The 142,155-nt window shown below is 44.2% G+C and overlaps 4 protein-coding genes and 1 long non-coding RNA gene across 5 annotated transcripts; 4 read left to right on the forward strand and 1 right to left on the reverse strand.

Annotated features, from left to right (window-relative positions):
* The first annotated feature begins 12,914 nt into the window (after window positions 1-12,914).
* PARP1 (poly(ADP-ribose) polymerase 1) lies at window positions 12,915-45,274 on the forward strand. The gene is made up of 23 exons (XM_036380399.2): window positions 12,915-13,039; window positions 17,435-17,597; window positions 18,090-18,208; window positions 18,942-19,156; window positions 24,477-24,573; window positions 25,938-26,054; window positions 28,245-28,421; window positions 28,804-28,945; window positions 30,496-30,636; window positions 31,356-31,598; window positions 32,551-32,619; window positions 33,409-33,541; window positions 34,724-34,919; window positions 36,195-36,323; window positions 37,886-37,969; window positions 38,764-38,886; window positions 39,360-39,488; window positions 40,187-40,285; window positions 40,844-40,996; window positions 41,271-41,398; window positions 41,766-41,827; window positions 42,887-43,001; window positions 44,436-45,274. The coding sequence occupies exons 1-23, from the start codon at window positions 12,920-12,922 to the stop codon at window positions 44,515-44,517; spliced, it is 3,036 nt and encodes a 1,011-aa protein (XP_036236292.1). The 5' UTR covers window positions 12,915-12,919; the 3' UTR covers window positions 44,518-45,274.
* Window positions 45,275-50,978: 5,704 nt separating this feature from the next.
* Window positions 50,979-90,512, forward strand: LIN9 (lin-9 DREAM MuvB core complex component). The gene is given in 16 exon segments (XM_036381301.1): window positions 50,979-51,057; window positions 60,782-60,814; window positions 61,884-61,925; window positions 61,928-61,977; window positions 64,478-64,582; window positions 66,414-66,547; window positions 70,597-70,722; window positions 75,572-75,729; window positions 76,847-76,980; window positions 78,213-78,332; window positions 78,504-78,605; window positions 83,305-83,385; window positions 86,679-86,804; window positions 87,483-87,665; window positions 87,750-87,847; window positions 89,148-90,512. Coding segments are annotated over 16 exon segments (1,677 nt in total). The 3' UTR covers window positions 89,254-90,512.
* A 2,103-nt stretch (window positions 90,513-92,615) lies between these two features.
* MIXL1 (Mix paired-like homeobox) lies at window positions 92,616-93,732 on the reverse strand. Its single transcript, XM_036381368.2, has 2 exons — window positions 93,445-93,732; window positions 92,616-93,367 (listed from the first exon to the last, which is right to left on the reverse strand). The coding sequence occupies exons 1-2, from the start codon at window positions 93,730-93,732 to the stop codon at window positions 92,960-92,962; spliced, it is 696 nt and encodes a 231-aa protein (XP_036237261.1). The 3' UTR covers window positions 92,616-92,959.
* An 8,054-nt stretch (window positions 93,733-101,786) lies between these two features.
* LOC118685713 (uncharacterized) lies at window positions 101,787-113,983 on the forward strand. The gene is made up of 2 exons (XR_004980021.1): window positions 101,787-102,407; window positions 113,253-113,983. It is a non-coding gene; the product is annotated as an uncharacterized LOC118685713 (long non-coding RNA).
* Window positions 113,984-115,748: 1,765 nt separating this feature from the next.
* On the forward strand, window positions 115,749-133,644 carry ACBD3 (acyl-CoA binding domain containing 3). Its single transcript, XM_036380711.1, has 8 exons — window positions 115,749-116,007; window positions 123,079-123,220; window positions 124,238-124,378; window positions 125,090-125,248; window positions 126,645-126,819; window positions 129,614-129,806; window positions 130,460-130,744; window positions 131,558-133,644. Exons 1-8 carry the CDS (start codon window positions 115,749-115,751, stop codon window positions 131,767-131,769), a joined length of 1,566 nt encoding a protein of 521 aa, XP_036236604.1. The 3' UTR covers window positions 131,770-133,644.
* Window positions 133,645-142,155: the final 8,511 nt, after the last annotated feature.

The raw sequence follows: 142,155 nt of genomic DNA on the forward strand, positions 1-142,155 counted from the left end.
GATGTGGAGCTTGTTTTGGCCTGCTGTAAAACGAGGCACTAGCCATAAATGTAGGTCTCAGATCTTGAGGATTTCTCAGAACTCAAGGAAGTACTAGAGCCTGAGCTCCAGACTCAAATTTATTTCTAGGATGTGGGGAAGTGCTGCTCTGCAGCCGAGCTCTGGATCTTACATGGTCCTTCATGCTTCTCTTTTTTCTGTGTTTCTCTTCTGTTCTTTTTCACCCTCCTCCTATTTATCCTCTTCCTTATCTGCTACTTTGTTTCTCTGCAGCATCTTGCTCTTCATATGACCAGCACCAAAACCCCTGGTTCTAAAAGCCAGCAGTGATAATTTCTTACTCCCAAAAGCACTGCATCTACCATAGGAGGAATGCTGCACTGGAACTCAGTTTTGTGGACAAGATTCACCAGCTGGAGAAGTAGGAGCTCTTGTTTTGATGCATCCAGTGGTGCTTTGATTACCCACAGAGCACAGCATCCACAGGTAGAGTGTGAAAAATGTGTATTATATGATTGGCTTTTTTGCAAATATTAAAATTAATATTATATGTATTATGTTAGAAAGTTATGCTGTATTAATTATCTTAAGTAGTGTGTTAAATATAGTTTTAGGTTATAACATAATGTTAAAATAGAAACTATGCTATGTAAGATACTTTTTAACGAGCTCAAGAAAGAGAGGAGATAATCAAGAATTTCTTTGCACAGAGATAACAGCAACAAGACACTGAGATCTCAAAGAGAAGAATTATTGCCTCCTTATTGGGAAGACCCAGTCTCCTTGCAGACTCCATGGAATCTGGCCATGATTTACAAGATGAAGGGGAGGAAGTTGACAATAACCAGAAAACACCCTTTGTTTGAAAAGGATTTTTGAATCATGTATGAGATATTTGAATATGCAACAGGCTATTGCTTTCAAGAGTTAATCCTTTGTTAGTGAGCCATGCTTTCAAGAGGAAAGCATCCAAACATTCATCATTCTTTACTTTTTTATTGTCCCAACTCTGATTGTCCAAATTCTTATTGCTCTAATTTGTATTACTATTTTTATAGCCATTTTATTACTGTTAAACTTTTAAAATTTTAAAACAAGTGATTGGCGTTTTTCACAAGAGCATCAGGGCAGGAGTCAGGCTCAGAAGGGCAGAACCATGCTTTCTGCAAGTGTGGGGGTTTTTTTGGAAGTTCTTAAAAGATCAGAGTTCTGCTGCTTGTAAAGCAAGCTAAAGAAGCTGCTTTCAATGGGCTCTCCTCCTCACCCAAGGAGGAGATGTCCAAAGAAGCATCTGGGAACTTCTGGGATTGTATCAGGCAGTCCAGTTCCTTCATGGAATGCTGCTCTGATTCTCAGTTCAGGCAATTTCTGTTTCAAATACCCAGTGGATTTTCTTTTCTAATTACACTAATTAGCCTCAATTGAGAATACAGAATCTGATGCTTCATGTCTGGCACTGCATGTTCCTTGACAGAAGAGAGACAAGCTGGTGTTTGTGTCTTTCTCCATGAAGAAGAAAGGTTTGAGCAGGTTTTGAAGCCCAGAGTGAAAATAGGTTTTGCTGCAAAAGTCACTGGAAGTCAGAAAGCCACCCAGAGCAGCTGAGGCCACCAGGGAGAGAAGTGAAGGGAAATGGATGCAATTTCAGCTTCCCTTCAGGAAATGCCACCTTTGTGCACCTTTGGGCTTTCTGGTTTTAGCTACAAAAAGGGATGGGGTGAAGGACTTTGCACACATCTTTGTCAGACTCCACCACACTGCATGTGCTGAGCTTGAAAATTGAGGCATCCACCCCTGCTGGCATTCACTGAGCCTGCTGGACATTTTGCCATGCACATTAGTGTGAAGAGGATCTCACGTTGGTTCTCTTTCCTAAAAACTGATATTATAAAATGACAGCCTCCAATTCCATTAAGCTCAATACATGTGCTCAGCTACTGATAGGATTTGATCTCTAGGCTTATATTATGGTTTATGTCTCTTTCTCCTTGGTGGCATATCAAATGCCATATTGCCCCCTCAGTTCTTCACCAGGAACACAAGAATTGCTGCTGCTCCATTAAAAAAAAAAAAAAAAGAAAAAAAAAAGTGAAAATGACTACATTTTTTTCCATGTGCTGCTAAGAGGCTTCATAACAGAGTCACAGGCTAGGCTGAATGGAAAGGGACCGCTGCTGGCCTCTGCTCAAATCTAGTCCAGCAGGGCCTCATTCAGCTGAATTTTGAATTATCTCCAAGGATGGAGATCCCACGGCCTCTCTGTTCAATTGCTTCATCAAACTCATGATAATCCTTTCTTTCCTCCTATCAAAACCACAACCTCTTTTTTTGTTTCAAATCTATCACCGTTCATCCTTCTGCTGTACACTTCTCCAAAGGGTCTGGCTCCATCTTCTCTAAACACTCCCCATTAACAGAGTTTGTGTCACATGAAGAAAAAAAGATGGGCAGAGTTGCAGGATGCATATCCAGACTGAGACTTCAGATATTGTGACTCCAGCTGAGTGAGTCTGAGCTACTGGCTCAGATCATTGGTTCACTGAGGATCAAAAATATACAAAAATCACGTTTGATCTGAGAGTCAAACATGGCTCACAGCTTTGCACAGATCAGTGAATTCAGACCAGGTTTGTCACTGGGAGGAGCCAAAGGAAACCTCTCCAGACAGGTGTCCAAATCAATTGTCCAAATTCCTTTTGAAAAACTCTGTAAGTGCCCCAACACTTTGTGGTGGTCATGACTGAGATGTCCCTTTGTCCTTCCCAGTGGATTTGATATGTGATGTTAAGTGCTGATCCCCTGAGGAATGCAGATCCCCTTTAGGACTGGCAGGTGTGATAAATCAAAGCCAAATCCAGAATAAAGGCTGCAATTCTGTCACTGTGCTCAGATCTCAAGGGCAGCTCTGGATTTGGCTGCCTGCTTTGGTCACCTGCTGGCAGTGGCAGCAATGTGGGATCATGAGAGTGATGTCCATGAAACAGGAGACCTTAAGGAGCTGTGAGTAAGGGGTCTCTTGGGAACTGTACTCTCGAGTATCTGAAGAGCTGCAGCCAGTCTGTTCTCCTGCTGATGCTCACACTTTTGGGTGCTGCAGTTACCTTGATAAATGGTGTGTAATGCACAGCTGGGAAGGAAATATGTGCTGGGTGTCAGGTTTAAGGAGCCAACAGACTTGTTAAGTGTATGTTTGACTCCAGACTGGCAGAGCAGGCTGGTGCACTTGAGCAAGCTCAGAAATATTGCTGCATCAGGACTAGGGCCTGTTTCAGCAGCTGAAAGTTCACTCAGAGCTTTCCTGACACCTCAGAAGCTCTGACCTCTGAGGTGTCAGGAGGCCAAAAATTGAGAAGCAGTATGAAAGCTGTGCCACATGAAAGCTGGTAGAAATCCAAGTGCTCCTGTACATTTATTTTCCTTTTTTCTGCTTTGTCCTGAGAAGCATACAGTAGCACACTCTGGCCCACTTTGATTCCTGGGGATGTAAATAGAAATATGAGTCATGATAACTCATTAACACTAGTTGTAGAACAATTAAGCTAAACAGTATTTTCCTTTGAGAGAGCCACAACTATTTCATGCCCCAGTTAATTGATTTTGATATGCTTTCCCTTGGCTAGGAAATGCAAGTTCCTTGATCCACATTCCCTGCTGGTTTTGGTCACTGAATTCTTGATGTTTGAAAGCAGATAATGAAAATTATCCCATCCCATTTATTCCTAGAGACTCTCAGTTCAGTGGGGGGTCTGAGCATTTCTTGCCATCAGCAGTAACGATGGTGGGTCTCACTTAATGAGCAGCCACTGGGATAGGCATGCACAGAACAACAAATTAGCAGCTACACTTGCAGCCTTGGTAGAAGGAAGACCACAGGGCTCCAGGATCTCTCCCAGAGGCCATTGATTTGCTGGTTCTTCAGTGAAATTGATGATTGCTGGTCCCTGCAGTTAGCTGGCACTGCAAAGGAGGGCAGCTCTTTCCAAAGGCAGCTTGTGAAGTGTAGCTGTAGAGCGTGGCATCAGCAGAGGAGGCTGAGAATAGCAACGAGGCCTCTGCCAAAGCTGACCCTGGGGCAGGTGAGAATGGCTCCCATATCCAGGCAGAGCTAAAGCAGGGATGAGACAGCACCTGTAGGCAAGACCTGCTGAGCAAACTTTGGGAAATGCCAAAGGTGATTCCTCTGCAGCAGCAGCCGCCAGCACATCAAGGAGGGCAAGAGCTGCTCATCCCCTGCATCACCCTCCACAGCACTGGACCATGGCCAGCAGTGCTGGGGGAAGTCAGGGACATCTAAGCTCCCTGTAGGTAATTGAAAGTTGATTGTAGCTAAAATCAGCTGCCAGCAGCTGAATGTGTGCCAGGCCCTCCCCAGGTGGGTGCCCGGTCTCAGCTCTCCCACAGGCAGGGACGTTCCCCCTCTCAGCACGCCCAGCTCTGCCTGCCTGGGACCTCAGCAAAGAGGGGCATCCCCTCCTACCCCCACCAAGAGGTCAGTGTGCCCAGAAATAAGATTTATCAGTGGCAATTCTGGCCTTGTAATGCCCTTGTGCAGCAGCTTTTCTCTGGGTGAAAAGAGGACTCAGTTTTCCAGCACTGCTAATCCTCTGTAAAGTTCACTTGGTAGCTGGAGAGATTGCTGCAGCTTTACTGAAAACAAACATCTTCCTCTGAAATGTGTTGCCTTTGGCCAGGCTGATGTGTTTATCAAGCAGCTTTTATCATTGCTTGCTTTATTTTATGCCATCTATTACCAGTGCCTGTGTGCTTTTGCTCTGTGGTGTGTTTTAGTCATAGTTTTATTTGTATCGTGCAAATAAAGTGCATCTGATTGTAGCTTGTTTGCTCTAATTAGAGCAACACTGGAGCATGGTTCCTCAGTGTTGACATTGTTCTCCAGGATGAGGAGAGCAGACTCAGGGCTCCTGGGCTCTGCTGCCAGCCTTCCCTCTCTGTGCCATCCCTCTCTGTGCCAACCATTTGTCTTCAGAATTAGAAACCTGAATAAATGAGAGCTACCTGGATTGGGGACTGAGTATTTTGCATGTTTGTGAATGCATCAGATGCACTTAGAAAATGTATTTTCATTAGGACAAAGAAACCAATTATCATTTAATCAGGATATCCCCTAGCAGTAATTAGTCACAAAGGAGAACTGAGATTCCCCACCATGAATATACAATTCAAAAGAAGATTGCCAATATTAAATCCACACTCAGAGATACTTCTTGTCGTGAAGCTGGGTGATTGTAATAGAGCTGAGAAATACTTCAGAAAGCAAATGTTATTAGGTAAGTGGTCAGTGCTCCTTATTGTGGCATTTACAAGCAGTTCAGAGTTTTCTGAAAGCAATGGGTTACAGAGGAACTAGATTGACTTTCTTGCAAGTTATGACTCAGGTAGAAATATTTAGCACTTCCAAATATTGTAACCACTGCTGAGCTCTTGGCTAAACCCAGGGGTCTATAGGCAAGGTGTACCATGCAGATTTTTTGACAATTGAGGAAAGAAGGCATTCACAGCTTCTGGGACTGGAACACATTTGTGTCTGAAGGCAGCTGAGAATGAGAGAGAGCCTGGAAGGAGAGTGATGATGACAGCTCTGCCTGGTGTAACAGGAAACCTCCTCAGCAAGAGGCAAGGGAGATGAATTATGGGGTAGTGCAGCCTCCACTGTCACCACTCATTTGTTGCACTTAATGAATGACTGGAATCAGTCACATAATGGATGCTCAAAGACCAGAAAAAACCTCCTGCTGCTCACCTGGGCAGAGCTGCAGAGGACCCAAACAAATGCCTCAGGGCCTTTGTCTGACAAAATGAGCCAGTGTGGGTACAAGCAAAGTCAAGTCTGTTTTCAGCTGCACTGGGAAAGCCAAGTCTCAGCTGTCTGTCTCCATCAAAATCAGATGGGATTTAGATTTTGGATAAATTATGGGGACTGGTGGGTCACTAACTGGACATGTTTCAGTTCCCTGTGCAGTTTCACTGCTCTTTAACAGAATGCTGTCAGAAATCCCCATTTCAAAGGTGGATTTGTTTCAGAGGCTGTGGTATTTCTGCAAAGAGCCTGTGCAGCCTCAATCTACCACAGAGCACACACAGGACTGCAGAAATGTCATTTTCTTCTTTACCCCAATAGCACAATGCTACTGAGAGTTTCATTGGCTACTCTGTCCCTTTTAGCCCTCTGGCTCTTCTGTTTTGCTTTTCTTTATCCATTTTCTAGGACCCAAACTGGGAACCACACGCAGACCCTCCAGGTGGTATCTTGTGCTGCCCAACATGTATTTTGGCAGCTCTCCTGGGCCAGAGGATACCCAGACTGATGGCACAGGTAGGGCAGGGATCTGCCACCCCAGGGGTGTGGCCATCTGCCCTGGGGTGCTCTAGTCAGGAGTCAGAGCTTGGCTTTGAGCCCATGTGGGGACAACATGTGTTTGGGATTACAGCTTCAGCAGGGGAAGCTGCCATCCCTAATTAAACTCCTCCATAAGGCTGCAGCTTGGCATTGGCACACACAGATCTCTGAGCATGAACTTTCCAAATCTCTCCCCTTGTTTCTGCTCTTGAACATTTTCAGTGCTGCAGCTGGTGCCTCCTTCCTTTGGCAGCAGAGCCTTTTACAAGTGGCAGGCACACAGGCAGGAGGATTAACTGCACCACAAAGGGGAAAGATGGTGCTTGGGAACACAGGTGGGAGAACAAGCTAAGGGGCAGCATCCACACAAAAAAGGTAGCCAGGTAGCCCATGAGGGGGTTTGCCATCATTTCTCACAAGCTCTGCCAAAGGCTGACTGAATGGCTGGGGGATTAGCTCAGGGTTTTGGAGACTCTGCTTTTTCCTTGGGTTTGATTTCTTATTCTTGTTGGCAGGTAGCAGAAATCAAGAATGGACTACAGCTGACCATGCAGCAAGTGCTCCTCTGTCTCCAGCTGGCTGGGCTGAGCATTTCAAGTGAAGGAGCCATGGTGAGGCTGAAGATCATCTCTTCCCCAGGTTATGACTCCTCACTGTCATCATAAATTAGGTAGGGACTTTATCTCCAAAGCTCACTGTTTTATGTCCCTTTTAACATTTGCAATTAGGAGAACTCTGAGCAATTCCTTTCAGCACTACTTTGCCACAACATCTGCCTTTGGCTGTAGGCTCTAGTTTAATTAACTTGCCACGAGAACAAATCTCCTTTTACCCTTTTTTAATTTCCCACTCTCTAATTTCATTGCATAGTGATTTGTGTCTCAGCTGCCACATGGGGACAGTAAAACAGGGATAATGTCAGGGTGAATAACCTCAAAGCCTGGCAAGCACCCAGGTACTGACTGTGGCAAGTACTGTGGCTGCACTTGGCTCTGCCAATGGTTTGGAACATTATCTTCCCCAGACTCAGGATATGTAGTCACACCACTGGATTTACTGAGAGAAAACTACTCAGTCATATTCCCAGACAATCTCAAATGCTGTTTCTCCTCTCTCAACCCCTCCTCTTCCTACATCTACTTTCCTGGGCATCTGGAAAGCTGAAAAAGCAGGTTTATTTAAGGGACCTTTCTAAAGAAGAGAGGAACCATCAGAGCTGCTTCACACAGACCTCTGTGCTGGTCTGCAATGCAAAATTATTTAGGGGGACTGAGAAGGAGGCCAGCTCTGGGCCCCTCTGCCCTGCAGGAGGAACACTCCAAATTCAGCCAAAGAGATTGCATATGTTAATGATCATCCAGGAGAGAGGAACCAGGGGAAGTTATTAAGCTATTCAAAACATATTTTAGAACCCCCAGACAGGACAGAGAGCCCTCTGATTTATTCCATGGAGAGAAAAGGCAGTAGAGTGCTCAGTTAGATGGGGGGTGCAGGATCCCACATCGCTTTCCCTGAGGCTGGGGTAGTCTCAGGGATGCCCATGGGATGATCACTTGCATAAGCAAGGAGGCACAGCTGAGCCACAGCAGTGGTTGCCTGTAGCCTCCTGCCTGGATGCAAACAGGGTCATCCCAGCCACACTGATTATGTGCTGTGGCATTGAAAAGTGGGCCATCAATACAGACAGGAGAACCTAGCACTGAAGGGGTTTTTGTTACAAAACTCTCGAGCTATCAGATATCAAAGACCAGATAATATAAAGTCTCCTGCAGCAACAAATCCAGGCTTGAGCAAGAACAGTTCTGACTCTCCCACAGGCTCTAAGCAATCGTGTTCCCTGTGTGTGTCCAACATTTTCTCACCCTTTGTGAGACACTTAGCAGGGTGGAAATCTTGCAGGGAGACATCTCAAGCATGTGTCAGAAATGGAGCCCAAAGCAAGGCAGCCTGGAAGATTTAGTGCTCAGGGTTCTGTCAGCACAGCCTGAGGGGAAGCATTTGGTCCTGTGACACTGAAGAGATAACTTATGTCTTCCTGGTACCAGGAGTTTGACCTACTTCCGTCTGCCTTTCAGAGGAATCTAATGCAAAATGGCCCAGAAAAGAAATTGTAATTCTTTGTGGTGCCCTGAAGTCACAAGCCAGGCACCTGCATGCTTGGCACTGAATTTCACAGTCTGAGACACTCAGAACTGCCAGAGCTGGGGTTTCTTGGGCCATTCTTTTCTGCTTTACCATTTCTGTGCAGTTTGCCTCTGGAGAACAGAAATTGCTGAGGGCATCCTAGAGGTGAGATTGCAGAAACAGAGGCTGTAAGAAAATTCCAAATATCCTGACAGTTATGATGAAGCCTGCAAAGCTGACCTTGTGGTTACACCCCTTTCCTCACTTACCCTCCTGTCCACAGCACAGTGAGCTGTGGGAGCCCATGGGCATGTGTGAGGTATGGGTTGGTGTTCCTGGGAAGTGCTGCTCTGTAAGAACCAGCAGCCAGTCTGGCATCTCAGTGTCAGTATATGGAAATAATCAAAACACCTCTGAGGATAACTGTGGCATTCACATTTTCTGAAAAAATCCCTTCACCCAGGATTTTTCTCCTGGGAAGCTGAAAAGCCTCAGAGAAAAAGGAAAACAATTCTTATCTCATTGGCTTCTCCTGTGTTGTGAGTCATGTGGAATGTGTTTGGAGATTGTTTACCCACAGGTGATTGTTTCATTGGATTCTGCTGTGAGTTGTTTTCAGTCATTGGCCAACTGGGGCCAAGCTGTGTTGGGACTCTGGAAAGAGTCACAAGTTTTCATTATTATCCTTTAAGCATTTAGTAAGTATCCCTTCTGTATTCTTTAGTATAGTTTAGTATAGTATTCTTTAATCTAATATAGTATCATAAAATACTAAGTTAGCCTTCTGAGAACATGGAGTCAGAAGCATCATTCCTGCTTTGTTGGGGCATTCCCTGCAAATACAATAGATAACCACGAGTTCTGCTTGGGGAACAGAGAGGACAAACAAACCATTGGTCTCACACCTTGGTGCAGCACTCATCATCCAACAGGATCCCAGCAATCATCACTCCACTGAGATGGGAATATTGTTAGAATATAGGGAAGTGAGGGGTCACAAAGATCTTTCTCTCTTTAACTGCCCTTGCTCTTGCTTGCTGGCTCTGGTAAAACCCAGCAGCTAAATATGAGGGCTCTGGAAGAACTGGATTTACTGAAAGGGATGATGATTCCCCAGAAAAGTGGCCTTGCAGATGCCCTTTCTCTCAGCTGCTGCCAAAGCATTCCCTGTTTTGTAGCAAAACTTGGTTTCTGTTTGTGTTAGCACTGACTCCCTGGTCCCCACTGCCCTGGGACAGAGGAAGGGATCGTGCTGTGATCCACGTGGTGTCACACTTGGGAAGACAGAGAGCAAGGCAGCTCTGTTGAGATCAATAAATTTATGGAAGGAACTAACATGATTTGGCAACTCTTGACACCACAAATCAGGATGACACTTAGCCTACAGAGGAGATTACACTGCAATAAGAAGAACCATAACAATGTAATTCCTGCTATTTAGACATTCCTGTTTCAAAGCAACACACTGGTTGTAGCCAGACAAACTCCAGTGGGATTCTCAAATGAGGCTGAAAGGGTTAAGTGCCCAGAGCTCTGGGCCTGATCCTTTAGAGCAGTCACCTACCCCTTTCCAAAAAGAAAATCCACTAAACCCCATTTGGACTAGTGTTAATGTAGTATGCATTCATAACTGGGGGAAAAAAAGGTTAAGCTTACAACAGCCATTTGTTACAGTCACTTTCTTTGCTTGTTTTCGTGCTTGCAAGCCTGTGGATGTCTGTGCACAGCTCTCCATGACATCTTACAGATCCTCTGCAAGTGTCTAGGCTGCAAGATGCAGAGCAGCATTTTGGTGTTTGGGCTGCTTTTCTTAGGAGGGAAAGTGGCCCCAGCCAGAGGAAACGCCAACAAGCAGTCATTGCTCTTTTGCTCAAACACTATAAATAAATAACATATAAACAAAAGAGTTTCTTCAGAGAAAATGGACAAATCCTTGGAAGAAAAATTCCCCCCGGATAATGGCACGCAGGAAATCCCTGAGCCACAAATCTCACGAGGCTGGGAAATATTTGGAAGATCAAGCAGTGGTTGTTTGGCCTTTCTTATGTCAGCTCCTCACAGAGGCAGGATCAGGGTTAAACAGTCCCTTGACTTCACTTGGGATAACTCTTCTCTGTCAACTCTTAATTTTTTATTGCCTTTATTATTTATTATTTATTTTACCCATATTATTTATAACCCTTGATTGTTTATTTTCTTTCCTCCTGGATGCCCTCGGATGGAGCAGGGTGGCAGCAGTTCTGCAGAACAGGGTGAATGCCACTCCACACCTCCCTGCTGGTCACCTTCAAACAGGGCAAACATGCCAGGCAGAGTGAGGGGCCACCCACCAGGTCATGCAGATGAACTCTCCAAGTGAATGGTATGGTAGAAGCAGGCACGGGAATAATGTGCTCTGACTCCATGATTTCAGAAGGCTGAAAAATTGCTTTCTTAAGCTATGTTATATTACACTAATACTATACTAAATTAGATACTAAAGAGATTCCATACTTAAGAAAAACCCATGACTGGGACAGCCAGGACAGAGCTTCGAGTGATTGGCTGATCACTCAAAACAACTTTCACCGGTGTCCAGTTAACAAACCACTTTGGGTAAACAATCTCCATAACCCATTCCACAGGTGCCAAACAACAGGAGCAGTGAACAGAGGTTAGAATTGTTTTCTCTTCTTCGCTCTGTGCTTCTCCAGGAAAAATCCTGTAAGCGGGAGAGGGGGATGTCTCTCCCTGTTCAGAGAATGTGAATGCCACAGAATGGGATTTTCTCCCCATTTTCCCCCAGGGTGGGACCAAACGCGCTGCTCTGCCTCCGAACCGCTGGTGCCTGGGCCAGGAGCTCCTGGAAGGAGCGATCAGCTGGAGCGAAGATTCATTCCTCTGTGTGTCTGTGTGCTCGCAGCACCATCTAGTGCTTCGCAGAGATTTCTTTTCCCCCTTCCCCAAATTCCAGGGATGGGGATCCATCCTGTCCCCCCGGGCACGCCGGTATTCCCAGGCTGACGGGGGGCTGGCTGTGAAGGCAAAGCCTGCCCAGCACATGTGTGACAGCCTGGAGAAGGGCAGCACAGGATGAAAGGTGTGTCGGCATCTCGGGCTGGGTGAGATGCTGGTGTGTGTGACCGTGTTCACAGGGGTTCTTGGATGAGGGAAGAGATGAGAATGTTGACTCCATGATCAGAAGGCTTGATTCATTATTTTATGATATATATATATATTACATTATAACTATACTAAAAAGGAAAAGAAGGACAGACTTTCTCAGAAGCTAGCTAAGTGAAGAATAGAAAAGAAAAAATGGTAACAAAGGCAGCTCTCTCAGACTCTGTCCGAGATAGCTCAGTCCTTGATTGGCCATTAATTATAAACATCCAAGATGGCCAATCACAGATCCACCTGTTGCATTCCACAGCAGCAGATAACCATTGCTTACATTCTGTCTCTGAGGCCTCTCAGCTTCTCAGAAGGAAAAATCCTAAAGAAAGGATTTTTAGTGAAAAGATGTCTGTGACAGGTGTGCATCTCTGAGTGACAGTGTGAGCTGCCTCCAGCCCATCCGGGGCTGCACATCCTGCCTTGGTTGATCCCTAATTGCAGAATCTCTATAAAATTAATGACAAATACTTGAAGTAACTTCAGTGCTCTCCTCTTCCTTCTGGAAGCTGCAGAGCCAATGCCCTCTGCTGATAGCAGAGGATAATTATCTACTGTGAGTAGGAAAGAAAATATCCAGATTGAATTTATCTAATCACTCTTCTTTGATTTTGTCAGCAGCCCCAGGGGCTGGAGGGCACACAATGACAGAATTGTCGAGGTTGGAAGGGACCTTTGGACATCACCATTCCAACTCCTGCCCAGGCAGGGTCACCTGGAGCAGGTGACATAGGAGAGGTTTGGGCTGTCCCCAGAGAGGGACCCCATGACCTCCCAGCGCAGCTGTCCCAGCGCTCTGCCACCCTTATGTGAAGCAGCGCTTCCTCATGTCGGGGCGGAAATTCTCATGTTCTAGAAATTCTCGTGGTTCAGTTTACGGCCATCGCTCCTCGTCCTGGAGCACCACCGGAACGCTCGCCTGCAGGTGACATCACGAGACCAGTATTTGTGTGCGGGAGAGCTGCTGAGCTCAGGTTCTCCCAGGACACGGGAGCCCACTCTGTGTCCCCTGGGGTGCGGGACAGGATGCGGAGGATGCTCGCGGGACCGGGACTCGAACCCGCGGCCCTCAGGGCGCAGCACGAGCCGCGCCGCCGCGCCCGCCTCCCATTGATACACAGCAGGAACCTCCAGGTTTGCGCAATCGATGCCCGAGCGGCGGATCCTCCCGGCCGGCGAAGCGAGGGTGCGTGCTCGGCGCTCGGCTGGCGCTGCCGCGGGCGGGGCGGTGGCGGGCGCGCGGCGCGGGGCGGGGCGGCGGCGGCGGGCGCGGGAGCGGCGGCGATGGCGGAGCCGGCGGAGAAGCTGTACCGGGCCGAGTATGCCAAGAGCGGCCGCGCCTCCTGCAAGAAGTGCGGCGAGAGCATCGCCAAGGACTCGCTGCGCCTGGCGCTCATGGTGCAGGTACCGCGTGGCGGGGCCGCTGCGGGCGGGGGGCGGGCTGATCCGGCCGCTCCGCTCGGTACCGCCGGCGGCGGGGCCAGCCCGCGGCTCCTCTTCCTCCGCGGTGCTCCGGAGCCGCTCGGCCGCGCTTTTCGCTGCTGCGGGGGCGAGCGCAGCCTATTTTTAATAGAGGCGGCTTCGCTCGCTGTCGTGTCCGCAGCAGCGCCGGTGCCCGCGGCAGCCGTGCCCGCAGCGCTCCCGGGCGGGGGGAGCCGCTTGCCCCGCTCCCCCGGGCTGCAGGGGCGGCTGGAGCACAAGCCGTGCAAAGTTCACCGTGCGGGGCCGGGGCGCGCACAGAGGCGCTGTGTGCCGTGCGGGGGGCGAGGCGAGCTCCGCGCCCCGGGAAGCGGCTCGGTGTGCCGGCCGGGCCGGGGAATCCCCGCTCGGTGCGCGCTTTGCATGCGAGGCAGAGGAACTGCGGCCCGCAAGCGGTGAGGGGCTGGGGCAGCCCCGGATGGCAGGAGATGAGAGGAGAGGAGCGGCCGGGCCCGGGTGGTCTGGCTGAGCTGCTGGCACACGGCAGCTGGAGCAGCGGAACCGCAGTTGGCGAGCGGGCCGCGAAGGCACGGTGTTCTCTCCGCCGCCCTCGTGGTGTTGTTATTTGCCTTTTGGGGAAGAGACTGCTCGGCTCACTTTTGGAAGGAAGGGAAGAGCCCCGTTCTGTGTGGAGGGCTGGGAGCTGTGCACGGAGCCGGCATCCCTGCCTGCTGCGGGAGGATGCGGAGGGAATCGCCGCTGTCCCGGGGACGAGGGGGGGACTCTGTCCCCGCTGGCTGCACAGGGCAGAGGGGAGGGGGCGCCTGCGGCGTGCTGGGGGCGGGCTGAGTTTGGGGGTGTTGCTGTGGAAGGTAAGCAAAGGCTTACGTGTGTGTGTGTGTGTGTGTCTGCGGAAGGCAGCAAGGACGTGGCAGCGCAAAGCCCTGCGGATGGATGCGGGGGATGGATGGATGGATGGATGCTGTGGGTCCCGAGGAGCCGGGTGTGGAGGACGTAGCTCCAGACAGGGTTATTTGTGGCTCGCTTGTGCCCCTGGGAGAGGAGGCTCCGCTTGTGCGGGGCGGGGAGGAAGGGCCCGGTCCCCCCGGCCTCGCCCGGGCTGCGGGGCCCTGCTGGCTGCCGGGCGGGGCTGGCAGCTCTGCCGGGGCTGGAGGCAAAGCTGCTGTCCCGGAGGGGAAATACCTGCCCGTGCCTTTGTGCTCAGAGCCTCCTCCCCCGGGGAAGGTGCGGGCCGAGCTGCGGCGTTGGCTCGCACGTGTTCCCGCTGCCTCTCCTTTTGTCTGCCCTGAGCTGCTCCTCCTCCTCCTCCCCTGCTCCGGCTTCCTCCTCACGTCTGTTCCCCCTTCCTCACGTTTGTTCCCCTTCCTGGCTTGCCCAGCAGCTGAGGCTGATGTGGATGGGTTGCCCTTCATCAGTACCGGGGGCAGGAGTTGTGTTTTTTCTCGCTAGGGTTTGGTTCATGGAGGGAGCTCCTGGGGACCGTGACATTCCTCACAGAGCCACTGCCTTTCGTGTCCAGACATCTCCCCAGAACTGCGATCTTACACCAAACACTTGTGGTTTTATTTATTTTCCCCGCCACCTCTTGAATTTGCTTGCTGTGCCCTCTGCCAGTTTTTGTACCAGCAGAGCACACCGCTGCTGAGCATCCCGCTGCAAATGCCTGAATTTCACCAGAGCAGCAGGTCCCTTGCTTTTTCCTGGGGAAAAAGCCCTGCAGAGCAGCCTCTGTGCCAGTGCATCGAGCTCTTCTGCAAACTGTGCTGAAGAAATTAAAGGGAGATACACACCAAGGCCGTAGTTGTCTGCTGTAACCTCCCTTTTGTTTTGGTTCCTCAAGTGAAGGGCTCTGAATGGCAGTGGGATTCTGGGTGCTTGGCACAGGGCAGGCACCCGGGCCCTGCAGGACGAGCCCAGCTTTGTCTTTTGCTTCCAGCTGGAACTGAGTGGTTTCTGTTATCTGAATGGGCACAATGAAAGTGAATTGGTCTCTTTTTTCCTTAGTTTGTTTAGGAAACTATGGTCTAGAGATAGGTGAGCTGAGAGAAGTTGAGTAAACAAGGCCCAGCTTGCCTAGAGGTTTCATTTTCCACACAGAGAAGAGTCTGAAACTCCATGTTGAGGAGATTACTGACTGCTTGTATGGTTGTCTTAAAGACTGAGCCAGCTCTGCTCTCTTTTGTACTCCCCAGTGCCTTGTGCCCTCAAAGCCTTTGTGTTGGGACCAGCCTCGAGTCCTCCTGCACAGCTCTAGACACAAGCCCAGAGTCCATGTTGCAGTGCCAAAATTGCATGTGACTTACAGACACATTGAGAGCAGCTGCAGGGTGGCTGCTGTGAGAGTAGCTGGGTGTGCAATCCTGGCTTGTGGGAAGAGCCCATCTGGAAATAAAAATGTCCTCTTATGCTGGCTGGGGCTCTGTACAAATCACAAACGGGATGGGGCTGCTGGGAACGTGCCTTGAGCTGTTTTATTTTCCAGCATCAGTCTCGTTACATGATTATGACAATGGGAAGATGCCAGCAGCTCACATCCCAGGCAGCAGATGAAGAACTTAATGTTACAACTCACTTTATAAGTTTTTTGACCAATCACACAAAGCAAAAGCATATTGACAGTAGTTCTATCCAACCACTATAAGCACAGGTACCTTTGGTTAAAACAATGCTTGCTTATTTGAATACAATACCTGCTTGTAAGCCTTAAAGCACAATGCACAGAGCTCCATTATTAAGCTTAAAACTTCCTAATATCTTGCTAGATAAACTTTTCTGTAGCTTAGAGAATTATTCTAGACAAGCGTTAATACACAGACCATTGTTCTATTTGTCCTTGCTTTTCTACAGTTTAAATATTTTTTCTGCTAACCTATCTCATGGCTGCTGCTCAGCTCTAATCACAGTTCTGCTGCCTCTGTGGCCTGCCTTTTGCAGCTTTCCCAAAACCCTCTAATTTTGTAGATTCCCACATCCTCGTACAGTTCGGGTGGATGGTTGGCTGTAGTTTGGGCTCTCAGATCTCCTGGTGCCATGCTGTGGTCTTTGAAGCCCTTTCCTTTTCCCTCCTGCTCATGCACAAAGCTCTGCTGATGGTTTTGGCTTGGAGATCTCCCTCCTGTTAGTCAGTGACACATGGAAGGCTTTCCTAGGTCAGTTCTGTATCATCAGCAATTATAATTACACAGCACTGAGTATTATTAGTACAGCAGCTGTTTGTGTGAGTTATTTGGAGCCAAACCACTGTAAGGTTATTTTGCCTGGTGGGTAACTGGAATGATGCCAGGATGGTACCCACTGTGTCTGAGTTTTAAATAAATGGTTTACTTGCAAAACAACTGCTTGGTGTGGGGCAGGGCACTCTGGAGCTGCACTTCAGGGAAGATTTGGGTGGTGCTTCTGTCCTGATCACAGGGTCATGGAATAGTTTGGTCTGAAAGGGGCCCTGAAGATCATCCAGTTCCAACCCCTGCAGTGGGCAGGGATGCCCCCCACTAGATCAGGTTGCTCAGAGCTCCATCCAGCCTGGCCTTGAACACTCCCAGGGAGCAGCCACAGCTTCTCTGGGTGACCTTTTCCAGTGCCTCACCACCCTGTCACTACAAGCCCTTGTGAAAACTCAAACTCCCTCTACAGCTTTTTGTAGGCCCACTTCAGGTATTGGAAAGTGCTATAAGATAGCCCTGGAGCCTTCTGCACGCTGAACACCCCAAACTGTCTCAGCCTGTCTTCACAGGAGAGGTTCTTCAACCCTCTGATCATCTTTGTGGCCTGCTGTCGACCTCTGATGCAGAATTTTTATTGGGCTCTCGTCTTTCCATTGAATTTTGTCTCAACCTCCTGCAGGCCACTCAGGAGTTTCCTCAGGCCACAATCCTTGGAGCTGCCCATCTTATCTTGTGCCTGCCAAGGGTTCTCCAGTATAGAGACTGTTTACTTGAGAAGTGGCTCTCAAAGGGGTTGTGCAGTGAGGTCAGCAGCCTCTTGTGCTGCACAGGGGCTGGTGCAGCCATGCTGAGGTTGTGACTTTTTTTTTTTTTCTTTCAGTAAAACAGATGGTCTGAGCAGCAGGGTGATGAACTGGTTAAGCTAGCTAAATGCTCCTTCCATGTCTTTCCACTTTGGGAACATCTCTCCAGCAGCTTGTCTGTCTTACTAGATTTTCTTCTTGGACTTTGTCCTAAATAGTATCCATCTCTTGATTTAAAGAAAAATAGAAAGAAGAAATTGTGTGTGTTTACCCTGTCACAGTTCAGAAGCTACTTACCCAGATACTCCTTTTTATTTTGGGCTTTGTTTTGTTTTTCCCCTTGAACCTGCTTGAATTGTTTCATCTTGGCCTAATGTGCTTTTTCTTGCTAGTCACCCATGTTTGATGGCAAAGTCCCTCACTGGCACCACTACAGCTGCTTCTGGAAGCGGGCTCGACTTGTGTCCCACGCAGACATTGACGGCTTCCCCGAGCTTCGCTGGGAAGATCAGGAGAAAATCAAGAAAGCCATTGAAACTGGAGGCCCTGGAGGAGGTAGACAGAAGCCTCCTGGTGTTTGGAGGTTCATCTGGAGCTGTGCTCTCTTTTGTTGTGCTGTTGTTACGGTGATTTGATGTCCATGTCGCTTCAGCAAGTGATGTCAGAGGAATTGCTGAGATGTCTCCACACCTCCAGGGTGAGGATGCTGACAGCATCATCCAGCATGTTAAATCAGTGAGGAGAAAAAGTCAAGTCACTTGGCAGATATATTGAAAAACATTTCATGTTATCATGATTGGTGTATTTAGTTTGTTGTACTGTGTTTTCTTAGTGATACCTTCAGTTCAGTGCATGGTTGTGGTGGCTCTTTGGTGATTTTGAGCATGGACTGCTTGTATTGCTCTCTGTTCAAATTCTGGACAAATGAAATGAGTGGCTGGAACCCAAGAGTTTTATTAATGCAGACTGCTAACAATCTGGGACAGAGAATAAGAAAATAAGGGAATGCATATTAAAGCTGAATTCTGTCTTTGCTTTGCTCTCCAGGAAAAGGAGGGGAACAGGAAGGAGGTGGTAAGGCTGAGAAGAGCCTAAACGACTTTGCTGCAGAATATGCCAAGTCTAACAGAAGTACTTGCAAAGGCTGTGAGCAGAAAATAGAAAAGGTAAAAAAGTTCTCCATCTCATCTTTTCTCTCACCAGTTTTAATTCAAACAGTGGCTTTTATAATTGCTTCCTGTCTGTCCTGCATATGGAAAGCACTTGCAGAGCTGCATTTCTGTGTCTGAGTAGCAGCTGTGTCCTGGACAGCTGACAGTAAAGGCATCCCTCAGGCATTGTAGCCTGAGCTTCAAGCCTGGTGATCCCTCCTTTCACTTGGGTCTTAGAGCAGGCTTGGAATGCTGCTCACCAACATTTCGGTGGCAAGAGAGCCACCACTAACTGCAGCTTTTCCTGCTTGTTGCTGCACTGCAAACCATCTTCTTGTTGGACATCTGAAAGGTAATTTGCAGTAAAACAGGATAAGATCATATTAGCATTGATGTTTGAGTGATAGGGACATAGTTAATTATGAGATGGGCTTTTATGAAGCTTGTTCATGTGAGTTTTACTTGGTAAGTTTACAGGAAGTTGGAATAAAGACAACAGGATTACCCAGTTTGAGTGGATTTTGAATAGAAAACTGCCCTAAAAGGTGACTTTTTCAACCTAGCAAGAGTACATGAAAATGGTAGAGGAACTGTTGTGAAAGTGTTTGAACAAAAGTTGCAGACTTTGATGGAGGAACTGTTACTGCTTTACAGATTTTTAGGAAGCATCATGTTGGTAACTTGTTAACATCCTGCTCCTTCCAGAATGGCCTAACAATTGCTCTCGTGTTACTTTGATTTCCCTCAGGGCCAGATCAGGATTTCCAAGAAGATGGTGCATCCTGAGAAGCCTCAGCTGGGGATGATTGATAACTGGTACCACCCCGACTGCTTCGTGAGCCGCCGGGCAGAGCTGGGCTTCCTCCCTGCCTACGGCGCCACCCAGCTCCTGGGCTTCAGCATCCTGAAAGCTGAAGATAAAGAAACTCTGAAGAAGCAGCTCCCAGCTACCAAGAGTGAAGGGTAGGTGGTTAGTGTAAGAAATTGTGTTGTCTGGAGGAAGCATTGCCTTTAAATACATCTGTGATAAGTGTTATGGGATGTTGTTGTCTCTGTTAGAGGAATATTTGTCATAGGAAGGTTTGCTTCTTCCTGTGACCTCAGGCAGATGACAACAGACATTCCCTGTCCCTGGGAACCTGCAGTCCAGTTTTCCCCTGTGACTGCCTTGAGGAAATGCAGAGAGCTGCAGGTGTGACTTGGAGGGCAGATTCAGGGCTTTCAACCATAAAATAATGCTTGTGTAGTACAAAAGGATACTGGACTCTGTGTCTCCTTGTGTGATACTGTTATCAGCAGTGGTTTCTCTGCTCAAACCACTTGTTAGAGAATTGATTTGACATCTTTTATCTATGAGCTTCTGAACTGTGACAGGCACTGAATCTGATAATGGTGTTTATTTGTCATGTAGTGCTTCCACTTGGATGCTTTTGTTTGCTGAATCTTTTATAGTACGTCTGAAATTTCATTGCCTTGCATTGAGATTTGCAGTGGAGACTCTTGACAGGACCTGTACTGACAGAGAAGTGTTTCCAGGTGACTTGCTAGCTTTGTGAATCTTTCTTTTTTTAATGAAGGCTTTTGTTACTTGTTCTTGAAATGACTTTGCCTGGAGTCATGCTTCATAACACAAACCAGTGTTGTATTGTCCCCTTGAAGGAAGGAACATTAGGTATTTCTGGATCCTACAAATAAGGAAGATCTTGTCATTGGAAAACATTGGGCTTCTCTGTGTGCATTTTAGACTGAATTCAACTTTGCTTTTGCCAAGATTCACCATGAAAATGTCCAGTGAGGCTGATGTCTGTTCTGAGGAGCTATGGCCGTGTCACAGCTGTGCAGTCTTGGTCAGTATTGGTCCTTCAGGTATGCAGCTGATGTGTGTTCCTTGGCAAGCCACTGCTCCAGAAGCATTTGGCAGTGCTGTGGGTGCTGTGGGGGGTCCTGCAGCACCCCAGGATGGGGCTTTGGCCAGAGCCCTGTCAGGTTCTGTTCTATTCACCTCTCTCAGCTGAACTGGCAGAGGCCAAGAGGAGATGTGTGCATCTGTTGGGCAGCCTGCTGTCTTTCCATGCAGGGATTTTACCTCTGTGTGCATTGCTTGGTGTAAGCAGAAGTGCAGTATTTTAATGCACTTACAGGTTTTCAAGTAGTCCTTTGCTTTTTGTGCTGAGATGTGAGTTCTGCTTTGTCCTAGAACAGTGAGTTTAATAGGGTTATTTGTAGTTTTCTCTCATGTCCTCAGCAAAGCTCTAGAGATTTGACTGTGTAAGTGCTTCTCTTGTCTGCCCTGACTCTGCTTTTCTGGGCCACTTCTGGGATGCTATGCAGAATATGAAGGCTTTGTAAAGAAAGGCCACAGAGCAGTTTGCCAAGTCACTGTGTAAATAAAAGCCTAGAATTGCAGTGGAAAAAAGCTTGCACTGGTGATGGAGGGTAATGTGAACCAGGACCTCATGCCAGAAAAGCAGCAGGATGTCTCATCTTTCCTGCTTTCTAAGCACCTCCTGAGCAAGCTCCTCAGCCTTGCAACAGACACTTTAAGTTGCTGGCTGGCTGCTGTGCTCCACTACCTTCTGCTCTTTGGGCTGTGCTTGAGCCAAGGGTGGTAAGGGTCAGCTGGAAAAATCGTTGCCTGTCAAACAAAAATAATGGGTGAGAGTGTAAATAAACAGCACGAGTGGAGGAGTGTGGTGTGCTAACTAGCTGGTGGTTTTGCTGCCAAGAAAGCACAGGAATTATGGAGAAGACAAAGGAAGAACACTCAGAAAACTGAATGAGATGTAGTTACCTAGGATAATTCACCTTGTGCATTCAATCAGATAACAGAAATTACCAGCAGAAATTACAGCCTCTTGCAGAAATTATATTAAAGCGTCTGTTGCAAGTGAGATTCTTAAAATTATCTTTAAAGATATTTCTAAATATACTGCATTAGAATTGTATCTTGACTCAGAAGCCTGTGCAATTCAGATGTGACACATCCAAATTCAGGTGCTGCTGCTGCATGTCCAGCCCATACTTTGAGGAGAATCTCAGATTTGGTGACTGCCCTGTCAGCCCTTTGTGTAAAAGTGGCGTTGAGGTGTGCCTTTTTCAGATGAGACAGGTGAGGTGTGGAGCAGGGCTACCCAGAAAAAGTTGGAAAATCCTTTCTTTGTGAAGACCAAATATGGGAGGATTTACTGGAAGGATCCTGGCTCCTTTCTCAGCCAGTTCTGGGTGAGACATGCAGCCCTCCCTTGGGCTATGGGCTGTCCTGCCCAAGCACTAACACTTTGCAGAGCTGGGAAAGGGGGATCTTGTGTCCTTGCCTGCAGCTTCTCTGTGGAAAGAATGCCTGGATGCTGGTGTAGGAAATGCAGTAGCAGCTTGTGAGCTCCTTTTGACAGCATTTCTTTGGCAGTGTGTGTTTTGTCCTCCTGCTCTGAGCTGTAATACCTCCTGTGTTTTCTGCCTCACTTGTTTAGATGGAATTGCTGCCCAGGTCAGGAGTAAAGTGTCACTCTGGAGATGTCATGCAGCACTGGATTAGCTGCAGAGGTGACCTGAGGCAAATGCTAAGTGCTCAGGTCACCAACAGTCTGGCAGTGCTTTACAGAGAGCAGGTGAAAAAAGGACTTCTTGTTGCTCCCTGCTGGGCTGCTTGCTTTATCCAGGGTTGTTGTGACTGTCCTTTCCACCTTTTCATTGTAGGGAGGGGAAGAGGTGAATGTGAAAAATAGAGTAGATGGTCAGGAAGGGCCAGGCCACAGCGGGACAGCTCACTTCCCTCTTCATCTCCTCTGAAATTGGAATAAATCTTGTGTGTCTTCCCTGAAGGTGAGAAGTGGTTGGCATTGCCTGGGAATGCCAGTCCTTCCAGGCAAGCTGTGGGGCTGTAGCTGTCAGAGGTGGAGGGCTGTCCCTTGCCCAGCAGGAGAAGGGGTGTACACAGCAGCACCTCACTGCTGTGGGCAACACGTGGTCTTGGGGCCCAAGGATGGAAGATCCTTGTGTGTGTGTGTTCTTGTGTCAGTGAGGGTGGAGTTTACAGATTGTTCTAAAATGTGCTGCTTTGGGAAGCTGCAAGATGAAGTCAGCTTTGCCATTCCCTTCTCCAGGCTGTATAAAGTGATTGGTGTTTGCTGGGCACGAAGGAGAAGGTGGTGACCCATAGCTTTATACCTCCCTGCACTTGGGATGATCCCTTCCACTCCATGGTTTGTTCCATGGCTGGAGCAGGTACTGTAACCACTCTGCACAGCACTGCTGTCCCTTTGACTGTGAGGAGAAGCTGCCAAAAGAGAGTTGTTGCTGGAATTTGGCTGCATTCCCTGGGTCACAGGGTCTCTCAGCAGAGTGATCACCTTCCAGGGGCTGCTGTGCTGGATTGGCTCCTTTAGGAGACAAGTTACAGTGTGGGAGTGAGTGCTGGCTTGCTGGAGGCAGCCTGGCTGTCAGCAGGCACTGCAGATACTCAGGGCTGGGCACCCCTCCTAAGCACTGAGATCATTAATCCTGGTTTGGGAAGGTGCAGAACACTTTGCACTCAGGCTGGGAAGCTTTTCACAGATTCTGTTGTGTATCCCTGACTCTGTTATAACTTAAGGAAGTCATTGTCCTCTTGATAGGGCTCAGTGGATGCTCTGGTCTTGCTCCCAGCTTGAGCTGCAGCCAAGGAGGAGAGAGAATTTGCTTGGCCTGGGGACTTTTGGAGGCACTGCTGTGTGTGTGTGCTGGAGCCAGTCCTGCCACACTGGTTTGCTGCTTGCCTGATTCAGAACACAGGGTGAAGTTTTTCTGAAGCAGCTGCTGGCAGCACAGTGTGGGTGTTTCCCCCTACCATGAGGCAGGAGATGTGCAGCACAACCCCTGCTCACTGATGGCACCTGGCAGGGCACAGCTGGAGGATGACATCTGCCAAACCAGTCCCTCAAAGTGCTCTGAGCTGTGGTTTGGTCACAGGTGCTGATGGTGGGCTGGTGTGGCCACTGCAAATAAAGTGAGCACAATTTTAGGGCCAGGCAAGTTACTGGAACTACAGGTCTCATGCAGGAGTCTCTGGGAGGAGAGCACCTCCTGACATTCTTACTTTTAGTGGGAGCAAGGTCCTAGAAAGAGAACTGTTTAAAATTGTAAGCAGGAGAGCAATCAGAAATGTCAACTTCATTGACATTAACCCTCAGCCACAGCTTACAAAGTTGAGAGAGGCTTTCTTAAAAAGAGAACTGGCTGATGTTTCACAACAGAAAGCATCTCTCAAAATGGAGTGTGTGATCCAGGCTGTGTTCATGCTCTGCCTCGAGTTGCAGGCCTGTCCTGTCTCAGCTGGGATAGAATTTCCCTTGGCATCCTCACAAGGAGAACACACTCCAGGCAAACAAAGGGAATGCCATGACTTTGGAAACATAAATGATCATCTTCTGAAGTCCGTTGTCACTCTGAAGTGTGCCAAAATCCCCCAGTTTTCATTTGGCTTTCTTTTTCTAGTCTTTCTTGAGCAGTATTTTCTATAACTTCTCCCTTCAGCTCTAAATAGCAAATAGCAATAAATTTCCACCCATGCAACTCCCAACAGTATATCACAAAAGCACTGTGAGCCTGGAAGCATTTTCCAATGCTTGCACTGAATTTTTCCAGAAACTTGCACCTGTTTGGTTTCAGAGGCCTGACCTAATTCCAGTCTGAAGAGAAACTAGGTGGGAAATACCCACCTAGGGAAATACCACCTAGGGAATATTGGAAATACTCCTAGGGAGTTGGGAAATACCCAACTAGGGAAATACTCTCTAGTTTCCTAGTGTGTTAACTCATTAAAGTTACTGTGTTTGCTCTCCTTTATTTCAGTATAGACTGCCTAAGCTGATCAAGCTGTTGATTCAGCTGAAGGACACTGTGGTCTTTTAACTTCCATTGCCACACCTCGCCAAATTTGGAGAGCTGTTCAGTGATCCTTAGGTATGCCTTTGGTGTCTAGATGAATAGATGAGATGAATATAGATGAATATGCCTGAGAATGTTGCAGTCTTTCACGTGCTCTTCTCCCACACCACACAGTTACTCTGTGGAAAACCTCTGAGTGTACCTGACCTGATTGAGGCAGCTCACATTGCAGAGCCAAGTGCAGGTCTATAATCTATCACTGAGGAATTTGAAAAATGGATTTGCCTGCCAAAACTGAGGATATTCAAGCCTCTGCAGATATTGGCAGTCAGTAATCTGAGCCCTGGTAACTGCTGGACAGCCGTTTCGACAACTTCCTTTCATGTGTGTGTGGTTTTGTTTTGTTTTTCTCTGTTAGAAAGAGAAAAGGAGAAGAGGTAGATGGAAACGTGACTGCAAAAAAGAAGCAGAAAAAAGAAAAAGAGAAAGAATCAAAGCAGCAGAAACAGCTGAAGGTGAGTTTTAGCTGCTCACAACCTAAGAGCTGCTTGGTTGGAAGAGTCTCTAGAAGAGCCTCTAGAGAAGGCAGTACCTTGTACCCAGAGAGAGCAGTGGCAGCCCAGACCATCCGTGTGCCCTGGCACTGAGGCTTTGCCCCTTTCTCTCCAAAGACAGGAAGGATGTTCTCTAGGACTTGGGCTTATTGGATTTAAAGAGATTAGGTTAAATGCCTTTTTTCTGAGAGGCTGGGTCTGGGCTCCTTCCTCTATCAGCTGGCTGTGGTGGCTGGAGCTTGGAGCCCGAGCACTATTGCAGAAGAGCTTGGAAAACAATAAATAGCTCATTGTAAAAATTAAACAGCAATAAAGTGTGCTACTAGATTAATGAAAAATCAAATCTTTTTCACCCTCTGGCAAGATATCTTCAGTTCATGGGTACAAATTGTGATTTCTACCTGTCACTTTTAGAATATTGTGGGAAGAATCCCCAGTAGAGCTTCAGGAATTTTTTATTTATTAAAAGTTCCCAAGGAAAAAACCAAACAATCTGACTTTGCTGCAACTGAGATCTTAATGGAGCTGTAGAAAAACGCTGGCTCTGGTTTTGTACAAAAGTTTTTTTTTGTTGTGTGGCAGCACCATAATTTTCAAAAAATATATTTTTAAGGTTTTGCTGCTGCAGTGCAGATTTTTAGGACAAATGGAGGCACTTTGTGGATCAGGGTTAAGTTTGGGTTCACTTTTTTTTAACAACATTTCCTTGAGCATGATCATTAACACTGAAAATTACACCACTTAACCCAGTAAACCACTTCTTCCAGGGCAGACTACATTTTTGACTGTAGCCAGTGGATAACATTCAGAAAGTATTTGAGATATTTTAGGATGCTTCTATGCTTCCCAACCCTTTCAAGTTCTGTAGAAAAACCCAAAAGAATATGCATGCTTCTCCACACTGCTGCAGGTATCTGATCTGGTAGCAATTCCTCTAATGCTTAGTTACCTTAAAAAAATGAACAGTGGCAATCAGCATTTGTGATCTCTTTTTTTTCTGGAAGGCTCAAATGCTGCCACATCCCCACTGTTCTCAGTGTCAGCTAGGTAGGTGAAATTTGTAAAGAATGTTGAGAGCTTTACAAGTGAGTAAGTAAGGGCATTGACACTTGAAGGATATGACTTTAAGGATCTGTTTTAGGTGTTTGGTAGAAGATGTGACTCTCCCTTTTGGTAAAGTTACTGGTTCTTGGAGCTCTTAATTTCCTAATTTGTGTGTAAGATGACATGGACTTGCTAAAACCTTGTGCCCATACTGCAGTTTGAGGAGTGTTCTTTGCCACTTGCAGTGGATTGCTTTCTAAGCTGCTGGCTTTTGTCAACAGGAGCAGACAGAGCTGATCTGGGGCATCAAAGATGAGCTGAGGAAGGTCTGCTCCACCAATGACCTGAAGGAGCTGCTGATTGCCAACAAGCAGGAGGTCCCCTCAGGGGAGAATGCTGTGAGTTTGGTTGGAGTTGCTCTGTGTGTGGGGTCTTGGAATTGCTGAAGCCGACCTGACCCAATATTGCTGCAAGGTCCACAAGCCTGAAGAATGTTCCTAATGCAACACTTCAAAAAGAAATTTGGTGCAAAGCCCAGTCCTTCTGTCCCAGGACTCTGGTGTTGCTGTTACACTTGCTTGTGAAGGGTGGTGTGGTGGTGAGTGATGCTGAATTCAGCATCTTTTCCTGGTGTAGTGCCTTTATTCTGCTATGCTCAAAGTGTCTTCGAATTTTTTTTTGTTGGTGCTGGCTCTTCATGAGCAGGTTAGCTAAGGCACTTCACATGGCCTCCCTCAACTGTTAAATTATGCATAATGAAGCAAAATTGTACAAATTCTTTCCCAGATTCTTTTCCAAAAACAGTCCATTTTGGTCTATGTAATTTGTGAAAGTCTGCTCTCTTTCAGAGCCACATACTGCTTTAAGTATTTGTATTTATCAAGACTCTTTGTGGGCTGGTGTGTGGGAAGTGTCTAGACTCAAAATGGTCATGGAATACTCTTAGGCAGGAAAACCTGGACTTGTTTGAGCCTACATTCCCACCTACCTCCTCATGTGCTCAGATGCAGTAGCTTGTCTTCTCCCTGGCTGTTCTGGCCTGGCAGCCTGGTCAGGTGCTGTGTGGTAGATGTGTTCTCCTGAGCCACAGGATTGTAAATGGGTTGGATTGGAAGGAATGTTGTATTTTCGGGGTCCCCCATCGGGGGGAGGAAAGATGAATCTGACTCCATGTTCTCAGAAGGCTAATTTATTATTTTATGACATTATATTATATTAAAGAATACTATACTAAACTATACTAAAGAATAGAGAAAGGATAGTTTCAGAAGGCTACAAGATAATAATTAAAAATTAATGACTTCTCAGAGTCCGACACAGCCTGACTGTGATTGGTCATTAAGTCAAAACAATTCACATCTTGGATAACCAATCTCCAGCCACGTTCCAAAGCAGCAAAACACGGGAGAAGCAAATGAGATGAGAATTGTTTTCCTTTTTCTCTGAGGCTTCTCAGCTTCCCAGGAAAAGAATCCCGGGCAAAGAGGATTTTTCCAAAAATATGACGGTGACACTGGGACTCTGAAGATCTCTTTCCAACCCCCTTGCCATGGGAAGGGATGCCACCCCCCTAGATCAGGTTGCTCAAAGCCTCATCCAGCCCAGTCTTGAACACTTCTAAGGATGGAGAATCCATAGTTCCTCTGGGCAACCTGTTCTAGTGCCTCACCACCCTTGGAGTGAGGGATTTATTCCTAATATCCAATCTAAACATACCTTCTTTCAGTTGAAAGCCATTGTCCTGATACTACATGGCCTTGTAAAGTGCCTCACTGCTTTCTTGCAGATCCTCTTTAGGTTCTGGAAGGTCTTACAAGGAGACCTTGAGACCTTTTCTCCAGGCTGCACAATCCCATGTCTCAGCTTGTCTTCACAGGAGAGATGCTCAAACCCTCAGGCCATTTTTGTGGCCCTCCTTTGACCTCACTTCTGCAGGTCTGTGTCCTTGCTCTGGTGGGAGCCCCAGATCTGAATGCTGCTCTTCAAGTGGGGTCTCTTGAGAGCAGAGCAGAGGGGGAGAATCAACTCCCTCTTCCTGGGGAGGAGAGGCTGAGCCAGGGGTGTGACACTGTTGAGTCAGGGACGGACAAAATGACTCCATGGTTCAGAAGGTGAAAAAGAGACTTTATTAAGAGGTAGAGCATCCTTTTATAACCAGGATTGCTGAGGTGAAACCTGATTGGTCTCAAAGTTAAAACCTTTCACACTATTGGTGAGCCATGAATAGCCCACTCTGAAGGTACATACCTATAAACAACCTGAACAGAGAGATCATTGTTTTCATTCTTCCTCTCTGTTTCCCAGGCCTGAAGCCTGGGAGAATTCTCTTTGACTGAACTGAGAATCTCCTCAGGGGTGTGAGCAGGAGGAGCCCTGTGCCTCTGAGGCATTATACATCCATCAGTGCAGCTGAGAGACTTGGTTTGTGTTCAGAGTGTGTGGGACGTGCTGGAAATGGCTGTGCCAGCAGCCTGGCAGTTGTGTTCTTGTGCAGCCCAGGGTTACACAGTGTGTGTGGTGTGTGTGTGTGTGTGTGTGCTTCCAGCCTCCTCCTGCCATGACCTGCTCTGTGTTCTTTGTTGCTGTAGATCTTGGACAGAGTAGCAGATGGGATGGCCTTTGGAGCTCTGCTGCCCTGTGAGCAGTGCAAGGGGCAGTTTGTGTTCAAGAGTGACGCTTATTACTGTTCTGGGGACATCACTGCCTGGACCAAGTGCGTGGCTAAAACACAGACTCCCAACAGGAAAGACTGGGTGATCCCAAAGGTGAGTGTTTGCTGCATATGTGATGTTCTGAAGCACATTTCTGAGCTGCACTGACTGCTGCTTGTTCAGAGTGTGCTGCAGCACTGAGCAGCTGTGACAGCAGGCAAGTTCTGTCACAGCCACATCCCTCCAGAAGCAGGCAGCTAATGCATAAATAATTCACATTTTTTCCAGTAACATTGAATTGAAAGTGATGTTGTTGATTTGATTTGAAACTCATCATTTACCCTCTTCCAGCTTTGTTTTCTCAGTCAGTAAAGTGGGGTTTATCCACCTTGGTGTGAATCAAAATAATTTCCAACATCTGGCTGGCATTCAATTTATCCTTTAAATCTTATAATAACATTTGTGGTTTTAAATTGTTTATGCTTCCATCCCACAGGAATTCCGGGAAATTCCTTACCTGAAGAAATTTAAGTGTAAGAAGCAGGACAGGGTGTTTCCTCCAGATGCTGTAACTGTGAACTCAGCACCTCCTCCCTCTGCATCTGCTCCTTTGTCAGAGACTGTGTCTGCACCCAGAGGTAAATGTCTGGCTGGGCATGGCTTGGTGGAGCTCAGGATGATGTTCAGGCTGGCATCCCCAGCCAGATAAATGTGCCACCCTGAACAGTCCCACTGCTCTCCTGCTCTCAAGCAGGCAGAGCTCTCCTGATAAAAAAAGGGTCTCATGTGCTTCATCTTCCCAGCACAGGCAGGCCCTGGGCTGTCTGGGGTCATGGGCTTGAGGTTCTGTTGTTTACTCACAGATGATTTTGAGTGTTTGTTGATTGTGAGGAAGTGATGTGTGTGCAGTGAATCAGAAATGTAAAGGCTGATGTTGCATTTTGTGTCTCAGGGGAGACCTGCTTCAAAGTGCCACCTCACTTGGTGTCTTGGGGACCATCCAGGGATGTCCTTAATGCCAGATATTCCACATAAATTTAGGTTTTGAGGGCAAGAGGGTTTTTCAGGGGATTGTTTTGTTGCTAAATCATCTACTGAGATTTGACTTTACTGATCACTGACTCCCCTTGTGCAAAATAGATGTGCTGTCTCCAGCTGTCAAAAGGTTGGACCTTATGTAGGTTGCTGGAATGAATTGCATGCTTTGGTGATAAAGCCTGTCTGTTAAGTACTATACTGACTTCTTTCTTATTCAGCCTTTCTAGTTCTGGCCATAATTTTGGGTGCAGGGCATTATTGTAACTTGGTTAAAAAGGTGGGAGTAATTCTGCACAGTTAACTTCAGCCAGATCACATTATTTTAGCAAGGAAGACAAAGTAACCCAGGTCTTGTTTCTGATCAGCAAATTGATTCCAGCCCCAGTGTCCCCTGAAGGTAAACTCAAAAGGTTGACCAGATTTAAAGCCAGGTTGCTTTGTTTGCTAACAACCAAACTAGTCTGAGTCGAGGGCAGAAGAGGAAGCACAACTCTCAGCTGGTCAATTAGAGTTTATAGCATTTATCTTATAGCAGTGCAAATATGCCCTTAGGCACTTGCCATGTCCTGGACCAGCCTGAATTGCAATGTTAACACAATGGTTACCAGTTTGCTCCATGGTAGAACCTTGTACTGTCTATAAGATCAGGACTGGAACAGTGTTGCTTGAGAGAGAATTCTCTCAGCAGCCCCTCAAACAAAGATTTCCTTTTGAAAAGGCAGGAGCTTTCATGTGACAGTGAATTTCTCCCATGCTATCCAGGCATCAAAAAAAAAGGGAAGCAGAGCACAGTCCCTAGCAGCACAGTGCTGAAAGAAGACTGATTCTTTTTACTTAACAAAACAAACCAAGAAAAGAGCAAATATGCCTACATACCATTTCCCTGTCTTCCATCCCTTCTGTTTGTTGGCAGCTGCTGAGCTTTGTTCCCTTTCCTCTGGGAAGGGGAGCTCCCTCCTGCCTGCTTAGCACAGGTCAGACCTGCTTGGCCCCTCATGTCCCTGCCAGCTGAGCTGATTGTACAGAGAGGGGGTGATGCCGTCACTTTGTGCTTGCTGTTTGTAGAGAGGGGGTGATGCCGTCACTTTGTGCTTGCTGTTTGTCCAGGGACTCTGTGCCTGTGGCTAACGTGTCATTTCCAAACCTTTAGACAAACCACTGACCAACATGAAGATCCTGGTTGTTGGGAAGCTGTCTAAGAACAAGGAGGAGGTGAAAAGCATCGTGGAGGAGCTGGGAGGAAAGATGACCACAACAGCTAACAAGGCCACGCTGTGCATCAGCACCCAGAGTGAGCAGCCATGCTAACAGAGCTGAGCAGATTACAGAGGACACTTGTCCTCAGAGCTGTCTGGGGATCAGTGTTTGGATTAGAGGGAGTGTTTTGTGTGCACACATGGCCTGAGTGTGCTTGGAAAAGTAGGCAGATGTGTGCTGTTTGAGTTTTGCTTACCCAGCAAGTTAACCTGGCAGGCTGTGCCTTAAGGCTCTCATGGGTCAGTGGCAGCTGGGGATTGTGTGCAGACCATGGTGGTGTGCAGGCCACCTTTGTTGGGATGAGGGGTGCTCAGGGCTGTGTCCATGCTAGCCTTGGAGAATCCCCAGAGCTGACTGTGGGTGCCTGACTGAGGGCACTGGTTTGCTCTGCTGGCAGCTTAGAGTCTGCTCTTGCTCTGTCTTGGAGCTGTGCAAACTGACTGCTGAGGTGGGAGATCTGCTCCCATCCATCAGAAAGTCCAGCTGGGATCTGGGAAAGGGAGAACTGGACCAGCCAAGTAGAACAGCAGTTCCTGCTTTAGCCCAAACTGTATCTTAGAACCAAGGAGGAACTTGGCTCTCCAAAGAACATGGTGAATCCAAAACGTAGTGGAATTGTATTTTCAGTGTAGTAATAGTAGGAATTGTATTTTCAAAGTGTTACAGAGCCCTGAATCACGGCCAGAGGGAGAGGCTGAGGTCTAAAACCTCATGGATGCATTTTTTTCTCCCCTTCCTATCCTGCCTTTGCAGAGGATGTGGAGAAAATGAGCAAGAAGATGGAAGAAGTGAAGGAGGCCAAAGTCCGTGTGGTCTCGGAGGCATTTCTTCAGGATGTGAAATCTTCCAGCAAGGACTTCCAGGAGCTTGTGTCTCTCCATGCCCTTTCACCCTGGGGTGCAGAGGTGAAAATGGAGCATGAGGAAATGGCCGTGGATGGGAAGAACAGCAAGCCCCCAAGTACAAAGAGTGCTGGGAAGGTCAAAGAAGAACAAGGTGAGGAACAGAGCAGTTGTTTCTCCATAGGCCTGTTCAGTGCTGTTCATGCACAAAGCAAACCTGGGTATGGTCTGTCCTTACCCTTTCATTGAATTTTCTGGGTTTTTTTCTCATGATAAGTTTATATAATGGACCTCAGGGCAAGATTAGCTTTAATAAACATGAAACTGTCTCCTGAGCTGTCTCAGGAGCTGGCTGTTTCCCCTGTTTCGGTCTGCCCAAGCTCCCTACCATCAAACCAGTCTCTTCCTCATAAAACATCAGCTTCACTGCCAGTCTGGGTTAGTGTTGTAGCTCCAAGGAGGTCCTAGGACACCAAAATGACAGACACTACTCAGGGGGTGTTGGCAAGTGAGAAAATACTGTGGTCCAGAGCACTGAGTCTCTATGCTCCTTGATTTAACATAATATTTTTGTAGCAGTATAAAAATATTGATGGCATTGCTCACCAGTGCCATAGAGAACTTGCATTACCTGGATGGTGAACAAAACCATCACATTTGCTCACTTCTCTTCAGAACCTGTTCTTTGTGTCCTCCAAGTGGAGGTTTCTGTCATGCAATTGGGTGTGCTATTGCCAGACTGTCTCACCACAGTAGCATCCCCAGGGAATCCAAACACTCCCCATGCCCTGTGAGGTTTTTCAATCCCACTTCCACATTTGTGGTTGTGTTTATCTTCAGTGCAGGTAAAAAAATGACATGGTCCACCCCTTGGGGCCAGGAGAAAAAGAATACATAGATAGAATCTGGGGAAATGTAATTTCTCATTTAGTTGTGATTTGGCTGCTAGAGCTAGGTTAAAAAAAAGCCACTGAAGTCAGTGTTCTCATATACTGGGAATCTGCTTCACCTTAGGGTGATAATTATGCAAATTGAGAATTTTAAGGTTGATTCAAGTGAGACTGTGTTGCTCACCTAAGAAAAAAATTAACTGTCTTTCACTGCAGGACCTAGCAAGTCTGAAAAGAAAATGAAGTTAACAGTGAAGGGTGGAGCAGCAGTAGATCCTGATTCTGGTGAGTGATAACAGTGCCTGTGCCTGCACCACCCACAGTCCTCAGAATGCCTGATGGTTTACAAAAGGGTTTTTCTGTGAAAGGATGAGGGTTCCATAAAGGAGCATGAAATTTTAAACCTTTAACATTGCTATCAAAGGAAGCATATTGATTGACATCCAAGGCTGAATATTCCAGGATTTTCTAGTGCAGCTTTCTTCAGAAGGACCTCTTAAATTAAGGTGTGCACCTTGTTCAGCTTTAGGATCTCCTGGCAGTGGAGTGAGTAAAGGCCCAGCCAGCAGAGCACACAGGTTTGGCATAAATATGTACTGATGCTGCTCTCCAAACCTGTGGTTCATGGATGCTCTGACAATTTGTACTGCATCCAAGGCCAGCCTTTGCTTTTCAGTCCATTGCTAATGTGACACCTGCAGAGCTGCATTTCTACTGAGGATTCTTTCAGCTGCTCACACAGTATTAGCTCCTAGATTTTAGATCATCCTCTATCAAAAGTTACAGGTTTTTTCCTCTAGTTAGGATACTAACCAGATACTAACTCTAGTTTCTCCAGATGCTGGGTGTTCTGATCCTGGATTTATCTAAAGTTTACCTAAAGGTGTAGGCTCACAATTCATTAATTAATTCATTGTGCTCCAAGTAGTTTTGAATGAGCTGTGTGGTCACTGTTTTTGCAGTATTTCTGTTAAATCACACTGCTGCAGGAAACATTTGGATGAGTGCAAATGCAGGAAGGAGAGCTAAAACAGTAACCTCCTCCTCTGTGTTCTAATTTTTTCTTCTCTGCAGGTTTGGAGGATTCTGCTCATGTCTTTGAAAAAGGTGGGAAAATTTTCAGTGCAACCCTGGGACTAGTAGATATTGTCAAAGGAACAAATTCCTATTATAAGCTGCAGCTGCTAGAGGATGACAGAGAGAACAGGTGAGTTTAGTTTTCCCTTCAAATACTTCCATTCACTTTTTTTCTAATAAATACTGGATTTTTGACACTCCAGAAGCAAAGTGTGAGTAAAATGTCTTTGGGGAGATAACAGATTGGTGTAGTTACTTGAAGGAAGAAACCACTACAACACAAATGAAAAAAAAAACCAAACCAAAACTAAAATAACTCCTCCAAACCTACCAAACAAGCCACCCATGGAGAAATTTCTGCTCTGCATGGAGACATTCCTTGTGGGTGTTGACAAAACCTAAGGTGGGTTTTTTTCCCCCCGTATTCTCTAACTTAATTTTGTGTTCTAATCACAGAGCCTGTCATGTTGGGAAACAAAACCAGATTCTGGCTGTTCTACCACAGTGTTAGCCTGAATTGTGTGCCCTGAAGTATAACAAAATGCATGAAATATTCATGCAATAGGAGCTGATCATGTGTTTAGCTCTCCAGTCTCATTGGGTGCATGGCAGAGCTGTTCAGTGGTTGCATTGGTGATTAGATGAAGAGATTGAGAAGGTTCTTTAAAATAAAACTGCCCCTGCCAAACACATAAGTGACACAGAAATCCAGGGTAGCAACAACTGGTTCAGCTCCAGATTTATTGCACTTTACCATGTTTTTAATAAGCCTTTGTTCCTGTCTCATTTGTGTGAGGTTGTATCAAGTCTGGGATTCAGTACATAGAGGGATTTCAGTGCCTGCATTTCATACCTGACATATTGGAAAGGTTGATTGATTGTATCCCCATAAATATTACAGAAGCTCACCCAAGGTGCTGTCAGCAGTACAAACAAATATTTGATTTACTTCTGGTTTCTCTAAAATACTGATCTCTGGGGCCTGGGGCTTAAAGATGCTTTGTCTTTGTTTTTCAAATATATGACCCCAATAGTCTGAAGATTTGTATTTGCAAAACATGAAGATTGAAGAGATGTTAGCCTCTCTTTTCCTGCTGTGCACCCTTTAACCTCAGGGCTGTGGTTCTGGCATGTTAACCCTGGGCATTTTTTACACCAGTTCTTGGACATACAGTGATTCCTCTCAATGAAAAAAATGTAGAAATTCTTTTCACAATTTCTGTGATGGAGGGGGTGTTCCATAAAGTTACTGGTATGCAGATAGCACTGGAGTGGCTGATGGCTCTTCTTGTGTCCCATTGCATTTCTCTAGGTACTGGGTGTTCCGATCCTGGGGCCGTGTGGGCACCGTAATTGGCAGTAACAAGCTGGAGCAGATGCCATCAAAAGAAGATGCAATTGAACACTTCCTGAACCTGTATGAAGAGAAAACTGGCAATTCTTGGCATTCGAAGAACTTCACTAAATATCCCAAAAAGTTCTACCCGCTGGAAATAGATTATGGACAGGTAACCCTGAAATGCCCCCGTCCCAGGTGGAGCATTGCTGAGATTCCCTGTGTCACTGTTCTGTTCTGTGCTTGCCCTTGGATCTCTTGCACTTAACAAACCAAGGGAATTAAAATGCAGCTGTTGCATCTTCTCTCTGCTACAGGGGAAAGCTGTAGATCAAGGAGGACCATCCATTAAAATAGACCTGTTGGGAAACTAAAGAGTTTTCTGTTATCAGATCCCTTGAATGCTTGTTCCTGTTTACTCTGGAACTTTTAAGGATATTAATTAGCACTTAATCCGGCAGTCAGTTCACATACATCCTGTCTGAAAACTCTATTTTTTAAAATTTAAAATAGATGCTTTTCATCTGTCTGCTGCCTCCAAATATCCTCCTAAATGCTGTAGCAACTCCAATGCAGTATTCCACTTAGTGCACATGCTGAGCAGGCTGAGACAGAAATTATTCACTGCCAGTAAGATTTGGCTTTTTAGACAGCTAAGATAAATAAGAATTCTCTTCCTTCTTTCCAGTGGTGGTTTGTGTGTTTATTTAAGGGCATACCTGTTACCTGAACTATTTTCAGACTAAATAGTTGAATGCTATAAAATTGCCAGAGCACATATTTTCGAGACATTGTGTTTTTCCATGGCCAAATTAATGGATGTCATCTTTCAGTGCAAAGCACTCAAAGCTTGGCTTTAATTCTGGAAATTTGAATATTTCAGTGGCAAAGTGTCTGTCTCAGTATAATGTACAGTGTTACTCAAAGCACCTGGCTGATGATTTATTCGTGTGATGCTCTCTCCATGAAGGCATCAAGATGGTATTATGGCTAATTAATGATTCCTGTACACATCTGTGGCAGTTTTTATTACAAAAACTTGGTGAAACTAGTTATTACATCTATTTTGTCATGAAAGCAGCAAAGTAAACACTCATTTTTTCATGTGAAAGTCACTATGGCAGCAGAAAGCTTGCAGAAAAAGTAATTAATACTTGCTTGAAGTGAAGCAGCAATACAAAGAGTTCCTAGTCCCTTAATTCTACTTTCTGCTTATTTTTTACAGTGCCATCTCTTGAAATAGTATCTGCCAAATTACTGAATAGGTGTTTTTTTAAGACCATTTTGTTCCAGAATGTCAGAGCAGTGTCCCACGCTCCCCATGAACTTCAGGCTAGTCATAGTATGCACACACTAAATGGGTTTTGAGTTGTTGCCATGGCAGCCAGCCTGTTACTTTTTAATCCTTTGTGATTTTGCTAATTCTGATACTATTTTTACCTTCCAGGATGAAGAAGCTGTCAGGAAATTGACAGTAGGTGCCGGGACAAAATCAAAACTCGCTAAGCCAATCCAGGATCTTATTAAGATGATCTTTGATGTGGAGAGCATGAAGAAAGCAATGGTGGAATTTGAGGTGACTACACACATTCATGTTTCTCCCTAACCTACCATCATGCTTGCACAAACAGAAGCAAGTTCTTTGCAATCCAGAGTGCTTCATACTCCCCAAAAGCCAAGTGTGAGTTTTAGATCTGTCTTAAAATAAAGGCAAGAGGCTGACTGGAATTTGCCAAGCCCTGGAAGTTGTAGCTTAGTTGTGATACATGCAGCTCTTAAAACACAGGTGCATTTTTTGTCTATCAATGTCTTCAATTTAACAAGCCTATGAGAGAATTGTCTGCCTTGCCTGTCCTGGGAGCAGTAATGATTCTATGGTTTTGTTTGTTTGTGTCACAGTCACATCTACATAGTGGCTGCTGCTTGCTGAATGCTCTTAAAGTATTAACACAGATAACCAATGTGCTGGTCAGGTGACACTGGTGGCACTCCTTGTTTTCTAAGCAGGGAACCATATTTGGAGGCTGGAGTACCATGGATTTTAGGTAGCACCTCAGACTAGAGAAATGCTGCCAGTTGGTACATACACTAATGGAAGTGTCCTGTCAGAGTCCAGATCCTCTTCTGCATAGGGTGGATTTGGGATTGTTTTAGTTGTATTTCTCATTTGTTCTAATAAAACTCTTATTTTCATCCATTCTTCTTTTCTCCATACTTCTTGATCCATCCTTCTGGCAAGCTTTCAGAGAGAGTGGTTTGATAGCATGATATGTCTCTCCTTGCACTGTTTTACTGGTGTGCAGAGATCCTGCTGTTTGTGTTAATGCAGTCGTTTGAACTAATTCTAAATAACAAATTTCAGTTTTCTTCAGCCAGCTTAGTTATCCTGCCTAACACTTGACATTTAAGCAGCTGTTCTTTGCCCTCTGTATCATTATTTGGAGTGCTTACCTTTCAGAATAGGCTTTGTACCATTTTCTGCAGCTTACCTGAAAGCTTTCAGGTGGCTTGCCCAACATTTTGTAGTACTTTAAATTAAATTCCAGTACTCTCCCAAGATCCATCAATACACAAAGAAAACCAACATTAAGTTAAATCAGTGGATAAATGCAGGCAACCAAGACATTGCTTTTAACTTAGTTGAGGGATTTTTGGCTCATTTTTCATGAATATGAAGCACCTCCTAGCATCTTTGCATTTGACCCTTGATAATTGTAGGGTAAAGTTGGAAGAGGGTGTCTGGATTGTACCTAGACACAGATGATCTTATGAACAAGAATTACTTAATTCAGTTTGCTTCTTTGCCAGCCTTAGGTATATTGTTACTTAATGGATTAAGAAATGCATCTGACCCCAGGTTAATATTAAACTTCATGCCAGATAATTAATATCCTATTTTTGTGTTGCCCTAGCATATGTGCTTAGCTTCCTATTGCAGTATTCCTTTGGTTATAGGATGTCCTCTCAATGGTGTGTCCTTCTGACATAATTCCTCAATCCTCAGAGGCAAAAATGTTTCTATGCTTTGTTGGTCAGTCCTATTAGCATGGAGAAATTAGTTCTCTAGAAACCAGAGAGGGAATGCTGCAGTGGTTGAAATGTAGTGAAAGTTGGGTTTAATACTTATATCTTTATCAGATTGACTTGCAGAAGATGCCATTGGGAAAACTGAGCAAGCGACAGATCCAGAGTGCATACTCCATCCTGAATGAGGTTCAGCAGGTGAGCATAAAAGAGATGTTAGAGCAAAAAGGGAATTCAGAAGTTGTTCTGGGCTCAGTGGGGTGAATGCTGAGCTGTGCATTCTCTCTCTCTGGCGAAGAGGATGTGGCTTCCATGGGTAACCAGTTAGTTCTCTTCACTCTTGTACCAGTGTGGGCAGTACTTGTGTCTTCAGCAGTTTTGTAGCATAAACTTTAGGCTGTGCCAAACATAAATGGCAGCTGAGCAAATGAAGCTGGTGCCTTGATCTAGGAGTGAGCTGGTGTTTCCACCCCAAAGGAGTCTGTCAGAGGATGAGAATAAAGGTTGACACAGGAAAGGGTCTGGTTTGATAACGTTGCTGTATTTATACATTGTGATCTGAACCATTCCAGAATCACTATGCAGTATTGCCTTTACAGATTGCAAAAATGTACCAGCATAACCCATGGCTTTGTGTCACAGGCTCTTTGGCAAAGCATAGATACAGGAATTTCTTCAGATGCTAGAATAGACCAAAATCTTGACAAGGATATGCACTACCTAAATGTCCTGAAGACTTTATTTTGCCCTCCAGAACATAATCCCCATTGGATTTTTCTCATACACAATTCCACGTATTTCTGTGCAAATACTGTGACTTGCTGCATGCAAGACACTTAAATAGAATTGTTCTTTTGAGTCCTGTGAGACTAAAGCATAAGCACTGTTTGCATTGCTGCTCCTGTGTTAGTCCCTAAGTATCTTGTGTGTTTTATTGCTGTGGAGACTTAGTCTTACTCAGTAATTTTCTTTGGTGCTTTTGTCTTGTCTAGGCAGTTTCTGACAGTGGTTCAGAATCCCAGATTTTGGACCTCTCCAACCGCTTCTATACGCTGATTCCTCATGACTTTGGGATGAAGAAGCCACCTCTCCTAAATAACTTGGAATACATTCAGGTATTGACTAGAAACTGTTTTTTGCAAATGTTGGTTGCAGGAAATGGGTCTTGATGTCAGACATCTAGCACAGAGAATATGTGAGGTTTAACACTTACTTAACCTCATAAAAGCAGAGATTAAAGTAAGCATTAAAACCTCACAAGCCAAAAGATAATCTGAAGAAAAACAAGTTTAACCTCATGCTTTCATGAGGTTAAACTTGTTTTTGTTCAGGATCTCTTCTTGTTTGTTTATGTGCACGTGTCTGTGTAAATAGGTATATGCATAAGATAGTAGAAGATAGAGATGTTATTTAACATATTTTATTATGTTTAGGTGTGTATATATATTAAAGACAGTTTTGTTTTGTTATTAGATGGCACCACGTGGCCAGTGATTGTCAGACACTTTTTTAATTTGGGATATCCCAGACTTATTCTGAACATGTCAAAGGCCTAAGTAACAAAACATTACCTGTTTCAATTCTTCAGGCTAAAGTGCAGATGTTGGACAACTTGCTTGATATTGAGGTTGCTTACAGCCTTCTCAGAGGTGGAAATGAAGATGGAGATAAAGACCCAATTGACATCAACTATGAAAAACTTAAAACAGATATTAAGGTAAAGGAAATAAAAGGCAATGAGTGGCTGTGAATAAAACTGATGTCCTGTTAGTATGGAGTAAAATAAATCACCCAAACTGTAACTGGACAGGTCTATGGAACTGAGGTGGGTTAAGGAACTGGAGCATGCGTTCAAGGAGATGCAGAAAGAGCTGAGCTGTTTTGACCTGGAGAAAAGAAAGCTCAAGGGATATTGTATCAATATCTAGGTGTAGGTGATGGGAGAAAGAAGGAAAGAGGAGAGAGGCAGGCTTTCCTCAGTGGTTTCCAGTGACAAGAGGCAGTGGGCACGAACTGAAATAGAGCAATTTGTGTTTAAACAAAAGAAAAAGCTTCTGTTGATGATGTTTTGGTTTTTTTAATTTGTTTGCTCTGACGGTGGTCAAACACTGGAAAACGTTGCCCAGAGAGGCCGTGGAGGCTCTCTTCTTGGAGGTGTTGAAAGCTGGACTGGATTCAGTCCTTGGCTGACCCTTCTTTGAGTGGAATTGAAAATCATCTCAATTTCCAGCATTGTCTCAGACATTCTGTGGCTGTCTGTATATTTGTGCATCTTCTCTAGCTAGGAAAGTATTTCCACTTAAATGCTTGAGGAGGTTTAAAGGGTGCAGTTGCAGGCATAGGGTGGATGCTGCCATGTTATAAGATGGCTGCTAGTTTGTGTGCTGAGGAAACTTCTCATTTGCCTGTTTGCAGGTTGTTGACAAAGATTCAGAAGAAGCCAAGATTATCAAACAATATGTGAAGAACACTCATGCTGCTACGCACAATGCATATGACCTCAAAGTTGTGGATGTAAGCTGGGCAATGATGGGGTTTATCTTTGGGAAGATGGACTCTCCTAGGTTGACTTGCTTGTTGGCAATTGCCTTATATTTTTGAGTAGCTTACTCAGTTTCCTCTGTTGCAGGGATGATTTGATAGAACACTTTCTTTTAATTAGAATAGCAAAAGTCTAGGCAGAGATGAATCTAATGAGGTGTTTTTGCTTTGGTGTTTTTATTTTAATTTAATTTGCCTCAAAGGGAAGGTGGAGGAGTAATCATCTGAAATTGAACCTTATTTCATTGAATGATTTTTTCAGAAAAATAGAGCCTCATGAAAATGCAGAAGAAAAGGTGGAGAAGTAATCAATAACAAGTACTGCATGATTGCTGCCACCTCTTTTTTGCTAGCCTGACACAGCCAATTACAAACACCAAAACCCACCCTGATCAATTTCCCTAGCAGATCAATGTACATTGCAGATCGGATGATTTTTTTTTTTTTCTTCTCCCCTCTTGACGAATTGCATGAAGTTAATGGTTTATTTTCTTGGTTCTCCTTTTCCTCCTATCCTCTTGTGAACTGAAGATCTTCAGGATTGAGCGTGAGGGGGAGAGCCAGCGTTACAAGCCCTTCAAGCAGCTCCACAACCGCCAGCTGCTGTGGCACGGCTCCCGCACCACCAACTTCGCCGGCATCCTCTCGCAGGGCCTGCGGATAGCTCCACCTGAAGCTCCTGTGGTGGGTGAAACAGCTTCTCTGGCTGCCTGCATCCCTGTGCTCAGGCAGGGACAGCCTAAAGAAGGGAATTGCTGTGTGGGGCGGGCCCTGTGTTATCTGCCACCGTTTAGACAACATCGTGTCCCCCGAGTGGGTTGCGCATTGGTGTCCACAAGAGCTTGAGTTGCTCTCCTGGGAGCCCAGCCAGGTGGACTCAGTGCTGCTTTTGGGTTATTTGATCACCCCAGTTTTATTTATTTATTTATTTATTCATTTATTTATTTCCTTCTTGCAGACCGGCTACATGTTTGGGAAAGGCATCTATTTTGCAGACATGGTGTCCAAGAGTGCAAACTACTGTCACACATCTCAAGCCGATCCCATAGGTTTAGTACTACTGGGAGAAGTCGCCCTTGGAAATATGTACGTAACTTGCAGAGAGTATTTGCCACGTGTGCTTAATACATCCTCATGGAAGGTGATGCTAAGATTGCAAGCCTTCTCTTCAGTGTGAAGAAGAAGCACGTGTTTTTTCTTCAAAAACAAGATCTGTTTTTTCTCAAAATGAGAGCTATTGTTTCAGGTCTAGCAGAATCTTGTACAAAATGCTAACATTGTTAAAATTAGTAACCAAGACAAAGTAAGTTTGAGTTCCAGAAGGCTGGAATTTAGATTAACTTTACATTAACTCATCATAAACTAAAACCTGAAAATTCTGTGATTTCTTTTTTTCACTAAAATAGTTTAAGATGAATGTAAAGTGCTATTGTGTGTTCTTTGTGCTGTCCAGGTACGAACTAAAGAATGCTTCCCACATCACAAAATTGCCCAAGGGAAAACACAGTGTCAAAGGTAAGCATTAGTAGTTGTCATAAGTAATCTGTAATTGATGGCAGACTTGGTTGTGTTGCTTAGCAAAGAGAGCTATAGTCACTTCTTAGCTGTACTTCCTTTAAGAAGTTGCATAATGTTGCCCTTTAGTTGCATCAGGATGTGTATGGGGTGTTTTAAGATGCAAGTTAATACACTCTGAGTGTTAAGGCTGAAGGTGCTGAAGTTCAGGAGGAAACTTCTATTTGATGTTACGCTGGAGAAAATATAAAGTACATTCTCCATCTTCTTACTTGCTTTCATCATTACAATACTGTGTATTTTAGAAGTGAGATGAATAGATCAGAAGAGTCATTGTTTAGCTTTCAAAGTGGCTTAGAAGCTGGTACAGAAGGGAAAAGCTAGGAATAAAAGTTCAGATGGAACAACTGCTCTCACTACACTTCTATCTGCAAAAAGTGTCATAAATTGAAGAAGAAGATGAGAGAAAAGACTTAGCTGTCTAACTCAAGCAAAAGAGATGGTAATCATGACTGTCTTCTGTACTAAGATGGGAGATTGAAGAAAAGGATCTTCAGTAATGAGTGGCTTATCTTAAACTATTCATTTTGAGAGGCTTAAAAAATAAGTTGCCTAAAAGAGAATAAAAAGTGGTTTTGCATCTTTTTCTATACATACTACTCATGTTCTTATGGATGTCAAATCAGATTTATATTGAAAATTTCAATTCAGAGAATAAGAATTGGTTTGTTGTACTTGTCTGAAAATGCTGCAATGTGCATTAATGGAGTTAGGATATGAGAGCTACAAATCTGTTCTGGCTTAGCTTTGATCATACAGATTAGACAATTAACAGTTGAAAGTCTAAAATTCTCATTTTTCATGTAACAGAGTACAACTGCCATAAATATGGTGATGCTGAATTTAATAAATAGTATTCTTCATGTTCTGTTGAAGATCCTTCTACACTTGATTTAAAAGTATATGTGAAGTAGTATTTGCTGGCTGGATCATTTCCTTTTTGTGCAAAGTCTGTATTTGTCTCCTAGATTTGAAACTAATGTTGTTTTTCCTTTCTAGGCTTGGGCAAAACTGCTCCTGATCCCACAGCCACGACCACCCTTGGAGGTGTAGAGGTTCCCTTAGGGAATGGGATCTCCACAGGAATTAATGATACCTGTCTTCTGTATAATGAGTATCCTTTGCTGTTACGTTGGCTGCACACGGTGTTTGAGTGTCACTGCATTTTCAGGACCTCACTAAGGCCAGTTAGGAGTTTTGCCTCACTGTGTTTGGTTTGGTTTGGTTTAGATCTGCTTTGGGGAGTATTTGCAGACAATCTCTTCTGCAAGGGGGATGATTTTTACTGTTGCTGCACCTAAATTGTCATTCTGCAAAAAAAAAAAGGGAAACAATACACATTCCAATAGCTGTTCCCCAACAGGAACAAAAGTTATTGGAGTGATCAGGCAAAACTGCTGTAGTGTGTTGCCCAGAGATGTGCCAGAACTGGGGGAGGGAGGGGAATGCAGCCTGTGATTTCTCATCACTCCAGTCTGGTTTCTCCCTCATGGTGCTGTGGTATGCCAGCTTGGCCAGGAGGAGGTGGGAGAGCTAGCTCTGTGCTCTTGCACTCTCTCAGCACATCTTTTGAGTTCCCCAGACCTCTGCAAGTGTTGAGGTATGCCCCAAATGCCTAGCAGAGATGTAGCCATTAAATCTCTTCCAGGCAGAAGTGCCTTCAAATCAATTAGTGCTTTAAATCCACAAGAATGCAAATAAGTGATGTCTAAGGTCCAGCTGGCTCTCTTCACTACCAGTGAAGCAGGTAACCCAGTAATGCAAACTCTGGGTTTGTAGGAACTGCCTTTGGCCTTGGTGAGCTGTTTTCCTCCCCCAGGGAGTCTGGGCAACACAAATCATGGCAATACTGGTTTTATCTTGAGTTTTCTTAAATATACACCATCTGTCAGGTGATGAGCTATAATACAGTTGATATTAGCTAGTTGAGATAACATGATGTGTATTTATTTTACACTTTGGGATTAGAGGTAAGTTTGAGGCCTAAAACATTGTGAAAAAAATAGATGAGCTGGGACTGTCTCTGGAAAAACAAGAATGTGCAAGCACTGACAATCATTGTAGAGCTCTTGTCTGTGATTCCAGTTTAGGTTTTTTAGTGGGAAATTAAGAAGGCATTAATGACTGTGCTGGAAGGTAGCAATAGAACTGCAATTACAATTGTAAATGCTGGATCTGAATCTATAGCTCTCATTTAAGCTATATGACTTCTGCCTGGATATCAAGAGAGATGTGTGTTACTCTGACAAAAAATAATTTTCAGGAGCCACAGCCCTGTATCTAAGTCAGTTCACCTGCCTGTCACTCAGGATTCCTTCTGCACTATTCTCCACAGAACTTAACTGCTTGTTCCTAAGTATTGTATAAAACATTTTCAGAATCATGGAAAAGTCAGATTTAAAGGTTTGTGGTTTGAGCTCTTAGAATTGGTCAATCACACAGGCATCTGTATGGTATCTTAAGTTCAAAGGTGAAGTTCGCTGTGTTTTGAGTTTTTTCTGTGTCATTAATATCAACTACTGTAATTATTCCTTAACCTCCTTCCCAGATATATTGTGTATGATGTTGCTCAGGTAAATCTGAAGTACCTGTTGAAACTGAAATTCAACTATAAGACATCACTCTGGTGAACTGTATTTAGAAGCCCTGTTAGAGTTATACTGTAGTTACACTATAGCGTTGACTTCTGACATGCTTATGCATTGACTTCTCTTACCAAGATATCAAGAGCTAAACTGCAGAAGAAATTACTAAATCCTATTTAGTACAACACTTAGTGAAAGTTTTATATAAAAAGTGTGGCAATACACGGACCTGAATTCTGATGAGAACGAGTACCTGGTTTTGTTTTATACCACTTCTAATTCTGGTGCTTTAAGTGTTTCTTTTAATTGACCAAACTGACAAGAAAGAAAAAAGGAAATTATTCTGGTGTTCTTAGCCAAACAGACCTGGGCAAGAACAGGAGAAGGAACTTGAGCACGTTTGTGGTACTTGCTCTGTTAAGGTTCCCCCTTGTTTAAGATACTCTTTTTCAGTTTTCACTTGACTAAATGACAAATGTGCATTTATTTTGAGGTAAAAAAATAAAAGCTAATTTCATACTAACAGTTTTATGTTTCAAAACTTCCAAATTGTTTTGGTTTTGAGTCATAATTTAAATGTATTTGGTAGAATGTTCTTAAACGTGGTATCTCACTCGAGGATCGAATGCCAAATATTGAAATCTGTAGTCATGTTTCAGGAAATTATGGTGAAATTAAAATTTGGACTTTCCACTGAGACTTCATCTGTCAACAGTTGGTGTGGTAAACATGGAAAATGAGCTTGTGGCTGTTTGAATTTAGTCTTAGCCCAAATAAACCTCCTTTAAATACCTACCTTCAACATGATGTAAGTTGGTTGTTGTAGACTCACGTCCTGACAAAGCTGTAAGTTGAGTTTGGGCTCAAGCTTCATTCATCAAGGCCTGGAGTGAGGTCTGTCGCCACTCTGTTGGTGGTCTTGAAATGCCTGTCTCAAAACAGCAATACAAACTGATAATTTCAGTGTTTCATTATGTTTGTTACTTCTCACTTTTAGTCATTGGGCAATATGGGAGCACTTAACCATAGAGCAACATCAGATCATTCTCTTCAAAAATTGCTGATTTCCCTGAGGCATTAGGGAAAGTTATGGCTAATTCCCAAGACAGGGACAGTTCAAGCTCATTCTGACAGTTGTGGCTTCAGTCTTTAGTAACCTGTGTGGAAACACCAGATCTATTTCCTAAAATGTTGCTGTGTCCCAGGGCCTTTTGTAAAAGGAGTTAAAGCCAAAGTGGGTGCTAATGGTGCAGGTCTTCCCAGGACCCCTGAATGAGAAGAGGATGAAGAGTGATAGATGAAAAATAAAGCTGCTTTCAGGGAGAGAAGGAAATGCAGAAGGACTGGGTAAGTTGTATGGCTTGAGGACTGCTCAACAGAAAAAATTGATTGAGGTTGGTGATAATGGATTTTGAGAGGAAGAGAGTAGCCTGTCTTCTCCTCTTAAGTAGCTTAACCAGTGGCTAATCATTGTTTTGCTTCCAAAAAATCCTTTTCATAAGTCACTTAAGTATGATCTTGTCAGTCTCTGAAAGAGAACATGAGAACTTGTTCAATTTAGTTATAAGATAGATTATTTTTCCCCTCTTAAAAAGCAGTTTACAGTTCAGTTTGGGACCAGGAGTTAAAGGCAGCTGCTTTTGATGCTCCCTCAGAGCTGAAAGTCCCCTATTGTTCCAACCCAAGCAGCACAAGGAGTGCTTTGTGCTGTGTACCTAGTGCTCAGTTATAATTGCAGCACAAGGAACTACATCCCAAGCTGTCCCTAAGTTCACAAATAATAAGTTCACAGCAGAAAGCTACAGGACTTGCTGAAGAGGCAGCAGGTGCCCTTTGGGGACTGTAGGAGAGCCATGTCACCATCCTGCAGCGAAACCTGGTGTCAGTCCAGGCGCTGCTGCTGCTGCCAGCCTGTGGGAGCAGAGGAGATCCACGGAGCAGATCCGCCAGACCCAGTGGATGAGCAGCCTGTCCCCAGGGCCAGGCTGGCAGGGACAGCGTGGTGACAGTCACTGAAAGCCCTGCTGTGGCACTACCAGCACAGAGCAGAGGTGGATGAACAGGCAGTCCCATTTCTGTCAAAAGCACTTGAAAGGAATGAGTTTTCAAGCCATCAGGTCCCATGGCATCCTGGGTTTTTTTTTTTTCCAGGGGAGACATGTTGAGGAATGGCTTCTGATCTAAATGTTAAACTACCAAAAGCAGCAATTTATAAATATTTAACCATTTTATCTTTATTTAGCATGGCTGCAGGCTCTGTTGTACAACAGCTCACAGGCATTAAGATAGTCCCTGCAGTTAATTGAAGGAAGCCAGCCTAGGCTTACTGATTGGCAGTCAGTGTAAATTCTTTATGACTTGCCTGAGTTCATGCAGGAAAAAAATGTCTGAGAAAAAAATAAAATTAAAGCACAAGTCGCCCATCCTGGTGCTTAAGCTATAAAACAATGACATTCTACCCCTGCCCCCCTTCATTTTCTAATCAGAGGGAAGTGGGGGGGAAATCCCCAAAATAAGTAATTTCTATATGAAAAAGGTCTCTGGACACGTGAAACTTTGTCAATGCCATAAATAATTGTACTTCTGCTCTTAAATGAGGCCTGAAGTGTTTGTAACTACTGAAGTCTCTGCTTCAGCTTGCTTTCTGGGAGACTGTTACAGACCTCACTCTGTGCATTCTGGGGACATAATGACATAATTGTCTGCTGAATGTTATTGCAGCCAATTTATATCCCACTTAGTGTTTGCATGAATTGCTTTTATGTATGTGTTGAGGCCCCTAACTTAGTCCATGATACTCACGCTCCTGTTATGCCCATAAAAATAGTTTCCACTGTTGTGGTGTACATGCATCTAAACAAGAGCTTGTGTGTGCTTTCACTGCAAAATTAATGCCAGGCTGCTTCTCCAAAAATGGTCATTTTGGAGATGAAGTGGCACCTGTAAGAAGAAATGCAAATGTAGGTCCCAGCTAAGATGAATTGCTGTGATGATTTTAATTTGTTCAGGTGCAAAGGTAGCATGTGGGCCTGTTGTGGGCCTTGCAGATCACTTCTACAGAAGTGAGATACAGAGGGACAGGCAAGGTGAGAAGGAGGATGACTTCCCAACAACCCAAAGGGGAAACTACTGCTTCCTCCACCCCCTCGTTAAAACATATGTGATTAATGCAGCAGGGCTCAGACTTCACAAGAAGGTGTTTCAGTGACTAAGGAGCACTCACTTCTGCCAGCTGTCTGTGCTTTTCTTTCTGCTGCCAGGCCGTGCCTCGGGGAGATGAGGAAATGACAGCGTAGCTGTCCCCTGGACTCAGCAGTACCTGCTCTGTGCTGACAGGACTGAGTGCATTGGTCAGCAGGTGGTGTAACCCATGTCTCACTGTCATCTGCAGCAGCAGTGGCAGCAGGGCAGTGCTCTCTGCAGCGTTTCAGCACACACCATTAGGAGCAGTTGCCTAACGCGACCCTGGCGAGAGCGAATGGCAGCGGTGCAGCCGTGCCAGCAGGTGAGTCAGCAGCACCTCGGGCAGGTTGTGTTTTCTGTCACCCTGCCTGTCAGAAGAGTGGTGTCATTTCCACGTCACCCAAGTGCAAACTGCAAATTTGCCAAAGGATGCACTGAAAATGTTGTGTGTTTGTGTGCACGCTGGTGAATGGCCCTGGCTGGGGCTTTGTAAATGGGGTTGTGTTTGTGTGATTTGGAAACAGTGAGCACAGGACAAATGAAAAACCAGAACAAGGAGATACTGCAGCACTCATTAAAGGCCAAGATGTAAAGGGTTCTTTATCCAGGAACCATAATACACCGTTGATTGTTACCCTTTCAACACAGTCAATGGTAATGGCTTCTGTTAAATATTTTCCAAGTGCAGCTGTTGGAATGAAATGAAGGAATAATCATCATTGTGCTGTTGGGAGCAGAATTCTGCCTTCACACCTGTTAATTTGTGAGATGATTGGCAGGAGACATTTGGGGAGGGGGAAAATCTCTCTCACCTTTTTAATCTGGTTTTCTTGCAGTCTACAAAGACTCCCTGAAAGGCACCGAGTTTGATTCCTTTTTCCCTTGTGGAAATTCACGCTCTTGAGGACTGTTGTGAAATGCAACTGTGTTGTAGAGCACTTTTCACTCCTCCCTTGCAAAGCCCTTGCTCAGGGAAAGCTGTAGCACTGGGGTGGCTCTGGGCAACGCTGCTTTCAGCACAGCCAGACCTAATGACAAGGTTTACAAAGCCCAGCAGTAAAAACCTCGCTGGTGATGGGTGTCTTCTGTCAGCTGTGTGAGTCTCAGTGTCTCCAGTCTTAGCTGAGCATTGCCATACAGCCCTGGAACAAGGGGGGCACAGCTGAGAAACAGAGAAAAATATTGGTGTCATTAACACCTTGTTTAACTGAGCCTGGAAGGTCTGGTCCATGTCAGGCATTTTGGGTGGTGGAAGTGTTTTATTAAAAGGGAAAAATTGTGCAGGATTTAATGTTTGAGAGGGTTGGTGTTTGGAATACCACAGATTATTATTTAGTTGCGTTTTGTTACTAGTTTCTTTAATTTTGTGCAGACAGTGCTTTGCAGCTGTCTACTGTAGCAGCTTTCTTTGGAGCTGAGCAGTATGGAAAGCTCTGACTGAAGTGTCTTTGGCCCTTTGGGGCTAAGGAACAGGAAGGCTGTTTAAACAGCCTTTCAAAATGACCTGAAAAGGGGGCTTAGAAATGTAAGCTAGGCTTTGTATTTTCTTTTTCCTTTTTTTTTTATTTTTTTCTTTTTTTAGCTCTGCTACAATGTACATAGAAAGCCCTGGGGGGAATTTCTAAAGCATTTCACTCAATTTGTTTCTTTGCTTAAAAACTGGCTTTTTTCCCCTTGAGCACAAGGGCAGCATTTGTTTTATTTATTTATATTAAAATTGTTTAATAACATGACCTATATCCTGCCCCTCTCAACCTGCTAGAGGGCCTAGTCATCTGAGTTCATTAGCAAATTAAGAACACAAAATATATTTTATTCCGTGTCCCAAGAAGCCCATTTTCTGTATTGTGTAGGATCTTTACTTTCACCTAGATGCTTTCAAAGAGCTGCATACAACCATGCATGGCATCCATTTTGGATTACACCACTGTGCTCTTGGCAATATGTTTAACATGTGACAGACTTCTTAGCCTTGACTAAGATATACTGTTTATTTATTTTGAGGCACAATTTGCATTTTCATATTCATTTTTATATCTTTAAAAAAGGAATTTTGGTTGATAGCAGTAGATACTCAAAACCAAACCTATGTAGAGAATCTGGTCCATGAGTAATTAAGGTGCTTGTGGGTCATGGTGGTATTTCCATGCTTGTGTTTCTTGCTGCAGAAGCTTTAGAATTCACTGTGGTGCAGAGATCTGAGAAAACTACACAAAAAAACCCCACTGCTGCTGCTTGAAGAAAGTTTTCAGGGGTGAGATGGTAGAGGGCAGGCCAAGACAAGGAGCTTGTTAGGCAACAGCCACTCACTTCTGGGGTTTGTTGGCTTTCCCTGGCACTGGGTGAGAGCAAGTGAGACCTTGACCTTCAGGCCTTGGGCTGGGTGAGCGTTTCAGCCGCCTCTTGGGCGGAATGCCACGGACTGTGACAGCAGGGCCAGGGCTGCCTGTTGTTGTGATCCCTTACTCCTGGAGCCTCACCTCTGCAGTCCTTTATGAAAAATGACAAGGAAAATAGGCACAGTTTAGCAAAAAGTAATTATTCAGTGAAGGAGGATGGATATAATGTAATGGGATTGTTTAAAGACTCAAAGCTAGCACAGCTACTTTGGGGTGACCCGTTGTGACAGCCAATACCTCCACCTCTTTTTCCCCCATCCTGAGCTGCCAGTCACCCATTCCCCTCATCCCACATCATAAGAATGACAGGGAACTGTTGGAGCAAGTCCAGAGGACTTATCATGGCAGTGATAAGAGGACAGGAGCGCCTACCCTATGACAACAGGCTGAGAAAGCTGGGGATCTTCAGGCCTGGAGGAGTTTGTGTGGAGACCTCATGGCGACCTTCCAGTACCTGAAGGGGAGCTCTAAGGAAGCCGGAGAGGGACTCTAGTAGCCATAGGACAAGGAGATATGGGTACAAACTGAAAGAGGGGGAAATTAGGTTAGATATTTGGAACCAAATCTTTATTGGGAGCGTGGTGAGACCCTGGAGCAGGTTACCCAGAGCAGCTCTGGCTAGCCCAGCCGTGGAGCCTTTCAAAGCCAGTTTGGAGGGAGCTCTGAGCAGCCTGCTCTAGTGGAAGGCGCCCCGGCCAGTGGCAGGGAATTGGAACTAGACTGGAAGTAGTGTAACGTCCACTCTGACTCCTTGACGATGGTCCTGTGTTCCCGCCGGGCTCCGGCCGGCGCTGTTCCCTTTGCTCCCGGCCGAGCCCGTTCCTGCCCCGGGAGCGGCGCGCGGGCCCCGCCGCCCGGCCCCTGACGGAGGCCCCGCCCCGCGCGCGCGCCCGCCGCGCGCCCGGCCCCGTCTCCTCCCCCAGAATGCCCCGCGCCAGGCAGCCTTTGAAAAAGCGGCGCGGCTCGTTCAAGATGGCGGAGCTGGATCAGCTGCCTGACGAGAGTGAGTAGGGACCGGTGCCCCCGCTCCCGCCGCCCCCTCGTCCCGGCGGGACACCCGCGCCGCGCCCCGCCGCCCGCACGCCTCCCTTCTTCGCTCCTTCTCTCCCGCCGCGGGCGCTGTGCGGGGCCGGAGCCCGAGCCTCCTCCCTGGCAACCGGGCCGGCCCGGCCCCCCCCCCAACCCCCGCCGCCGCCGCCCCTCCCGGGCGAGGCCCCGACCCGAGCGGCGGGCGGGGAGCTCCGTCCTGAGGGTGCGACCCCCGCTGCCCTCGGGGGTGCCGGGGCTGGGCCCCCCGCCCCGCCCGGGCGGCACCTGCCGGGCGGGCGGGGCGGGAAGCGGGAGGCGGGCGGGGCGCGGTGACAGCCCGCCCTGCCCGCGGGGGTCGGGGCAGTGCGGGGGAAGGAGCGTCCTGGCCCGGGGAAGGGGCGAGCTGCCCGGCGCTCCGGAGCCGGCTGGCGCCAGCGGGGGCAAGAAGGGCTGGTGTGTTCGTAGCCCGTGCCGTGCACGGTGCGAGCAGCTCCGCAGGGCTGGGGGTCAGGGCGGGCACACGCTGTGTCTGGGGGGCACTGGTGAATGCGAAGGGAAGAGCTCTTGTGCTGTGTGTCAGCAGCACAAACCTGGCTGTGCAGGGAGGCAGCGTGTAAACATGTGTTTTCATGCATACAGTTCTGTGTATCTGCACCTCGAGTGCTGTGTCCAGTTCTGGGCCCCTCACTGCTAGATGGACATTGAGGTGCTGGAGGGAGTCCAGAGAAGGGGAATGGAGCTGGGGAGGGGCTGGAGCGTGAGTCTGATGAGGAGCAGCCGAGGGGGCTGTGGGTGTTTAGCCTGGAGGAGACTCAGGAGTGGCCTTATCACCCTCTCCAACTCCTGAGAGGAGAGTGCAGCCGGGTGGGGATCGGCCTCTTCTCCCAGGCAACAGATGAGAAGGCATAATCTCAAGCTTCAGCAGGGGAAGTTTAGACTGAGTGTTAGGAGGAATTTCTTCACTGAAAGGGTGATTGGACACTGGAACGGGCTGCCCAGGGAGGTGGTGGAGTCACTGTCCCTGGAGGCTGTTTAAGGAAAGACTGGATGTGCCAGTTAGTGCTGTGGTCTGGTTGACATGATGGTGTTTGGTTAAAAGCTGGACTCGATGGTCTCAGAGGTCTTTTTTAACCTCATTGGTTCTGTGATCTCCATAGGATTTGTGTGGGTGTTGTTTTCAAAGAACACAAGGATTTGATAAAAACTTAGTGTAGCTAAAAACCAGACATGTGTTGCTGTATATGTGGATTCATGCACAAAGTACTTGAGTGTTACAGAAGAGGAAATTATTCGATGTAGAATGTGTCTGGATGCCATTTTGGTATGTCCCCTACAAATTGTGAATTCCTGCCAAGCTAAAACTAGGGCATTTACTGGTTTCAATAGATGTGCACAGAACAGGGCAGACATCTTTTGGTGACACTGTTTTGTTCAGCACCACTCAAGTTCATCAAGAAACCAACTCTTTCCATATCCAAAGATTCTCAGGGAGAGGTGACTCGGAGTGGAATCTTGCTTCTGGCTGCTCCATGCGGGTCTTTGTTACAGCTCCAACAGCTGTCAGGAGAAAAATTGGTTAATGTGCCCACATGGCCAGTGTCATTGTGTTTACTGAACAGATTTATGGAGGATCATCATAAATTATGGATGGAGCTGACACTCTCAACTTGGTGCAGCTCAGTCATGGATGCTGTGCTGCATTTAGAGACTGATTAATACAAGTCATGGACCAGCTGAAACGACTGTAATTAATAATTAGCTGTGGTTTATTGCTTATTAAATGAACTTTCCCTGTTCACTAGAAAGGGCAGTGTTTAAGTTACTGTTCCTCCATTTGCCTTGCCCATTTTCCAGAGAAAGCACTGTGTGTTTCAAGAAGTTAATATGAAGTATGAAAAATAACTTTTTCTTCTCTGTCACTTTTGTATTGCCTGCAGTGACACTGGGAAGGTTTGACAGGTCTGTCACTTCACCTCTAGCAGATGCAGTAGTAGAGTGTGTGACTCAGTTTCCCTTAGGATTGGGCTATGCTGGCCACCCTGGCAGGTGAGGCAGACACCGTGTGGCTGTTTGTAAAGGCAGTAAACTTCTGCTCTGCTGACCCTGACCTTAAGGTTTGTATTTACCGAAGTTTGGTGCAAGTCAGGGGTGTTTTCCATCAGACAGGGAGCTTTGTGTTTTCTGTAGCGTTGCTGAACTGCTGGAACTGTGAAAGTTTCAAGGAGTGGCTGCCTTGTGCTTCCATTCCTATTCTATCCAGTTTTGGTGATCTGGATGTTTTCAAATTGCACTAGTTACTGCCACACATAGTTCCTTCATTTCCAGTCCTGTACTTAAAATGAAGATGTAAACTTAGTCCTGACTAATTTAGCACTGACTTCATGCAGCTCTCAGTCTGCAGCTTAATATATAAAAGGACAATAACAGTAAGCATTGCAAAACTGGTTTTGGAATATTCTTATGGTGTAAAAAAAAAGTCAGAATAGTTCATTACTAAGAGACTTTGAGATTTATGCATCACCCTTGTGAATTTCTCCAACATAGTTTATAGTAAAGGAGTAGACCATAACTGAGCTTTCACATAAAAATAATTACAGGTAAACACAGCATACTTGGTGGCAAGCAAGCTGACATTTTGCTGTATGGTAAGAACCACACAGTTTTACTTTCAGCTTGGATCTCTTATGAAGTGGAATTTGTCCCAGAGTTTTCTGATAGCACCTGCTTGCCCTCTGGCAGGTTCTGTAATGGAGCTGGGCCACGACTGTTCCTTAACCCAGCAGTGAGATGAACGTAATGCACAATTGTCTCTCATTATATGAATTTGTTTTATCTGCTGAAGAACTATTCTGTTCTTCTCTAAAGCTGCTATTCTGTCCATATAAAACAGTGGGAGGCTTCATGCTGACAGCCTGAAATGGTGTGCAAGTTTACATGCATTTCTTGTAGTTTGAGGCCTTTCCTGTGCTGCCAGGGGAGAGCCATGCAGTAATTTGGGATGCAGGTGAAGAAAGAACAAATCTCTGTGGCAAATCCTCTAGCTGAAAAAGTCCAGAATATTAAAGGTCCCAGTTGCAGAAATACTTCAAATACTAATAATTTGATTTATATTTTGAAGACAAAAAAATTGTTTCTGCAGGCTGTTGGGTCGGTGCCCAATGAGTGACTAATTTTAGTCAATGCCTTTTTTTTCCTTCTTCTTATCTCCTGGTAACTTTGCAGTGGAGGTAAATGGTGGGCAGCCTTGGTGCTGCAGACCAGATGGCTTTTTCTCTGTGTCTCAAAAGAGGGAATCAGTGGATTGTATTGGAGCATACATAATGCTGCCCTGTCTCCTGCTACACTGGTAATAGCAATCTGATTTGTGGGCTGCCTGGTTCTAAAGCTTGGGGAGGCTCTGCTGTGAAATGAACTTTCTGCTGAGGTGAGGCTCTGCTAAAACAGGCAGCACGTGCAGATGTGACCAGAGATTGTCCTGGTCCCGCTGGAGGCTGAGCTCTGCCAAGGGCAGCCCGGGCAAAGCCACCTCTTGGTGCATCCTTTGGCTGCTCTCAGGGAGGAGGGTGCTGGGACCTGCTCTGGGAGAGCGAGAGGGAGGTGACATTCCTGACAGGAGGGTGCTGAGCAGGGATCAGGAGCAAATCCTGTGCTGCCTGCACACAAACTCCAACCAGCAGCAGGAGAATCAGAGAAAGAGGTACCCTGCTCATCCAGGGGCTATGGCTGTCAGGTTCAGCTTTTACAGTACAAATTCTGAACTCATATTTGCCAAATACCATGTATGGGTTGGTACTGTTCATAAGGGCTTGTGTTCTAGCACAGGCAGAAGGGAAGCAGGATAAGATGGGTTTTTATCTCATGGGGGGAGGCTGCAGCATAAGGGCAGCACTTCAAGCAGAAATTGCTGTCTTTACCCCCAGCACAACCTTTTGCTGTGGTTCATGGGTCCTCTGCTCTGCTGCTTTCCTAGACAGCTGCAGGAGGTTGTGGCACACCTCTGGCACTTCCACTTTTCAGCTCCAAGGGGCTGTGAGCCCAGCACTGCTGTGGCCTGGATGTTTGAGACTAAAAAACATCAGCAGAACTCTGTGAGATTGCAGTATTTGGGAGAAGGCTCAAGGTTAGCTTTGTGGCTGCTATACAGTACTCACAACTAATAGTTTTTGGGATTATTTGTCCTGCCTACTTTAAAATTGTATGTTACCTTGGTATCAGTGTATTGTCCATTATGAGAACACAGTTTCAAAAAGAGGGGCTTTGTTATTGTGGTTATTGTCTACAGAAGTCCTGTAGAAGGGTTCACATGGCTGGAAAATCTACTTCCATCCAGTAGTTAAAGCAGGATTTGGAAATATACATATGTCAATTTATTAGTGGGCTCATAACATGAGGAAAATACTGGCTCATCTTGAAGTGAAAAGTTAGTGTTTAGTTATTTATTTATTTATTTATTTACTTCTTCAATGAGCCCAAAGTTTGGGCCAAGCTTTAAAAAGTCCCCAAAGCCACTTTTCCCTCTTATGTGTGTGTTGTACTTTCAGAGTTTTCCTGGATAAGCTTTCCTTGCAGTGGCCAATTGTTTGAGATGCTTCCTGTGCTGAAGCACCTGGTGCTGTGCTTGTGTAGATGAATGATCTCTTGGAGGTTTAATGACTCAGTCTATAATAAAGGCTCATGTTTTTCTTCTTCTCCAGGAGTTTCTTCTGTCACACCGTTTTTAGTGCTGGCAATGCAGATTAATTACATAGGTTTTTGAGGTAGTCATGCAACCAGTGTTAAAATAACTGCTCACCTGTGCAAATTTAGACAAAATAGTCTAACAATCTGGAGAGGAAAGGCTTTGCATAATGTAATTGCTGATCTGGATCCTAGAATTTTCTATATTGATTTAGATATGCCCCTTTGTGCTCACACATTAGTGAAATCAGTAGCTATAGAACATCCCTGTGGTTACTTGTAACATTTATTTTCAAAATTATCAGCTGTTATAAATTTATTATTAAATTGAAAACACTTTCACAAGCCTAATATGCTAAACAGGGAAAGATTTAGATTTTCAAATCAGCAGTTGAGAAGCCACGTTTGAACTGCTTTACTCCATCTTAGTACTGAGGATGTTCATCTGGGCATTCACAGCTGCCCATATTGAATTGTGGTCAAACTCCTCCTCTTTTGTTCAGTTACAGTGTTTTCAAATGAGGGGAGGCAGTAACTGCTTGGTTTTAAACTTAAACCTTTTATTTTTGAAAAGGGTGAAAACTTTTGCACTTTTCTCCCATTCCTCAAAGCCTATCTCCACATCAGAAATACTTTTTGGAGTGTTCATATGGCCTCTGGAGCAGATAGAGGAGGTTTTTAAGTTCTCTTTATTGCAGTGCTCTGGGTGTCCTCCCTCCCTGGGAGCAGGAGGGGCTGGAGGAGGGATTGCTGGGGCTGGAGGAGGGATTGCTGGGGCTGGAGGAGGGATTGTGGGGCTGGAGGAGGGATTGTGGGGCTGGAGGAAGGATTGTGGGGCTGGAGGAGGGATTGTGGGGCTGGAGGAGGGATTGTGGGGCTGGAGGAAGGGTTGTGGTGCTGGAGGAAGGATTGTGGGGCTGGAGGAAGGACTGTGGGGCTGGAGGAGGGATTGCTGTGTGCTCAGAGGGAGCAGCAGTTCAGGACTGCAGGAGCTGTCCATGTGCCTCTGCAGCCTGTGCATTTCTGAGTCAGCCAGACATGAAAACATCCGGGCCCTGGGCATGCCAGGCTTGGCACACCTGGACTGGTTTTAACCTTGGTGGGCTTTTTATCAATTTGGTTTTATCTGGACTTGATGAAAACCATTTCTTGTGAGTGTTACAAAACACATAAATACACTTATTCCTGACACTTAGTTACTGATGAGCTTCCTGTTATGATACTATTTAATACCTCATAATCTAGAACAGGGTTATTTTTATTGCACATCTGTGGTGCACATATTTTACAGAATCATTGGGGTTTTTTTTTTCAGAGCCAGGAAAGGCCATTATAATCATCTTAGATTCTTCATTAAACATGCTGTGTATACTTGTATTTGGAGTTTCTGTGCATCAGTTTCAAGCTTCCTTTTTAGCTACAGTTCTCTCTTTAAAAATGTATTGAACTTGGTTTGAGATTTTGAGTTACACAGAGCTCAACATGCCTTTTCTTGGTATAGTTACCTAAAATCTGTTCAACTTTGTATTCATTGCTAATCTAAATTACCCAATGGAATCTTTCAGAAAATAGGTCTAGTTATGCCTTTCCATTAAAAAAAAAGGCTACAGAGCTATTTACCCATCTGAATTATCTTTCTTTGTAGATACTTCTGATCAGTGCAGATCTTGACCTTCTTTGGGAAGAACAAGATTGGAGTGTCTTAACTTTCTCACAATAAGACATGTCTTTAGATCTTGAAATTTATCTCCTAGATCTCTGCTGAATCTTTTCCTAATTTTACAGACTTAGTCAAGGGTGAACACTGTGTTCAGGTAATTAATTTACTAACAGCATATGCAGAGCAGTACTCAGCAGGATAGTAAGGCAAAGCTAAGGTAATTTACAGTTTGCACTGGGGCTGTGTGCCAGTGCCACTGCTGTGCTGAGCTGCCTGTGCTGCCTCCCTAGGTTAAGGCTTCTTTTACTCTCAGTATTAAGAAAGTCACCTTTGAGATCCTCTGAGCCTGGAGGAGCTGGAAGTAGATTTTAGTTGTAATAACCTTTATGATTCACAGTCCTTGTTTCTTGCTTTCCACCCATTTGTTTAAGAGTTTCTGGAAATGAAGTCTGTGTCATTGTCATAATAGATATTTACATTCAAGTGAGTGTGTGTGTGTATTCTACTTTAATCTCTGTTTATAATTAAAATGCAGGTTAAAAAGACTGCCTGTGATTATATATTTGTTATTCAGAACAGGAGTATACAAGATTACTGGCATTTAGTGTGAGGGTACTGTATTATAAATCTAATAATTATTGTAAATTAAGTTTTGTATAGTTTGAATAAACTAAATCTATCCTGCATCACTTGGCAGTTTTTATAGTTCTTGCAATGCTTCTCTCTGTACTTAGTGTTGGTTGGTTTTGATTGTAACACAATATTGCTTAGATCATCATCCTAGTTTCTGGTTTTGTGGCCCTGGTGATATTGACAGTACTGCCCAACTAAAAGGAAGAAGTGGGGAATTGTGCCATATTCCTTGGAGTTTGGTGCTGTTGCAGGTAGCCCTAAAATCAATATAGAAGAACTTGACAAGAAAAGCCATGTTGTGTCATATTGTTGACCTTTGAGGTAAAATGAAGCTTATGGACATCTCCATTGTTATTTTAGTGTCCTACATGTATTCTAAAGCTTTAAGCTACAGAAGTGTTGATGTTCATTTTCTGTACTTCGTTACAGTAAAATAGTTTCTTTTAACTTTTGAACTTCCATAGATCAGGAGTATTTGATTTGGACACTTGTATTCCTAAGTAAAGGTGCCCTGGATACATTAATTACAGGTCAGGTAAAAACAAATGAGCAGCCCTCTTCTAACATGTATTTATGGGAGATTAACTATCCCATGTGGAAAACTCCTTGGCAACTAATGCTGTTTTGGAGTGCTAATCTTGTAGAGCTAGGAAGTAGCACAGTAACCTTCTGCTGGCCCATCATCATCCTCACAGGTGAAGCATCCCATGGTTAGCAAAGCATCTCAGGCACTTGAGCTGTGAGATTGGCACCACTCCAGATGAAGCTTTGCTGCTTCTTGCTGAGTCTTTGTGTTCCATGCTAACAGTGTTCACACTCACTCTGGACTGGATTCACTGAACTTGATTCATATCAACAAGATAGTGAGGAAAAAAAAAAAAAATGCTTGTGTGTTCAGATGAAATGCCTGAGCTCTCTCAGGGGAGTGATCTGCTCTGCAAAGGCAGCATCTCCTCCATTTGCCAGTCCTGATGATCCTGCTCCTGTGTGCCCATCCCCAGGGATGTGGTCTTAAGCTGTGTGTACTTACCCTTACACACATTTCCCACCATCCCTCATGTAAATTTGGGACACAGTAATTCTTCACTGTTCTTAATGTTACCTTTCACATGTTTAATGTTACCTGTTCATTCTTGGTTGATAGCAGACTACCCATGGATTTATGAAAGCACAGCGTGTGGTATTGGATTTTTAGCATAAAAAAAATAGCATTGTGATACCTTGAACATATAGCTTTGTTTCAAAAGCTGAACTCCCTGTGACTCAGATCATCACAGAATTGTGTTCCTGTACTAGTCACTGATAGGGCTCCAACCCAACAAAGGTGATACATCAGAAAAGAAATGTGCAGGAGGTGTGACAGTGCAGCCCAGCTGTGTCACCGTGGTTCTGACATGTAATCCCAGATGTGGTGGTTGCTGTTGTAGATTTCAGTAGCTTGGGAGATACTGGGGTGGAAGCTCTCTGAACCCTCAGTGAGTCCAAGCTAGCTCTGTTTCATATCTTAAACTCTTTTTTTTTTAAGCTTTTGGGGAAAAATAAATAGAAACTTTATTTCCTTTCCTTCTTTTTGTATTGAAATTTTGTTTTTTAACAGATGGCATAGTAAGATGGCAGCAAACAAAATGCTAGAATGAAAACATAAGGAGTTAAGGGTTTTTTTTTTGCTGTTGCTGCACCTGCATTCTCTGTGATACTCCATGGAATGTATTCTTTTAGAGGCAAGTATCTGTGAGGTTAGTGAGGTTAGGAGCTAGATAAATGGCAGCTGCAAGGAATTTCTGGAGCTTTGGAGTCAGAAAGTTCTTGGAGCAGCAGTTTTGAAGAGAAGATGTAGCAAAGAGCAGAGAAAGTGACGGGGAGAAGTGATTGTCACACAGGAACATAACTGGAAAGATAAAATTGATTTGAGAGAAAAGCTGAATCTGGGGAGGCATTGTCATGCAGAAATATCTTCCCCTGTGCTAATGCAATTGCTTCAGACAGCTCATTCTTAGACATTGGAACATTTCTGAGCATGAAGGCCTCTGTAGTCAGGCCCAGTTGTGTTTTTCCTGGCCAGGGGCATTGCAGAGGTTCTACAGATGCAGTTGAAGGGGAGCAGTGAAATTTTCATGTGTTTTTTACACTGTTGGAACAGTTGGAGCAATGTAACAATCCTGTCTGCATTTAAGATCTGAATCTGCTGCTTTTCTGAGCAAAGAGGTACCACCAGGGGGCAACTAGCTATCCATCTTCTTCCTTTTGAGCATGAACTACTCCTTTCCTGGAAATCTTGGGCACTGAAGAATTTTGAACTGGTAGAAATCATTAAAAAAAAAAAAAACCAAAAAACTAGAAGTGTTCTTTAGTTTTCTTATCAGTTGTAAAATACATTTGCAACTGCATCAAACAAGCAGCCACATGGGAGAATGTAGTTTGGACATAGAGCCTGTTGAGAATTTGCTGTGTTAAACCCAAGTGTTTAACATCTAAAGTTGTTTTGTAGGCATGAAACTAAAGGAAAAAACCAAAATGTGAATATGCTTTCAGGATTTATTGGTAATAAATGTATAATTCTATGCCTAGTGCCATGGAAGGTGTGCTGGGTTTGCTCATTCAGCTGTGAAAGATTTTAATATTAACCTCCACTTTCTGCCTGAGAATTAATTAAGAATGAGTAGACTCTATATAGGTTGTAGAGTTTGAAATACCTTGTGATTTACGTGGACTTTTTGCTATATTGCAGGTTCTTCAGCAAAAGCACTTGTGAGCTTGAAAGGTAAGAAATGAATATGTTATTTACTTGTACCCAATCTGACTTTCAGGTGTATTTAGTTTCTGTCTTCAGAAAGTTCAAGAAAATCACAGGCTTTTTTGTTGAAATATGGTGGGATTTATTGTAGGTATTTGTAGTTCTATAGAATAATAATAATCCTTGGCAGTTGAAACTACATATATTGTGGTGTATTTAGACACTGCTCTTCTGCGTGAAATTCCTGAAATGTGTTTTTTTCTTCAAAAGTACTGCCTAGACATCAAGTTTGATGGGAAGATTGGGGTAATCTTTCATCTCTTGAGCAGGAGATACAGGGAGGATTCTTAGTGGGACCTGTACATGTGACACAATTTACATTTGGAAGGCATTTCACAATTTTATGATGTTCTCTGTCAGCAAGTTGTGTGTTAAATCAAAGACCTGCTGCTTTTATTTTTTTCTTTGAAATTATCTTCATGAACATTCATACAATTTTTGAATACTTCTAGTTTGCCCAATAATTAAAGCTTCTTTATGTATTACAAGGGTTTTGTTACACAAAGAAGGAGGCATGGTCTGTTGGATATGTTGTCACTAATGCAGATCTGTTGCAATAAAAGTTTATTTACTTGTTGGCATACACTCACTTAATAATTTTCTAGAACTAGAAGGTGTCTGTGTCTTGTAGAGCTTTGCTTTGTCCAGGTTTCAGGTGCAGCCACAGTTCAACTGTTGATTTGTGTCAACCTGACAGTGGAAGTAACTGATTCCAGCAAAGGAGGCTTCAAGAAACCTAAATGTTGTCATAAATAAAAAATACTTATTTATGTTCCTCCTTGTAATGAAAATCTCCTTCAGTTTTTTAAAAATTAATGTTAAGATTATTTAATAAAAATACTGAAATCTAAAATCTGTCTATTACTGAATTCAAAGATGTTGCAAGTAAGTATTTTAGTAGTTGATGATGTTATACTGGGTTTTGGACAGTAGTTATGTTAAAACATACACATTGATACATACATATATATGTGTGTGTATATATATATATGTATGTATGTATATATATATTAATAATGTACTTTCTTCACAACAGAGGGAAGTTTATCCAGTTCCTGGAATGAAAAATACAATTCTTTGCAAAAACACACATTTGGAAAAGCAAGAATGCTGGTTCTGCAGTGGAAATGGTAAGAAACAGTAAAAAACTTCAGGATTAGTCAAGTACCACAGAGGGAGTCAAATGTAAGGATCACAAAAAAAAGGCTGAGATTTATAGTTTTGTAATGTCCAAAGGTGAAACTGTATCCTTCACAAGCACTTTGCACAGTTTGCATAAGAGATGAAAACATATATTTAAAATGAATAATCAAACACATTAAATTGCTGACCTCATTCAGATAGGTCAAAATAATTTCCTCTCTGTTTTTTTTGAAAAGTAAGTGCTATGTGAAGTACTTGTACTGTATCTACCACCTTGAGCTCAGGAATCACCAGTTCTGATCAACTATTTTTGTATCTCATGAAATATCTCACTTCTAATTATGGCTGAGAACTGAAGCATAAAGGAAGGGAAGATATCATAATGCACTTCCATCATTGTGCCTTCTGGGGGGCAGATTTTAATACAAGTAAAGGACTGTCAGAGAAATTTGTGTATTCTGAGAACTTTCATAGGAGGCCTTACATTAAAGAACAACCTTGGGGTGGGGATATGAAATGAGCCTGCAGCTTCCAGTGGGATGTCTGGTGTTTGGGTTGGCCATTTCAGCCTTGTGGTTTGTTTTTGCTTCACTGTTTGTTCCTTGTCCTGTGATCTTGTCCCTGGTATTTATTTTGGTAGGATTCATACAGATGCATATATACACACATGCTGCTGTGTGTTTATGCTAGAGAACATGAGGTCTACAAAATGCAGTTCCAGACAGAGACCAGAACTTTGTGAAGACCCTTAGTTCCTGCAGTTCATGTCACAGTTTTCAGCTGCTTCCCAGGAGTGCCCATCATCTCACAGAAACAGGCTTTACTGGGAACTTAGAAGATCACATGTGCTAAAGACCCAAAGTGACTGACTGTAATATCTGTATAAAAACCTTGTCAGTCTTTAGGTATGGTGGCTGTGAGTGCTAAAAACACAGAGTCAAACTTGGAGAGTAGCTCAGTGTTCTGTAGAAAGCTGCGGGGAAGATCAGAGCAGTGGCAGTGACCCCTATTGCTAAGATGTCATGGAATAGTTTGAGTTTATTGAATACTGAAAGTTTTGAAGACGTGTTTTACTGTTGGCTGAAAAGTCTTTCCAAAAATGCCTGGCCTATTTAGCCCCTGTGGATGATACCTCTTTGCAACACTTGTTATTTCACTCTGGTGTGAGGCACAGACAGTCCAGAGTGATGAAACACACTTCTCATTTTAGGTAGCTCTTTGCAGTAGAGTTTGGCACTTTCTGTTGAGGGTTGTAAACAATTTTCTTGGTCTAGCTCATGATGATTTGATTGCCTTGTCAATATACAGTTCCTCTGTCCAGTGTGTCTTTCCTGGTTTGTACTGTCTATCAGGAATTAATGTTTTCTTCTGTGTGCTGCATGTGGTTAGGTGTTTATCACACACAGAGCACTTCTGTTACTGAAATACACTTATGTAGTTCTTTTTATAAAATACATCTAATTTAGAGTAAGAGAGGCACTTTTCCTGGGAAAGCCCCATGTTCACATGGCATGGGACAGACAGATTTTTAGCTACCACTGAATAATTTAATAGAAAATATCTCTTTTCAAGCAGTCAACCATTCACAAATGCATTAAATGTCTTCATTTACAAGCATTTGCACTTTATAAAGTTTTATTTAACTGTGTTGATTTATTTTGTCTCTGGGCCACAGAACCTTCATGGCAGGAAAAGGAAAGCTGCTTCCCTCAGTGCTAACAGCCTCTCTCAGGTTGCTCTTTTGTCCTCAGTGAAATCAGGAGTTTTTTGTCATAGGGTCAGATATTGAGGAATAACTAAATGAGTTTTTTTCATGATACATTTGCAATTACAATCATTTCTTGTTTTCAGTCAGCCTTCTAATTCTTTCTGAGCTATAGCAGTACACAAGTAAATTTCACTTAGCATGAATTCTAAATTCTTTTTTCTGAGATTATCGCATAATTTATTCAAGATGTAGTTCTTTCCGACTCAATCTTCCTAGCATTTTGCTATGCAGATACTTTCAATGAGTTAAAAAACCAGCAAACACATCACTTTATTAGAAAATTCTTGCTAAAATTCTATGTAGCTGAGAACATACAAAACAAATACAGTGTTTGAATAAACCTTTTTTTTAATCCAAAATTCAAACCAGATTTTAACAGATGTACTACTTATAACCAAGGCAAGCTAAGATACACAAGTGTTTAGACACCTAACTCTAATGGAAACAAGTGGGAGTTAGGCTCTAAATACTTCTGTGAAACTGGGCCAGCAGTGTAGTAATGGTTATAGTTAGCACTGGAAAAGCCTGGAATCTTGAGCTCCTTCTTCTCTCAGTGCTTAGATTTCTGAGTGATAGGAGGCACTATTTATTGTGTACTGTGTGCCTGAAAACCAACAGGTGATAAGACAAGAGGTATTTCATTTCTCTCACTGTGAATTCTCTGCATGAACAGAGAAATCAGATTTCTTGCTTGTAATTCTGAATTTTGTTCCCTACAGCCCTTCAGAAATTCAAAACGGAGTCGACTCTTCAGTGAGGAAGATGATAGACAAATAAACACAAGGTCCCCCAAAAGAAATCAGAAGGTTGCAATGGTTCCACAGGTACCTACATACATGTATGGAGGTATTTTTACCAAAAAGGGGAACAAGCCTATCTGTTCTAGTTGAAAATTGAATATATTTGTTTTTCAAGATGCATTTTCGGTTTATGAATCTTCTTATGAGGAAAACTATTGTTAGAAGTAAGCCACAATTCAAAACAGATGAACATTTTTCTTTCTTACCACTGGTTTTGTTTATGGGAGTACCTGTTCTTTGTGATCTTGAGCACGAACACACAGAGCTAGAAAGGATTCCAGACTCAGGGCCCATCATGCTCCTGCAAACAACCATCTCCCGTAGTCAGCATAAATTTTTTTTATTCAGATTCAGTTTAAAACTGCCTGGTTTTTTGCACTGATTATGTAACTGAGAAGGCTGCTATAGAATTTAACGTATCCCAACAAGTTAGGGACTTGCTCTAGATTTGTAACCTAACTGTGTTCATGGCCAGCTTTACCTTCTTGATCCTGTAATGCTAAAGTTCCCAGTTCAAAGAACTTGTTTTTCCATCCTCTTGTTTGTCCACTCCTTGATATAGCACAAAAAAAGCAGCTGTCATTTGTCAGCCTTTATTTGTTATGATAGAAAGGGGAGCATCTCTTAGTCTCAGTGAGTTGGCTCTGTAGTACCTTTGTCACTTCTCTGTGCCATCACCTTCTGAGGCTGAATTTACCTCACTGTAAAAGTACTGTTTGAGTTCTGCTCTGATTTGCCTTCTGAGCTGTGCAGTGTCTGATGTGAAAAGCTTGGCACTCACAATTTGGCTGGGTCTGTTCTGCCAGAGGTTAGAACCATGACATTTCTCTTCATTACCATGATTTCTTAAGAGTAGAAAGACTTGGTAATGTTCTAAACCCAGTTTTTTTTTCCTTAAATGTCTGGTTCTGGAGGTCCAATGATTGCCAGATAAATATTTGCTGCAGGGACTGCAGTTCACAGATCACAGATCTTGCTGTCCCACCAGGCTTTGTTTCCTGGAGTTGCAGTGGGAGAAAGGGGCTTGTATCTAGGCCAGCAGCAGCCAACAAGGTGCCTACCTTATGCTTTATCCTATTATTATTGCCTATTTATAAAGTCCAAAATACTTTGAATGTTTGGGGAAGGATAACAATTGATAATGGCATGGGGACCCTGTTAAGCCTATAGTCTCAAAAAGCTGTTATTTTTTGCAGAAAAGTTGTTCTTTCTCTCAGCTAAGACAGCCATCCTTAGAACAAAATTACAGATTTTTTTTTATGGATTTGTTTAAGCATGGGTCTCTCTATTATGCAAGCAATCTAAGACAGTGTCTTTTCCATGATTTATCAAATAGCTTTTAAATGTAGTTAAAACTTGATTGCTCGTTTCACTTGCAGTTTTCTAAGCAGACACTCTGCTCAAGGCTTTGCCTGTGTTACATTCCTGTCCTAGCTTCATCCTCAGCTTAAAGAAGGGTGAGCAAGAGTAGAAGTCCTAGTGCAAATCAGGCAGGTGCTGTTGCTGTCATCTAAGCTGCAACACCAGTTATGCTCACCTGGGACAGTCGGTGAGGCATTAGAGTTTTGAAGTCCAAATCTATTTTGGTGCCATGCTGTTGTTACTAATAATGTAGTTTTCAGTACTGGAAAATGTTCCTGTTAGAAGAGCTTTGTATTGATCCTGTTAAAATTTGCTGTCTGTTCTGTTTGATTGCATTGCTGGTATAATGCAGTAAGGGTTGTTATAGATCTGCAAGAAGAACATTTCTATGAAACAACATGTGCAGACTTTTATCAGGAAAATCTGGTTTATTTGAGAACTGAAAAATATTAGATTCTATTTAACTGTTTGGTGTTTTTTTTTCACTGCATAGAAGTTTAGTACAACAATGTCCACACCAGAAAAGAAGGTGTCACAGAAGATTGGTTTACGACTTCGGAACCTGCTCAAGCTGCCCAAAGCTCACAAGTGGTGCATATATGAATGGTTCTATTCAAATATAGATAAGTATGTTTGGTTTATATAATTATCTCTTATTAGTGTAGAAACATGTAATTTTCTAAAATTCAGCTGCATGGTTCCATATATTGGTTAGATACTCCAATTTATTCTTAAATTACTAGTTATGGAAAGCTATTTTGTTTGGTGGTGGTGGTGGGTGTTTTTTCTAATGAGCAATGTATGTGCTCTTGGTCTTTGCAACTACCAACTTTAGAAAGTCTTCTATAGAAAGCCTGCCTTCATGGATGTAATTTTCTTTTTATCACCTCTGCCTGTACCAGATACCAGATTATATTCATAATGCTTTTAGCATCTGAAACACAAAGATATCAGAACACTTAGACTTTTCTGAACCCTTACATCAGTGCTATACAGAGGAGATAGGAAGGACACTGCTTCTTCATAAAGTGCTGCTTTCCTAAAAGGTGTAAATGTTGGTATTAAATATTTTTTCCCCATCATCCTGTTTTTATTGTGATCACTAACAGAACTTCAGGCTGTGATTGTTCAACTCTTGTCCAGATATCAGCATCTTGCTTGGATCTTATAATGTATTTCCTGGACTGTTTCTGCAGTTTGTGCCTCAGAGTTTTTGGCACTTGTTCTCTTAATGCCACTGTCACAATGGTGTGAATTGTTTAAAATAAATAATTTCATTTCTAAAATGTAAAAAACATTATTGATCAATGGAATATTAAAATCTACACTGTTTGACTAATGGATGCAACACAAGTATTTAATATTCTAAAGAATGGCTTCAGAGTTAAGCATTATTTTCCAGAATGTACAAACAAAATAATTACGGTTTTTCCTTCCTATTTTGATCACAATTGCTGTAGCTTTTTTTTTTCTTTAACTGAGAAGGCAGTCATAGCAACAGAAAAACATTTTGGCATATATTCATCAGATGTGGAAAAATTTCACGTCCTGTTTTAGTTAGCTTTACATTCATCATCTCTAGGATTTAATTCCTTTGAAAGAACTAGTCTTTTCATGCTTCTTCCCCAATGACATGAAAGAAATTAATAACCCCAACCCTGCTTATTTCTAGGAGTAATTTTAATATGTGACATTTTTAATAATGATTTTTGCAACAGACCAAGAATTTTAGTTTATTCTTGAAGAATTGTCTACGAAGCTGTAGGTCTATCAGCAGCCTAGAATTTGAGTTTAGCAGGTAATTCTGAAATGCACTTTGATAGTTACCCATGTGTGCAGGTGTGGTGGGTTCTCCTTGGCTAGACCAGGTGCTCATCAAAGCTGCTCTGTCACTCCTCAGCTGGACACAGGAGAGAAAATGTGACAAAAGGGTCAAAGGATGAGATGAGCACAGGGAGAGACCACACCACTTATTGTCATGGGCAAAACAGTCTCAACTTTGGGAAATTAGTTTAATTTATTGCCAATCAAATCAAAGTAGGATAATATCACCAACCAGGGGCTGTGTACAAATCACAAACGGGATGGGGCTGCTGGGAACGTGCCTTGAGCTGTTTTATTTTCCAGCATCAGTCTCTCTACATGGGTATGACAATGGGAAGATGCCAGCAGCTCACATCCCAGGCAGCAAAGAACTTAATGTTACAACTTACTTTATAAGTTTTTTGACCAATCACACAAAGCAAAAGCCTATTGACAGTAGTTCTATCCAACCACTATAAGCACATGTAGCTTTTGTTAAAACAATGCTTGCTTATTTCAAATACAATACCTGCTTGTAAGCCTTAAAACACAATGCACAGAGCTCCATTATTAAGTTTAAAACTTCCTAGTATCTTGCTAGACATACTTTTCTGTAGCTTAGGGAGTTATTCTAGATAAGTGTTAATGCACAGACCATTGTTCTATTTCTCCTTAGTTTTCTACTTTTTACATAATCTTTCTGCTGAAAAATTTTTCTGCCACACCCTCCTTTGGGCATCCACCTGCTCCAACATGGGGCCCTCCATGGGCTGTAGGGACACAGTTGCTTCACCCTGGTCTGCAGAGCAATCTGTGCTCTGATGCCTGGAGCATCTCCTTCCTTGACCTTGGCTGGGTGGCTGCAGAGCTGTTTCTCTCAGATATTCCTGCAGCTCTGTCCTGCTGCAGTGGCACAGGGTTTTTTCCCCTTCCTAACTGCATTATTTCATAGGCACAACCACCATCGCTGGTGGGTTCAGCCTTGGCCAAGGGTGGGTCCGCCTTGAAACCAGCTGGTGTTGGTTCTGTGGGATATGGGAGAAGCTTCCAGCAGCTTCTCAAAGAAGCTACCTCTGCCAAAACCCCCCCTCTGCCAAAACCTTTACTTGCAAATCAAATACAGCTTGTAATGCTCATAAGATATTAAGATATTATAACATAGTTTACTAAGAGACTGCATATCTTTGGAAGGAAAACTGATACATCTTTTTGGGAGTGATATGATCCAGGCTTAATGAGAAGCTTAAAAAAGTTTAAATCATAGAGCTGTCACCTGACAAAATATGGCTCACTGTACAAATCTCTGAATATTTTAATCAAATTATTGCATCCAAAATTGAAATAATCAGATAAAATGTCATGTCTGCTATAAGTTTTTGAGATATTTTTATTTCTACAACTGTCATCTGTGGTTATTAGATTATTGAAGCTGATTCAGTTGAATTCTCTATATACTACTGCAGTGGACTGTTTTCTGTGAAGTCCCATTGATTTTGGGTCTCCAGAGACTTCTGAAGTGCTACTTACTACCACAGTGATCACAGGCCCTCAGAAGCAGATGCACCTGTGATTTGCTTCCACCATTTTCCAGAGCTTCCAATCTTGTGGATGCTCTGAATTTAGAGTTTGCCTGCTTAAGGACAAGAGTTAGTAAGAATAATCAAATATAGATTATCTTTTTCAAAAAAGAAAAAAAAAACCAAACCCCCAAGCTAAGTAGCTATTCTTTATATAGATATCTTATGTTAGCAACAGTAAATATGGATAAAATGATACTGTTGTATACCCTTCTGTGTCTGTTTCCTGAGCCTCATTGCTCATTCTTTTTGTTTTCCTTTTCACTTTGTGCTGCAGCTGCAGATCCTCCTACTGCAAAACTATTCTGTTCTATTCTTGCCTGGGTTTCCTTATATCTGTGCACCTTTCCTCTCTCCTGCCACCCCAGACACTCAGTTGAAAGCAGTGTTGCTTCCAAGGTCCTCTTTGTTCTGTGCTGGGGTACATTCCCCTCCAAACCCCAGTGCCCTGCACAGAGTGGAGAAAAGCAGCTTTCTCTAGGATGCAGTTCTCCTTTTGTTCTTGCCAGGAGGGATCTATTTCAGTTGCACAGAGTCTTTTATGATTAACCTTCTATTAGATGGGCATATCTGCTGCTGCTCCCTTGTCTCCTCAGCCTAGGAAGGATGCGGTACTACAAAGAAAAAAGGCAGTCATAAAGCAGAGATAGAGGTGGGTCATAGCATCAGAGAGAAATTCCTCAGTTGTGCAGGTCTGTTCTCTGAACTGTCACTTCTCTCACACTGATCCTGTGCTTCACCATGGACTCATGGGGTGATACAATAGAAGTCTCACCTGTACAGCTGTAGAGAATGATGAGTTGGTTCAATTTCCTGTATTTTGGAAACTTCTGTTGAGAACCTGAGTTACAATTGAATGAATTGATGAAAAAAGGTACTGTCTGTCTGATTCTCAGTACCATATTGTCTTTCCCTTTATTCTCAATATTTCACTCTCTGGTTTCCTTCAGTGTGTTGCAGTATCCTCATGACACTGAGCTGACTCTGCTGAAGTTTCATTTGGTGCCTTTTTATCCATTATAGAGCAGGATGAATTATGTGTATTTCTCTGTAGAACCTAAGAAAGGAGCATTTTTAAATGTCAGTGGTAAGAAGAGTCAAAGAACAATAGTCCTGGAAACTTTCTGATTTTGTTTTTTCTGAATTAAAATTGTTCTTTGAATAGAAGTGTCTTGTTCATGTGACTAATTTATATTAATATTTTTAATGTGTTTCTGATGATGGATGTTTTTTGGAATCTTGTGACAAAAGTTTACTTAGTGTGGTTAACACAGGACTACAATTATGTTTCAACAGGCCACTATTTGAAGGAGATAATGATTTCTGTATATGCCTGAAAGAATCTTTTCCAACTTTGAAAACCAGAAAATTGACAAGAGTAGAATGGGGGAAAATCAGGCGATTAATGGGAAAACCACGGAGGTAATATTTCTTTCTTTTCTTTCAGCTATTACTTACATGTAATTTTGATGTTACTGAAATTATTCCTTTTAAAAAAATTTGCATTCAAATAATAGAACAAAACAATATCTTCAGAGGAGTAAAACTCATTGTATTGAGGTGTTCTTTGAGCACCTCTCTCCCTCACACACCCTATTCCTTAAATGCATATGTCCATGTAGTTTTCATGAGCCTATGCTTGAAATGTTCTCTTCCCACTCCAGATAATTAAATGTCCAAGCTTTAACTGATGTGTTAAAGTTGTTATTGTATCTTCTATACTGCTGTGCTTCCTGCCATGGAAGAGCTGGCCAATTTTTCACTGAGGTTTTTTCTTCTGTCTATAACCAGCTCTTCTTGGGGGAAAAGAGTGTACATTTTCACTTCATTTATTTTATTATTTTTTAAACCATTTTATAGATCCTCAGCTTTTCTTAGAGTGGCTATCAAGACAGAGAAGAAATGAAGTCACCCATAAAGTATTGTCCATTGTAGAGAAAAAGCTAGAATTTAATGAAGGACATAGGGTTTTTTCTATTTTAGAATTTTTAATTCTTAAACCCTCTGATTAAGCTCAGCCTTTTCACAAAACCTACACAATTTAGCCTAGAGAAGGCTAAAGGGAGGATCTCATTTTGTACATAAATATTTGAAGGGAAGGTATAGAGAAGACAGGGCCAGGGTTTTCTTCCAGCATTATCTGGAGACAGGAAAAGAGAGAACAGGCACAGGTGAGGTGGTAGAATCTCCATCCTAAGATGTACTCCAAGGCCCTCTGGATGTGGTTCTGGGAAGCCTCCTGGAGGTCATTCTGCTGGAGGGCTTGGAGTAGATAACCTCCAGAGGTTCTTCCAAATTTGACCATCCTATCATTGTATAAGTCGTGTTTCATAAATTAATCAGCCTTTTATTTCTGTAAATGCAAACACTAAGGCACTGAATCAATTTCTTCTTATGGAAGATTTGGAATATATTTCTGAATATATTCACTGGATATATTTCTTCATAGATCACTGAGTCAGGTTGTATTTTGCATGATGGAGACCATTTCATCTTCTGTACCTGCAAACAACAGAAGTAAAAATTGTCAGTCAAGGGAAGGCAGCAGAACCAGTTTGAAAATAGCTCCTCTAGGAAAGATGTTCCTGTAATTTGAGCTTAACTTTCATTCCTTTGTTGTCCTGCTTCCTACTGAGAGAGAAATGGTGGAGGCTAAGTCATCAATTTCTCTTTTGACTTTTGCCAAAAGTGTTACCTCTCTAAAAGATCAGCTTGCCTCATTCAGCAGTCTGGTGGATGGTTTGGGTTGGAAGGGACCTTAAAGATTGTCTGGTTCCAGCAGGGGCTGGGGTCAGAGGATGCCCTGGGCAGGAACTTTGCCTACATCAGATTGCAAAACCCCATCCAACCTGGTGGGCTGCAAATTTCCTTTTGTTTTTCAGGGGTTCTTTGGGTTGGTTTTTTGCTTTTATTTTTTTAAGCCATGGGGAGAGTGGTTTTGGGTTTGATTTGGGTTTTTTTTTGTTCAGCTATCATAGAGTTATTTTTTAAAAAAGAGAGACTCATGCCAAAGGAACCAAAGGTCTAAATAGGTAGGAAATTGTTTTATCTGAATTCTGAAGTAGAAGCATTTGACTGCATGAAGAGTCTGATTGTTTGTTAATGCAAACTTTGAGTTACTGCTTTACAGCAACATAAAATAAGCATTCCTGTTTGCTTTTTATTTCTATACCAGTATTTTTTTTAAATTATGGTATTGTCTTTCAAGATGTCAAGAGTGTTCTTTGGCCTTAGTTTTAAAATACTTTGAATTATTCTAAATCATTTAAATGCTTTTTCAAGATGATTTTAATCTACCTCTAGAGCAAAGATTTTTTTATCTTACCATTCTGTTAAAAATTTCTTTTCTCTGTCCTCATCATAGGGACCCAAGCTGTATACCATGTCAACACTGATATCTCCCCATAAGGGACTAAAAATAAATAATTAAGACATTTTGCAGCCACAGTGTTGATGGCAGGGGATAATAGTGTCTCTGTGATGGTTATGCACATGGTTGTCTTTTTTTTTTTTTTGTTTTGTGTAAATATATTGTAGTATTTTCTTATGTCTGCTGCTACCTTAAATGTCCTATCACACATCAACAGTGTGTTTGATTGGCACAGCAGTATTCTTCATGAGAGCCTGCAAAGCTTGTAAGATTCCTGTAGACTGTGGGGAAAGATATGCTCCAGGAAAAGGAAGAGGTAATAGTTAGTTTTGTGTACTCTGTGTAAACTTAATTTGGCTTGTAAAATAGCAGTGGAGATGAATTGAGCTTAGATCTGCTTGCCCTGCCACTACATGATGGTGGTGATTCCTGTTAGTTCAAATTCTCACAAGCAAGGTAAAAACTGAGAAGAATGTTCAACCTCTTAAGAAGTCTCTACAGAAAACTAATGAGTTTTCAATTTTGATCTGTACCATAGTTTTAATCTTCATTTTTTTCATAGGATGGCATGAAGATAACCTTTATTAAATGCATTTGGGGAATGCTGGGTTGGAGGTTTCCTTTAACAGAAGCCAGAAATATATTGCAAATACTTTCTACATCCATAGTTACATCATTTGGGACAGAGACCTTTTAAGACCATCTGAGCTATCAGTAAAACAGTATTGCTGTTGTAGGGACCTTCCAAGGTCAAGGATTAGTATATCAGCATTTGAATTTGTATTTCTAAGACCACAAGTCAAAAAACATCAGGTGATATTTGCTGTTCCTAGTGCAAGACCCTGGACATTATTAGAGGGACTAATACAAAGTCTGTATTGCTTTTTTTCTTTTTTGCCTGTTTTGTTGTCTCACCGTGGTTAGCCATTCTTCTCCTCAATGGACTTGAAAAGCTCTGACCTGCATTTTGCAGCTTGATATCCACAGCCCACTGCAAGCATTATTTCACACCTGTTCCCCCCACAGTAGTAAATATGAAGTCGATAGCATCAATAAATGAGAATATCCAAATACACTCTTCCTAAGTTTCCCAACCACTATCCCTCTCTATGTCTGCCACATCCCTTTCCAGATATTTTAATTTCCTAAGAGGACCACTGGAACAGTACATAGTTCCAGGTAAACACATTCTGCTCTTCAGTGCTAAACTGGTGAGTGGGACACACACCTACAGCCTCAGTCTACAACAGAATTTCTAGGCTATACAAAAACTGGACTATACAAAGTGGTGATTTTTGTACTGATAGTGGTTGGAAAGCCTCACATCGCAGCCTTCAGCGCAGTGCATTTCTGCATTAGATGACAAAAGTACCTCACAGCTGCAGTTCATTCTTGCTTATGTTTTTCTCCCATGTCTTGCTTAGGACTAGGATCTCATTGTGCTAACACTGGGAGAAAACAGGTGGCCTGTGCCCCATATAACTTAGAAAACATGTATAAGATAAAAGGCAAGTGATGTGTACATATAGAGTGTGAAAGTGCTGGTCAGTGTGAAACAAAATGGTCTCAGCATCCTGGCACCTTTGTGCTCACAGTCTTCTTGTGCACAATGCCAGGAAGAGAAATCATGGAGAAGAGTGAAAGGGCTTTGTGGAACTCTCCCAGTGAGGGGTGTACAGAAGAAAACCTAAGAATGTTTGTTTCAGCATATAATAGGAGAGTAGTAGAAGCAGATTTGGAAAAAGGAGCTGACTTCTTAGTAGTGCAGAGTTGGAGATGACTGAGGAATATCTTGAAGGGATTTAAGTCAGAAAATAATTTGTAGTGTAGTAGAGGGAGCCATCAGCAGAGTTGACAATGTCTTCTAAAATAACTTGATAAAATAGAATTTATTGATCAGTAATCAATATTTAACTGTATGAGTTCCACAGAAAATGTTTAATCTGCATTTGACTGCAGTAAAGCAATTAACAAAGGTGGCAAATTATTTGTTAAATAACTTTCTGCAATCAGGCAGACTTAAAATAACATTTGTGCACCTTTTTAAAATTACTTCTTTCATTGACATGAGAATGAAGAAACTTTTTTTGGTAAGGAATGAAAGATAAGATTGAGTCCTTAATGTCTTTTTGGTTATCTCCCTCATGAATCTTGCCTATTCAGTAGGTTAGAAATGAAAATTAATACAAAGTAAGCACTTTAGGAGTGAGCTTTCCATCTTTTAGATTGCATTTTAAGAACAGCCCTACCCCAAAAATGGGGAAGGGAACTACTACAGATGATCTGATTTTTACACAGTAACCCAAGATCAAATAAACTTTTACTATGATAAATCTCAGAACAGTTCATCAGAGATTTTGGGGCTGAGCTGTGCTTTGCACAGGTGCAAGGAGATGAGACAGAGAAGGGCCCTTTTATGTGCTGAGTCTGGTGCCCTGTCATACTCAGCTTAACTGAGCTAATGAGCAGATGTGAAAGGGATCTCCTGTGTGTCAGTGAGTGCTGGCAGCCAGGGCACTCACAGGACACCCTCCTCAGTGCATTGAACTGGCATCCAGAGCAGACTGGGGCCAGCTTTAGCTTTGTTGTGACCCTACATGGATCCTTATAAGCAGAAAAAATCCTAAAAAGTTGTGCTCTTTAGACATACCACTACAACAGCTACTATTCCTGAGTATTATTTTAAAATAGACTCTTATTTTAAGGGTGAGAATTCTGAGGAGTAAGCTTGTCTAAGTGCATTAAACAAGATTTTTTTTTCTCTTGAACACATCATCCCAAGCTTTTTCATTTTCTCACAGTGATTTTTTAAACTGTGCCTATTTATTTGATGTGCCTTCACATATATGTTTTGAGTGATGAATTTAAGTATAACATATATTTTATCTAATGAAATTACAGGTGTTCCTCTGCATTCTTTGAGGAAGAGAGGTCAGCATTAAAACAGAAACGACAGAAAATCAGACTTTTGCAGCAGCGGAAAGTTGCAGATCTTTCACAGTTCAAAGATCTTCCAGAAGAAATTCCATTACCACTTGTAATAGGAACAAAAGTTACAGGTAATTCCTTAAAAACAAACAAAATAAGCAACCAAGTGTATTTTGTAAAGATTTTAGTAAGTCATAATCCACTTAGTGCACATAATTATAATAAATGTAAAACATCAAAGTTCTATGTTTTTGTTAGTTCACTGAGAAGGTGCTTGTGAAGATTAGGTGGTATTTTTAAAATACTGATAAGGTTTTGAGCTGCAAACTTAGTATGACTTATTATTTCTGATGTTCAAATTGTAGGATTTCTTACATGTCTAGTCTATCACATTTTGGAGAGAGGGAGATGCTTAATTTTAAAATTCTGAGTGTTGTCTGAGTTTCAAATCTGACCTAATATAAACTGGAACTTTATTTTTCCATAAATAGAAAACTACCTGTTTTGAAACAGATATACAATTGGTATTGCAGTGTAGTTGGATGTGTATGCTGAACATGACATTGCCTTGCTAAAAAACCTTCCACATAACTGAGGAAGGAATGTTATTGAAAACATTCCACAGATTTTGCCTAGTTTTATGAAAATTTGAATTCCTCCCTCCTGTCTGAATTTGGTCCAGGTGCTTTTCACTTCAGCATCTCCTATTCAAGCCATGACTGTTCATTGCATTTTTTGTGTTGAACACCACTGCCCTTAGCTCTTTCTGAAGAGCAGATGTGCACCACACTGCCTCTCCTCACTCTCCTAGACCTGTATCCTTCCACTGTGGAAGGACCTGCCTTCCACACTTTATTTTGCTAAATATGCAGTCATCAGAGGAGGGATTCAGAGAGAAGTGCTGTGCAAAATCATCTGGAAATTGACTTCTGCCTGCAAAATCTGTCTGTCAGAAGGTACAGGGTATGAAACAGTGGGAGTTTCTTAGACATAAGTGTAGTGCTAAGGATTAGATTTGGGAAATATTTAACCTTCAAACTTAAGTTTTCTCACAAATTCGGTAATATTTCTATTACATACTTTTTTTCTGGGTTTGCTGGTTTTTTTGTTTTTTTTTTCCATTTAATATATGGCCTTAAAGTATACATATAAAGAATTACTTGCAAAAGATGTAATAAATCTGGTTTTGTTATTTGTATCATAGCATTGTAATGTTTGGTTTCTTGGTTCTCCTGTTGTTTTTTTCAGCCCGTTTGCGAGGTGTCCACGATGGTCTGTTCACTGGACAAATAGATGCTGTAGACACTCTTAATGCCACCTACAGAGTGACTTTTGACAGGGCAGGTCTTGGAACACACACAGTCCCAGATTATGAAGTTCTTGTAAGTATTCATGATGCGTTCTAAAAGTAGCTGTAATAAGAAAACGAAATTTTAAAAATCTACGATAATATGCTTTAATCAAAAATAAGAAATTACACCCAGGTGGTATTGTCATAAAGTAGAAACAGGCATAACAGATGCATGGGAAATTCCAGGATAATACAGTTTTACTGTTTATGGTTTTACAGAACAGGATAACCCTCTATGATTAAAGCAAAATGGCTCAGGGTGGAATAATTTACTAGACCAGCTATTTTAGGCTGTTACAATAGCCTGAGTTCAATATGAAGAAATAAAATGAGTGGTATAAGATCCCAAAGAGAATTCTGCAATGAGATCCTGCCAGGATTTGCAGAAAATGTTCAAGAAAACTCTGGGCCTTTGTGATTTGCCAAAGTCAGGAAAGGCCTGTGGGAGTTGCAAACAAGTATTTTGAGTTGATTGAACTTGATTTTGGAATTTCTTGTGCTAATGAAGCTACCTGGGAGGATATTATTTTGGTCAAACAATTGGAGATTATCTCCCAGCTCCTAGGCTTTGTTCCTGCCAGGCAGTCCAGCCTAGGCTGCCAGATTTCTGGAGGACCTCACTTTATTTTGTATCTTGTGTGGTGTTGGATCTACATAATTCTTCTAATCTCTGTCATTGTCACTATAGGACACGAAATAACACGACATGCAGACACTGCTGTATTCAAGGCAAAAAAGGAGAAGTTTCTTTTCTGACTCCAACATTTATAGATTTCCAAAAGTGACAGTGGATTGGAGGACGAAAATGCCACCTCTCCAATGACACTGGACAAACCAACAGTCCATCAAATTTCTCCTCCTCCATAAAAGAATGCAAAACAATAAGTTATTTACAGAAAGTGTGTGAGAAAGTTTGTTACAAGAATGTAAACATTAGAGGGCTTAGGAAATCTTAAAAAATCTTAAAAAATCAGGGACATGCTGTCATGGTCTGAGTTTGGATCCTCTGCTGAGTTCCTGTTGTGATTTGCCTGCCAATGGCATTTTTGGAAATGTTCATGCAGCTTTGATTTGATGTGATAAAACTTTGAAAAAACTCCTAGACCAACAGCTAAACATTCATCTTTTCCTGCCGTTGGGTTGGGGTGTGGATAGGCTAGTCCAGATCCCAGAAATAAATTAATTAGGTGTTCCAAAAGAGTAAAAATTAATCAGACACTGAAGTATATCCTCCCTTTCCCTGTCCCTGTCCCTGTGTGGCAGAGCAATGAGCCCCATGAAACCATGCCAATCGCTGCCTTCGGACAGAAACAGCGGCCTTCGCGCTTCTTCATGACTCCTCCCCGATTGCCCTACACTCCTTCGCTCCAGTCTCCAATCACTGTGAGTTACTGTCTTCAAGTGCTGTTCATCACCAAAGTGGTTTTTGGATACTTGAAGCTGTTACCTTAAAAAGTTTTTGAGATTAGTTTTCTGAGGTTATTTAGCATGATCAAAATTTTAGCAAAACCCGTGTGAAAAGAAGGTATTCATTTAGATCTTTATCCTTTATAGGACAGTGATCCTTTATTAGGACAATCTTCATGGAAAAACAAAATTTCAGGCACAGATAGTGAAACACTAGGAGGCTTTCCAGTAGAATTCCTCATTCAAGTGGTAAGTATTAACTGCAGCTCTTAATTTTGTTGTTTATTGTTCTTTTGTGTTTATTCTGCCAATTCTTCTGCAGTTCAATGACCTTCTGTTAATTTATGACAAGTATGGTAATAGTCAAATTAACTTTTGAAGCGATGTTCATTTTTGTTATTTGTTTTTATTTTGTTTTTTCTTAATTTTCTCACTTGTTTATAACTTTTGAAATATGCTGCTTTTCAGACCACAGAGGTCCTCAAAAGTGTCTTATTTTCCCAGATCTACCATTTTTATTTCTTTAAAAAGTATTATTTGTACTTGCAGACTTTAAGATTTCTTTATTTATTTAAAATATAGTTACATTGTGGAAAGAACATTTGCCTATATGCATTATCATATATATTTTATGTTATATAATGTTCTACTCTCTTGGAGAAGAAAAGCAACACTCATTTCCGTGCAAGCAAACATTCATTTTATAGATAACACTACATAGAAAATCCTTTTTTCTTCACCTTTATGAAATAATTTCTCAGGTTTTTGTGTACTAGTTCAGAGGAGCACAGACAAGTAATGTTAGGAAGCTGAGGTTCACTGAATATTAAAACACATTGAAACATTTTCCAGGATGATGGAGGAATGTAATTGCTCATGTTGGCTTAGCTTAAGATCAGTGATTGAAGTCTTTAACAAGGAAAGCAGTTTTGAACATGCCAAAGGAGATTGGAATAATTCATGTTTAAAATACTAAGAACTGAGAAATAAAAGCCTCTCAGATTTTAAAGTCTGTGTAATTGGTCAAATGAATAAATTTGTGTCAGAAGCTCACATGACACACTAACATTTGGGCCATTCAACATAATGAATTTTGTTTGACAGTATCATCTATTCAGCTTTTTTAGAGGAAACTTGTATGAAGCTGATTTTGAAAAAGGTGGCACGGCATCTAGCTTAGCTAAGAAAATTTAAAATAGATGTAGTTTTCCATAAGATTAATTATGGAAAAATTGAAATACACAAAAGATACAGTCTTTATGCAGCTAAACTTTATCTGCAGCTGAGTCACTGAGTATGATCAGTGAGACTTGGTAACTAAGATGTATTGAGCTTTACATCTACTTAGAACATCAAATTGATCTGTTTATGATATTGTTTCTGCATTTGAAATATGGAAATGTGTGATTTGTCAGTCACGTGTGACTGTATGTTACTACTCAGTATAAGGAAATCTGATCTTTACAAGTATAGGCCTCTTGCAAATGGTGGCATTTTACAAAGATACCACGTTAATATGTATTTTTGCTTGAAGATTTTCAAAATGCTTTGAACAAAAAGAATCACAGGGCTTAAACATTTATTGAAGGACTTGAAGCATTGTTTGTAAGAATCAATTTTTTAATTAGAAGTTGTAGGAGGTACTGAAATTTGATGTTGTGCAATACATGAGACTGGTGAATGCTGATTATTGATTGTGCTGTATTCACCAGTCCAGATGTATTTTTATGTTAAGGGTTGCTGCTCAGGATGGTTTTTTAGCCTTTATGATAGACCAGTATTTAAAAAAAGTCAAATCCCTTCTTCTCATTTAATGTTGATTCAGGAAGTAAATGGTCAAATCCAATTTGATTCCAAGAAAACTTTCCCAAAAACTATTGCCAGGCTGTTATTAATAAGACCACAAAGAAACAATTTTATGGGAAGAATTTTGGACAAAACAGAAAATACAGTGCACACCTCAAATAAGGTTTCAACGCAGCCCTTTATTTCCCTTATCTGAAATTAATTTGGAAGAAGAGGAAGTGAATCCAAAATCACATGCATACAATGACCAATAAATGTTAGGGATATTCTCTTTACCTATAACTTGAAGTTGTAAGCAAACACTGGGACTTGTAACAACTATTTTAATCATTGTTCTACGCTGTCTTAGTTTTTCTAAATCTTTATATTTATTATTACATGTCACAGTTTGACATCTGAGACTGTGGACTGATGCATTAGAAGACTGGCTCAAAAATTAATATTATGTTAAGAATTATGTCAGCAATAAATGAGTAATACATTTTTTAAATCTTTCATGCTTTATTAATTATGTGATGTATCCTTAAATATTTCATATGCTGTATGGCAGGTCAGAATTGATAGATTGAATTTGTACATTCCTAGACACTATTTAAATTTGGAGGACCTTTTTCCAAGTGTTCAGCTACAGCTTTTTTTTAAATTTTCCTTCCTCCCTGGTTCCCTTTTTGTTTTGGGGTAAAGAATTCCATTGGAAGGCAGCAGTGTAGGACAAAGCAGGTGTTGGCAGGGTCGGTGCATGCCCGGTAGAGGGAGTGTGGTGATGCAGCACGGGCAACGCAGTGACCTGGGGCCTGCAGGTGGGGAAAGGAGGGATCTTCCCAAATTAAATGCACGAGGAACAATCTGAAAATGGGCACTCGATTTTTGGCTGTTTTCTCCTTATGAAAATTTTGAAAATACTGCATAGTAAGTTATCACACGCTGCATTTTGAAATGCTCATATTTTATGACTAACAAACGAAATCAGAAGCGAAAATCTAAACATTCTGGTTGGGTTGTACCTTCATTAATTTTAGTGTGGAAAAGCATTGTACTAAAAACTTGTTTCCAGTTTATTGAGAAGTATAAATTGCAACACTAAACAGGATGAGTTATGGTGAAAATAGAGTTGTTAAGCAAGAATTTCTCAAGACAAATAGGGCTAGACTGAATTATACCGTTCACTGGCAGATGAAAATGGAGGTCTATGTAATAAAATGCATCCATGAGAGAAAGTTGGTGGACATGATAGATACAGTGAAAATCCTTAGAATCAGATTATCCTGATCACTGGAATATATCTTGGAGTAGGATGAATATAATAGAAAATCCAAGCTCATCCAATGGAGAACTAGTGCTGTGCATCCTCACATGTGTCTGCACATCAAAGTAGAAGTTAAGAATCAAATGCCTTGCAAATTTGGGGAGCAAATTACATATTCTGCATTAATTTGAGGACTCATCAACTTCATGAAGGAGAAGAATGTGTTAGGCAGTTGCTGGATGGTGATGACAGCAGAGCTTGAAAAGGAACTTTTTGGCAGCAGTGGCAGATGGTGTACAGTGCTTTTCTTCCTCACAGGTGTTTTATTGGCAACATGAACACTTGTGTGGTGTGGTAGAAACTAGATCAGAGAGGCAGTCCAGCTCACAAGTAACAATTTTAAACCTTTTCTTTCTTGCCCCTTCTGAATTTGTTTTTTTTGTCATTATCTCTTCTGTGATCGGGTTCTTCATGCAAAATGCAAAGAGCAGAAATGCAAGTGCTGTCACTGGGGGACAGCACAGGGACAGAAATGAGCAGCTGGAATTGGGAGGCTGATAACCCATGCAGTGCTGCCTCTGTGCCTCTGGCTGTGGCTCACCATCCATTCATAAGATGCATCTGGCAAAATATTTGGAGTAGGAAGAGAGAGGTACTGATGCCATTTTACAGGTTTAGTTTCCTGGTGTGTCATTCAGAATGCTGTTACAGGCTATCTGTGCTCACACACAGGAAAGATGGCAGTGAATGGAAAAAGATAAAAAAAGAGTCACAAAAGTTTAAGGGATGAAGAGCCCTTTAAGGGAGTGGAATCTGAAAAGGCTTGGGTTGTGCTTAGTCTGGTGGAAGGACAGTGGAGAAGAGATGCTTTTATTGTCTCTGAATAAACAGGGACAAATACAAGGAGGGAACACTACATTTAGCTGAAAACCAGCTTTGGCTGTTTGGCCATTTCAAACAAATTGCTATGAAGTGAAAAAGAATGCATTTAGCATGGAAATTCACAGACTTCCTTATTAGCTGCAAGAGATCCTGGAACAATTTTCTAATTACAATTTTTGGGGCAAGCAACCTGGCTGCATTAAGACTGAACTTAAAAATCACAAAAGTGATTATATATAAATCAGATGTGTGTTGAACTAGGAGTTCCTATTTCTCCCAGTCACATGTTTCACTGCTAGGATGCAGTTAACCCCTCTGGAATTTATAAAACCTGAAATTTTTTCTGTTTACTCCAGTAATAAAAGTGTTGCTGGTTGTAGTGAAGCTAGAATTTCTCTCAGGGCCCTGGAGTATGAATAGTTTTGGGAGTGATGAGTATGTTGAAGGTGCTCCCAGTGGTTTCCACTTCAGCCTGCTAGGTCCCCAGGGCAGGGAGACAGTGTATTCCCATTACAAGAGGGAAATGGAAAGCCAAGAGTTGTTCTGTATGAAATAGATCCAGTCTCTATACCAGGGTTTACTGCAGGAGTTTGCACAAAGGGCTGGTGCTCAGTGGAGGGCACAGCTGAGAACTGTGGGGGAAAAAAAGGTGCAGTGAGTGATACTAATTGTAGTATCATGACCATAACACCCTTCACTCTCCTTCAGCCTATAAAAATGAAGGTTCTTCGGCCTCTAGCTGACCATAAATCATGTTAGTCTTCCTATAAGGAATTTCAGCTAATGGATTTTAGCATTCATCAATTTAGGGTCCTTGGAATCACTTTAAAAATCTCAGGAAACTCCATCATTTAATTTTAATTAATTTTTATTTCTGATTTTTAACTTGATCAACAACTGAGAAATACATTTTAATTATGAAAGAAGCAGATATGGTTTTTTATCTTGAATTTCTATGGCATTTCAAAAGTGCTTAAGGACCTATTCTTTCTAAAAATAGTTCCTTTGTTTTAGACCAGGTTATCGAAAATCCTTATGATCAAGAAGGAACACATCAAACAATTGAGAGAGATGAACACAGAAGCAGAAAAGCTGGTGAGAATGTTCTCTTTTTGGTTATTAAAACAGGATATGCCTTAACAGCTAATGCAAATAAGGAGTATACTCTAAATAAAATGAATTAGGAGTGTAGTCTAAATAAAATCTGTATTTTGTTTCTTTCTATGACATGAAATGTCTTTATTATTTTTTAAGACAAGTCAGAGAGATCAGTTGTTTCAAATATGATTCTCCTTTGAAAGTAGTGTGCTTTGGAAACTGATTAATGTGAACATCAGGATAGCACATGTCAGTTAACACATAAAGTAAGGAAATACTGTGTACCTTGACAATTTGGAGTACATGTTTATATGGTAAGACATTTATGCTAAAACTGTTTTGCAGGTGGTAGATGGTTAAAGCAATTACTAATTTCAGAGATTTTTGTGTAAAAAATCTGTGAGTGCCCTTGACTGGCCTTTAAAGTTACAGTACCACAGCAGCTACAGAGTAATTAGCAGCAGCAGCAGAATAGTTTTTCTTGCTAGCTTTATCTAATCAGCAAGTCAGTAAATCAAAATTATAAGAGTGACTCTTCTACTACCCATGGCTAGAAAATAACTTGAGAAAGCTCTCAGTCTCTGCCTTCTGCCAGCATCCATCCAGGCTGTTGTCTCTGCAGTGTACAGAAGGCTAAAGGTTTGTGGAGAACAAGGGAAAACAATTGCTTTATTTCTTGAAACAAAACAGTTGGGTTTTTTTTCCATGTAAAATATTTGAATGTTGAAGGATGTGATTTATTGTGGTGAGATTTCTCTTTGTGTCTTTAATGATCATGTGCATGTTTGCATTCTGTTACTCTGCTTCCTACTGCCCCATCTCCGTGTCTCTGTAATTTTCTTCTTCTGTGCCATGGTGGTGTTCTTCAAAACCTTGTTATCATTTCAGTTACTACGTTATTTTTCCTGTATTTTGTGTGTTAGTTACTAAACTAGATGCAAAGAGGAGCAAGATTAAAGCAACCTGCAACTCTGAATACCTCAGAAAAAAAATTAAGAAGAGTTGGTAATTATTCGTTATCATACTTTTGCATAGATAAGGAGATCCATAGGAATGACAGTATCCTTCCTCTAGCAAGTACCTGAATGTTAGCTCAGCTAGTAAGTCATAAATTACTTGTATTGTTACTTTTCTTGGTCTCCTTTTTCCACAGAATTGAAAGAGCAAAAAAGCAACTGGGAAGGAAATACAGAAATAGATGCTAAATTTGCTACATTTTAGCTCACTTGTAACCTAAGGCTAAGGACTTTGAGATATTTTGACATTCTTCCCTGCTCTATTTCCTTTGAAAACCAGCAATCATAAAGCAACTGCCATTACTGCTCAAGACTGTCCTGATAAAAATAGAGGATGTGATACCTTCCTATTGGGCCATATTCTTAGCCCATCTTCTAATCCTCTTTGTCCCTTGACAATCCCATCTGTGTTTGTGCCACTGAGTATGTGTTGCTTCTCCTTTAAAATATATTTTCTTTGAACAAGAATCTTTTTCTGACCCCAGTTCACTTTAACATCAATAACATACCTGGACCTGAATAAAATTGAATCCTTTGAGTTCATTCAGGTATACCTTAATTGTCAGACTTTGGTAATAATTCATACATTTGTTGTTTGATAATTGTTAGAGTACCACTGCTGTTTGGTTTAAAGTAATCCTTTTATGAATACTTCTGTTCAATCTCTGATTCAATATAGAAATAAATGGAACTGACCAAAATCAGAAATGGTACTGAATGTGGACCATTATTATCTGGCAATAATAATAAATTTACACAAGTCAGGGGATGCCTTCAGAGGAGCTATTATGTGTACAACTGTACATTTTTTGTCTCATTTTTCTTGACATCACTGTACTAGTGTGGGTTGCAGGCTATAAACAAATTACTGTGTACATAAACCAGCAAACATTTGGATAAACAAATATAAATTGAAAGGAGATGCAATAAAAACAAGGTGAAGGTAATGCTGGTTGTCTCAGAGAAGCATCCAGATCCTTGGTGACAGAGGTGTTACCTGCTTCCCTCTACTGAAAGCCATCCATCTCTTGTCAGTGTAGCTGTTCATCAGTGTTTCCAGGTCCTGGGTTGTGCCCAGGTCAGAAGTAGTGCTGCTGCTGCTGCTGAGAAATATTTCTTTTGTCATCACTAGCACAGAATGCCCTTAGCCTTACCTCTCCAACAAGGAATTCATAATTGTCTGCAGCTTTCACAGCTAAGCTGAAGCTGTTCAGTCTGCTCTAAGAGAACTGGTCACTGGATAAGGTCTGAAAGATTTGATTTTTTTATGTTCCACAGCTGCAGAAAGTATGCCAAATTTATGCCACTTTCCAGTGAATCCTGAAATTATGGTGTTAGTTTAAAGCCCTGTTAAGTTGATATTCAGATTTGTAAATCCCTGGAGAGCATCTCAGTGATTAGGTTTAGTGGGGAACTTTGAACTGAACTCATAATTGAAACCTTTTGAGTTTTTCACCAGGATTATCCTTATGGAGGCTCTTGACTTTGAAATTTGCTTTATCTTGTGTGTGAAATCTATAGCTACAAATTTTGCTTGTAGGAGGTACCTGTATCTCAGTCCTATGGCTGGAACTACCTCTAGCATCTCTTGCAAGAGGCAATTTGGGGAGGAAAATTTATAATATATTGTATGTTTTGTTTCAATTTTGTAAATATCACCCAATATATTGGTGACAATGTCAAGCTGTATTCTGAAAAAAGTGTAAGAAAAAAGGTGCTGTATTTTGGTATTCATTCTTTTTGTGGAAAATCATGCTTACAAAATACTGTTACCAAATATAAGCTCTAGTAACTTTCTTTTTTGGCAGGACTGTTAGCTGTAACAGCAGGTGTGTAGCACTGAGTCATCCTCAGGTGACTAATAAGTTACTAGCCAAATGTGCCTCCCATCCTGCAGCAGCAGAGGTGGTTGAGGCCATATTGTCCTGTGCTATTCCTCTGCTGCCAGGATAGTTTTCTGCTCAGCCAGCAGGGAGAAGCCATGCCCAGCTACTGGAGGAGTAAGCAGGTCAGACCACAGTCATCTTCTGTAGCATTTACCACCATAGATTATTGTAGGACTTGCAGAAGGGAATAAAAGCATGGTTGTTACCTACACAGTTTCATCTGGAGTTATAAATAGTCATACTGCATTTTAATATTTTGTATGTTAACATTTTTCTGTCTGACACCAGGATTTCAAATATCTCAGTATTATTTTCAAATAAAAGCTCCTTTTGATGAGTTCAAAATCTAGTATTGCATTAACTTTGATATGCTTTGTATTTTCCACAGAAATCCTATTCCATGCCAATTGGCATTGAGTTTCAGAGGAGATATGCAACTATTGTTCTGGATCTAGAACAACTAAACAAAGACTTAAATAAAGTTTTGCATAAAGTTCAACAGTATTGCTATGAGGTAAGACTTTGCTGGAATCTCTGTGTAATTGGTGGTTTTGCTCAACCTAATTAGAAAACTGAATTTCCTGGGAATAGGAGGTGGGTGGGGGTCACACTGAAATGAAACTCTTGGTAGCTGTGTTGGATTCCTTCTCTGGAATTTGAGCTGCCTTTGAGCAACACTTTTCCTGATACCAGTGGCCTGCTCTGAAGTAGACATATGTAGGGGGATAGAATAGAAGAAAATAAAGATAGTGTAGAAAGTAATCTCAGCCCTAAGGAGTTGCAGCTGGGCCAATGATCAAAGATTGGGAGCAGGCCTGACATTACCAGGCCATGGCTGTAACCAGTGAGAAGAAGATGCTATAAAAGAGTGGCTGGGGTGGCTGGGTGAGAAGGGCACTGGAGTCAGTTGGCTGCTTTGTGAGAAGAAAGAGTCAGTGCTCCGTGGAGCTGCCCATGAGAAACACCAAGGAGGTCTGGAACTTTTGTGATAAGGAGGCAGCAGCATGGAACCCCTGTGATAAGATGACAAAATTGGTGACCCCGATGTGATTCAGGGCAACAGACGTACATAAAGAAAAAACAACACTGTGTACTGTACACACAGAAACTGACTTTAAAATCATCTCATTTCACACATCCAGCAAATGCAAAGGACATCTTCATTGTTAATTTCTCCCCTTCATACCTGCAGCTTGCTCCTGACCAGGGCCTCCAGCCTGCTGACCAGCCCACGGATCTGAGGCGCAGGTGTGAGGAGGAAGCTCAGGAGGTCGTCAGACAAGCAAATACCTTGTCAACAGGACAGCTCTGTGTGGAGAGTGAAAATTTAACTGATCTTATCTCCAGACTTACAGCAATATTACTGCAAATTAAGGTAAAAAGTTTGCACAAAATAGCTTCTCCTGTACAATACTTATGTGCCGAACTGTGAGAACATTTTTGTTTTCTTCTTCTACAGTGTCTAGCAGAAGGAGGTGATCTGAATTCCTTTGAATTTAAATCACTAACAGATTCATTAAATGACATTAAGAATTCAATAGACTCCTCAAATATCAGGTATTACTTTTTGAATATTTAATTCTTAATTACATGCTTTGTGATAGTTCTGACTGTATTTTAGAGGTGAACATTGATTATAATTAAGGGGTTTGATCTGGTAACTTCTAGTTATAGGAGGGGTCCCATCTAAAAGGGGGGCTTCTTAAAGTGATTGTGAAATGAGCAGTTTTCTGTTTGAACCTATCAGTGAAGTAAAAAAAACCTATCATGTTAAAAAAAAAGTTAAAAAGGGATAAATTGATGCAGCAACAACTAGACTTTCTTGTTCTTTAGTAATTTATGACAACTAAAAACTTATTTTAGAACATTGTCAGATTTTGAAATCTCACTAGTAATACAAGTATTTTAAACCAGAAAACAGTACAATTTCAGTATTTTTTTAGCATACTCAACCTCTTGTCTGTAAATATCAAAAGGTGGCATATGAGCCAATTAGAGGTTCTGAACAGCTTCCATTGGCAAGATTTTAAGCCAAGAAACAGAAGAGCAGCCATATTGTGCCAGATCAAAGGCTAGTCTAGTCTAGATGGGCCATTTTTCAACAGTTGTCACAGGCAGCTGCCTGAGGAGGCATCATAAAAATAGCAAGAATGTGGTAGCAAGGGAGTAGTGATACTTGTCTGGAGTACCCTGCAGCCTCCAGCAATTTGTGACAAGCATTTTATGCTGTTAAATTATGTCATTTAGAAAATAAATCTAAATGCTAAGTGTGTTTTTTTAATATCCTCACTACTTGTATTGCTACATAATAATGGGAGGCTGTACACATGAATTTTTAATTTTTTTTCCCAAACATAGTAGGATGATTTCAATATAGTTATTGAGAAATACTGTTTTATAGCAATTTTCATTAGGAAAAACAAAACCAAACCTCAGACATTACTGAAACTTCTTTATAATCAACCCTGCAAATTGTATATTGGAATTGATTCAAGTAAAGGTTGATGTACCCAGCAAAGAAAGTGATGATTTTTCCATTTCATGGGAACATGTGTTCCATTTCACTTATTTTGGCCATTTTAGTATCTCTTCATAATATTTTAATTTCACTAACTCTGGTCATGCTAGAACCTTACTTTAAGTGTTTAAGTCAGTGACTCTTGATTTCTGGCAGCTGTTTGTGCAAGTTGTGTTTTCCCATATTTCTCTGTCATGTTGCATTTGTATGTACTGCTCTCTGATTCACCTAGATGTGGCTAGGCTCACATCTTGATTTTTCACTGTAGAGATATTCAGACATAACTCCTACATACAGGGTTCAACATTTCTTACTTTTGTTCTTTTTCTCTTCCCATAGTTGTTTTCAGAATAACGTTGAGATCCACGTTGCACATATTCAGAGTGGTCTGAGCCAGATGGGAAACTTACATGCTTTTGCAGCCAATAACACCAACAGAGACTGAAAACTTCCTTTCAAGTGTACAGCAAGTAGTTCTGGAAAATCTTCTTCCTTTCTATAGGCTTCACCAAATACCCTAACTGCCAGAAGACAAGGGAAGAGAAAACCTCTCAGAAAGGACCCTTTTAAATATATTATATCTGCTTCTTAAGGAAACCAGCGTTACATTAGATTTCTCCATTTGTTATTCACATGCAGTAGTTTTGCTAACTGGTAATCTCTTAGTAATTGCATTGATTATAGTAAACTTGAAAGCATACTTTCATATAATTTGAACTTGGTTTTTAAAAGTTCAGATGAATTCTGCACACCTCTTGCTGTTGGATCTCCTGGTATGTTAGAAGTGCTGAAGAGGAAATGGCTGGAGTTAGTAGGCACATGGCAGGTCTTTGTTGTGTAAAGCTCCACCTCTGTGTAGCTCTTCAGAGCTGCCAGCTCAGCCCTTGGGAAGCCCTGGCCTAAGGAAGCAGCAGCAGGATACAGCCAGCAACCATAAGCTGTAAACTGGAGGATGTTGGGCAGGTCTGTCGATCAGTCAATGTCTTGTTGGAACTCTTAATTTATCATAACTTATAGAAGGAGTCTAATGAAGGAATATAAAAATGGAACTGTTAACTTTCCAGAAAGAGATTGGTTATGGCTCTTTGCCTGCACACGGGACAAAAGAAGTGTTTTAGGTGGTATTTTATATAAGTGACTGGTTAAACTTACTGTTTTTCCAAATTCTTGTTTGTTTTGCACAAGTTTTAAATTAGATTACTGGTTATTCAACAATACCCACCATATATAAATATGAAGATTTTTATAATTACAGATAACCAGTGAGGTAAACTGCAAAAATAAGAAGTGATAGCCTGCCTATACCTTTTGGAATGTTAATCTTGTAAAAAGTGTGTATTGGTTTGTTTAAATAGTCTTGTAAAGCTTCTGTGTAATGAATTGTTTCCAGATATGGATTTTCAGAGATAGCTGTAGAGATGTTTTTGATTCTTTTAGATGCCTCATTAAATAAGGTCTTTTATATGTTAATGTATAAAGAATATGTAAACAGGATTATTTTCAATTTTAAAATTTTGTATAGTTTAAAGACGCTTCTGTATTCTGTGTTGGTATTGTGCCACTGCAAAACTTTAGTGCAGAGTTTATATTTAGCTAAATTTGTTCTGTTAATTAAGAGAAATGCATAAATCTTTTATTCTCAATGAAATTTGTAACTGAATAAATTGACCTATGAGAGTTGATATATTTCACAAAAATGCAAAATTTTTTGCAGATGGTCTCAGGTCATTTTTTAAGAGAAGCTAATTGCTGAAAATGAAATATTATGAGGATGTGGTGAGTAGCTGTTTTAAAAGGTATTTTAAAAATTTACAAGGGATACTATAAAATAATGATAAACACTAATTTAGCTGAGTTACCCAGGAAAACCTACCTCTCATAATGCAATAGAACATCACAGTGGTCCCTGCAGTTGCTTTTGTAATTATATCACTCATTATTTTGTGGTGTTACCATCTGTTTGATAAAGAAGACAGAAAGGAGTCCTCTGCCACCACCCTTTTCGTGTAAACAGAGAAAGGTGCCAAAGCCTAATTTAAGGTCCATAAGTTTAGTCAGGCAGGAAGGAATCTGCTCTACAGCTAACTCAGGAAGAAGGAACCATCCCCTGGCACCCCTAAACTCAGGTGTCTGCTGCTCCCTCTGCTCTGATCCTGTCCTGCTGTTGGGACTCAAGCTCAGCATGTGCACTGGCTGCTTGTGAGGAGCAGGACTTCCAGTAGGAAACACCAGGAGGGTCACTGGGCCCTGTTGATGGCAAACATCCCAAACTGAGGGGGAGACAAGTTGTAGCTACCAGAGGATTTAGGAACCTGCTTTTCATGGCAAACCTTTATCCTGCTGGACACAGAATAACCACCACACTGCAATCTCTGATTCCTTGGGTATGATGGTTTTTACATGTGGACACTTAAATGTGCTCTCCAGCATGTTCTCTGTTGTTGTAGGCTTTTTATTTATTGGAGGGTAGTATATCATAGAAAGATCTGTCATTTGTGATTAGCCATTTACCTTCACATGTCATTTACCCCACTCATGTAGGCAATGTGAATATACACATCTTTTCTTTTCTTTGAGAGGCTGCACTTCTCCTTGCTTACTGATGTGTAGGGTCAGAGTTAATGTTGAATCTCGGTGACAGTAACAAATCCAACTGCTTTTGCTGAGTGTGCCCCAAGCATAGCAGGAGTCTCAAGAGCTCACTGCAACTACTATACATGAAGTCTGCAGAGCAAGTTACTTTGATTTATTATAATCAGTAAACTTGAATTTACCCTGAGCCCCCAGGAAACCATGGTCTCAGTTTCTGTCTCCTCCTGCAAGTGCTTCTCTCCTGGGGCTTGCCTGATCCCCAGCACAGCACCCAAGTCCACTTGGGACAGATGGTGCCTCTCAGGTAGGTTGGTTGGTTTTTGGTGCATGTTTTTTTTCAAGGATAGCTCTGGGGTTTTTTTGATGGAGAGTACTAATCAGCAACCCTGCCATGCCACTTCACCTTGCAGTCCAAGCAGCGTTCAGCTGTCCCAGATCTCACAGCACAGGTATGTTACAGGGGTGGCACTGAGGGATTTTGTGCACTGGTAACCTTATTCTGTGGGGCATGATTCCTGGTACAGGGTATTTCATTTTTCCTGTGCTTCTGGCATTTGGGTGCTTTTCCATAATTTATAACTCGCTCTGCTAGGCTCTGAAGTACTGTTTTGTAAGCAGGAAGAATTTGTCTTATGTTCAAAATACGTACAGAGTAATGTATCCTTTCTCAATAAATTGAATTAGAGGAGAGACTTGTGTTGTTACTGGTTTTGCCGTTCTCAGTGCAGAGCCATTCAGCCCATGAGTGATCATGTGAACAGCTTCTGAGTAGTCCCTGCCTACAGCTAAAGCACGCTTACAGTGTCCACACAATACTGCCATTTCTCTTAATTTAACATTATCCTTGCCTTAAGTGGCAGACTGGAGGCTTTTGTCTGAGCACTTGAGATCTGGGGGTTTGTATTACTTAAGCCAGACATTCCCATTTTCATTTAGGGATGGGGGTGTTTGTTTAGGGCAGATTTAAGACAAATACTGACAGAGAAAGTTTAAGGCAGTTTCTGTAATCTGTCCTTTGGGCCCCTTAGGTCTATTATCAACATCTGAACTGCAGCTGTAGCTCTCCAGGACCTGGGAGGAGAACCTGCAGCTGGGATCTCTACCACTCCTCTACCCCCCGCCATCAGCCAAGGTAAGAAACCTCGCCCCTGCACCGGGTACACACACAAGCAGATCAAAAATGTAAACCTTTATTTTCTTTTCCTTGGTCAAAAAACCCCGACAGACCACATTTTTTTACGACAAGCCCCCATCCCCAAAACACAGTGGATTTGGGTTAGCTTTTTGGTTAAAGAAGGTTAAATAGATACACTAAACATGATACACGAAAGCTTTAAATACAGTGTAAAAAGATGCCCTCAGCTGCTGGAGCCGACCCGTATCATTCTTAAATAAATAGGTACAATCAGTTACTAGCAGATAAAGTGCAACAGTGGCAGAGCAGCAGTGAGGTAGCGCGGTGTGTGACTGCTCCCCGCCCGAGCAGCGGGACGGGCTCCGGCGGGAGGGCTCAACCCGCCCGGTTACCCTCTTCGGGGCCGGTCCCGCCGCGGCGGCGCTCACAGGGCGCGGAAAGCGCCGAGCGCGTTCTCCTCCCACTCCGAGCCCGACTCCGAGTATCCGCTGGTGTCCTCGGCGTCCGACACGGGCGAGTACTGCCCGCAGAAGGCGCGGGCCGGCGGGAAGGGGCCGGCGGCGCTCCCCGCGAACGGGCCGGGCTCGGCCCCACCGGGCGGGAAGCCCTCGAAGCCGGGGCCGGGGGGGAAGCCGGCGGCGGGCGGCCACGCGTAGGGGGCCGAGCCGTCCTCCGTGCGGGCGGCCGCGGAGAGGGCGCAGCGGGGCCGCTGCGGGGCGCGCAGGGCAGCGAAGCGGGGCGGCCGCGGGCAGCCCGGCGGCGGCGCGGCGGGGCCGGGGCGGGGAGGGCCCCGCTGGCGGCGGGACTTGGCGCGGCGGTTCTGGAACCACACCTGGGGAGAGAGGGCGGCGGTGAGCGCGGCGGGGCGGCCCCGGCGGCATCGGGCGCGGCACGGCCGGCGCCCCTCACCTGGATGCGGGACTCGGGGATCTGCGTGGCGTCGGCCAGTTTCTCCCGCAGGTAGATGTCGGGGTACATGGTGTCCTGGAAAACCAGCTCCAGCGTCTCCAGCTGCGCCGCCGTGAAGCTCGTCCGCTTCCGACGCTGCGAGGCCGCCGGCGCCCCCTCGGACGGCTCGGCCGGGGGAAGCGCCCTGAGGGCGGGCGAGGCCGGGCCGGGCCCGCCGCCCCCCGCCCACCTGCCCGCGGGGAAGGCGGGCGGCTCCGCCGGGGGCTCCCCGAAGCGCAGCGCGGCCATGGCAGCGGCGAGGAGGGCGCCGGACGGCCGGCCGAGCTTTATAGCCGGGGAGGGGGCTCGGCAGGGGCGGGGGTTCGAGGGGGCGGCCCGGCCCCGCGGGAAGGTGAGCGCCGGGCTCCCCGTCGCGCCCCAGGGTCCCGGTGGGGTGCCCGCCTGGGGCGGCCCTTGCCTTGCCCAGCCCAGAGGAGTCATTGATGCCCTAAGCGTGCCTGACGGGGGTGGGTGATGGCTGGCAGCCCTCGGCTCCCCGCCCGAACCATAGACAGCAGGAGGGAGAAGGGAGCGGGCTTTGCATCCGCACGCAAAACAGCTGGGTGTTGGGAGATTGGCACCGCGGAGAGGACCAGAACAGCGGCTGGGTTGTTTCTAATACAACGTCTGGGCTGGTCGGGTTATAGAGTTCATTCGCTTATGGAGGTAGATGCTCTCGAGCAGCTGACTGCTTTGGCAAGTAATGGATCGTGCAGGGTGTGAGACATAAAGCAAACAGGAGTTATCTCTTCCCCGTGGTCACGACTGCTCTGCTTGCAGTGCTTCACTGCCAGCTGTGCGGGTGGTGTACAGATTCCTGCTGCTGCAAAAACATCTCCTTCTTTTTCAGATGCAAGTTAAATGCACCTAGAGAGCCATAGCAGAGGCAGACATCGGTGTCATCACCTTTTCCACCACTTGCTAATGCCTTTACACATCACACTGGCACATCCCGTGTGCTTCTGCCAAAACTGATTCCCAGACGAGAGGTCTTGTGCTGGAACGCTGCCTGCACACCCCAACAACACCAAGGCACTTAAAATGGTTTGTTCTTATATTACTTTTTACAACTGTCTCCCAAGAAAAATTACTTTGTACAGAAAATCATGTTAAAATTGTTAAAAGCTGTTTTTAGAAGTTTTGTTCCTAAAACATTTGTACCTTTGTGCTTTTACATGTGCAGCAGTCCAGATGCTTTCATGACTGAAGTTTCTAGGTTGTTCCCAAAATCATGGGCTGTAGCCTGCAGACAGGAGTCAGACCCATGAGACTTCAACAATGTTCTCAGTTAGCAGTGTAACAAGAGGGCACAGTGGTGAGAAAGGGCACAGGTGAGTGGGGGTCCAGAAAGCACAGACAGTATTATTTAAGGTTTTTAGTGAAAAACTCATTGAATCACTCTGCAGATTGCTTGCAGATTTAGAAGATGCCACAGGTGGCAGCAAAAGAGAATTATTCCAGATTATATTTACATGATTAATGTTTTATTGTATTTTACATCAAATAATATTGTGTAAAACATAGCAGAGGTTTATTTTCTGAAGGATTTAATCCTGCTTGGAATTATGCCATTATAAGAATATAGTTTCTAGGATTTGGTTAAGGTTGATTAAGGCTGCCAGATAGAAAGAGCAGGTTTTTGGGGGAATGTGTTTTTTCACACACATACATGTGTTTTTCTTTCAGCAGCAGCCAGGGCTTAAGGAGCTGCTGGCACCACAGGCCCCCCACTGTTCACCCCTGTCCTGATGCCTTCCCTTTAGCTGAGCATGTGTCAGTCCACACAGTGTGCTCAGGAAATTAACCCAAGTTAAATTAACTGCACAGTAACAACAGCTGGGGTTGGTTGGTTGAGTTTTTTCAATCCAGATCTGGGATTCCTACCTTTGAGTTACCAGTGCCCCCAGGATGGCTGTACAAGTGAGAGAACAGTGCCAGATGGAGCAGGAGGGAAATGAGGGGATCCCATCTGGGGTGCTTCTACCTGGATCTGATTCTGAGCTAGCAGAGAACAAAACTGACACAGACTGCCCAGGAGCATGGTGGTTTTCAGTGTCAGACTTCCCACTGAGACAACTGTCAATGTATATTGAACAGATACTCAGGAAAGAGTGAGTACTGGGAGCTAATAGACCTGTTCCCAACTCATAATCTGGAAATGGGCTGACTCTTTGATCTCTGGCTGCTGTGACATCCTTCAGACCAAAAGCCTCCTCGGTTGCCTTGCCCTTTATGGTTCCAGAGGTGTTCCAACAGCTGTCTTGTGACAGCAGCTGACACAATTCCCTTGGTGAGGAAAAGAACAGTGAGGCTTCCCAGGCCTGAAAACTTTCATTGGGAGACGCAGATGTAACAATTATAGACTTTTAAAAAGTCTACATTATTACAATGAAAGTAAAATAACTTCCACACCCTACATTTTGTGGCATTCCACATTGTCCGTGGATGCAGTGTGACCCGTGGCTCTGGCCTGTGGAGTAGGAACCTCTGTGTGAGTGAATTGTGGGCAAAACCCTTGGTGCAGCCCAGGATTGCACACACAGGCCCCAGGCTGTGGGGTTCCCACTCAGACTCTTCATTACCTGGCTGCAGACAGTTGTATTTTCTAGCAGATGTGCCTGTGAGTGGATGAGACTGCTCTGAGCAGGTCAGGCTCTGCTACCTGTCTGCAGGTGCTGACTTCTGTTTACTTCTAGTCTGCCTCAGTTTCCTGTCTGGGCTGGCTGGCTATTACCAGCATGTAATATATGTAATGTATATGTAATATATCACCTGTATCTTGGTGATGAGTTCCTTTCTGCTTACCAGTGGTATGTGCTTTTGGAAAAGCAGAGCAATTCTGGAGCAAAACCAGAGCCCAGGAATTATATTTCCTTTCTTATTGCTCAGAGCATCACACACTAATTTTTGTCAGTGGGATCCTTGTGGCCACCCTTCTGTATTGGCATGGTTTGAAACAGGTCTAAGATTGAATAAAAGCAAGGGGAATAGTACTGATTGTAAAGGAGTGTGCTGTTAGGTGGACAGCAGAACAGGAGGCTTCTGCCTCCTCCCAGGCAAACAGGATGGCATGAAAGACAGCTCCTTGCTTCCTTCTGGCAGTTCTCTCCCCTCCCAGTGCTGGCCTACTTCTCCACAGCTCCCACAGAGAATCATCCCATGATGTCCCAAAAGCTGTGCCTGTGGGGCAATGCTGTGTGCCTCCTGCAGCAAGGAAAATGTGCTGTGTCTGGATTCAGTGGAGTTTCCCTTCTCTGACAAGTAGTTTTCCATCCTGCTGTGCCCCTAGTAGGCTGACAAAGAAGTTTCTGATGCCTTGTAGGTGCCAACATCAGCATGGGAGTCATACCCAGGTAAGGGCTGGAAGCATTTAGAAGACATTCAGTTTTGTCCTTTCCTGTTTTCAGACTTGCTTTTATTTGTGTCCCACCAAGGTAAAAAGAAGGATTTTATGTCTTCCCTCAAAAAGCAGAAGATGTGACAGAAGTCCAGAAGTGGCTTGCTTTTTGAAATTAAGATGGCAAAAACTGAGAGAGCTATCTCTAAGGGAAAAGCAGACTGCCTTGTGTTGATATGAAAAATTACAGGCTGCTTCAGAAGCTGTTTACATTGATCTTCACTCTGTTTGTCAGGAGAGAAACTTCTGGTGCTTTTGTCTGTGCTGGGAGTGTCCCAGCACTGAGGCATCTGTGCCAAGAGGACTCACAACACAAAATGTGCCTCTGCCTGCAATAAAACAGTTCTAAGCTTCAGCTGGAGAACATGGTCTCACATCACTGCTGCCAGCTCTGAGCATCCAGCAAGGGTAAGACAGGCTGTGAAACACCAAGGTTGTGGAGCAGCAGGGGGAGATGGGCCCTGTGGTGAGTTTTCCAGCCAGCTGCTCTTCAGCCTTTTGCATGTCAAGCTGGGGATGTTCTCTCAGGCTCTTGGTGCTACAAAGTCATCTTTTAAATGTGCAGTTGAAGATGCTGCTGTATGTGACTTGAGGAACTGGAGCTTGGGAAGCACCCCAGAATGCAGTGTGACATGCAATCATGGCTTTACTGACAAGACAAACACACCCCTTGAAATAACCAACATGTGAGCAGTTCTGCTGCTCAGTCCTGGAGGGAATGGGACACCTGGGGTTTTGCCATGCAGTGATTTGTAACCAGCTGTGCAGCCTTGGCTCTGTTCAAACTCCTCTTGCTTGTCAGATGTCACATCACCCTGTTCCTTCTGGGACTCTGCAGGGACACAGTTTGTGCACAGTCTTTTGTCATTCCAGCAAGGTTTATTGGTTTTTTTCTTTTTGGTGCCCGTCTTCAGCATGAATTCTCTGGTCACTAAACCTGAGACTGAGGTTTTTAGAAGTGGAGATTTAGCAGTCTCTTGTCAACCTGAGTAAATTTGCAAAGATTTGGTATCCTGGAGATCTTAATTTCTACCTCAGTTTTAATTGAAATTGGCCAAAAAGTTCAAATCTCATCACAGAATCATAGGAAGGTTTGGGTTGGAAAGGACCTTAAAAATCATCTAGTTCCAATGCCACAGCCATGAGCAGGGACACCTTCCACCAGACCAGGCTGATCAGAGCCCCATCCAACCTGGCCTTGAGCACTTCCAGGATGGGGCATCCACAGCTTCTCTTGGCAACCTGTGCCAGGGCCTCACCACCCTCACAGTGAAGAATTTCTTCCTAATACTTAATCTAAACCTCAAATCTCAGTTTGAAGCCATTCACCCTTCTCCTGTTATGACATGCCCTTGCAAAAAGTCCCTCTCCATGTATTAGGACACTGACCAAAAAAAAAAGGACAGTGGTCAGACAAACCTGATTTCATTAATTTAGAGAAATTTTAAGAAAAAATAAAACCATATTTTTGCTGTTAAGACTTAAGGTTAACTATCCCTGGATAGCTTGTCTCTGAAGAAGCAATCCCTGGATAATTATCCTACAAATTAAATTAATTGTAGTCCAGACATTTTTATGGTTGCATATATAACTACATTTGCTCCAGAGTTTCTGCTGGCAGGAAAATACCATATAATTTCCAGCTTCTCTAGCAGGGCCCTGATAGCAAAAATTGTTAATGCATGCTAGGCTTAGGTTTTGAGGTTTTTTTTCATTCTGCCTAAGAGGAAATCTTTATATGAATACTTAATTTCCCTTTGATTGCTTCTAGTCATTGTGACAAAGCTCTTTACAACCTCAAAATACTTTTAGGGGTTTATCAGGTCTTCCCAATGTGCATACACAAGATCTATATATTGAAGCCCATCCCAGCTTTTAGGTAGAGTTCTGAGATCTTACAATGATGTCATGTTTTTAATTTAGAGTTGTCATTTTTCTAGTCCTCACAGCTTTAATGAGGAAGAGCTTGAGCAGGGTGGGTTGTGTATAGTCCTCACTCTGGTGTGGTTTGCAGATGCCTTGAAATAAATTCTTGGAAGGCCTAAGCTGCCTGTCCATTGTGGATATTCAGCTGTGTCCCTGCCAGAGTCCTGTGCAGGGAAGAGGGGGCTTGCCTTGCTGCTCAGCCCAGGGAGGGTGTTCAGCTCCAGCTGGGACACAGTGAGGGGGACACAGCCAGGTCAGAAATGGGGCTTGGCCATGCTCCAGGCTGTCCCAGTGGGTGTCCAGGTGCCTGAGCACTGGGGAGTGAAAGGGAGGTGGTGCTGTCAGTGTCCTGAGTGTGTCCTTGACCAAGGGGCTGGGCTGAACCCCGTTCAGCACTTCTGTCCTGGTACAAAAGGTACATTGGGCACATCCCCAGTGTGATGGAGAACCAGAACAATGTCAGAGCCTGGTGATAGCAATCCCCAGCACAGGTTATTTCAGATCACCAGGCTTGCCCAGCAGCTCTGTGCACAGACAGAGGGTTAAAATAAATGCAATGTGACAAGAGGTTATGTTCTCTCTGAAAGATGCCTGCCTTGCTTGGCTCAGACCTGAGCCAATATACGCACAATCTATTTTCCTTTGAAAATTCAGCTGTGTCCCCTTGGCTTTGGCCATGAGGAACTAATAGTGTGTTGTGACTTTAGCCCTGTGCTTAGGAGGGGGATGTGACTTGGTGGGGTGAGCCATTTCCTGAGAGGTGTGAGACATGACTTCAAGACCTGCTGGTGCCGTTCGTGTATTGTGCTCCGAGGAGTTGATAAGAGCCTCAGACACACTGAGAGCCTTGGAGGAAGCGCTGGTGGAGGTGGGGAGGCGCAAAAACCCAGAGAATGCATATGAAAAGATCAAGGGGCTGTATTTGCTAAATCCCAGCAGCCGCAGATCTGGGGCAAGGTGCCCAGGTTCAGAGAGGACCCAGACACAGCAACAGGGCAAAAGCAGAGTATGTCTGATGGCTGGCAGCTGGCTCCCTACCGTCGGAGGGAGAGGAAGATTCAGGATTTGGGAGTGGAAGGGAGATAAGAGCAAATGGTGGGGGTGGGAAGAGGGAAAGGGCAATAGGGAGGAAGCTACCTGGAGATAGGAGGGCCTGGCTGAAAGAGCATGGGATGTTTAGTGTTGAATTTAAATATACTTAAACCTCAGCTTAACTCTGGGTTTTGAGATATCCTGAGAGTGGCAGGGTGCATGTACCTGACCCTCACTGATGCTTCTGCAGTGAGGGGACAGTCCCACCAAGTTTGCTGTGGCAGCAAACCCTAGGCATAAACAAATCCTTGTTGCAATTTCTCTGTGTGCCTTCTCTGATTTTACATGTATGTTCAAATTGTGAGAGAACCTAAAGCTTCTCTTTAATAGAATTTACTGTATTGCTTTGCTTACTCATATGCTCTGAACAAGGTCATTCCCAACTTTGAGATATTTTCCTTAATGAAGATTTGCTGAGAACTGTTGGTCCAGGTGGTTGTGTATACAAAATAACAGCATTATCCAAACTCCCAAGAATGTTTAATTAATTTACTGTGAAAGCAAAGGAGTATATTTGCAGATGAACAAAAAAAAAAAAAAAAAAGGAAGAAGATAAGAACGGAAGAGCTAAGGAAAAAGACAGGACCATGTTTTCCTCCTTTTTATTCAGCACCTACTTAGGAGAGGCAGCCTGCCAGGGTGCAGCCAGAATATACACACAGAGTAGGGCAGGCAGGGTGATGGATAGCAAAGAGGCCACATTCTCCTCTAACAGCACTGGATAACAGCATGAAAAACTCCAAACAGTCCCCTCTCTTCTCTTTTCAGGCTCCTTAGCCTTAGCAAGCAGTGTTAGGGCATTGTTTTCTACCTTTTCTTGGCAGGCTCTTAAACCCTTATCATTGTCCCCTGCATGTGGTAAGTAAGTTCTTCCTTCTACTCCAACTTAACAAATGAGTCACAAGAGTCTCTGTTTCTGTCTTGCAGTGTTTGGTATCTGAGAGCATCAGCTGCTGAAATGGATGGATTTTTATGTAAATGTTTGTTTGTTTGTTTGTTTGTTTGTTTGTTACAGCTTGTGTCTCATGGTTATTGAGAAAAGGATCCAAATTTGAAGCAAGTTTTGCTCCAATGGTTCAAAACCAGAAGACAATGCACAGAACCAGAACTGGTATGGTTGGATGCTTGTTACAATATGAACACAAACCCATGATCTTTCTCTGCCCTTGGCTGCCCTGGTGCTATTAAAATCAACCAAGTTTTCCCTCTCTGAGTAGGACTGCCTGGTGAATCCTTCATCTGTCTTCCCTGTGCTTCCCTGCTGCTTCTCGGGTATGTGCCAAGGTCAGTGCTCTGGCTTCAGTCTAATCATTCATTCTAAATGTTTTCCACCCTCTTTTCTGAGCAGTTTTGGAGATGGGGGATTTTTAGTCTCTCATATCATAACACTTACAACAAAACCATTTTGGTTTTGCTCTTGCATTTTTTCCTGGGCCCTTTAATTTCAAAGGTTTTCAAGCCTCTGTAAAGTTTGGAAGATTTTCAGGTTTAACATGTGGATGGAACGTGGGAAGTTTCACCTGAGCTGGGGTTTTGCAGTTGATCATGAAATCAGCAGTACCACATGATCATAGCTGGGGAGTGCAGTGGTTACTATGCCATTTGATAAAGTCATTCTCTTCAGTGCATGAATTGACTCATATTTCTTTGCTATTTAGAGTCAAATTAAAGAGAAGTGCCACGCAACACACTCAGTAGGCATTATTTCTGTGGGTTATCCTGACTTTTGTGAGCCCACAGCAGTTTTCTGCTGCCTGACTCACAGAGAAGCTCCATGAATTTGCACAGATCAGTATCTCCATCCTCCTCCCCCACTATCCTGTCCCCCTGCCTCAGCCATCCCAGATAATTTGTCCAACAGAGTCCTGTGTGTTGGATCACTCCTCTGGCAAAGGTGCTCTCATGTCCCTGCCTCCAGCCTGCACCACTGCCCCCCTGGGCTGCCCTGCTCATTCCCTCACTCCCATTTTACATGACAGCTGTTTTTTTCTCCTTTTATTCAAGCTCAACTCCTCTGCTTTTATTTCTGGCAGGGTTATTTTTCTATTTGAGTCTGGCTCTGTTTGCCAAGGCCACACCCTTGTCACCTCCTTATTCTGATCCTCTCCTTTGTTGACTAAAGGTCTTTCTCTCCTTCCTTTTATTGGTACTTTTATCTCTTTCTCCATTATCTTTTAGTCGCCTTGATTCTTACCCCTCTCTTTTGCATATGACCCAGCTTGTTTTACATGTTACTTGGAGGATTTAAGACTTTTCTCCTTGACAGCTTTTCTTCCCTGCCCCTGGAAGGCTCTCTGTGCTGCTGGACACGTGGCAAAGAGCAAATGCATTTATTGCTGCAGATGGGACAACTGCAATCCAAGGTGGAGAGTGACTCCAGGCTGGGGTGATCTCAGCAGATCTCTACTGCCATCTTAGCCATGCCCCACATCTTTACAAGACCACGTTTTTTCCTCTTTTGCAGCCACATCTTTGCAGCTGGGATACCTCTTACCTAAGGTATTTTGAGGTAAGAGAAGGTTTAAAGGAATGCTGAGGGTTTGCTGCAGGTCTGAGTGATCAAAAAAGGGTGCAGCAGTGTCACAATGTAGGTTTCTATTTGCAGTTCCACTGCTGCTGGCCTCTTTTGTCACTCACTGACAATGCCTGAAATGTGGCTGTAGACAAAATGTTTATGACAGGGGCTGGAGATTTCAAAGCTGGGCAGGATATCACATCTATCACAGCATCACCTGGGTGTTTTACATCGTGTGTGTCCTGGTCAGTGCCAGCATAGCAATGTTCATGGTTTTCTGGCATTTCAAAAACACTTTGTTTCTCTCAAATTTTGCCAGGATAAGGGCAGAAGTGAGAAGATAATGAGTTTTCTTTGATAAATCTCATTTGATTAAGCTTTCCTTCCTCTGTGCTTTGTATTTTTACCAACTACTGCAGCAAGAGTCCTGCCATAAACAAAGCAGTTCAGGATAAACAGGGAACCTGCTGCCACTGAAAATCCTAACAGACCAAGGACTGATCCTACCTGCTCACAGAGCTTGATTTTGCATCTCTTCAGCCAGATGGTGATCTTCCTCTGGCTGCATGGAGCAGACTCCTGCTTTAGGGACCAGGATAATTCCTAAGAGCCACACAGGTGTCCAACCAAGCAAACCCCCCCTGCATGTTGCACTCTTTCCTCATCTACTCGACCTCACCTCCTTTATTCCAAACAAATTTTTGCATTTCAGATTTCCACAGCAGCAAGCTGCCATTCACAGTGTATGACCAAGTCTGGGCTGTCCAAACACAGCCATCAAATGCCACTGTCACTGCCTGTGACCCCATTGCTGAAGAGCAGGTGTGTGGCACACTTGCCAAGACACACAGGGCTGTTCCTAGAAGATGCCTGTTCCAGAGCTGGATTGGTGCCTGCTTCCTGCTCTCCAGGCCTTTATGTAATCTTGAAGCAGTGCAGGTTCCTTTATCTAATCAAAGTGCAAAAGCTCCACCAGGTTCCTTTGTCTAACCAAAGTGCAAAAGCTGTTTTCAGGGGGGAATCTTACTTAGGACTATGTAAAATGTGCACAGCACAAAGAGCTGCAAAAGACCAGGTCATTCATTCCAGGTCTGAGTGAATTCTTTCCCTGTCTACACTTCCCAGGGCCACTTCTCAAACTCTGGCCCATGTTTTCAGCAGCTGGAGAAACCATCAACCACATCACAGAAAAGTAAAGACTTATTCACTTTTTTTTTTTTCCCCACAACAAAAGGAGAGCCACTCCTGTGAAATCCTCTCCAGATCTGTGGGTCCAGGTTGCTGGTTTTCTCCATGTAGGCAGGTAAAAATCATGAATTGTGAAAAAAGGAGTGATGAAGTGCTCTTTGGAGCACTTGCAAAATAGCCATAGTTTAGATAATGGCAATTTTTCTTTCTCTGGGTGGAGTTTAAGCCATTTGGGAAGTTGATTGTTGAACGTTGATATGATCAGGAAGGGGAGCATAACATAAAGAGGACAGCAACAACCCTGAGGCTGGCTGGGAGACTTGTGTGGCTGCTGGTGTCTTATGCTGAAGCAGAAATTTGTTTGACATTTTGGAAGGGGAAGGCAGTGCTGGTCAGTCCTGGCTGCTGTGCTGGGTACATGCTGATTCAATGGCTCTGAGGATAATGCATTTTGCAGCAGAGAGGAGGCTTGTGTCTGTGCAGTTCTCAGGAGGAATTGTGCCATCACACCCCACAAACAGCAAACAGTGCCAAGCTGTGAAAGGGCTTGTGTCAATAAATCTCACCTGTGATGTTTTTGGCAGGCCATCTAACCAACACCCAGGGAAGGCTCACAGACTGGTGATGCACCATCTCCTCATATTTTGCACTCTTTGCTGGTGAAGGTAGGCTGGATATCCCTGGCTTAGCCTCTTAGAGGGACTTCTGGCCAGGACAATGGGTCCCTGTAAGATGAAACAGAAGTCAGGCAAAGAGTAAGATATTGACATTTGCCCATGAGGTCATGTAGGATCCCAGAAAAAACCATACCTGAAAACCAAAGAGTCCTCAGTCACAGACTCAGAGAGGAGGTGCAGTGTGTGTAAAGCTGTGAAAGTACCCCAGGAAACCCAGGCCATTCACATGGAGTGTGTCCAGCTACAGACTAGTAGAGATGATCAGACACACACAAGGACAGCGTGGATTTAGCCATTTTGGGGGCTAGACTTGAGTCCTGGACAAGCTTCAGCTTTGTTTCAACTAACTCAGCTTTCTTATTTTCTGAACAGTGAGTACAGTGCAGAGCTCTCTCCCAAAAGCTCTGGAAGCTGCTGGTGCAGTTCAGAGAGGTGGCTGGGTGTGTGATGCTCCTCTCCAATGATTTTTACTGCACAGTAGCTTTTAGCCAGGTTCCAGCAGCATCCTGGTGGCACCAGTGATAACAGTGTAAAAGCATTTGGCCTCTTTTGGTTTGGACACTCATCCATGAGGCACTAAGAGAGCTACCTACAGTGAGCTATTACAGCTGTTGGTCACTGCTGACCTGGGCCAGATTTGATCCTGAGAGGAGAGGTTTCACTCTGTCATTCTTCTCCAGAGGTTTCTGCTCCTCCTGGAAAAAAATATTCAAGGCCATTTCTAATGGATGTAGAAAAAACAAGCAAACACATCCCCAGGCTTTTACTTCTGTGCTGGTATTGCATTGCTTCCTGTGACCCTCTCTCCTCCCAGCAATGCCTAGATTTCAGGTTGCATAGGCTGGGTGGAATATATTTTAGAACAAGACTCTATTTAGCCGTGATGTCAACTGCAGCCAACTATAAAAAGCTCAGTAATGCTCTTTGAAAGTGTAACAGCTGCTGCTCTACACAGTCCCTGGTGTATTACAAGTCTGCCCTACTTCATGTTCACACAACCAAAATAAAATACAATAGCAATCATTAAATAGTTCAAGGAATTTGGGACATAATCTCCCCAGAAACCAGGAGGAATTCAAGGTTAGACAAACTGAGTAATTTTGCACGGTTTGTTAACAGAAAGGGAATTTGCAAAATTGACTTTTACCTCCCATTTACTATGTGCTGTCAATGATCCTTACACAGTGACAACAGAGCAGCAAACCTTCCTTTGGGCAGCTCTGCTGGGTGCTGTTCACACATACAAACTGAGCATTTTCATCCTTAACTGGATTTAGTCATGTATATTTAGAAAAACACTGATCAGGCCAAAGTTTCCCATAAAAGCAGGAAAGGAAACAGTTGAACAAAATGGTTTTTATTAATCTAGATGAACAGACAGAAGTGAATGACTGTGGAATTATGCTAGCACTGCACACCCTCACAGTACTGGAGAGGTGGTTTTAGCTGGGTCTTTGTTAAGGACAGCCTTGAAATGCTGGATGTTGTAGTAAAGTGGTTTGGGTTTGTTTGGTTTTGGTTTTGTTTTTAAATCTGAGCAATAAACATTCAGGAGTGATCCCTGCATTTCACTCTGTGGACTTGCTTCTGTTGAGGACTTTGAAAAATCTTCCAGGCATATGTCTGCTTTACTAGAAAATGGGAAGGGCTGAGCAACCTGCCCAGAATGATGTGAAAGTCAGTGCGTGGCAGAGCAAAAAGGTGAGCCTGGCTGTGCTTTCCCCCTTCCCTAGCTGCTGGCCTGCCATCTGGTGAGCTGACATTACCAGTGGCACATCCAATTCCATTGTCTGAAACCAGCTGAGACAGCTCAAACAATATGAGTCCAGGAAGCAACAGCTACATAAAAAAGAAGGAAAGTTTCAGAAGAAAATCTCCTGAGTGCCCAGTTTGCTGCAGTGGTTGCTTGAAGTCCTGCCGGGCTGAGCTGTGGCTTGGCAGGGCCCGTAGTGGGGACAGCGCCCTCCTGCCTTGCAGAGCCTCCAGCTCCTTTCTGCATCCTTGACAGGACTAAACAGTGCAAAGTGGCTGCAGTGTTGCAGGCAGGGTGGTTTGGTTTGTAGTGCAGATAGGCCTTTGTAGTGTGGGTGGGCAGCAGGCTGTTCCAAGGGATGTGCCAGCTCCTCTGACAGGGGTTGGGAGCAGCCCTGAGCTCACCAGTGTGTGAGGAAATGTTTGGCTGCCAGACATGGCTGTTCCCAGAGGTGACAGGACAGTCAGGCAATGTGAGCAATGGTCTGGCACCAGCCAAAGCCATTGGGATAGAAACATGCACACCATGGGATGGGCTTGGCTAGGTCTCTGAGCACTGGCTGCACCCAGCTCCCAGGACGGGATGTTTGATCCATGAGGGAATCAGAGGCACCCAGAAATGAAAGCAAGCAGTCTCCAGGCAGACAGAAAGCTTGGGAGGGAGCCAGGGAGCAGCCCCAGTGCCTGTCCTTCCCTGACAGCTCTCTGGAAACCCCCTCGGGCTCCCCACCTTGCCAGGGCTCCTGGCTGTTCATGGTGTGAGCAGGAAAAGGACCTGGCTGGGGAGGTGGTTTCTTCTACCCACAGATAAACATGCAAACACACAGAGTATGCTTGTTTAAATAAAGTGATGCTGAAGAAAGGTGACTTGTGCCAACACACAGAGACTCGTTTACATGCTACAGTGTGTAGCAATATGGTGTCAGGTAAGAGCTGGCACATTTTTCGTGTCCAGCCATGTACACATAATGGCATCACAGGGGGAGAGGAGTTGCTGTGGAATTAAAGGTTGTGTTTTCTTTAACAGCACCTAGGAAACAGGGTACTGGAAATCCTTGAACATTCAATAACTTCCCAGCCAGTGCCTCTAACAGTCTGCAGATTATTTAAGATTTTACTATATCCCTTGACAACTAAGAGCTCAGTTCTTCAGATATTGGGCAGCCTCCATTCTAAATAGGGACAGCTGAAACTTTTCACAAAGCTTTTCTTTATCTTTGTCTGAGAATTTGTGACAACCAAGTGGTTTCCACACTTCTAGAAGAGAGACTGGTGAATTGTTGTCCATGAGCCCATTTGATTAAAGAAGAGAAAAACCAGTCCTGCAATCCTAGATGGGTGACAAGATGAAACTGTCTGTCTCATACAACAGCCATGGAAACCTTGGGCTCCCGGTGCTCTGACTCCCTGGCTATGATTTTCCACGGTGACCAAGTGATTTATTTAATCCTTTCACTACTTCTTTGTAGTCTTGGATCTTTGAGGTGTCAGGAGGAATCATCAAACCAACTCCTGCAACACATTAGAAGGGAACATCTTGTGCTGTATCACTAGGGAATAAAAAAAAACTTACTTCCTTTCAAAACACATGTTTTTTCCCTGTAATATATTTTACAAGTTGAGGAAAAGAAGTCCTTTCAAAAAATAAAATTAACTGAAAATTTGGACCCCTTTGCAGTGAATGTGATCCCAAAGCTAACATCTTGTTTCTTTCACAAGTGGTTATAACAATTTTTCTTCTTTGGATCTTCATGACTTTCCAGCTCTTCTGAAGGATTTTTCTCCTGTCTCTTAGATGACAGTTAGAAAGATGAAAATTGTTAGATATTTTGTTGTGCATTGGATTACTTGCCTCTAAGTAAGCATTATTCTCATCAGATCAGATAATATTGGATACTGTTACTTATTTCTGTGGGATTTGGGAGTCCTAACCAGGATCAGCCCCTTCCTGACATGACCACTTAAGCCAAGGAACTGGACTATTCTCTTAAAGTAATCAACAGTGAGATAATTACGTTTTTGCACCCAAAATGTAATGAGGTGAGTTGGAACAAGTAGTCACTGACCTGCAAGTGGCATTTCACACCGCAGTGATAAGGTTCAACCCTCAAAGATTGCTACTGCCCTCTTTTTGGATAGAGAGGATTAGCAAGAACCAGCTGTCTGTCATGGGCACACTACCAATGATGCCTGGAACTCCATCCAGCAAGGAATTTCCTTCCCCAGGTTTTGATCTAGAAAGAAATGTCAGTTGATGCTCTGAATATTGGAGCCTGTTCTTTATCTGGAAAATACCATTGTTTTGTTGTTGTTTAAAGGCTTCTGAAGAATTGCAGTGATGGGCACTCCGTGGAGGCCTGTAATAAAATCAACACCATGAGATACTCATGTATTTTGATCCTAAAGGCTTGTCTATACCAAAGATATGGTTTTTTTGCTGTATCTCAGTGGTGTTAAAGACACACTCCTCATGCCTATGTGTGTGTAGCTACACCTAAATGAGGGCTTTTATCAGCAAAAGACCCAGTTCTTAACTCACATGATTGCACTAAGGCTCCTTGAGTGCAGCCCAGCTCATATAGATTCTGCAGGCAGAAGGATGCCAGAGAATTGCTCCTTTCATCATGACAGTGTTTTATCTCAGGGGCCAGTGCTGACATTCTCAGTGTTGTTAACCTCTGCTGCTTTAGGACTGGTGTGTAGGAGCACATCACCCCTGAATCAGGCATTCAAGTACTTCTCTCCTGGGAATGTTGTTCAGGAATCTAGCTGGTGACATGGACTGACCTTGGTTAAGCTTTTCCTTTGAGAACTATTGCCCTGTTTTTCCCACACATGCCAGCCATCCCAGACCTCACTTAACAAGGTACATTATGAGGTCCCCAGAGAATGACTTCATGATTACTTTAAATTATGTTAATATGTTGTTCCCCTCTTCATTCAAAGGTTTCATTATCTTTTAGCAAAGCGTGTGAAAGGAAAATGATTCATGTATCTCTGTTCTTAAGAGAAAAATGTGTGATGTCTTCAGCAGCAATTCCTCTCAGTCATCAGCAAGATAGAGACCAGAAGGTGTGCAAATAAACTACAGACAATTTTAGCTGAAGGGGCTGGGCCAGACTATGGATGTACTAAACATGACAGTGTTGAAGTCTGGGATGGTGAAAAGTAAGGGCTTGGCAGCTTAAGCAGATCCTCCCTGCGGTTTCCTTTGCCATCTCCCTCATTCCCACTCCTCTCCTTGCAGCCTTTCACCCTGACAATTGTACTGACTCAGTTTACGGGGCTGGGCTGTGAATCAGATCTGGGAATAAAGCCAGGAGAGAGAGAGGGAGAAGAGGTATAAAAGGAAGGAGCTGCATTTCACTGCAAGCCAGTATTGCCACTGAAACCCCCTTGTACCAAACTACAGCCTTCTGCAATGATGGAGACAGGAGACAGACAGCTTTTCCAAAAGGAGCATCTGTAAGCCAAGAGAAGGCACGGTTAACCAGTGCAGCCCCTACACAAACTTAGCTTTGTGACTCTTGCACTACTGGGAAAGGATGGTACTGCTTATCTCCCAAAAAGACAGCCTGCTCACAGGGAGAATGGGAAGTCCTGGCTCAGTAGTTTGTTCTGTGCTGTCCATTAGGAAACTGAACTGAAAAGGTTTTAGCTCAAAGTTTCCATTTTTGTTCACTAGCCTCACTCTCCATAATCTGCTCTGATTTTATTATTCTCACTAGGAAATAAAAAGAAATGAGAGGAGAAAAAGGGTGTCAAAAGACTATTGCCAGTCTGGTGAGTCCTGTGTGATTCTCAGCAGTTCTGCTGTGCTGTACATTTCACTCTATAGTTGTTACCACTGTGAGTAACTTCCGAGGCCCACAAAAGCCACAAAGGAATGGAAGTCAATAGATTTAGTCCTGCCAGCCTCTCCACTAGCAGTCCACAAATCAGCCGAGGTTGGAATTGCCTGCTGGAGTGCAGTACTACTCATACTGAACAAGGGAGATAAAAATACACTTCCTGTACTGAAAAGATGTTCATTAGAGCAGAAGAGCACAGGTAGGGAAGCAAACTCTCGAGTGATCTGACTCTGGCAGAGCAGCAGGATGGCTGGATAGGCGTGGCTGCTCTTTAGGCTGTAGTTTGGTATTGCAGCTGGGCTATGTACAAGCTGGTTTCTGCCTCTGTTTCCCACTTGCACTGCTTTCCTTATGTTGCATTTAGTGGCTGTGCAGCTACAGGGAGAATCTGTTTATCTGGCTGACAACAGGAGCAAACAAACCACGCCATAAAAATGAGGAGTTTTCAGCCATATCAGCCAGCTGGATCAACTCACCCTGAAGCCTCTCCACTGGTAGATCCAGTGCAAGGGAAAGGGCAGGAAACACAGCTGGGAGCAGCAGTGCAGAGCAACCACTGCTATTTGGCATTAGCTCATGGCTGTACCTGCTGTGCCCAAAGCTCTCCCATCCTCACTTCCCTGCTCCTGGCAGCACGCTCTTGCTGCTGCCAGTGGTTTCCCAACCCCTTGGTGAACCAGGCCTGCCCTCCAAGCCAGTAGAGAACTAACCCAGCTGCTTAAAAAGATGAAGAGGATTGCTGAGCAGCCCAACTAGCTTAAGAGCTGGCAACCAGGATGTTGATGGGAGTGTGTGGTGTATGGCTGGGAGCAGGCCAGGGCTGCAGACATCTCATCAAACCTCATTCTCAGTTTAACTCAAAGCAGGAGAAATAACCCCAAATAACAACATAAAAATGTGAGCCAGAGCTGAGCAGCTGAGAACCAGCCACATGCTCTCCACTAAAGGGTGCATCTGATAATCAGAGGAGGGGGGACAGGCTTACTGCATGCTTTTGGAAGGTGTGTTATCCTTCTGTTTGCTGAATAGGAGTGACGTGGATAGCGCCACGTGTTGCACACACAAGAGAGAGGCAGCAGGGGAAGCAGCCGTGGAGAAATCTCCTCTCTGCCTGGCATTTCCTGTGCCACTGGATAGCTTGGAGTCTCAAAGGTAGCTACAGTTAATTTGAAAATAAAGCCAAAAAGGAAAAGGACACAGGAGGGAAGAAGCTGGTATGTAGCACAGCACAGAAAAGGATGTGTCTGGAGCATCAGAGCTTCAGAGCTCAGGGTCAGCTGTGTGCCACCTCTGTCCTCTTTGGGGACACTAGTTGAGGTCATACCCTGCCACAGAGGTACAACTCACTTTCTGGACGTGTTTGAAAAGAGCAACCATAGGTGCTCTGAATTTACATGGATAGAAATTATTCATCTGGCTGTTGGTTCACGTTTTTTTCTGGGCACATAGCCAAAATTGCAGTTGCTAATTGCATCAATTTCCCTGTTCTCTCTTCTGTAAAATCACTTCATTAGAGGAGTTGGTTAAATTCAGGAAGTGCTCCAATTCCTGGCCATATCTCATTTGGCAAAGACTTGTAGATAGAAGTGCAGTGCTGCTTCTCCCAGGTCCTGTGCCTGTGCAGGGCGTGCCTGTTTACACAGCCACACCACAGCAGATGCAATCATATCAGCATGAGATAATGGAACCAGTATCGCTTCGTTTATGAGGCTGAACTGCTCCCTTTATGGTCACTGGAGCTGGGACAGCTGCCTCCATGTTATGGGATGTTTGTTGTCTCTCAGAATGGGAATATTTAGTGAAGAGGGACCTTAGCACATGTATGTTTCCTCAGGAGCTGCTCGAGCATGCTGCCAATAAACCTGATTTCAGCAGGATTTGCTGACATGGCTAAAAAGGCACTGCCAAGATCCAATTAACTTGTTCTGCACTTCATACAGTAGGTTAGAGAAACTGGTGTGAATGTCGCCATAAATTACCACAGAAATGCAAGGCATTGGAGTGTGATCCTTGAGTTCAACATGTCCTGAACATCTAAAGAGTTACTGTGAACATCTGCTGTCTGTTACACGTACATTAGGGTCACCATGAGCTCCTAAACTTTAGGAAAAGCAACAAGTAGACAAAAAAAGAGCAGTTTGGTGGTAAATGAGGTTGAGTGGTCACCAAAATGGGCAACAATGGCAGATGATAATGATGACTCTATGATTCATTTTAAGTCCTGGAAAAAGATGTTTTCCAACCTTCAAAGTCAGTTCCTATGAAATGACAGTGATCAAGAGAACTATAAGGGGAAAACAAAAATATACTCTTAGTCTGGATTGTATCAGACATAAGCACAAATAAAATTTGGTTTTCTTCATGTTTCTAGCAGAGCTGGGAGTCCACTACACTGTAACAGTGCCTCCCTGGGTGGAAAGTGTCAGACCAGCTCCTAACCAAACAGCTGATCTCTGTCCTGTAAGGAAAGGCAGGCAGACAAAGAGAAAACCTTTAATTAAACCAAAAGAGCTTGAACACTTTCTTCCCTCTGGTCCTGGTTCTATTCATCCAGTACAACTCCCATGAATAGAAAACAAAGATGGTAAGAAGAGGAATAGGACTATCATATTATGGAAAAAGGTCAATCCTGTTAATACCCACAAAAGCAACCCAATTTCCAAACTTTGAGGAATTTAGTTAATCTATTAATCTGTTCTTCCTCCCAGAGATACACATAGCCTTACCTACCAGGCACTGACTGCACTCCTTCCTAGCTATGGAAGCCCTGGGCTGCCCCCATAGCACTAGGGCTGGGAGTGATGGTGCCACCCAGTTTATTGAATGTAGCCATTCCTGAGAAACTGATAAAATATTCCCTGAGTGAGAGATTTGCATTTCTGAGCCCATAGCACGGTGCCAGACCCAACTGCTCAGAGATGTTCCTTTGAGATAATCAAATATTTAGCAGCTGCTGCTGCTGCAGCAAACACCTCATTAGGCCACATCTCTCAAAGTGGGGCTCTTCTCTGTCAGACACCCCCACAGGAGTGGGGCTCCTCCAAAGGACAGCCAAAGCCACAGGAAGCACATGGGTTTCATCCAGGGCTCTCTGGAAAGAAGGGCTGGTGCTCTGGTACCAGGAAGAGTGGAAGAGCTCTTTGTTTACATGAGGCCAGTGCCCTGTGAGTGTTTTGATTCTTTACTGTACAATTTCAGTCAGTAGGTTGAAACTGTCAAACATTCAGCAGCTTGAATTAAATAATTGATTTATTCTCTATAAAATTTCTAGGTTTACATTCCTTACTGGAGAGCACTGTACTTAAAGGACCAGACTCCCTCTCTGGGACTTGCATTACTTGCATTTCTTTTGTGTTTCTTTTCCCATGCAGGAGCTGCTGTTCCAAGAAATGAATGAACAATTTACTGGCTGAACTTAGCATTTTCATCTTATCTGTGAATTAAGCTAAGGGTTTTCTCCAACACATAAATGATTGGGAACTCTTTGTCATAATCATGTGGGAAATATGTCTCCATTTACAGGATTGATGAGCAATTCACCGAGGGTGTTGCAAGTCACACTGCTTGCATGCCAGGGAACAGTCAGCTCAAATAACCATCGCTGCAAATTCAAAATTTTCTTCTAGAAAAATGTTGTTTTTTATAATTTGTTATTATGTGATCCCAGACCAGAACTTCCTGACTCCTCCCAAGATTTAAAGTTCCATTTTTTCCTAAAATACCACCTCACAGCTGCTCCCCTTCCTACACCTGGTGAAACTTGGCTCAGACACAGCTCTATCAGAGACACCTTGCTCTGACTCTGCAGCTGGGACCTCTCCAGGAGTTTATGGTGCCCTTCATGGAGTGGAGGAAGCTGCTCTGCTGGTGCCAGTAGAACTTCAGCTTCTCTTACTCTGAGGATGCATTTTAAGGGTAAAGAATTCAGTTTCTTAAAGCAGGAACTATGGATTAAAGTGCAGAATTGATGCCAGAAGAAGATATTTATGAAGTGCATATTCCTCAAACCAAGAAGGAAACGTGTCACAACAAAACTTTGAAAATGGAAATTTCAATAGAAGTGATTTATAAATTAACTATTAAATGTTAAAGTGAAGTTGGCTATGATGCTGAAGTGACAGACCTGTAAGGCAGGGTGCAGGCTTGTATGAAGAGATAAAATAATCTGTTCTGTTTTTAGACTGGTCTGTGAGGTAGCACCAAATAGTCAGTACAGAGAACTGTGTGCTCTGGAGAGCTCCAGCCAACAATAGGGGATGGTGCAGCCTCATTTTGCAGTCTTTGGCAGGAAAAAACAAACTACACAGTGTTACATTTGATCCTCAATAAACCAAAATGCTAGTGAAGAGCCTACAAAGGACTTCCAGTTAGTTGTAAAATTTATTTTGAACCTTAGGTGACTCATCATCCAAACCAAATTCTGCCCCATGTGTAGTAAACAGTGCCTTGAGTGGCATTGTCTCTCAAGAAATACTAACTGGAAATGAAGTAATTTAATTTAAAGCTGTATTTCATTGTCCCTTTCACCCAGAGGCTTCTAAGCACTTTGTAAGTGTGAAAACGATATTTCTTCAACATTCCTGAGAGATCAACAGATGGATCCAAAGGCACTTTGAACAGCAGATAAACTAGGCAGTGTGACAAACTTCAGGGGATAACCCTAGAAGGGGGCATAGGCTTTGGGGAGATGGGTGAGACTCCCACCCCCCTGAGTTTCAGGAGGCTGCAGAGGTGTGCAGTTGTCTTCTTTAGCATTGCCTTCATGAACCACCTGGCAGGGCTGTGCCACTTCCCAGGCGTGCAGCCTGAATCGTGCTTTGGCTGAGAAACGTGACCAAAAGCACTCCATGCTAACACAGTCTCTCTCAAAATCCTGCAAGCAAGACTGTGTGAGCAGGGAATAAACCTCTGCAGCCGTGCATGGCAGTGACTCTCAATCCTTGCACAGCACAGGATAATAGCATTATTGTAAGCAGTGTTTCACGGTCACAAGGGAGTGAGCTAATTGCAGACACAGCTCTTGGAGAAGTAATTGCCTTGTGCTCTTTTTCCCCTTCTCTGGCTCATTTCTTTCCTCTCCTGGGTGAGTGAGGCCTGAAGCATGATTTCTGAGAGAGGAGGACAAGAGGTCAGCGGCAGACCCTACAGCACCTTCCAGCTGGACCAAAAGGCTTCTACAGAATCATAGAATTGTCAAGGTCGGAAGGGACCTTTGGAGATCACCAGTCCAACGTCCTGCCAAAGCACCTGGAGCAGGTGGGGTTTGAATGTCTCCAGAGAGGGAGACTCCATGACCTCCCTGGGCAGCTGTTCCAGTGCTCTGCCAGCCTCAGTGCAAAAGGTTGAGATGGAACTTCTTGTGTTACAATTTACAGCGATTGCTCCACATCCTGTCACGGGCACCACCGAAAATCTCGGCGCTTTCAGATATTTTTATGCATTAATGACATTCCCTCTCAGTCTTGCCTCCTCCAGACTCAGCAGGCCCATCTCCCGCAGCCTCTCCTCACGAGGGAGATACGGCTGTGGACAAACCATCATCAAACACGCAGCGCAATCCCAGGAGCGCGGACAGGGCGCCCAGCGGCGGCTCCCTCAGACACTCACGGCCCCGGGATTGCCGGGGTGCGGCAGCCCAGCTCCGGAGCGGGCAGTGCCCCTGAGGGGAGGGGAGGGAAGGGAAGGGGACGAGCCAGCCCCGTCCCCGGCCCGGTGCCTGCCGCGGCCCGGCTGCCGCGGGGCGGGCCGGGGCGGGGCCGCGGGCGGGCCCGGAAGATCCGGGTCGGAGGGGACGGGAAGTCGGGACGTGGCCGCCGCAGCGGAGCAGGAGGCGGAGGGCGGGTGGGAGGCGCCGGCGGCGGAGGAGGATGGCGGCGGTGCTGAGCTCGGACCGGCTCGAGGTCTCGGTGGACGGGCTGACGCTGAGCCCCAACGCCGAGGTGCCGCCCTGCGAAGCGCGGCCGGCGCCGGGCGAGCCGGCGGCGGGGCGGGGCCGAGCGGGCCCCGGCTCCACGGGCGCGGCGGAGGCCGGCGGCGAGGCGGCGGAGGAGGCGGCGCTGAGCCTGGAGCGGCGCTGGGGCTTCGCGCTGGAGGAGCTCTACGGGCTGGCGCTGCGCTTCTTCAAAGGTGAGCCCGGCCCGCACCGCCCCCCCCGCCCCCGGAACCGGGGCAGCTACCGGCACCGGGGAGCCCCGGGCGGCATCGCCCTGCGGGGTCAGGCCGAGCCCCGGGTGCCCCGAGAGCCGCGGGGGGCTCCGCAGGAGGGCTCGGTGTGCCGGGGCGAGCAGCGTGTCCCTGCCTGATGCCGGCCGTGAGCCGGGGCGGGAGCAGAGGCTGCCCCGGGCCGCGGTGTGGCACGGCCGGAGGTGGGTGTGCGGCAGCCCGCCTGAAACCGGAGCGATGGAGCTCCGGGCCGGTGCCACGGCAAGGGAAAGCTCTTGGAGGTGGGCGAGGAGCGCTCGCCGTGAGCGGTGCCGTGCCCGCTGCCTGCCCGGATCGTGGCCGGAGGTGCCGTGCCCTCTCCTCAGCGTGCCAGCTCCAGGGCTGGCTGTGCTGCTCCAGGACCAGAGGACACAGTCTGGAGCTGTGCCAGGGGAGGTTCAGGTTGGATACCACGAAGAATTTCTGCTCAAAAAGGGCGATTGGACATTGGAATGCGCTGCCCAGGAGGTGGTGGAGTCACCGTCCGTGGAGGTGTTTAAGGAAAGAGTGGATGTGGCACTCAGTGCCATGGTCTGGTTGGCACAGTGGAGTTCCGTCAGAAGTTGGACTCGATGGTGCCACAGGTCTTTTCCAGCCTAAGTGATTCTATGATTCTATGTGCCACCATGAGCCCAGCAGGCAACTGTGAAATACCCAGGGTGTAGACCTGGAGTGCTTTTGCTGGGATCCCCTGTAGCCAGGTTTGCTTCTGTGGGAAGATGGACTTACCTTGCCACATTCCTTTACTGTGGAGGGAGAGGTGGACTCTGGAGTTTTGGGGGAAGAGCTGTGCTCACTACGCTGAGCACATTTTGGGGGAAGAGCTGTGCTCACTACGCTGAGCACATTTTGGGGGAAGAGCTGTGCTCACTACGCTGAGCACATTTTGGGGGAAGAGCTGTGCTCACTACGCTGAGCACATTTCAGCACTGTGTCACTCCTGTGGCTTCCAGGCAGACACTGCTTCAGGTGGAGCAGCCTCATGCCTGCACTAGGGAAGCCAAGCTGTGCACTTGGAAAGGTCAGTCTTGTGGCAGTCAGTTGTGAGATGACCTCCCAGGGAAGCTGCCTCTTCTAAGGGCAAGCACTTGCTGGCAGGTGGAAACACTGCTGGAAGGACAAAGCTTTCTTTCTTCACAATGCACATCCTGCACCTGGTAGTTGTTAGGAGCATGTAAAGCTCTAAGCAGTTTTCTTAAGCCCTGGTTCTTTGCCTCTGTTCTGATGCCCTTCCACAGAGTAGTTATTTTGTTAGCATGCTAATATACAGGGGTGTTATTTTTTTAAGCTGTAAAAAACATGAGGGATCATAAGATCTTATATTTTTCTTTTCCTCCTGTATCAGAGCTTATCGGGTTGTGGAAGCATTGTACTCAATGTCTTCTTTCTGTAAAAGAAGTTGCTTAAAAGAGTTCTGGTTGTGTTTAATGATGCAGAAAGAAATGTCTCTGCAGCACCAAATTCCTTGTCTTGGTCAGCCGTGGTCTTTTTCTATCTTGGGTTGAATATTCAATGGGAACCTGTTTTTACAGTGTGAGCTTGTGTTTACAGTGCAAAAGTTACATGTTGTGAGTGACTTTATCTATATTGTTGCTATGTAGCAATAACCTCTATCTATTATATCACGTTTTAACAGAATTTATGTTCTGGCTTTATCTCCTCTCTGATGATGAAGTCTGTGGGGTGTTACTTGTATGTAGGTTCCAGTTCCTTCCCTTGTGCTCTCTTAGCAATGATTATTTTTGTTGTTGTTGTTGCTGTTCTTTTTAATCAAAACTTAATACCAACTTATTTCAGCTTACTCCTGCTCCTTTTTTAACCTTCTGCAATTTCTTGTAACTCATGGTTGTGCTCATGAGATGATAATTTTCCCTATTCAATTGTGTTGTCATTCTTTCCAGTGAAAATCTTGTTTCTCTATTCTTGTGGCTGGAGTAACTCACACAAAGTCATTGCCCATCATTTCATCTGTAGATATTTTTTTTTCCTTATAGTGACATAACACAAAGATTTTTATTTATAGATTTGATGGGGAGCTACAGGAGCTTGCAATACTTGGGTTACTGATTCTGCCAGCTTGTTCTATATCTGCACAGCTCCAAAAATAAGTGGTCTCGTTTCCAAATTATTTTCATGCTGTCAGAACAACTGTGGGAGTGGGCACGCTTGGTTAGCAGCCCTGTGCATGCCAAGGAGCAAACAGGGATTCCTCCTGTGCTTCAAGAGAAAACAGATCTGTCTGAAGGGTGGCCCATCTTAATAGGTCAGTGCTGAGATCTTGTTCCTGACCATTCTTATAAAAACTATGCTGGTTGTTAAGCAGCTTTTTTTCTGCTTCAGTGTTCAGCCTGAGTTGTCTGTAACTCTTGGGGTACCCTTGTCCAAGAGAAGTTGAATCTATCAAAATACTTTGAGTTTGCTTTTTACAGTGACTGCTTATTACAGTGACTGCCAGTGGTGGCGTACTGCAGGTAACAGAGTTGCTGAGACGAGGCAGGGTGAGAGTGAGTATAAACAATGAGCAGAACACAACAGAAACTAGGCTAGGATATTAAAGAGGCTCAAAAGCTACTTTATTCTGTCTCTGATAAAGACAAATCTAAAGCAGATCTAAAATGCTCGACGCTGGGTCACTTCAGCTGTCAGGCCTTAGGCTGTGCAGGAGATGTGCACTATCTTTTTACTTTTTTTTTTTTTTTTTTTTTTTAAGATTCATAATGGCTTGTGAAGAGAGCTTTTCAGAATAACAGAGGCAGAGAAAATAGATGGTAACAGCGTTCCAGTCCATTTTTCTGTGGGAAACAAGAGCCTTCTTTCCCTTATGCACTCTTTCCCTTCCTGCTCTGTTAAGCCTAGTGCAGGTCAACCAGCATGTTGGCTGCCATTAAGAAGCAGCTCCACTGTGCTGGATCCAGTGTACAGTGGAGAACAGTCCTGTTACAGTCATTGTACATTTCTTTGTCCCTAGGACTGCCTGTAATTGTGAGCCCTGGGGCATCTGGCACAGCAGAAGTGTCTCTGATGGCTTCCTCTGCTTGCTGGGCTGGTACGAGTTATGCCAGTGAAGGTAACCTGTTCAGGCTCTCTCCTGATGCAGGAGAGGGTGGCTTGCATAGCTCTGCCAGCAAATCTCTCCCAGGAGCAGCCTGGCTTTGTTGTTTTCCACATCCTGTCATTGAAATACCACTGCACCCAACCTTCAATATATGGCAGTCCCTGAAGTGTTCATGCACTGTCTAAAGTGATTTGCAGTGCAGCACATCTGAGCAGACAGTACACAAACCATATCATTTTGGTATCTAAAAGCTCTCCTGGAATGTTAAGTACTCTAATTTTCTTTGACTGCTCTAAGTTATTTCCTCTTATCCTAACAAGAATGCATCTTCAACCTCAGCAGAACATCTTTCTCAATTAATTGTTTGACCTCTTTTTTTTGAGCACTAATTTGATGGTATGATTGTAATTCGTAAGTTAAGTAGGCCCTTGTTGTCAAGAATATGAAAAGCTCTATAATGTATCTACATTTGTGAAGTTGTGCTTTGATCATATTTAATTGGAAGGGCCAGTCAGTAATTCTTCTGTTGAGGCAGGACACACTTTCAGGAGGGGAGGATTAGGAGTGTAAGAGTGAACTGGGCTCTGCAGGCAGCGGTTCAGTCCTCACACTTCTCAGTTTTGGTCTTAGCTCATTAAAACGTTGCAAATGAATAGAATTAACATATGGAACTTATGCTTTTAAAAGCTGGGAGGTGAAAAATCACTCTTGACAAATTGTTTTCTAGCTGCTTCTGGATGACTCAATGCTATCCCAATGGAATTAGGCATTTAGAGTGGGTGAAGGTGGAGTGGAAGGTGCTGCATGGTGTGCCATGTTTCTAATGGGGAAAAAAAAAATCTGAACTTCCAGAGCAGTAACAGTATCTTGCACAATGCAATCTCTTAAGCATATTTCTTAAACTCCTTTGTGTCTAAATTTGTGGGCTTTTATCGATCCATGTCAGTAATACAGTGCCACACATGTCATAAACCCCTCCCATTACTATTAACAGCTTCATCTTGCTGTTGTGCTTGAACACTGAGCATCTTCCTGGCCTTGTTGGGTCAGGGATCCCAGTGGCATAGGCAAGGGTGTGCAGCTGCTGTATCACTGCTGTGCATTTGGAATTTTCAGTGTGTTCCCTGGAGCTCTTTGATGTTCTTCCACTTCCCCCAGCTGTGTGAGGTGTGTGGGTAATGCCTGCTCTAATGGCGCCTTCACGGATGCTTGGATACATTTGGCACTTCTGCTTGTCTAGACACACTAATGCTCTTTTTGGCATATTTGACTCTGCAGATGAATTCAGGTCCTCTGGTTCAGTTAAACACCAACAATTCCTGATCTTTGGGGTGGTTATACAGTGTAGTTTGTGCTGTAGAGTTCAACTGCAAAATAGTTAGTATGAAACTTAACTTCACTGTCTGACTGGCTGCAAGCGTTTTTCTGATAATTTGCTTCTGAGTACATTATCTACAAGTCACTGAAAGCTTGTCTTGTATTTTTCTCCTCTGTCTTTTCCCCCTCTCTTATTTAGCTTGTTTGTTGTTCTTCCCTTGGGTCACCATTCTTTGTAAATGTGGATTTTGTCTTCTCACAGTAATTAGGGCATGAGGTCTGACTTCTCTGTTCTGTGAAAATGCAGATGTGCTGTGCATTGCATGGGAAATGAAGGTTTTTTCACTCTAACTCTCCTCAGGAGTGAGTTCAAATACTGATGATGTTAACTGGCTTAGGTAGCAGTTTAGTACAGCAAACAGCTGTGTGTTTTGCCAGACAGATGTAGGCACACAGGTTGTGAAAAGTTAACTGTGCTGTAGGGACCCCCTTGAGAATCATGCTTTGCTCAGAAGCCTGGCAGAATTTCAGTGCAGTACCTTTGTCAACTGACTTGCTTTGTAGCAGGATGCCCCAGGATATTAAGTATTATTTCAAAGTAGTGCTGTTTATTTGGGCTAAATGGTTGTGCTGGTTACCTAATAAGCAAATTCTGAGTTGAGTGTAAAATGTGAAGAGTTGAGGAGAAGCCAAAGGGCTCTTTGGTAGGCCTGAGAGCAGGAGTTGAAAGCTCACCAGAATGTGGTGATTTGAATCCCTGAAGGATCACAGACTTGGGGTGGGAAGGGACTGCTGGGGATTGTCAGATTTAGCCCTCCTTTTCAGTTCAGGCTTCATGACACTTGAGTTTTGAACATCTTCAATCATGGAGGCTTAAAAACTTCTCAGGGCCATCAGTTCCAGTGCTCGAGCACTCTTCAGTTTAAAAAACAAAAAACAACAGCATTAAAGAAACCCCAACAACTTCAAGCAAACAAGCAAAACAAAACCCCATAAAAATGCCATAAAAGTGGCATTTCTTATACTTCAGTTTGCCTCTTGTCCTTTCATTTTATACACTGATTAAACTCTGGTTCAGTTTTTACATCCCCCCCTCTTTTCTACCCCACCAGATATTTTTGGAAGTAGATATTTCTGGGGAGAAATGCTTCTGTTTCTGAAGCTGGCAGTTATATTTGCTGCATGGCTGTGTGACACTGGGACAAGAGCAAATACTTGAAATTCTGCAACAGTGATGTGGACTTCTAGGAATGGATAATAAGTAATTAAATACTTGCCTTCCTAATCATTTGATTGTGGCTTCAAAATAAATGGCATGCATGTAGTAGTTCCTTTTGATGTTTCAGCTGACTGAGTCCAGCAATGTACTGAACTTTGTCTGTCAAAAATAGAATGTCTTGCTGTGACCTGCAGGCACTTTCCCACTGGGATTGTTTCTGATTTCCAGACGTGTTTGCTCTGAGTTTTTCAATACTGTAGTAGGGGTATTTCCCTTCCTCTCTAGTCGTAAGATTCACTTCTTTTCCTGTTAATAACTGTTCACAAGTGCCAGCCAAGCAATTTTGCAGTATGTGTCAGCCTGAAATTTAGATGTGGACTGTTCAGTTTGGGGCTTGCTCTGAAGAAGAGCTGGGAATGAGTGGCAGCTTTGTCCCCAGCCCCCAGTTACATGGAGAGCAGTGCAGTCATGGGAAGTGACTGTCTTTTACCTCTGGTAGCAGCTTCCTCATTTCTCCTTCCAAAAGGAGGTGGTGCTTATTTATTTGTTTTCCTGTTTGAGAAAAATGTCTTTTTCTTAATGAGCAGTGTAGTCACACGCAGCAATGCCTGTTTCTTTGATTTGTTTTGACAATTTCAATGTGTTGAGGTAAGTCCTAGCTGACTAATTCACATATAATTTTAAATCAATGCAACTATCTTCTTACCAGTAAAAGCGTGGTGGGATCCAACTGGGAATGCTTCAGAGGATGTTCCTGTGGAGCCACTGGAACATTTTCAGGCTTATGTTGCCTTCTTATTGTCAGAGTTCACTGTATGTGTTGGAGCTGATGGAGTCAGCTGCAAGGCTTTTCATTGTGAGGGGCTGTTCCAGCTGCCTTGGCCAAGGAAAACTCTCCTTGACTCTTAATTTTTCCTCTCTGCAGCCCTCCTTGCCTTCAGCCTTGGTGGTTCTGCTTTCATCAATGTGAGGAGCATGAAAGGAGAGCAGTTTATAAAGCTAACATCACGTCTTTCTTTGTGGAAATCCTTCCTATGCACACCAGAGTAGACTTGGCAGACACATTTGAATTCAGTTGAGGTTTTTAAATATTTTGGAGATCTAGATCCATATGGTGTGATGTTCAACAAATTAATGTAAATATCTATGTGATGACTGACTGTAGATAGTGGGATGCAAAGCACTCCACACTGAAGTTTTCATTAGCTGAAGTAGATGTGTTTCTTCTGGACAGATCTATATTTTAAATAGAACTGACTCAATTTGTCTACCCTTTTGTGACTCGACTTTTTTTTCTCTTTTTTTTATGATGGAAATCATGGTAATGGTTATGCAACATACTCATTCATATTCTGTGTTTAATTAACCACAACAGTGAACATTTCTTTATTTTTTTTCCCTGCAGAAAAAGATGGCAAAGCCTTTCACCCAACATATGAAGAAAAGCTCAAACTGGTGGCACTGCACAAGCAGGTTCTGCTGGGACCTTACAACCCTGACACTTGCCCTGAAGTTGGATTCTTTGATGTGCTGGGGAATGATAGAAGGTAAAAGGGCTGGTGCTTTTGTTGGTCTTAACCCTGCTTTTCCTGTGAGGAGATCATCCAATTTCTACAAGTGTGTGGGTTATGTTATCTGAAGTGGAAAGTGAAAGTGGCCTCTTCAAATACATGTAAGAGGTGTGAGTCACAGTTCAGTACAGGAACTAACAGAAGATTATTGGGATTTTTTTTTTTTCAACCACACTAGAAGCTGCTCTGCTGACACTCCAGTTTCTCATAATGCATTAATGTGCAGGCCCATGTTTCATCCAAACTCCACACCGTGGCTACAGCAGGCCAAGGCTTTTGCCAACGGTAGAAGCATTCATCACAGCTTGTCCTAACACCAAAGCTAATTTCTGTCGTCAGAAAATTAAAACCTGGTGCATTCAAACCCTGAGTAAATCTTTTATGAGACCTGGGGAGTCTCAGGTGTGTGTCTTGTGTTGCTTGCAGCTCAGGCTGCACTGCTCGTGTTCATTGTTGCTCTTTTGAGTGTTCTAGAGTGGAGGCAATGTGCAAGACAGCAGTGGCCTCTCTGAGGTGGATCCAGTGCACTGCTTTTGCACAAAAGGATGCAGCTTTTCTTGGAAAGAACAAGGCTGTTTCTTTCAACTATCTGAAGTGCTCTAATCAATAGTTGTTACCATGTTTGTTCATTCAGGAAAATGCATACTTTTTTTTTCTACAAACTAGAGTGGAAGGAGATTGAAAAACTACTTCAGGTTCTCTTGTAGCTGGGAAGTTTTTGGACATAGCTCAGAATTTCAAGTAGGGTTGATGGGATGTATGAAATTTCATGTAAGAGCTATGTCTATTTGAAAGACAGAAGAAAAGATAACATTGTGCAGGGAGAAGAGAACATTTTACTGTCTTTGGGAAGAAGTTGTTGGTTCTCTGAAACTGCAAATGATAATGTTTGGTTCCTGGTCTTCCAACTTTTTTTATTTGCTGGGTTGTCAGTGCTCACTACTGGCTTAAAAAGAGTTGAGTCTGTTATTTCAGCTGAATTCTCTCTCTCAGGAAGGAATGGGCTGCCCTTGGAAACATGTCAAAGCAAAAAGCTATGACAGAATTTGTCAAGCTCCTACATAGGTGCTGCCACTTGTTCTCAACGTATGTCACTTCCCACAAGATAGAGAAAGAAGAGCAAGAGAAGAAAAGGTAACATTTGGGTGCTTTGGAATTGGCAGCTATGCAGTGTGTAACTCTTGGCCTGCAGACAGTATCACAGCTAGCTGAGGTTGGAGTTGTCTTGGGAAGGGAAATGCTTGAAATGTAGGTGGCTGTGGTACCATTTGATCTCTTTAAGCCTTTTTACTTTGCCAGTAATGGGTGGTTTTTTTAGGAGTTTTAAGAATTTTGTTTATACTGTCATCTGCTTAAGAAGAAATGCTTCACAAAATGTCTGTCCCAATATGTCTGTGGACTAAATATACAGAGAATATTAAATTGTCAGTTTTAAACTTCTAATATGGATTAGCAGCTTGATAAAGGCTGCCTTATTATTGCTACTATTAAACCATAGTATCCACATAACTATTGAACATGTGTGAATGCTTGAAAAATGTGTTTAAAGCTTCCAGGCAATTTTTTCTGCAATACAGGTGGCATAGTAACAGGTTAGCATGAATATCAAATTGTAGCACAGGATTTACCTTTGTCATGCTGCTGAGAGCAATAAAACTGCAATAATCTGATTTTTTTTTTTGGTGTGTGTGTCCAGTAAGACACTTCTCCAGGCCAGTTTCAGTATGAGGAGATGGTACCAGACAAAAAGCCTCAAGTGGGCAGGCAGAAGGTTACAGCATGTTGAAAATAACTCATCCTAGGATTGTGGGAGTGCTGGAATGGCTCATTGAGTGGCTGTTGCAGGAGAGAAGAGGAAGAGCGGAGGCGGCGTGAGGAGGAGGAGCGGGAGCGGTTACAAAAGGAAGAAGAAAAACGGAGGAGGGAAGAGGAGGAGAGACTGAGGAGGGAAGAGGAGGAGAGGAGGAGAATAGAGGAGGAACGGCTTCGGATGGAGCAGCAGAAGTGAGTACTGCAAACAACACTTAAAAGAAAATAGCTGCCATGCATTTGAGACAATTGGAATACACAGTTCTAATTATATTTCATTGTTCCCATCACATCCAGATGCTGGAAACACAGATCTGCCTTTGCACATGTAATATTTAAGGGAATGGTAAAGCTGTTCCGCATCAGTCAGCAACTATTTTCCACCATAAAAATGTCTTTGCAGGGGGTGTCTCTGAAGTAGATCCAATGCTTGCTGTGTAGTGGGTTTGAGAAGGGAGCAAATAATTCAACCACAAGTTTTGCTGCTTGTTTAACGTGGTGAGAGCCAGGGGAGTGTAAGAGACAGACATAAATTTATATATACAATAGAATGTGTTGCACAGTGCTAAGTAACAAGTGTGGTATGCCTTGAAGTTGAGAGGGTTTTTCACATGAATGGGAGTTGTGTATTAAGTGGTCATAGCAAGTTACAGAGATAAAGAGTTTAGACAGAAAATGAATGTGGGTACCAAGTGTATCTAAACTGGTCATAGTTTGCTGAAAAGCAGTAAATCCTGCTCTTTGGCATATTAGACCAGTCTAATACTGGTGCTTTAGAACATGGTTTTTGGGGATGGAAGAAGAGTGAGAAGGCAAGAATTTTTCTTGCAGTTGTGTGATGCTTCTTCCTTCCTCTGAAACACTGATAGCTGGTCACTGATGGATGTAACATGAGAGAGGCCCTTGACCTGTCTTGTCATTTTGCCATAGGATTTCTGTTAGTTCTTTGGAGAGAGGAGAAAAACAGCCTGTGTATATGTAGCCCATGTGTTCCTCCTGAAGTTTCAGCAGTTGAGTTTACTGGAGATGCAGATGCCCCATCTGGCAGCATTTTTTTTTTGTTGTTCTTCCTGAATTAATCCACTGTCAGTCATGTTTTTTGTGTTTGTTTGCATACTGACCAGGAAAACTAAGATAGCAATGTGGTGTGTTTTTCTTAGATTCACCAAAAAGCATTGGTGCAGCAGGTTTGTTCCTACCAATATTTATAGGAGGTCTGCTGGAAGGATGGTTTCTGCAAAAAGCATATGTGGATTTTTCCAACTGGCTTGTTTGATAAATTTAGTCATGAGGCTTTTGTGTAGCACTACCTCTTTATCAGACTGCAGATTGAAATTATGGTTGTTTTAACATTGGATGTTTCCAAACAATGGGTAGACAACGTTGCTTCCTTCTTTATGTTCTCAGTGTATTTTTAGGCAAAGCTCACACGTCTGCCTTAGCTCTGGGTTCCGGTCCATTACGCAGATTCATTTTAATTGGGTTTTGCAGGATGGCATGAAGAGCTGTAAGTGGCCTCAGAGGCAGCTCAGTGCAGGGCTTTCCCAGTGCCTGGGCTGTGGCTGAGGTGTGTGCTGTGTGTGCTGTGCAGGCAGCAGATCATGGCAGCGCTGAACTCGCAGACGGCCGTGCAGTTCCAGCAGTACGCGGCACAGCAGTACCCCGGCAACTTCGAGCAGCAGCAGCTCCTCATCCGCCAGCTCCAGGAGCAGCACTACCAGCAGTACATGCAGCAGCTCTACCAGGTGCAGCTGGCACAGCAGCAGGTATGGCTGGGCAGCGTGGGCTCTGTGTCCCTGGGGAGCATGGGCTCTGTGTCCCAGGCTGTCACTGGGGAACCTGGGCTCTGTGTCACTGAGGAATGTGGGCTCTGTGTCCCCCAGGCTGTCACTGGGAATTGTGGGCTCTGTGTCTCCCAGGCTGTCACTGAGAATCTGGGCTTTGTGTCACTGGGGAAGGGAACCTGGGCTCTGTCACCCAGGCTGTCACTGGGGAGCCTGGGCTCTGTGTCACTGGGGAATGTGGGCTCTGTGTCCCAGGCTGTCACTGGGAAATCTGGGCTCTGTGTCACTGGGGAGCCTGGGCTCTGTGTCCCAGGCTGTCACTGGGGAACCTGGGCTTTGTCTCACTGGAGAGCGTGGGCTCTGTGTCACTGGGGAATGTGGGCTCCGTGTCCCAGGCTGTCACTGGGGAACATGGGCTCTGTGTCCCAGGCTGTCACTGGGGAACATGGGCTCTGTGTCACTGGGAATTGTGAGCTCTGTGTCCCAGGCTGTCACTGGGATACATTAACTTGTCTGCTGTTATCTCCTTGGAAAGATAATTGCCACAGGGAGAGCTACCCTGCTAGTGACTAATGCTGCTTCAGAGTCAAACACCAAAGCCCCTTTATTTGTTTCATCTTTTGGAGTAGTTTTCTGAAGCAGCTGTTAATTAAGAGAACACTAAGCATTCTTCACTAATGACTTGGTTCAATATAATTATTAGAGATGAAATGTGAGCTGCTCTGCTGCAGTGTTGGTGATGTGTGTGTGTAATTTAATGACACAACAGTGCCTCTGAGCATGAACAGATACTGTATTTGCAAGGAATGCCCCAACAAAGGCAGGAATGATGCATTTGACTCTATGTATTTAGGAGGTTAATTTATTACTTTATAATACTATATTTTATAAAGGAATACTATACTATACTAAAGAATAAAAAAAATACTTACTGAATGCTAAAAAGATAATAATAAAAACTTGTAACTCTTTTTAGATTCCTAACACAGCTTAGTACTAATTACTAACAGTTAATAACTAATAATAACTAATAACTTACAGTTAATACTTACAGTACTAATAACTTAGTTAATGAGTTAAAACAACTCACACTTACAACTAATTAAACAATTACCTGTAAACAAACAATTTCTAAACACATTTTACACATGAACACAACACAAAAGAAGCAAATGAGATAATAATTGTTGGGGGTTTTTTCCTCTAAAGCTTCTCAGCTTCCCAAGAGAAAAATCCTAAACAAAAAATTAGTTTTTAAAAAATATAAATACCACAAACAGACCTCTTCAGGTGACTCTCCTGAAGATCAGTGCTTATGCAGCACTGTAGCATCACTGCTGGCTTGGAGGTTGCTTCTCCCTGCCAGCCTGAGCACGGCTGACTTCTCTCTCCTACTGCTCCTACTGCCTGACTTCATCACACACTAATTCCTGGTGAAGTTGCTTGCCTGCAAAAAGCTGCTGATGATTTGGGTGGGAGGACAGGCTGTAGCTGCCATCCTGAGCTCTGTACTTGAGCTAAAGACCTACAGTTCAGTAAATGATTTAGGTAGTTTGTATTTTGTGGAGGCTGATGCTCTCAGTAAAGAAATGTCCAAGGCAGGGAGCCGTGTGAACCTCGTGAAGTTCAGCAATGCCCCTCATCCCAGGAAAGGTTCATGGCCAGGTCTGATGGAGCTTTGAGCAGCCTGGGCTAGTGGAAGGTGTCCATTCCCATGGTAGGGGTGTGGAACTGGGTGATCTTATAACTCCCTTCTAAGCCAAACCACGACTGGATGGAGCTGAGGTGGTGTAGGACAGTCAGAGACTCTCTGCCCTGTTATAATTACTCTTTGGGCTTCCCTCATGTAGCTTCTGTAACACTTCTGAGGAATACTTTATTTGGATGCCTGTGAGTCAGGTGCACTGGGATCTGTTAGTGCAGTTAGGAAGTGCTGTTCTGCTTACAGATCAGCTTCTGATGCAATAATCTTGGGAAGGCTCTCTGCAATAGCAATGTAGAAAAGTTCACACCACCTTTCTCTCAGTGCACAAAACTGCTCTACTAGACAGTGAAATCTGGACAGCATCTGTGCAATTGCTTAAATTTGAAATCTTAACTGATATTTTTTCTATATTGTCTTCATATTCCTGCAGGACACCTATATTCCATTTGCTCATCAAAATCTTGTGATGATTAGGTTATCCTTTAAAGTGCCACTGTCACTTATATCTTTTCCCTGTCCCAAAAAAAATAAGCCTGTGTTGTCTCTCTGAGCAGGTAACAAGGGACAGGGGAGTTGCTCAAAGAGAGTTCTCTGTTTGATTCATAAATTGGCAAGTAGCTAATAGACCTTCAATAGTCATCTCTTTTTAGAGCTGGGTGAGCTCAGGCTGGATGGAACCCTTCCAGCCAGCAAAAAAAAAAAAACAAACCCAAAAAAACCCCCCCAAAAAAACCCAAACCCAACAAAAGAAAAGAAACAAAAAACAGCAAACAAGTCACACTTCCAACTTTGATAGAAATGTTACAGCAATGAAAAGCTTCCATAGTTAAGTGCAAGAGTTTGTGTGTACCATAATTCATTTGAAAGTTGAATTTTGTTTTGTTCAGGTTGTATCCACCGGCCTAGAACCAAGTGACTTCCCATCCCTTGGGACTGAGCAGATGTAACTGGTTAATGTGTGCTGCTTTTGGGTCAAAGGGTTAAATTGTCTTTATACCTTCTGCTGGAAGGTATAAAATTGGCATCTTGGGAGGGTTTGGTTGTACTTGACTTAAATTCCTGTTGTTTTAGGCAGCTTTACAGAAGCAGCAGGATGCAGTGGTGGCAGCAACAGGGACACCCCTGACTACTGCATCAAAGGTGAACAGCCCTGCCCCAGGGGACACCCCATCCATTAATGGGCAGGCCAGTGCACATGCAGACAGCCCTGAAAAGGAGTTGGATCCAGAGGTTTTGGAAGAAGCACTGGAGAATGGACCAAAAGGTGGGACTAGCTGAATTTCTTACTTAAAAATAAATAGCAAAAGCCTTTCTTGGGGTTCAGGTGTCTTAAGTAGGGTTACTGTGGTTCTTTGTTTGGCTTCATTTGCCTGTGGAAAAGCTGGGTTTGATTCCTGGGGCTGCTGTCTCTGATGGGAGGATAATATTGCATAGGCAGAGCTCAGCTTTGGGAGGGGAGGGAAAGAGGAGGCAGCAAAAGCATTTCAGCAAAGTTGATGGGATCCAGAACCTCCTGTCACTCTAGACTTGAAGGAAAGGGGCATAAAAGTTCTAGCAGAAAGCTGTTCTGGGCAGAAATATGCTCAGTTTCATTTGAAGTGGGTCAGAGCTGTTTAAAGATCTTCTAGTAAAGGATTCTGTGCAGTATAACCTGTCACCTGTAGCAGTACTTTTACCTTCTGAGGCTTTTGTGCATAGGCTTTCAATGTACTGGATGGGTGAATTGGTAGCATTTAGTTTGCACTGGTTCATGCATCCTTTCAGAGCTGAAGCTTAACTTCTTCTGTTGGAAAAAAAATCACCTGGAAGCAACTTTAATGCTTGGGGCCCTCAAGTGCTAACAAGGCACACACTTAAGGATGCAGCATAAATAACTGCAACAAAGCCTAACTGGAGTATTTCCTGCCCTGTCTCCAGACTCTGTCCCAGTGATTGCTGCCCCATCCATGTGGACACGACCCCAGATCAAAGACTTCAAGGAGAAAATCCGTCAGGATGCAGACTCTGTGATCACAGTGGGCCGAGGAGAAGTGGTCACAGTCAGAGTCCCAACTCATGAGGAGGGGTCCTACCTCTTTTGGGAGTTTGCTACAGACAATTATGACATTGGTTTTGGGGTGTATTTTGAATGGACAGACTCCCCTAATACTGCAGTCAGTGTGCATGTCAGCGAGTCCAGTGATGATGAGGAGGAAGAGGAAGGTAAGCATGCTAATGTCTGTAAACTGTCGGGCTTTGCTGTCAGGGAAACCCCCAGTGATGGTCTTGTGGAATCTCCTGCTTTCCCTGGCTTCCATCTGGCTGCAGTCATGATTTCAATTTTCAATTGCAGCTGCAGTTCTGCAATAACTTCAGTCCCCTCCTTGGGTCACAGACCCAAAGCAGCTGAGGCTGGGGAAATCCTTTTCCTGAGTCAGCTCCTCAGTAAACTGAAAGCCATGGTGTGACAGAGCTCTGAAACCTTGGGAACAATCCTGTCCTGCTGTTCAAGAGGTGTTTCTAGGGAGGAAGTTTCCTTGAGGAAAAACAGCAAAACAGCCTCAGAGAGCAAGTCCTGCCAGTGGCTGAGACACAGGTCACAGCCTTTGCCTGTGGAGGAGTCCAGCATACCATCACAAAAATGTTTTGAAATGGGCATGTGATTGCTTGGAAGGAGCTGCCCTGACCTAGGAAGCAGTGGTTTTTTGGGAGTCACTACCAAGTAATGGCACATCAGTGGTGGGTGATTATGGTACTGAAAACTGGAGTTTGGCATCTCCACAAACTGACCTGGCTGGGCTGGGGAGATGGGTGTGGGGAGTTTTAATATCAAACTGCTAAAATCATGATAAAGTGAGCATGCTTGCTGTTCCTCCTGCTTCTGGGTGCTTCAGCCCCAGCCTTGGTATGAATCCCTGTGACTCCTCTCATTCCTGAACTGACAAAGAGGGCTCTGTCCCCTAGAGATTAGGCTGACTTGCCTTCATAAAGCATCCACCCATGTTCACTGACACCTCTTTTTTTTTTCCCTTGCAGAAAATACCAGCAGTGAAGAAAAAGCCAAAAAGAATGCCAACAAGCCTCAGCTAGATGAAATAGTGCCTGTGTACAGACGAGACTGTCACGAAGAAGTGTATGCTGGCAGCCACCAGTACCCAGGGAGAGGAGTTTATCTTCTTAAATTTGACAACTCCTACTCTCTATGGAGGTCAAAAACAGTTTACTACAGAGTTTATTATACTAGATAAAGGTGTGGCTGTGTCTGAGGCTGGGCTGTGCAGAAGATGTCATTTTATTTGGAATTTTCTTCAAGCATAATGGATCCTTTTGAGTCTGTGTTTCATCCTGTCTGTATCTGTATGGTTTGTGTGAACTTTTAACAAGTAGACACTGGGATCTTCCTGCTCCATGACACTAATGCATATTGCATTGGGCTTAACACAGGATCTCCCTAACCTTTTTGGGGATTGGAGCCATTGGCTCCAGTGCTGAGGTCACATCCATTGCACTTGTTAAAGCCTCATGAAAAAGGGGGAGGGAGGTGCTGGCTCACTGGCTGGGTGATCTGATGTTTCCAGGTCTGGATGCCTTGAATAACTCGTTGATGGTTAATTTAAAGGTCCCATCAGTAACTGGTAGATTTGGATGCAGTTTGCTGTGTAGCAAGTTTCTCTTAACTGTAATTGAATGTCAGATTTTTTACACCATTAAAACTTGAAACTTTGAGTTTATGCAGTTTAGAAACAAGTTGTCTCACTTCTGTCCTCATCAAAGAAGAACCATTCAGTTCCTTAAAGCAGTGTAGTGTGTAAGGCAAGGATGAACAACGTCCTGAAAGTACAGCAAACAACCTCTTCTGAAGGCATAAGCTGAATGATGTTCAAAAGTATGTGTAACAAGAAGAACCTTCATCTCTGCCCCACTGATAACCCTAGAATAAAAGTCATATTTTGAGGCAGTTAACTTTGAACAGGACACAGACTGCTCCTGAGTTTAATGGGGTTTTTAATGGGGTAGACTAAAAAAACTACAAGGCTACCAACTTGAAAGCAGTTTTGTAAGACCTGAATACACATGTTGTGCACCTGGAGAGCAGTCAGTCAGTTTGACAGAGTATAGGAGTTAATGTTGCACTAATGATGGAAATCACTGCCACTCCTTTTTAGTCTGAACTGGTGATAATGGGGTGCAAACTTTCTGCTTTAATTGGTAGCTGTGGGCAGAAAGGCCGGGTGCACATACAGATCCTTAAGGTAGCTTTAACCTCAGTTTCACTTGGTTTGGTTTGGGGCATTTGGTATTTCCTAAAGTGAAAAAGCAGTGCAGGTGTCCCTTGGCTTGAGGCTGCAGTAAGAATCCTCTCCCCAGAGCCCAGAGGTGCCTGTTGCAATAATAATTTGTGCAAGTGCTCTCTGCATGGGTGATGCACTTTGTTACTGGAGGGAAATGGTTGCTTTGGGTCTCAGACCAGCTCTTGCAGTCAGGCTCCCACTGATCAGCTGCAGCATGAGCAGTTCCATGGCAAATGATGCTGGGCTGGCAGGGTTTGTGTGAACGGTCACTTTGTACATACATGATACTTTCCTTTGCTCATACCAACCACGGAGATACTTCTCCTAGAGTGCTTCACTTGTCATCTTGCTTTTTGGGTCAGCAACACCTTACCAGCTTACAGCTAGTTAGTGCTGCTTTATCCAAAAACACTGTACAATGTTCTGCTCTTGTGTACATACAGTATATAAACCATGAATTTAGAAAGTACCTTGCTTTTAAAGAAAACTGTATTTAATGTAAAAAAAAAAAAGAAAAACAACAACAAAAAAAAAACCCTTTTAAAAAGGCAGGCACTAATATATTTCTTCTGGTCTTCAAATTACCTTTTTTTTGGTTTTTTTTTGTCCATACAAAAATGTTACAACTTCTTCCTTTAAGAATATCTGTTCTTGGGAGCGGTGTTTGTTGCTTTAAATGGCAGCACTTACTGTCATGTGTTGGATGCTAGAACTTCTACATTTTCAGACTTTTTTTTTTATTGCCTCTGGCTGTTGATAGTACAGTACAAGTGCGATTTCAAGATACCTTGAGATAGTATTTAATCCTAATTAAAAGACATTTATCTGTAATGCTGTTGGCTTTTTATTAATTTGCAAACCTTGGAATTGCTGTGTATGGCTCTGGAGCTGAGATAAGCTTGTCATCATCTCTCCCATGTCCAGAGGTGCAGCACCATGCTCACCCTGTGGTCAGAGGCTCTGCCCAGGAATGTCTCTGGCTCCCTGCATGGGGCCCTCTGTCAGTACTGGGAGAGCCCAGCCTGAGCTGCAGGGTCTCTTTGGGTTTTCAGGGGTAGCAGAAGGGGTTGGATGTGGGCAGCTGAAACCTGTAAGCTCTCTCCTCCAAAAGAGTCCTGCAGTCCCTCACCTGGAGGGCAGGACAGTTTAGAGTGAACAAGAAGAAAAGCAAGGAGCTAGAGGCAAAAAGGCAAGTTATGCTGAGGTTTGTGTCAGTCACTTTTTACTGCTTAGCTGCTGCTGCTGGTGAGCAGCTTATCCTGGAGCTGAGGCCAGGATGTGCCCTAATTTGGTCCCTGTTCACCTGGGGAGCAGAATTCTCTTCAGAGAGAGAGCAAAGCAAGTGCTGTGCTATGAGAAGTAAGATGCTGAGAACTTCAGTGTGCCACAGGCTGGGTATGCTGCACGCTAATTTCACACAAAATGTGCAAGTGTGTTGAAAACCAAAGCAATTACAGCAGCAAGCCTGCCCCAGCTGAGCCTATTTTACCTGTCCTGCATGTATAAATTCCCCTTTCCCCAGTTGGAAGGGAAGCACTGTGCTCCTCACAGCTCTCTTTGGGCAGCTCCCTTCCACAGGAGTTACTGCAAACACTTTGTGTGATGGGCAGAGTCACTGGCAGTGGCACCAGGTGCCACAGCAAAGCCTGCAGGAACCCAAGGTGGGGTGAACTGGGTGACCCCAGGTGGGGCAGCACTGAGGAGAAGCACAATCCTTGTGCAGGCACCTTCTGCAGATAAAGCTGTGATGGAGTGAGATAGAGATAGATCTGAGATAGATCTGGAGATAGAGATGATAGAGATGGAGATTAGAGATAGAGATAGAGATGGAGATGAGATTGAGATAGAGATAGAGATGATAGAAATGGAGATGAGATAGAGATAGAGATAAAGATAGAGATAGAGATGATAGAAATGGAGATGAGATAGAGCTGGATCTGAGAGAACTGGAGATAGAGATGTTAGAGTTGGAGATGAGATAGAGATAGAGATAGAGATAGATAGAGACAGAGATAGAGATGATAGAGATGGAGATGATAGAGATAGAGATATAGAGATATAGACACAGAGATAGAGATAGAGATGATAGAGATAGAGATATAGAGATATAGAGACAGAGATAGAGATAGAGATGATAGAGGTAGAGATAGAGATGATAGAGATAGAGCTGGATCTGAGATAGAACTGCAGACGAAGCTGTGCTGAGTAGATCTGAGCAGGTTGCTCAGCCTGGCTAGGTGATTTTCCCCTGGGTGAGTAAATCCTGCTTTCCTAAATCCTGCTGAAAATATTTCTCCCTGGCAAACGCTCTCCCTGGGGTTCTTGTGCCAAAATTAATTTTTACAGGTAGGCTTTGGGTACTGGATAAACAGAGGCTGGGGGGGAGCTCCCTCTCCCAGCCAAAGGGACCCCCCAAAGAGGCACTTTCTGCTCCCCTGGAGCCAGCCCAGGGGGAGATGGGCCAGGTTTCCTTCCAGCCTGGCTGGTGGGACCTGCAGAGGCCACAAAGCCAAGGAAAACCCTGGAGGAGCAGGGAGGCACTGGCAGGGCCAGTGGTGGTGCCAGCCTGGCCAGTCCCAGCCATGCTGGAGGATCCCCTGCCCTGGTGCCAAGGGAAGGGCAAAGACTGAAAACAGTGGGGAAAAAGAAATATCCTGAGGCTCCAGCTGTTGGATTCCTGCATTTCTGGGCTTTCATGGGATAGTGTTGCTGTGGGAGAGCTGGGGCTTGCTCCCACCATGGTGCCTGCTCCAGAGCCAAAGGGATAATTCCTGATGATGCCACCTTGTTGTCAATGCCCTCCTGCCCCCCAGGGCTCCCAAAAAGCCCCAAATCACCATCCCCACTCAGACTCATCCAGCAGGAGGCTCTCAGGGACCAGGGCACAGGGAGGCCAGGGCACAGCCTCCAGCATGGAGGAATTGGGAGGTGAAGGAAAATGCCCACAGCACTGGAAGGGGTGCAGGATGTACAGAGGAGCTTCTTTGTCCAGCCCTAGGAGCATTTTTCTCAGCCAGGTTGGAAAAATCCTGGTCCAGGCTTCAACCCCAAGCTGTTTTCAAGGTGAGGACCTGCAGCCTGGTTCCTGCTGAGCCTCCATCCTCCTCATTTCCCTGCTGTTGGCAGCACCAAGTCCCACCTTGGCACACGTGGATCATGGGGCTGGAGCCTGCCCAGGGCAGCACAGGGGGCTTGCCCCCCTCGCTGCACACAGCAGAGCATCCAGGAGCTCCAGCCTGCTGCTGGATCATCCCAACACCACAGTTTGGCTCCAGAAGACAGGATCAGCCACATCTGGCACTGGGGGTTGGGTTGGAGTCAACAGCAATGTTTGAAGGTGTGTGGGAATGCTGTTAGAAAAGAAACCCAGAACCAAAGCACCCTGGAGCAGCTGCTGATTCCTCATGGCTGATTCCTCATGGCTTTTCCTACCCCAGCCTCTGACAGCACTGGAATCCAGCTGGAGCCACCAGGGGACCTTTCTGTGGCCACTGGGGTGTCAGAGCAGGGTTCCACCGGAGCAGAGGGTGCCTGGCCCAGCCCTGGGTGTGCTGGGAATGTCCCCATTTTCCTGCCTGGAAAGGGCAGGGAGGCAGCTGAGCCTGGCGTTCCATGGGTGCCCCAGCCCCTGCAGCAGCCAGAGGGGTGGCCAGGCTGGGGTGGCTCTGTCTGTCCTTGGCTGGCTGTCTGTCCTTGGGCTGCTCTGTCTGTCTGTCCATGGGCTGCTCTGTCTGTCCTTGGGCTGCTCTGTCTGTCCTTGGCTGGCTGGCTGTCCTTGGGCCGCTCTGTCTGTCCTTGGGCTGCTCTGTCTGTCCTTGGCTGGCTGTCTGTCCTTGGGCCGCTCTGTCTGTCCTTGGGCTGCTCTGTCTGTCTGTCCATGGGCTGCTCTGTCTGTCCTTGGGCTGCTCTGTCTGTCTGTCCATGGCTGCTGCTCTGTCTGTCCTTGGGCTGTCTGTCTGTCCTTGGGCTGCTCTGTCTGTCTGTCCTTGGCTGTCTGTCTGTCCTTGGGCCGCTCTGTCTGTCCTTGGCTGTCTGTCTGTCTGTCTGTCTGTCGTTCCTTGGGCTGCTCTGTCTGTCCTTGGCTGTCTGTCTGTTTATGGCTGTCTGTCCTTCCTTGGGCTGCTCTGTCTGTCCATGGCTGTCTGTGTGTCCATGGCTGCTCTGTCCTTGGGCTGCTCTGTCTGTCCATGGCTGTCTGTCTGTCCACAGCTGCTCTGTCTGTCCATGGCTGCTCCTGCAGGGCTCCCCAGACAGGGAATGCTGCCCAGCCTGGCTGCAGAGCCCCACAGCTCCTCAAAGCTTTGTTTACACATTAAAATGGGTGGAGCCATCCCCGTTCAGGCACAGGCAGGGCCGGTGCTGTCCCCAGGGCGGTGGCAGCCGCTGCTCTGTGTGTCCCTGGTCACTCCTGGCAGGGCACCACTCCTGCCCCCAGCTCCGGAGCAGGGTTTGCATCCCCCAAACTCTGGGATGCTCCGGGAGCTGCTGGGATCGGGCCATTAGATGGGGCTGTGGTTACAGAATTGGGATTTGGGTTTCAGACTCCCAGCAGGAGCTGCCCGGGGTCAGCAGGAAATCCTGAGCATCCCTGCCGTGCTCTGAGCCAGGGGATGGGCACCTGTGGGATGGCAGAGGGATGGGAGCACCACGGGGGCTGCAGGTGGGAGAAGTCAGCGGATTCCCACTCCTGGTGTTGCAGTTTATCCACCCCCGTTCCCCTGTGTGAAAAATGCGTATTTTATGATTGGCTTTTCGCAAATATTGAAATGGATATTGTCTGTGTTATGTTAGAAAGTTATGCTGTGTTAATTTTCTTAAGTAGTGTGTTAAATATAGTTCAGGGTTATAACATAATGTTAATATAGAAACCATGTATGTGAGATATTTTTTTAAGAAAGGAATGAGGTACTCACACCAGATAGCAGCCCCAGGACACCTCAATCTTTCAGAGAAAGGGAATTTATTGTTCCATTATCAGGAGAAATCAACTTCTTCCTGCCTCACTGAGCCATGATGGCACCGTTAGGATTCAGAGGAAGAAGCTGACACTGACCAGACAGAATCCCGTGTTTGAATGGAATTTATGCATCATGGATGAAGTGTATGAATATGCAACAGGCTGCTGCTTTTAAAGGTTAATCCTCTGTTAACGTGGGTCCTTTTTCGGGCTCCTGCTGCCCAGAAAAAGGTACCCAGACTGTCCCTAACTCTTTGTTTTTATTGTCTCATATTGTTCTAAATCCTAATTGTCCAAATTATTATTACTCTAATTATATTACTATTTTTATAACCATTTTATTACTATTAAACTTTTAAAATTTTAAAACCAAGTGACTGGCGTTTTTCACAGCCTGTAACATCCCTTGGTTTTCCCTGGTGTGGCACACAGATCACAGAGATGGGAAATGATCCTGGATCACAGGAACACCTGGCCAAGGCAGTGCTAATCTGCCCATGGGCTCTTTTGGCTGCCAGAAAGAGTCTCAGCAGCTCCTGGCCTAAACCACGGAACTGTCGAGGCTGCAGGTGCTGGAAAAATGCTTAGGGGGGAAAAAATAATCCAGCTGAAGACTTTGAAGCTCCAAAATAACACCAAGCTGAGCAATCCCTGGGGGAACCAGCACGTCCATGGAACAGGGAGCAGAGCTTGCCCAGGGTTTTCCAAGCCACAGTGAGACCCCTTCGCCATGGGGCCATCCCATCCATCCCATCCCATCCCATCCCATCCCATCCCATCCCATCCCATCCCTCCCATCCCGTCCCGTCCCGTCCCATCCCATCCCGTCCCGTCCCGTCCCATCCCATCCCATCCCATCCCATCCATCCCATCCCATCCATCCCATCCCATCCCATCCCATCCATCCCATCCCATCCCTCCCATCCCATCCCATCCCATCCCATCCCATCCCATCCCATCCCATCCCATCCCATCCCATCCATCCCATCCCATCCCTCCCATCCCATCCCATCCCATCCCATCCCATCCCATCCCATCCCGTCCCGTCCCGTCCCGTCCCGTCCCATCCCATCCCACCCATCCATCCCATCCCATCCCATCCCATCCCATCCCATCCCATCCCATCCCATCCCATCCCGTCCCGTCCCGTCCCGTCCCGTCCCGTCCCATCCCATCCCACCCATCCATCCCATCCCATCCCATCCCATCCATCCCATCCCATCCCATCCATCCCATCCCATCCCATCCCATCCCATCCCATCCCATCCCATCCCGTCCCGTCCCGTCCCGTCCCGTCCCGTCCCGTCCCATCCCATCCCATCCATCCCATCCATCCCATCCCATCCCATCCCATCCCATCCCACCCATCCCTTTTGCAAGCTCAGGAGCCTCTGGGGTGCTGGAGGAGGTTTCAGGCAGGGGAGCTGGGCTGGCCCTCGTCCCAGCAGCATCAGCATCAGTGGGAACTTCTGGATCAAGGACCACAAATCCAAACTGCAGGCATGACCACTGGCCTCCTCCCTGCACAGGCACGTTCTGTGTAGCACAAATCCACTTTCCAGCAGGCAAATTGCTGTCCCTTTGTGGACAGGAGCACCCAGGAACAGCTGCTGACAATGCTGCCAGAAAACACCGGGACTTTTGGCAGCTCCCACATCCTGTTTATTTGAGGGAATAAAGCCATTTATCCAGGATGAGAAGAAGAAGGGATGCTCTCAGGCTGCACACAAACCCCTTCTGCTCTCCCAGCACCTGAACTGGGAGGACATTCAGCAGGGCAAGGGCCACCCCAGCCTTTGGGAAGGATGGATCAGCCTGGAGAAGCCCCTGTGCTGCACCAGGACAGCCACACCATACCAAGTGGTAACCAAATTCCAGCCCTTCCCATCCTTTAGAAAGCACTAAATAGCAGACATGGAAGGCCAAGGCTGCTGGAGCAGGCAGCACACGTGGCTGCAGGAGGGGGGTGAGCAGGAAAGGAAGGAGGAAGTGGAGACAAAGAATTTCCGCACCATCCCTCCAAAAGCGCTTCCTGAGGAAACGCTCACGGAGAGATCCCAGCCCAGGCTGAGCAGGGCCCCACACAACCCCTGGGGAAAGGGGCTAAACACAGGGAATGAGGGGGGAACTCACAGCCCACAGCCACTGCCAGAACCCAGGAAACTCCTCTGGCTGCCCTGGAGGGCTCCAGACCCTGCCCAGGGGGTTCAGAGACCTTGGCACAGAGCCCAGGACACCTGTGCCTTTGATTTAGCCCTTGGAAAAAACAATTACCAACCTTTATAGGAAGAATTACAAACCACAACAGTTTAAGTAGAATAGTAGTGAATTTATCAGGGGGTGAAAAATAGATTTTTGAAGTTTTTAGAATGGGGGTTCAGGGGGCAAGATGGAGGAATCTGGGCATGTTCAGCCTTTCTCCTTCTTCTTCTTGGCCTCCATCTTCTGCTGGGATGGTGGCACTTTTGGATTGGTTTAGAGGAGAAGCTCACTGTCTAACATAGGTGATAGGTATTGGAAAGCAATTGTAAATATTGTCCATGTAGTTTTTAGTATAAAAAGATAACACCACCCCAAGAGCAGGCAGAGTGCCTCAGACTGTCTTGCTGAGCAGATCTCAGCTGGACAGGAGAAAGAATTTTATAGATAAGGAACAATAAACAACCTTGAGACCAAGAACTGAAGAGCTCTGACTCCTTCCTCAAGCACCAGGCTGGGAAAAGAGACTTTCTAACATTTCTCAGGGTCACTGTGAGCAGCGAGAGACCCCGAGAACCCACAGCAAAAATCCCATTGGATGTCTCATGGCTTTGGGAACGGTGCTTCACCCCAGAGCACAGGTGTGCCAAACTGCCCAGGCTGGGGCAGATGGTTGCAAATTGCTGCCCTGAGATGTGCAGGGTGTCTCTGCTTCGGCCCAGATCTGAAGAAAGAGTCAGAGCTCTTCAGTTTTTGGTCTTGAGGTTGTTTATTAATTCTTATCTATAAAATTTTCTTTCTGCCCAGCTGAGATCTGCTCAGCAGAGCAGCCACAGGCACTCTGACCGCCCCCAAGGTGCTGTTGTCCTTTTATACTACAAACTACGTGTATCATATTCACCCTTAATTCCCGATTCCTATCACCTGTGTTAGACAGTGCACTTCTACTCTAAACCAATCCCAAAGTGCCAACATCGCTGCAGAAAATGGAGAACAAGAAGAAGAAAGAAGAAGGACTAGACACGCCCTGATTCCTCCATCTTGTCCCCATAACCCCCATACCAAAAATCCTAAAATCTACATTTTCACCCTGTGATCATTTTATTATTATACTATTTAAACTTGTGTGACTTTCAGGTCCTCACACAAAGCTGGTATCTTGCTCCAGGGCTCACAGTCACACCCACAGGTGCTCTGGGCTGTGTGCCAGGGTCTCTGAGCCCCCAGCAGGGTCCTCGGTGACTCTGGACACCCGGAGGGATGTGCTGAGTTCTGACACTCCAGGATCCACATCCACATCCCAGCCCAGCACAAAACCCCTCCCAGCAGCCCAGGGAGCAGCAAACCACCAGCAATGCCTCTGATCCTCTGGGTGCCTGGAGGGACACCCTTGTTTCAACCCTTTTCTCCAGGAGAAAAACAGGGAGACAGGCTGGTTCCTTGGGGATTGAGCAATGCCATGTTGTGAGAAAAAACCCAGTCCCAACCCAAGGGGCAGGAAGGCTGGAGCCCCAGGAGAGGCTTCTAATTCCTTGGAGTAATCTGAGAGGAGCCTGGTGCAGTTCCCTGCATCCCAGAGGTGACATTCCCCATCCCCCAGAGGCACTGCTGACCCTGCACAGCTTTTCAGCCAGCTGCAGACACTGCTTTTCCTGCTCCCATGGAAAGTTTTGGATTTAGCTGCATTAGGAAGCAGAGCTGCATTTGTTTCCTGGCCCTGCAGCCCTGGGCAAATCCAGCTCCAGAGGCAGGGAGTGACTTTTGCCTGTTGGAAAGGTGTGTGGTCAGAGCACCTGTGTGAGAATCTGTGTTTTATACACGCAGACATGAAAAATTCTGGGGTTTTTTGCTTTCATTAAATTTCTCCTCATTTTGTGGGCTATTCATTTCGGGTTCCTGCTGGGTTTTGTAGCTGGCAGCCCCCAGCTCAAGGCTGCTTAATGAGAGGATTTAATTGGGGTTGGTTAAAGAAACCTGTCCCTATCAGAAGGGAGCATCCCTCACACGTGGGGTGGGAGCAGCCTCTGTCACCACAGGCAGGGTGACACATTAGGGAGCCCTGACATGGGATTATGCTTTTTTTTTCCCCTTTTTTCCCCTCCCTGATCTGTTTGGCAGTGGCTGGTTAATGCCTGCAGTCAGAGGCACTTCATTAGACAGCTCATTAGTTAATCATGCCTGTACGT

Source organism: Molothrus ater, chromosome 3, assembly GCF_012460135.2.
Source record: "Molothrus ater isolate BHLD 08-10-18 breed brown headed cowbird chromosome 3, BPBGC_Mater_1.1, whole genome shotgun sequence".
Taxonomy (NCBI): Eukaryota; Metazoa; Chordata; class Aves; order Passeriformes; family Icteridae; genus Molothrus; species Molothrus ater.

Excerpts from the sequence above, each read along its gene's own strand:
- PARP1 (XM_036380399.2), top strand. The coding sequence starts at position 12,920 with ATGGCGGAGCCGGCGGAGAAGCTGTACCGGGCCGAGTATGCCAAGAGC. Across the intron at positions 18,209-18,941 it reads GTGAGCAGAAAATAGAAAAG|GGCCAGATCAGGATTTCCAA; the intron begins GTAAAAAAGTTC and ends GATTTCCCTCAG. Across the intron at positions 37,970-38,763 it reads TCCTGAATGAGGTTCAGCAG|GCAGTTTCTGACAGTGGTTC; the intron begins GTGAGCATAAAA and ends TGTCTTGTCTAG.
- MIXL1 (XM_036381368.2), bottom strand. The coding sequence starts at position 93,732 with ATGGCCGCGCTGCGCTTCGGGGAGCCCCCGGCGGAGCCGCCCGCCTTC. Across the intron at positions 93,368-93,444 it reads TCCCCGAGTCCCGCATCCAG|GTGTGGTTCCAGAACCGCCG; the intron begins GTGAGGGGCGCC and ends CTCTCTCCCCAG.
- ACBD3 (XM_036380711.1), top strand. The coding sequence starts at position 115,749 with ATGGCGGCGGTGCTGAGCTCGGACCGGCTCGAGGTCTCGGTGGACGGG. Across the intron at positions 124,379-125,089 it reads GAAGAGCAAGAGAAGAAAAG|GAGAGAAGAGGAAGAGCGGA; the intron begins GTAACATTTGGG and ends TGGCTGTTGCAG. Across the intron at positions 130,745-131,557 it reads TGATGAGGAGGAAGAGGAAG|AAAATACCAGCAGTGAAGAA; the intron begins GTAAGCATGCTA and ends TTTCCCTTGCAG.